The sequence below is a fragment of the Artibeus jamaicensis genome, unplaced genomic scaffold, assembly GCF_021234435.1.
Source record: "Artibeus jamaicensis isolate MK-2021 breed Jamaican fruit bat unplaced genomic scaffold, CSHL_Jam_final contig_419, whole genome shotgun sequence".
In the NCBI taxonomy this organism is placed as follows: domain Eukaryota; kingdom Metazoa; phylum Chordata; class Mammalia; order Chiroptera; family Phyllostomidae; genus Artibeus; species Artibeus jamaicensis.
Window position 1 is genome coordinate 2,603,876 of NW_026521824.1, and position 139,062 is coordinate 2,742,937.

The 139,062-nt window shown below is 44.5% G+C and overlaps 2 protein-coding genes and 1 pseudogene across 11 annotated transcripts; 2 read left to right on the forward strand and 1 right to left on the reverse strand.

The window, feature by feature from the left end:
• The first annotated feature begins 2,618 nt into the window (after positions 1-2,618).
• LOC119062260 (cleavage and polyadenylation specificity factor subunit 6-like) lies at positions 2,619-4,920 on the forward strand (annotated as a pseudogene).
• Positions 4,921-38,787: 33,867 nt separating this feature from the next.
• Positions 38,788-58,795, forward strand: ALDH3A2 (aldehyde dehydrogenase 3 family member A2). Of its 4 annotated transcripts, none has more exons than XM_053665668.1 (11): positions 38,788-38,810; positions 39,202-39,367; positions 40,729-40,960; positions 41,941-42,026; positions 43,930-44,138; positions 45,316-45,433; positions 47,909-48,050; positions 49,917-50,083; positions 51,599-51,698; positions 53,922-54,157; positions 56,842-58,795. In XM_053665668.1, exons 2-11 carry the CDS (start codon positions 39,215-39,217, stop codon positions 56,854-56,856), a joined length of 1,458 nt encoding a protein of 485 aa, XP_053521643.1. In that variant the 5' UTR covers positions 38,788-38,810; positions 39,202-39,214; the 3' UTR covers positions 56,857-58,795. The 4 variants fall into 4 exon arrangements, with proteins under 4 accessions (XP_053521643.1, XP_037021774.2, XP_053521642.1 ...); XM_037165879.2 differs by lacking the exon at positions 38,788-38,810 and adding an exon at positions 38,817-38,905; XM_053665667.1 differs by lacking the exon at positions 38,788-38,810 and adding an exon at positions 38,822-38,910.
• An 80-nt stretch (positions 58,796-58,875) lies between these two features.
• Positions 58,876-90,249, reverse strand: SLC47A2 (solute carrier family 47 member 2). Of its 7 annotated transcripts, none has more exons than XM_037165826.2 (17): positions 90,003-90,249; positions 89,015-89,116; positions 88,668-88,736; positions 87,856-88,004; positions 87,157-87,199; positions 84,604-84,648; positions 84,273-84,370; positions 83,755-83,918; positions 82,626-82,739; positions 81,899-81,966; positions 80,799-80,907; positions 79,553-79,628; positions 79,072-79,141; positions 63,867-63,999; positions 63,695-63,789; positions 62,471-62,591; positions 58,876-61,451 (listed from the first exon to the last, which is right to left on the reverse strand). In XM_037165826.2, exons 1-17 carry the CDS (start codon positions 90,123-90,125, stop codon positions 61,231-61,233), a joined length of 1,800 nt encoding a protein of 599 aa, XP_037021721.2. In that variant the 5' UTR covers positions 90,126-90,249; the 3' UTR covers positions 58,876-61,230. The 7 variants fall into 7 exon arrangements, with proteins under 7 accessions (XP_037021721.2, XP_037021730.2, XP_037021725.2 ...); XM_037165835.2 differs by having other exon boundaries at positions 83,755-83,852; positions 90,003-90,242; XM_037165830.2 differs by lacking the exons at positions 89,015-89,116; positions 90,003-90,249 and adding an exon at positions 88,892-89,004.
• Positions 90,250-139,062: the final 48,813 nt, after the last annotated feature.

Consider the following 139,062-nt stretch of genomic DNA (forward strand, 5'->3'; position numbering starts at 1 on the left):
TGTGAGTGAAACACCCTGCTGCTGCCATGTAACATGTAAAGTTTATTAAGGAAAGTGTGTCTCTTAATGAACCAAGTGTATTTCAGTTAGTGTGATTTGTGAAGGGACTACACTCCCAAGATATGGGAGTGCTCATCTCCTTGCCTACAAGGAAATGACCTCTTCTGCCCAAGAGATGTGGGTTTTAAAAAGACTGGGTTTCTCTGAACCCTTTATCTTGTTTCCAGGCTTTTGGGAGTGCATGAGCCAAGGGGCAAATTCCTTTTTGTGGGCTTCTTACTGTGCATGCTTAGTTACATAACCATCAAGCTTGTGTGGGGGAGGGGCACTCCCCACAATTCCCCTTGAGTGCCTTCTCAGGGTCAAACAGAAATGCTAATTATAGAATGATCATTAAGTGGGGTGAAACAGAGGTTAACTACCAATAAAGCTACCTGTGGGCAGGCATGGTCTCTACCTAGGTGCTAAAAGGCATTTTCTGGCAACTAGGGTGCTAGGCGCTAGCCAGCCACAGTTGCACAGTCTCAGAGTCCCTCCATTGCTATGCTATCTCCTCCCTCAACTTCCCCCTGAGATGCATGGAGGCAGGTTTCAATATATATGTAAACATATATATTGAAATTTTAACCTGGAAAACCTCGATGTATAATGAAAACTAAGAAGTAATCAATTAGCATTATTTAGCTTGGACATTTAATATAATCTCTAGAAACTTCTTTCATCCACATAAAATGTCCATTATTAACATGGTCTTATTTTTGTAAAACCCCAGGCAAGATGAAGACATTTCTGTTATTCGTAAACCAACAACTTAGGCTAGCTTTTATTTATTAAGGATTAATTTTAACTTATGTGAATTTGAAAAGTAATTGAGTTAGTTTCTATATTTCTGAGAATTTTAGAGTACCCAATTCTTACAAGTGCTTGCCTTTAAATTAATTTTAATTCTATTACCATCCAGAGATGGAAAATTATCTCCCATTTACAGTATATGTGTCACAAACAGAGAATAGTTAAATCCATTTTTTTTGGAGGCATTTACAATTTAGTTCTATCTTTGGCAAGTCAAGTTCCAAGAGACCTTTCCCCTGTAGAGTGAGGACAGCCATTTTAAAAAAATATTTTATTTATTTGTTTTTAGAGAGAGGAGAAGGGAATAAGAAAGAGGGAAAGAAAAATCAATGTGTGGTTGCCTCTTGTGTGCCCCCTACTGGGGAGCTGACCTGCAACCCAGGCATGTGCCCTGACTGGGCATTAAACTAGTGACCCTTTGGTTTGCAGGTCAGCACTCAATCCACTGAGCAATACCAGCCAGGGCAGGACAGCCATTTTTAACAAGGACAAACCTTTAAGAGTCGGGCTTATACCTAAATGACTTCCTAAGTTGATTTATTTATCTAAAACCTATTTTTGAAGCCTCCAGAGACCAATTAAATACGTTTCCATTTATTCTGCCTAATTCTGTAGCCAGCCTTTTCTCATTGTGCATGCAAAATTAACTTGGAAGGATCAAAGAAACTTCATTCCGGTCACCTTAGCAGTAATGGGAGGCTGACTGTGGTGGGCCTTGTTAGCCTGGGAGGCATGATTTCCCACATTAATTTCGAGATCTGTAGAGTCTGTATAAACTTTGAGGGAAAGTCAGGCTTTGCCAGCTCGTCTCCTGATGAGCCAGTGCTGGGGACATCCCTGTGGCACTGCTGCACATTCCAGAGGGAGTTTGCCCCAGGCAATCCCCCTCCAGGAGTTGCCTCCTCATCTGAGAATAGTCAAGCAAGGGCCTGCAAGAGCTAACGGGACCCCTGTCAGAACCCCAGTGTTTTCTAAGGCTCGGGCTCCTCCCTTGGGTGCATCTGTCCCAGGGCCCCCTGCCCTTTTCCCTGGGGCTCCCACCAGCTCCTTTGAGATCAGCTGCATTACCACAGTGGACACCTTCTGGCTCCCTTCGCTGCCACTTGGGATCCAGGGGTCTGAGCAACTATCATCAACCCATTGACTATTGCTCCTTCAAGATGAAGGAGCAAGTGCCCCTTCTCTCTCCGGATGAAAGAGTTTAGCCTCTTATTTAATCAGCAAAGATTTTGTTCAGACTTTCGGTAAGCAATCCAATTAAAAAGCCAAATTTAAAGGTACCAACTTATTTTTTCTCTTTCCCTGAGTTATCTCAATCCTTATCCACCATGAGGATTTTCTAAGAACAGCTCAAATATAGTCATGGCCTGATATGTAAAGCAGTAAGGCTCACAATTTTGAGAGAAACTCACCCAAGTTCATTCAAAGTGAAGTGGGGAGTGGGGCACAATGAGCCCTTGCTTATACCTCACACAGCGGTTAAGTCCACAGCGTAGTTTGTGGTGGGCTTCTTTGGAATCCTGCAGCACTGAGCCAGGTAAATGTCGACATAAGGAATGCCCAAACCTTAGAGAATATTTTGAGTTTATTTGAGGTAATCCTTGTGGAATACTGGTCAAGATGGCAGAGTAGGTAAAAGCTGTGCTTGCCTCTTCTCATGATCACATCGAATATACAACTAAATGACAGAATGACCAAATCTGGAGAACGATATGGAGGCCAGCCAAACAGAAGGGCTATAACTAGGGATATAAAAAAGAAGCCACATGGAGACTGGTAGGGGAGGGAAGAAATGTGAAGTGGGCTGCCCCACACTCGTGTGTGGTGGTTGAGAATTGAGAAGGATATCTCAGCTGCAGAGGTCTTCCCTCAAGGAGAAAGGGGCTCCAGCCTCACATTGGGCTCCCCAGCCCAGAGCCTCAGATGTTGGAAAGTGGAGCCCACACACCTGACTGTGAAAACCAGTGGGGATTTTGTCCAGGTGTGACAGAAGGCTGCTGGAATCCCAAGAGTCCTCTTAAAAAGACAGGCGCACAGACTCGCTGGCAGGAACTTACCCTGGGCTCCAACAGAGGGACAGCAGCCAGGGGCAGGGAGAGGAATGTACAGGGACAAACAAGGTTGTGTGGCTTTGGTGGAGGCCTGGAGGGACAGTTGCCATTGTCCCCGTGTTAAGTCCTTCTCCCACACAGCCAGTTCTGAAACTGCCTTAACCTGGTGAACTCCACTCTCCCCACCTCGAGGACTCCTTGAGGCCTTGCCCCACCCAACTCTCACACCACCAGAGGCTCTGCCAGGACTGGCTGCCTGCCTTGGCCCTCACTGTAGACTTTCTTAAAAGTCTCGAAGGGGCAAGAGGCAGTGGTAGCCAGGGCTGAGGGAAGAGGTCAGACAGTGTGGACTGGTCAGGAATCCACCAGGAATAAGGTGGCCACGGTAAGACACATTTGTATGACAATGTCATCCCTCCATGTGCACTAATGGCAATGCCCCAGAGGACCAGGATGACGTGGGTTCTCTCCCACCAACTGCTGGTGGCAGCGCCACTACAGGAGCAGCACAAAATGTTGCCTGTGTGTATACTAGAAAGAGAACTGCATTATATATTGGAAATCTGACATGATGGAAAACAGAGGAAGACAACTGAATCAGTTCATTCTTTGGGAATAAATCATATTTTGGAGATAAAATTTTTTGTATACTGGGCAGATGGCCAGTCAAAGTGGTTTGTCCTTTTTGGTGTTGGATCTGTTATCTAAAAGAAAATTCATAATCAGGATCCTGTTGCAACTCGATGAGTAAACAGTTCCTGAGTTAATATGAAATGCAGTCCAGGAAAATTACATAGTCAGGACAAATGGCTAGGGAAGTTCAAGCTGCTCCTGCATGGGGCAGTTCAGCTGCAGCATTTCCACAAGGTGGTAGAGGATGGGGCCAATTCAGGGGCTGTTCCCAGTGGTGACACATTTTCTGGGCCAGCAGGACCAGGAGAGCCACTGTCCCCTTTTCCAGCTACACAGAATACATCATGTCTACCCTCAGGTCCTGCAGGCCTACCTGGTCCCCCGGGACATCCATCTCCTGGGCAGGCTCTGTTGCCTTTTTTAGCTGGGTCTCCTAATTGAGAACACCATTCACCACCAGTTCTTTTTCCCAGGCAACTTTTTGGACAGCCTGCATTGGTTTTGCTCCCTCCTGGTCCACCCTCTTCAGTTTCAGGCTGCAGCTGCCCCTCTGGTCCACTTCATCTGTGACAGGGACCACCTGCCCCTCCAGGCCCTTTCTCCCTCACTCATTTGGTCCTCTCAGGCCACCCCTTATGCTTGTTCTTCCTCTCCATCTTCCTGGACCACCTCCAGGTGCCCCACTGCCAGCTCCACATGTGAACCTGGCTTTTCTTCTTCCATCAGCTCACAGCGATGTACTTATATCAGAGAGTCAGTGTCCACCACCAACAGATCCATATGGCCGACCTTCACCATACCATAAGGTGACCATGGGCTTCCTGGAAGGGGAATAGATAGAGCAAGAATGCTGTTGAGCGAAGCCGAGTTTGAAGAAATTGTGACTAGGAACAGGGCGATTTTAAGCAGTGCTGTTTCAAGAGCTGTGTCTGATGCCAGCATGAATGATTATGTGAGGGCCTCTGAGACACTGGTAACTGCAATTTATTTACTTAAACAATCCAAAGTATCTGATGATGATCATTGCAAAGTTATTACTAGATCTTTGCAAGATTGCATTGTGGAAGTGAATCCGAGTCTTATGGTTCTGGATCCAGACCCATACAGTGTACAATTGAGAGAGGGAATGGTGTAGATCATGAGAAGAAAGCTGGCCCCCAAATCTCCAGGTGGAGAGCATTGTGATGACCATCACAGAGAGAGAGGCAGGGGGTGAGCGAGACAGCATGACGGCCTGAGAGCTGACCTAGAGCACCGGCCTCACTGCTGTTAGAAGCCAAAGGAAGAAAGAAGGACACCTTCTGAGACAGAATCATCTTCGTGCGGGAAGCCTGATGGTTGTCTAGTAGTTTGCTTCCTGTGATTTAACCAAAGCTGTAAGGACTTATGGATAAAATAAACAGGAAAAGATCTGAATACAAAAATCTGCACAAATGGTAACCAGTAGCTCTACTTTTATTTTTGATGTTGCCTCATGGTTTTATTTGAAGAAAACCTATGTGATTTAAAAATATATAGCTTTTGCAACTTTAGTACTGGTTATAATATTTTGGCCATTATAATATGTAAGCAATTGGATGAAAATGTCAAGCAAATGTTTGTTTTTATAGTAGTTCCTTCTTGTTAAAAATGTTAATATCCATAAACAGTATTGTTTTGCTTACAGTGGCTGTAGTGTTGTAATGCACTGTTTCACGGGCCCATGTGTGAAGCTGTTCCATGTTGAATGTTCACACATCAGGGAAAGTCTTGTGTTCAGCAGTATCCAAAGATAATGTTACTATGACATTTATACTGTCCTTTAAAAGCATTGCAATAGCGATTTTGGATATGCATCAATCTAATCTTGTTTTCAGTGAAGTAAGCATACTAATTAAGTGTCTCTTGCCCTTAATTTTGATAGTAGAGTAGGTTATCACATGGATATTTAGTATAATCAAAAGTAGAATATGTTTCTATATTCTATTTTTCTAGATGTTTTTACCCAGTTAGATTGTGATTTTTGCTGAATGGTATGTAAACTTGTAAAAATGAAATTTCATGGGCATAGCAATCCAGTGAGTGTGTTAGGGGTCAAAAAAAATGTTGTGATTCTTAACAGTTTAGTAAAAACCCATACATTATTTGCAGCTTAATTACAACATAGTTGTATTTAAATGCTTAACTGTAAACTGCTGGAATTGAAGAAATATTTTGATATTTCTGATTTGATGCAGCAGTTGATTTTTAAAAATTTTTATTGGTTGAGAGGAGAGAGAGAGAGAAATTTACTGTACCACTTATTTAATGCATTCACTGGTTGATTCTTGAATGTTCCATGACCAAGGATTGAACCCACAATCTTGGCATATTGGGAGAATGTTCTAACTCACTGAACCACTCAGCCAGGGTTATTTATGTTTTTATATTGATAGTGCTTGTAGTTACTTTTTGAAGCCATGCAGAGTGTAAATACTGATGCAGACCCCGACTCCTGGAGTCCGCAGCATTATGGATGAGATATAACACAAATTCACACGGACTACTGAGTCCTGTAGAGAAAAAGGGATGCATGGCCACTCTCTCAGGAGGAGAGCCCGCCAACCCTTGCCTTGACAGGCTTTTATTGCTTTTCCGGGCACATTACATGATGGTCCTCATTTACTATGCACAGGTTCGCTTCAGGTGGTTACCTTTTACAGAAAACAAAGGAGAGGATGCCACTAATCACATCACAGAAGAAGGATACTTGCAAATGAAAAGGGAAAAGTGGTTGAACAGGTTACACTCCATACTGGGGAGCACAGACTGTAGGAAGTTAACAGTAAGCACTTGCTGTCTCCATTCAGGGTGAGGGATTTTCAGCAAAAGCAAGCCTCAAAGTGGCCTAGGTACAATGCAGGCCTGATTCCCCATGGGAGAACCTACTGGGGGCATGGGTCCTATGCATCAGACCTCGATTTCCACTGGCCTTCCAAGTGGGAGCTGGGCCCACGCCACACAGAATGGTCTCCTATAAATACAGTAATGTAACAGAGATTTTAATAAACAGGGCCTTAGTTTTATTTTCTGGTTACTATAGATTTCTGAAGGCTATAATGTTTATTAACATTGGGTTGTATTCACCTGTGTGTGTAACGGGAGATTACAGGTGAACCCTATCTGTACAGTTTCAGCAACTCTATGTGTATTCATGCAACCTGTAGATTCATGTTAGAGCAGGGGTGTCAAACTCATTTTCACTGGGGGCCACATCAGTCTTGTGGTTGCCTTCAAAGGGCTGAATGTAATTTCAACTCCTTAACAGTTAAAGAGTAGTTACATTTATACAGTCCTAAAATTACATTTGGCCCTTTGAAGGCTATCACAAGGCTGATGTGGCCCCTCGTGATAATGATATGGGAAACTTTGAAGAACCTTTCTTTAACCTTTATTTGCCCAGGCCCCAGGCGCCCTGGGGAGAATGATGGGGCTGTCTGGGATAAGTAAACAATGGTGCATTAGCTAGGACTGAGATTAACACCCCTGCTGTTAAAAACTGACCTTTGAATTTAGCCTTTGTACTCTGCTTCTGCCCCGTAGCTAGAACTAACTTCCACATTCTGCTTCTGTATCCCGCTTTGCTACATAGACAGGAAGACCCCGTAGACTTATAAACCCCAAGAATCCTTTGTCCGGGGCTCAGAATTTGGAGACTGACTCCTTTGGGCCCATGCTCATTAATAAAACCTCGTACTCCAGAAACCCTCAGTGTCTGGTTGCTTCATTTTCCTGCAACAATAACTCTACCCCTGTGCTAGGGTTACTAGTTAGTCAAAGATTTTTTTTTCAAACCTTTCTTGCATAAAGGCCCATAGGATAAGCACTTGCCTCGCACATGTTCTTAATGGCAAAATCAGTGTGGGCGGTGTTGCCCTGATTAGACATTTTCATAGGCCGGTCCTTCTGAATCACTACTTCAGAAATTAGACTGAAAATCCTTAAGCAGGTTATAATTTCTGTGTTGCCACCTTCAAGACCAGGCAGGTTCATGACATTCATGCAGATGGAAAAATATTCAGAGCCGTTGGGATGTCTGGCATGCCTTTATTCATGGGTGGATGAGCCACTCATACTGCAAGCTGCGTGTCTATCTGCATATCTCATGTCGTGGTCCCTGCTCCCCAGCGTGGCACCCATTGTAGCACCTGTCCCCTTGCATGTCTCATCATCATCACCCCCAGCTGGGAGTCCCTACCTGCTTAAGTACTAGAGGGGAACTGTTGTGGGAAATGAAGCGACCAAACACCGAGGGATTTTGGAGTACGAGGTTTACTGCTTAACGTGCACGGGCCCAGAGGAATCACTTCCAAATTCTGAGCAATGAACAAAGGATTCTTGGGGAATATATAGATTAGGGGTCTTCCTATCTATGTGGCAAAAGCAAGATACAGAAGCGGAATGCGGCAATTAGTTCTATTTACGGGGCAGAGGTTAACGGCTCCTATTATTCAGTTCCAGGGCTCCAAGGACACAGAAGCAGACTATTTATGGGGCAGAGGTTAAAGGCTCCCATTATTCAGTTTTTCAAAGTTTTTCAAAGTTTCCCATATCATTCCCCCCTTTTATGCTAAACAGCACTGGTTGCTTGTTTAAGCATAATATATATTTTTGTAAGAATAAACAAGTCCCCCCTTTTATTAGATTTAGAGTATCAATGAGGTTTCTTGCTTCATTATTTTTCTCTTCTTGTGATCTATTATTATGGAGGGATTCTAAGACTTTCTTTTTCCTTTTGGACTATTATACACTTCTCTGTAGAACTACTTATATGGTTCTAACAAAGCAAACAAAGATTTAGAACAAAAAGAATACAGATGGTGTAAAGACTAGGTATTTCCCTTGCTATTACTTATAATTCTAGTTCTATTACTGCAAAAGAGCAGTCAGAAACTAAGTTTTTTCTTTTCTTTTTTAACTTAAAATACTTTCATGTCTTTGCCCCCTACTTGCACTGTTCCAACTCCGGGCACTGCAAACCAGGAAAGAGCACACATCTGTGTCTCAGGCTGCTGTCACCATCAGCTGCATCAGGCAGGATCTTTGGCCAACCCAAAGTTATGTGGCACTCCCTCACAGTCCACTGGCAAGAGGTCCTTTTTTGTACTAAGTTCCAGTCAAAGTCTCTCTTGCCTCCCAGGCTACACAGCCAAAGGGGGAACCCCAAAGCCACATGGGCCTCTTCCACCAAAGCTTCAGGGGTCGGCACCCCGCTTTAAACTATGCGGCGCCCTCTTTCACCTGGGTAGTTATCCCCTCATGGCCTGGAGTTGATCTTTTCTAAGCTCTGACACAGGCCTCCCCCCTTAGGGGCTCTGCTCTTAGCTACATCCTGGGTAAGTGACTTTATTTCCTTAGCTCTAAGTCTGGCCATACTATTTAATATATCTATGAAACTAGCTAAAAGCTATATGTCAAATAATCACTTTAGAGGTCAGCTGCAAACCTGTTGCTATGTACAACATCTCTCACTGGCCCCGCTCTATTCGTCCCCCTCTCCCGGGGAGTGGTAAGTATACCTTAATATCTCTTGGATACCCCGAACCTTGGATCTCATCCCAAATCTTTTCTGGGGCTCCCCGTGAATGCACTCTGTATCAATATTCTTTTTTTTAGATTTATACCTACTTCATAATTATATAAAGGAAAAGGGACGGAGATCTCATCTTCTTTTAACTTCTTCCAAGCTGGAAATGGACGCTGTCTTATTTACCCTTGGGTTAGGGGTGCCCTGAAGGGGAGCAGCACGGAGGGAGTCTTTCCTGTAAGGGGAAAGACCTCACAGGGTCCTGGTCAGTTGGCTGTCACCCGGACATCGCAGGCTTGGTGTCCAAAGGCTGGCATTACTGGACCGCTGTCATTCTGGTCAGGTCATATTCTGGAGGTGACAGATTAGACAAGAAATTGGAAGCACAATTTAATCATAACTATTAATTGACAATGGCAGGCACTTCAGTAATGATTAGGAGTTCCCTCCTTTCAGGTTTCTGAGCCCTTTCTGTCCAAGCTATCAAGACAGAAAAGAGAAAATTAGTTCTAAAGTGAAGCCCATAGACCGCCCCAGTCTTTTACCAACCCAACTACTTAGTTCAGCCAAACCGTTGAGACTCAGTGGGGCAATGATGGAGATGGGCTCCTTAAGTGAGGCCTATCTTGCAACCAATCTCTCATAGGCATAGGCAAGTCATAGGCATTCACCCTATGAAAACAGAAGAACATACAGGTTAATTAACACAACAATCCCTAAACCAGTCTCTGTGCCTCTGAGACTGTCTTTTGGGAAGATATTCTATTGCAAGGTCCTTCTTACAATGACATTTAACAGTGGCAATTTGACAAGGTCCTTTGCACCTGTAAATTGTACACCTTTGGTGACATCACAAACCTGGTTTTAACTTTCAGATGAGAGCAAATTTTCAAGACAGTTAGCTGTACTATTCTGATGTCCAATGCTGAGCACTGTGATTTTCCTTGAACTATAATTTTTCTCCTTAAGATTACCCTCACTGTTATTACAGGGACTACTTTGGGTCCCGCTTTTGATTTTGACTGTTCGTTTGCATAAACACACCAAGAGCAGCCTGGATCACTTGTGATCCTTAAGTCTGCTTTGCTGGAACTCATACACTCACCCAGGGAACTCTTAGATTGACTTTTCAATCTGCCCCTCAGGGCATAGCAGCGCCACACATCTAGCCTCGCCTGTACCAGTTGTTTCACTCAAATCCTTGAGCATTCATTGTGCTTACAGGTTCCTTTTCAGCCATCTTTCAGGAAAGCAACCTTCATTCCTCCCCTGGAAAGACTGGCACGAACCACACAACTAACCAAAGTACCAGGCTTTTCTTGCGGGCTTTCACTAGCTTCACAGGTCAATCCTAGTTCCTCTGAGCTTTCTGGTAATGACCAGACCTATATGCCTCCTTCAGGCGTGACATTTTAGTCAAAGTCCTGGTCAACAAAACTACTATCAAAGACTGGTCTTATTGGTTTTATGCAAAGAAACCTTATGTCATCACTCGTTCCTTTAGAATGCCAATTTCTGAAGGGTTCAGGTAGGGAGAAAGATATAAAGCATAATGGAAAATCTTTTTCCCTTCTGATATCTACTAAGATTGCATTTCCATGCTTTATACCTTCCATTACTAACTTCACATAATTCCTTTCTAAACTTTTGCAAACTTTTACAACCTTTTACACACCCTCTTCTATCTTCACAGCTTCTCACAGCCCTTCAGCAACATTCAAAAAACTTCTATAACCTTTTATACACTTCTTTATTTTTATATCTTATACTCTTTTGTTTACTTTTTTATAGAGTATGAAGTTTCAACTTTTCCTGGAATCCTCAGTTTCTTTTTCAGAGCAGATACAGAGCAAAACCTGAAACACAGAGTTCTGAAACAATACAGGTAGAGACATTCTCTTGCACTAATGCTTCCACTAGTGCCTCGCAGAGACATGCTCCTTCAGGCCAGTCTCTCAGCAGAGATATGCTGCTTTGCCTCAGGCTGAAGCACTCGTCAGCCCTACATGACCCTTCCTGGGTCCCGGGTGGCAAAGACATTCTCTCCAACTGGCTATAGTGACCTTCTCTAGGTCTTCAATATAGGTTTCTAATCAGAAGAAGAACCGCACATGAGAAATTTGCTTTTCCCCATGAAACTAGAAAACAAGTAGTTGAGGTTTCCTTTACTCCAGGTTTAAAACTCATATCCTCTGTACATATTTCTGCTCATTTAGATCTAACTATCACTTTCTTTTAATCTTGGTTCCTTTCCCACACTGGGAAAGGCTGTAGTTAAACTCACTGCTTAAACTCAGTATGCGGCAGCTAAAAATCCCTAGTACTTCAGGTATCTTCTACTAAAAGTCTCTAGATTTGCAGGCACATTTTTTTTCAACCTTTCTGAAGCCTAGACCTTGCAAATACTATACCCTATAAATCAGGTGGTCACTCTTGGATCTCAGTTCATGACTTTCAAAACTAAAGCTATTCCTATCAGAATCAGTTACACAGAGAACCTGACTGCTGCAGCTAGAAACGTTTTGTACCCCAGAATGGCTGACCTTCGGAGCCCGCCGGCCCCCGGAGGAAACCCCGAACCTATCTACAACCAGGGCAGTCCATGCCAAAGTTATGGGAAGCCAGGACACCCAGGTCAGCTCCCCTACATAGACAGATGACAGGAATTAGCACAGGGCATGCCCCAGTGGCCGAGCCAGCGCGCAGGGGCGCAGGGACAACCGAGGGGCACCAGAGAGAAGGGGCAAACGAGGTCCCAAGCCTGCTCCCAATCCAGAGGCAGCCCATCCACCATCCCAGCGGCTCCATCTAAGCCTCCCACACACTAAGACCCCTCGGACTCTTATCATATGAATGAAAGCACTCCTAGCAGAGCAGACTTCACAGGTTCATCAGCAAGCCTTTGTGACGCCAGATTTTTTCTAACTCTAGCAAGGCACAGGAGTTGCACCTCTCCCCAGTAGGCATTCAGGCCTAAGGTGATCGAAGTCAGAAAGCGCTTCTCCTAGAATAAACGGGGACTCAGGGCTTTGTCAAAGCTGGGGGGGAGTCCCACCCGCTACCGACTTCCTACCAAGCTCTGGGGGGCAGGGAGAGAAACCCAAGGCAGTGGCTGCCACCAGGGAGTCTCACACTCCAGAGGTCGTCTCTCGCCCCCAGACCCTAAGGGCAGCGGTACGATTCCAAAATCAGGCAGAGCGGTCAGCAATATCTCCCTATTCTTGTTTATAAAATCAAATCAAAATAGGCCTGTGAAATCTGCTATTTGCTATTCTTGAATGCAATTACAAGGAACAATTTCTATATACATTATAGAGTACAAACAGGAATTAATTAAGGCATTTCTGGGTTGTTATAACTCAAACTCTTAAATTCAGTCAGTTGAAAAATCATATAAACTCATGGGATACATAAAAGTAACAGGTTTGGTTACATTTCAATTTTGGAAGAATTAGCACAGACTTTACAAAGTTACTTTCAGCATGAAGAATCTGAAAACACTCTTGCTTGGTTGCAGCATTAATTTAGTCTCTTTAAAAAGTCTCTCTTAGGTGACCACTCCAGGGGCGCTGGTTGGAATTCCACACAGCTTGGAGAAATCTGGATCAGGAGAATTTAATGTGTGTAGATCGGTCACCCATTGGCGAAGGCCTTTTCTGTGATATGGCTTTACTCTCATCACTTGCAGTTCTAAAGGTTATTCAGAAAGGCAAACAGCACACTCCCCTCTCCGAGCTAAGAGTTAAAATGGCCAATAAAATCAAACTTGGGGGGAAAGGCTCAAGACTCTTTTAAAAGTATGATGAGCCCATCTCACAATTGCCAGACCAGTCGAATTACAAGGTCCTCACTGGCAAACATTTCAGAACTTAAAATTTCTCACGCCTCAAGCTGTGGCACCAGAAAACTCACTTCAGTGCCTGCCATCAGCCCCACCCACTGGCTGAAACCCTACCCGTTGCTAGGAAACAGCCAGCGGGGCGTGCCGCCCTAGTCAGCCTTCCAAATCTCGCCAGCAGTAGCCTGGGGGGGAAGGGTTGCCGCTGGCCACCGAAGTCAGCACGGTGACGGGGAGGGGGTCCACAGTACAGCACTCCCAAAGAAGGTCCAGGCCTCCCGCCAGCAGGGAAACCTCCTGCTCCAGGCCAGACAGTTCGACCAGCCCGTTGCGCACTGGGGACTGCCCGTCCTGCCCCCAGCCGCCGGGCCCCTGGCTCCCGCCTTCCGACCCTGTCTCCGGGGCTGGGGAGGGGGAAGCGGTCGCTCGGAGGAGCGACCCAGCACCTCGGCAATCCCGATTGTGCCGAGGAGATAGCCTCCTGCTCCCGCCCTGCCACCTGGGGTGCCGATAAGGGGAAGAGGGGAGGGTGCGGGGACGCGAGAAGGCAGCAGCGCGGCCCAACTCTGTGTGCGCGCTTTTCCAATCAGCGAGCGAGGGTCCCAGCATTGCCGACTGGGAGAGCCCTGGGGACAGAATTCTCATCTAGTCAACACCGGCGCGCCCTCCGTGATGCTTTGTTTCAATCAAACAGTCAGATTCCTCGGCGCCGGCGCCCGCGGACCCAGGTGGCGCAGGCGCATGGGCGCCAGCCGCTGGTCACCGGTCGCGGGACAGGGTGGCTCTCTCGCGGGCCGGGCGGGGGGCGTCAGCGGCCAGCAGGGAGGCGGAGGCTGGTAGTCCGCCCAGCGCGAGCACGGCGCGCATCTACCGGCGCTGCGCGCTAGCGCTCCGAGCCGTTGGGCCGGCGGGCAGCAAGGTGGGGACCGAAACCCGCCCGCCCGCCCGGGCCTGGCGTGCTGCCATCAGTGATGAAGAGGCCCGCTGCAGCTGAGGCAATCGCGCCGGCTCGCTCTCGGCCGGCGCTGGTCGGTTGGTCGGCCGGGCCCCTCTTTGATGCCTGTAAAACTTTTGCCTATTGGGTGGGGGTGCGGAGGGCGCCATTTAGTTGCAGGGCTCACGCCGTCTTGCAGCGCAATCCCTCCGCCTGTAAGACCTTTGGAAGCTCAGAAACCAGTCATAGTTGTTTTTTTTTTTTAATTCACAAATTAGACATAGAAACTCACAGACAATGACATAGCCGTGACAAACAAAGACTGCACAGATACAGTTTCTCCTCTCACACAGGTGAACCGCGGTTCTCACACAACTTCAGCTCTTTCACTCATACCCACCGAGCCCCACACGACGTGGACACACAAAGGGTGGGGTAGATTCGCTTGTCCGCCTGGCCTGCTCCCTCGCGGGAGAAGTCGGTCTTGGCTAAGGTTGCCCCAGCAGAATTCGGGGTTAGCTGCCAACCGTTATGCCGTATGACCTGACACAGGAACCGCAGGTTGGGACCCACTCTTGCTCCGTAGGACCAGCCCGTGGAGCCACAAACACAGTCGCGCACACTTTCACGCTCAAGCACTCCGAGTTTAAACAATCCCCCCCTGAGTAAGGGGTCAAGTGGTGGAACCCGGTATGGATCCCACCTAAACTCAGGACAATCCCCCCCGAGAAGGGGTCAAGTGGTCGGAGTGCATCCAACCCAAGGTTCCAATGAGAGGTGATCAGCCTCTTCCAGTCTCGGGACAAGTCCCCGGGACACTCACCAAGTTTGGCGCCTCCAATCAAGTCGTAGTCCAGGATCCCTCACTTCCCGCCTGGCTGTGCGGGTCAGTGGCCGCCGCCCCAACCGGACGGGGCCTAAGAAATCTCAGGGCACGTGCACCCCCGCTTTCCCCAGTTGGTCCTGCGGCCGCCTCCCGGCGTTTCCAGACAGTGACAAACGGCCTGAATTAGTGTGAGGTCGTTTCCTGGCCCATGCACCAAATGTTGTGGGAAATGAAGCGACCAAACACCGAGGGATTTTGGAGTACGAGGTTTACTGTTTAACGTGCATGGGCCCAGAGGAATCACTTCCAAATTCTGAGCAATGAACAAAGGATTCTTGGGGAATATATAGATTAGGGGTCTTCCTATCTATGTGGCAAAAGCAAGATACAGAAGCGGAATGCGGCAATTAGTTCTATTTACGGGGCAGAGGTTAAAGGCTCCTATTATTCAGTTCCAGGGCTCCAAGGACACAGAAGCAGACTATTTACGGGGCAGAGGTTAAAGGCTCCCATTATTCAGTTTTTCAAAGTTTCCCATATCAGAACAAAGCCGGAAAACTGCCAGAATATCATATAATGTAACAATTCTGCGCTTGTGAGCTCACTTCATGTTATGGGAACAATTTATCAGACCCAGTCTCAAGGCTATGAGAACATTATTTATCAGGCCCCTTCAAGGCTATGGGAACACTGCTTCCCTTAGTTACCCAGACATCTGGGTGAGGAAACCAGACTGCCTCCACTTACCCTACAATATACCCCTTCTGGGTTCTTCACCTTACAATCTACATGAGGATGTCTTCCACAAAGGTCCCTTGGTGAGGAGGGCAGAGCCCTGCACCCATAACCCACAAAAGCACTATAGGCCATAGAAACAAAACAGAAGTGCTGCCGCAGCAGCAGTACAAGCTTCAACAGCATACAGCCATACAGGTAAACAGGCCACCCCCAGGTACAACAGCCAGTCCAATTTCCATACAAGTAAGGCCACTCAGGTGGGCCACCTACCCAGAAGGTCCCAGTGGGAACTTCAGTCCACATACCATTCTGTGCCTCCCAGCAATGTCCAAGGATATGGGGTCTAACACAGACCTGTAGAAGTCCAGCCCACCTGGGCTTGTCCTTTGGAGTTCTCAGTGCAAAAGGGCACTGGTCCAGGCAGCTCCACAGCTTTAGCTGTGAGCCATCCTGAGCCATCCATATGGAGTAGCTGCTTAATGGCCTGGGTTGGTCATACCGCTTCTTTGCCCCAGCATAGATATCAGTCCAGGTAGCATTCCACAAGGGATGTGGACTGTTCCACTGGTTCTGAAGCCAAGTCCAGTTTGAGACAGAAGCGGGAGAGACACATCATGGAATGCCAGCCAGCATGCTCAGGGAGTTCAGTGCAGACCTGGCATGCCTATTGGTCAGCCACTAAGGCATAGGTATGAACCCAGTCCACTAAGGTGTTACCTTGCCCTTTAAGGGCGAAAAGACAGAGCAGTTGTAGGCACCAGTAAAGGCAAGTCACGATCCTCTGGTCACAAGCAAGCTTCTGGTCAGCTGATAAGACAGTAGCTGGCAAAGGGGTCTTCCTCGACATGAATGCCAGACCTTTTGTGCCTCAATTCGGGGTTCAGCATCTACTTGCAAAAACAGGGGAGAATTCATAATGGGCCATAGGGAAATCACAATGGTGCCATGAAGAAGCATTTTGTGGTCTGCTGGCCCTGGATATGTCATCTTCAAGACTGGGGGCCAAGTCCCAATCACCCAAGGCACTACTTGTAAGTTTCTCTCCACCCCTTAGCCCCAAGGGGCAACAAGAGCCACCCAGCGCATATGGGGGGCTTTGCTTTCCCAAGACCACCTCCAAGTAGCTGTTTGCCCTCACTCCAGGTCCTCTGGAGCAGGTGGGAGAATATTCCCCTGTTTTCCCATGCCTGGTTTCAGCAAGGCATCCTTAATCTGTACCTGCAGCTGAATTGGAGCAGCAGTTCGGTGGATCAAGGCTTCCACCGGAGCTGGGTCCCCTCTCTGATTCCTCTCATTTGGAGTCCAGCGAACAGTCCATAAGTGTTTTGTCCAACTCCTCAGCATAGGGGTGGCAGCTGCAGCTTGTAGGCTCTGCTTTAAGAGACCCTTGTACCATTCAGTCATTCCAGCAGCTTGGGGGTGATAGGCCACATGGAATTTCCAGCCAATCTGCAAGTCTTGAGCCCACTATCGTACCAAGGCTCCAATAAAATGTGTCCCCTGATCACTTGCAATGATTAAGGGTTGCCTATAAGCAGAACATAACTGCTCCAGTGAAGTAATCACTGATTTCTGATCTGGGAGCCATGTGGGATAAACAACTAAAAGTCCTGTGCCGTGCCCACACCTGTAATAGCACACTTATATCCCTCTGAACTATGTAGGGGCCCAATTACATCCACCTGCCACCGGGTCAGCAGTACCCGTCCCTGCACTACCTGTCCAGAAGTTCCCACAGGCCTTCGGGGATGCTCTCATGAGCAGACAACACAGGTCTCACAGGCTTCTTGTGCCTCTGCCAATGTAACAGGTGACCCCCAAGTTTTAATAGTGGACCACGTGGTCTTCTGCCCAGCATGTAAGAGGCAACAGTGTAGTCACTGGGCTACTTCCCTTCCTGAGGGACTGGCAGGTACCGTTTCTAGCCACTGCACCTTGGTTAGTGTCAGTCTCATCATTCCCAGGGGAAGCATGAGGTCATGTCCAATAACATGATATTAGACATGTTAATAAACAAAACAGTGATTTGTTTCTGGTAGCCTAGCTCCCATAAGTCTTGCCACAAGCCTGTCCCCACAATGGTCTATGCATAACCGTCCACTTATTTGTATGCTGGGCACAGATCCATAATGTCAGCCCCACTACGCTGCCCAACTATCTGTGCAAAAAGTCAGGGGTGGGGCTTCATTGACTGCCATGAGCCATATGGCTCAGAGTTCCACCCACTGGCTGCTCTGTCCCACTGGCTGCCTAGTGTCAAACCAGATCGTCTCTGTTTCTAGTTGGATGGCCACAGCAGTCCACACAGCAGGCTGGCCTCTGCTGGACCCATCAGTGTACCATGCATCTGAGGGAAGGGGTGCCTATCCCTCCTGGAAGGAGCTAGTTTCTACCTTCTCTATAGGGACAGCAGCAGTAGACTTCTTATCTATATAAATAACTAGACCTAACACTTCCTGTAGCTCAGCCCACTAAGGGCTAGTGGATGGAATACTCCTTTGTTGTGAATAGGTCCTCCACTTAGCCAGTGTGGGCATCTGAGCCATCCCACTACAAGGGTTGGCCATCCAGTCCTGGACACACCCTGCAATGGGGTGGGTGGTCCTAATTCTCACAGGGGCAGTTTCTGTTATGGCCTCTGTGACCAACAGGGCAGCATATACAGCAGCCAACTGCTTTTCAATCAAGGAGTACTGTACCTCTGCTCCTCCCTTCCATAGCTGGGACCAGAAACCCAAGGGTTGACAAAGCTGTTCTGATCACTGCTGCAAACCCCATCCAAAGCCTTCCTGTGTCACATGTACATCTAGTTCACAGGGTCTAGCAGGATATTTCCTTCCTCTTTGGGGTAGGCTGGCACAGTCAAATGACCCTTTAGACACACAGGATGGTATGACCTCTTTGGGTCACACCCCCACGGTTTGGGCAGATAATTTAGGCCTGTACTGAACACCATCGTGTGGGCACCAGGAGCTGCACTTGTGCAGCACCACACATCACCCAGGTGGGTGCCGGTTGTTGGCACTGCCACTGCATCCCTCGGGTCACTGGACCGCTGTTTCTGTGACTCCAGTGACTGTTGTCTCTGTGGCTCCATGTGCCTTTGTCATCTTCCAGGACCTCTCTGACAGACACTGAGCTCGCCTGCTGCAGCCACACTCGTGTACCTCTGGCTGGACCCTATTAGTGAGCTTTCTGGGTGCCGGCACCTGCTTCCCTATCTCTTGCCAGCTCCAGCCTGCTTTCTCACAGCCTCCCAAGTCACAACACCAGCTCTCACAGCTCTCACGGCTGCCCCGCCTTCTGTAACACTGCTGCAAATCTCAGCTCCGAGTGCTCAGCCTTGACCCACAGGCACAAGATGCTCGCCCACAGTGGTCCCTGCCTTTTCTGATCAGCATGATGGGAGCAGAGCTTTCTGGGTGCTGGCACCATTGCTGCCAGAGTACCCAGCCCGGGTTGGCCTTCTGGCTGGACACTCTCAACAACTGTGCTCCACGTCTGTGTGGGGCGGGGGAGAAAAGGGGATTCCGAGACCCAGACTTCCCCCAGGAGCCACAGGCTGCTGCCCTCAGGCAACTCAGTTCCTGTTCCCCTACCCTTTTCCCCTGAATCACTCACTGTGTGAGGGGAGGGGATCACAGCAGTTCAGCTGCTCAGAAGCTTTTTACCAGGGGGCAGACTCAAGCCTGCAAGGCTTTTTTCCTCTTCCTCGGAGTTTGCTGGTATAACTTTGAAGCATCCTCATTTTCAGCCTTCAGGTCTTCTACTCCCTCTCGGGCTCTTGGAACTTTGCTGTCTCAAAGTGTAGTCTTGTCTCAGCTCGCAAAGCTGAAAGAAACACCCAGCCCATGGTCCCATGGCCACAGAGTCACTGGGCTTTTCTAGGGTCTTCCCCACCACCCACAGGGCTCTCTCCACTGTGTCCATGCACTGCCGACATAGGGCCAGTCATGAGGTGGTAGGCAGAGCTGCCAGGGCCTGGCCACCGAATACTACCCGACAGTGATCAGCAGCTCCGAGCCCCTCTCTGGGGGTGCCAGCTCCATAGCATTCTGCGACGAATCCCGTCAGCTACACCAATTGTGTTGACCTACTATTTGCTTTGAATGTTTTTAAGATATGATTATCTTTGAGAATCTTCTGATAACACACTTTTTAAAAAAGATTTTGTTTATTTATCTTTAGAGGGGAAGGAAAGAAGAGAGGGAGAGAAATATCAATGTATAGTTCCCTCTTGTGCATCCCCTGCTGGGAACTGGCCTGCAACCCAGGCACGTGCCCTCACTGGGAATCGAACTGCGGTTGTTTGGTTCGCCGGCCGGAGCTCAATCCACTGAGCTACACCAGCCAGGGCCACACATTGGTTTTTGTAGGGTAAGTGGAGGCAGTCTAGCTTCCTCACCCAGATGTCTGGGTAAATAAGGGAAGCAGTGTTCCCATAGCCTTGGAGGGGCCTGATAACTAGTGTTCTCATAGCCTTGAGACTGGGTTCGCTAAACTATTCCCATAACATAAAGTGGGCTTGCATGCACAGAATCATTTATATAATGTTCTGGCAGTTTTCTGGCTTTGTTCCCTTCTATTACTTATACAGGTAGGGGCTTCTCACTAGTTAGACACATGCAATGGAACGGTGCCATGATGGGTGCCATGCTGGGAAGCAAGGGCCACGACATGTGACATGCAGGGAGACATGCAGCTTGCAGCGTGCATGGCTCACCCACCCATGAATAAAGGCATCCCAGACATCCCAACGGCTCTGTGAATATTATTCTATCTGCGCAAATGCCATGGACCTGCCCAGCCTTGAAGGGTTGCAACACAGTTTTTTAAAAGTATCACCAAATTTCAAGACAATGCTCAACGTATTTTTGGGTGCTCTAGATAGCAGTGGTGTGCAGCGTTAAAACTTTCCAGAGCTCTGTGCTGAGGTCCTTCCCTGTCACCTTGTGTGTGGCCCCACTAGTTCTCACAAAATTAGCTGTTTCAAGTTATTCATTTTATTGCCAGTTTTATTTTAACATTTTGTGAGAGCATCTGCACACAGCATCATTGGTGTTTATCAGAACCGTTTGCTGTCAGTTATTTCAAGTGTTTCATCTTGTTGAAAGTGCACTTGCATTTTTTTTCTAAATTAAATTTACTGGGGTGACATTAGTTAATAGGTGCACTTGCTTTTTTAGCATTTGAGAGTTGTATCAAAATTGATTTTCTTGTTTTGCATATAGGTGTTGTCAGTTTTCATCACTTTCTAGCTCTTTGTATTTTACCATTATGCCCCAATGCAAAGAAGTGTAGGGATACTTATATTACAAGAGAAATTAGCTCATAGTAAGCTTAAAAGATTAAGTAAATGTCCATGAGAATAAAATTTTCTCAAAACAACTTAAAAATGAAATCATAAAAACTTAACGGTATTTGAACTTGAAACTGGAAATTTTGTACTAATTAATTTTGTACTAAATGTCTTCGCTTTTTCACTTTTTAACAGTGGAACCCTTTAATCGCTCACTCTGTGTGACCCTTCTCCCTGCACGGTTGCTCTCAGTATGTGACTTGTTGCAGACAGTGTGAAGGTACTAAAATTGCTTGCTGCTAGTTTATTATCACTAAGTTTTGTCAGAAGTAAATAACTTTTTTGTTTGGTCAATTAATTTTTGTAGTCTCTCTCTACCCAGTAACAGGAATATATAGCTGGAAACTGCAAGCCTTGTTTTAATTTCTATATCCCTTCTGTTGTCTATGGGCTGCTGTGACTTGAAAAAAATTTCTTTTTTAGTGTGTAAAAACAATCCAAAGAGATAAATCTTTACAAAGACACCAAGGGAGAGACAGAGTTGGTGGGGTGGGGAATGGGGGGCGGAGGCACAGGGGGAAACCAGAAAGTTTTTCATTTCTTCTTAATAATAATTATAGTGGCTATGGAAACAAAATGAGTTTGGTTTTAAACAAAGCATTTATTCGTGCTGTGCTGGGACATTTCTTTCAGCCAGTCAAGTGCCGAGAGAGTGACACAGCACCTGAAAGGTAGTACTTCTGAAGCAATACCTTGAACTGAATGTGCTGCACTTAGTTAAAGGAGATAGGTTGTGGAAAGGATATTTCAGTGTAAATTTGGAAGTGTTTATTTAATCAGTTTTCATTGTAGAGGAAAAGGGGCCACATGCTAAGCCTGGCCAGCTCGGGGGAGGCCTGCCTGGTGGCTTTACAAACTCAGAGACCTAAGGTAGCCACATGGGAAGGTCTGAAGTTAAAAACTTTCCAACTAATCATGGTGGGTAGTCATGTCCTAGGCCAGTATCTTCCCTAACAAAGATCAGTCTTTACTTTAATTAAGCCTGTCTGTTATCTTTTTGCATCTATGATAGCACATCTTTGGCATGTTACATTTTCTTTTTCCAGACTCCTTAAAACACAGACACCTCACCAGAGGGAGACTACAACTCTCCTCATTCTTATTGTTATCATGTTAATTGTTGACTGTTAATTATCTTGTACCCACCTGTGTAAAAGAAGTGTGTTTCTATCATTTTACTATTGATCCAGTTGCAGAGATTTTCTTGCTTTGGTTCCTCCTGCCTCCCTAATCTATCACCAATGAATTTCATGTAACCCACTTACACTTCCTCTTTTGACTGTACAGTAATGTATAAAATAAGGTGCAAGACTGCCATTTTCCATAGCATTTTCTCAATTAATTAAGGTTTTTCTTCCTGGGAATTGTCATCAGTTTGGCTCAAGTAAACTATAAAAATTCTTATAGGTTTGGATGTTTTTTATGTTACCATCATAAGCAAGATTTGGACTAAGCTGCAGTGGCCATTGATGGTAATTTGGTCCATTTAATGTCCCCTTTACCTAGAATATTCTTAAACACTTAACTGCAATTTAGAATTCACAAATAACTTATAGACTGTAGCTTATGGTATTATTTTTATTTAATTGTCCTGTGGAAAAGAATGCTTTGTTTTTAACTAGTTTTTTAAAGGTCAGTTCTTAAACATGGAGGCTTTAATGAATTTTGTAAAATAATTTACAGCAAAGGGGGAGATTTGTTGAAAGGGTAAACACCTGAATACATACTGTTTTTTTAAAATTTTTTTATTGATTATGCTGTTACAGTTGTTCTATTCCCCCCTTCATTCCCTTCCACCCTACCCCCCCATCCCACCATTACCCCCCTTTAGTTTATGACCATGTGTCTCAATTCCTTTAGATTCTATATTTCCCATGCTATTCTTGCCCCCCCATCTATTTTCTATCTACTGTCTATGCTACTTATTTTCTGTACCTTCTCCCCCCTTCTCCTCCTCCCACTCCCCTGTTGCTAACCCTCCTTGAGATCTTCATTTCTATGTTTCCACTCCTGATCTAGCTGTCCTTTTAGTTTGCTTTTGTTTTAGGTGTGGTTGTTAATAACTGTGAGTTTGTTGTCCTTTCACTGTTCATGTTTCTTTAACTTCTTTTTCTTAGATAAGTCCCTTTAACATTTCATATAATAAGAGCTTGGTGATGATGAACTCCTTGAATTTGATCTTATCTGAGAAGCACCTTATCTGTCCTTCCATTCTAAATGAAAGTTTTGCTGGATAGAGCAATCTTGGTTGTAGGTCTTTAGATTTTTATGACTTGGAATACTTCTTTCCAGCCCCTTCTTGCCTGTAAGGTCTCTTTTGAGAAATCAGCTGACAGTCTGATGGGGACTCCTTTGTAGGTGACTGTCCCCTTAGCTCTTGCTGCTTCTAGGATTCTCTCCTTCATTTTAATTTTGGCTAATGTAATTATGATGTGCCTTGGTGTGTTCCTTCTTGGGTCCAACTTCTTTGGGACTCTCTGAGCTTCCTGGATTTCTTGGAAGTCTATTTCCTTTGCCAGATTGGGGAAATTTTCCTTTATTATTTGTGCAAATAAGTTTTCCACTGGTGGCTGTTCCTTTCCCCCTTCTGGTACCCCTATAATTCGGATGTTGGAGAGTTTAAAGATGTCCTGGAGGTTCCTAAGTCTCTCCTCATTTCTTTGAATTCTTGCTTCTTCACTCTTTTCTGTTTGGTCATTATTTGCTTTCTTCTGGTCCACTCCATTGATTTGAGTCCCAGTTTCCTTTTCATTGCTATTGGTGTCCTGTGCAATTCCATTCATTTCAATTAGTTTCGCCTTCATATATTTGTCTAATTTGTCGGTATAATCAACCAGTTCTGTGAGGATCCTGATGACCAGTGTTTTAAACTGTGCCTCTGAGAGTTTTGCTATTTCTTCATCGCTTAGATCTATGGGCTCTGGGACTTTGAGATCTTGCGACATTTTTGGTCTGTTCTGGCCTTTTAAGTGTGAGAAGCGGTACCTTGGACTCCCAGGTCGCTGGGTTGTGACGCTGTATGTGGGGGTGTGGTCAGAGCGAGGAAATGGCGACCCCCTCTGCTGTTTCTCACAGCTGGGTGAGGATTAGCACCTTAGGTGGTTCACCTGGGCCGGGCCACTCAGAGTCGCTGGGTTATGACGCTGTATGTGGAAGTGGGGTCAGAGCGGGGAAATGGCGGCGCCCTCGACTGCCGCTCGCTGCAGGGACCCACCGGGCCCCGGTCCAACCGCCCACTCCCTCACCTGTCTGCCCGCACACAAATGCGCGACCACAGTCAACACGTAGTATCGCTCCCCTGCTGTCTCCCCCGCGGTCACTCGCCTGGTGGCTCGCTCGGTCGCTCACTAGGTCCAACCCTGCGCCTGGATTCCGCGCCTGAGTCTGGCTGACCGAGACCTCCTGTGCAATCCCGCTTCACCAGCCGCTGGTTTCGCCCCTTACCGGTCAGGCTGAAAAATTTGTTAACAGACTTCCGAAAAGTTCAATTTTCCGTGTTCTGGCTGTGTTTTCTGTTGCTAATATTTAGTTGTCTCTAAACTTGGTTGCGTGAGAAGGCAAGGCACATCCACCTATGCCTCCATCTTGGCGGAAGTCCCTGAATACATACTGTTTTATAAAATGAGATGCTACTATGAGACTGTTGGAGTGCTCTTGACATTTCAGTTTTTGTTACCTTAATGAGCATTGGATTTTCTGTATCTTACAAGATGGCTCTGCCCTGACTGGCGTGGTTCAGTTGGTTGAACATCAGTCCCATGAAGTGAAAGGTCACAGGTTTGATTCCTGGTCAAGGCACACAGCTTGGTTACAGGTTCAGTACCAGCCAGAGTGCATGTGAGAGGCAACTGATCAATGTTTCTCTCCTGTCTTTCTCCTTCCCTTCCTCTCTCTCCAAAAACAAATAAATAGGGACTTTCGGCCAAGATGGCAGCACAGGTTAACACAGCTCGCTTCTTTGCACAACCACATCAAAATGACAACCAAAATACAAAATGACAATCACCATCAGAAATTGAGTTGAATGAAACTCTTACAACTGTGAAATTAAAGAACCACATCCATCCAGACTGGTAGGAGGGGCAGAGATGTGGATTGGGCTGGTCCCACATCCATGTGTGGTGGATAAAAATTTGGGAGGGACCCCCTCCAACTGATTACACACACACACACACACACACAAAGGAGTAGGTGGAAGTGGAGAACATCAAGACACCTGCAGGAGGCTGCACCACTGAAATTCACAGGTATTCTACCACAGAAGTTCACACCATAAACCCAGGGAGTCAGAACAGATCAATTTTAGAAGCTGAGGCTAACAAGAAGAGCCTCACAATCAATGGGAAGGCAAAGAAACAATCCCCAAATGAACGAAAAGGCGGAAGCCTCAGAAAGAATGTTAGATGAAATAAAGGCAAGTCAACTATCAAATATTGAATTCAAAGCACTGGTTATCAGGAAGTTCGAAGAGCTCACAATGAGCTACCAGAAACTACAGGGGAACTACAATGAACTCACCACAAACTATATCAACATGAATAAGGAAATAGAAACTATCAGCAAGGGACAAGAGGAAATGAAGAATACAATTTCCGAATTGAAGAACACAGTAGAAAGTATCAAAAATAGAATAGATGAGGCAGAAGATCAAATTAGCGAGTTGGAGGACAAAGTAGAAAACATCTCACAGAAAGAGCAAGAAAAGGAAAAGGGGCTCAGAAAGAATAGAGGGATTAAGAGAAATGCAAGACAATAGGAAATGTAATAATATCTGAATAATAGGAATACCAGAAGGAGAAGAAGAACAAGGGATAGAAAACCTATTTGAAAGAGTAATGAGATAAAATTTCTCATTTCTAATTTGTCGAGAGAAAAAGTCACACAAATCCAGGAATCACAGGGAGTTCCAATCAAGAGGAACCCAAAGAGGCCCACTTCGAGACACCTCATCATTAAAATGGCAAAATTCCAAGACAAAAAGAGAATCTTAAAGGCATCAAGGGAGAAAAAAGAAGTAACATACAAGGGAGCCCCAATAAGGTTAGCTACTAACTTCTCAATGGAAACACTCCAAGAAAGAAGAGAATGGCAAGAAATATTCCAAGTAATGAGAACCAGAGGCCAACAACCAAGGCTACTTTACCCAGCAAGGCTCTCAATCAAGATAGAAGGCCAAATAAAGAGCTTCCAAGACAAAAGAAGTCTAAAAGAATATGCCTCTACCAAACCAGCCCTACAAGAAATACTAAAGGGATTGCTTTAGGAAAGGAAGGAAAAGAGAGAGGCAGAGAGGAACACAGGTACAAAAATGGCAATGAATAAGTACCTATCAATAATAACCTTAAGTGTAAATGGATTAAATGCTCCAATCAAAAGACACAGAATAGCTCAATGGATAAGAAAGCATGACCCACACCTATGCTGCCAACAAGAGACCCACCTCAGGACAAAAGACCATCACAGACTAAAAGTTAAAGGCTGGAAACAAATTTTCCTAGCAAACGGACAAGAAAAAAAAGCTGGGGTAGCCATTCTCATATCTGACAAAATAGACTTCAAAAAAAGGGCCATAAAGAGAGACCCAGAAGGTCACTTCATTATACTCAAGGGAAGAATCCACCAAGAAGACATTAACATTGTAAACATATATGCACCAAACATAGGGGCACCCAAATATATCAAGAAAATCTTAAAGGAATTCAAGAAAGATATTGAAAGCAACACAATTATAGTAGGGGATTTTAACATCCCACTATCAAAAATGGACAGATCTTTCAAACAAAATATCAACAAAGATACTGCGTCATTAAACAACACCCTAGATGAAATGGATTTAACTGATATATACAGAGCCCTTCACCCCAAAGAAGCTAAATACACATTCTTTTCAAATGCACATGGAACATTTTCAAAGATAGACCACATGATAGGACACAAAACGAGCCTCAAAAAATTCAAGAAAATTGAAATCATACCAAGCATCTTCTCTGACCACAAGGGACTGAAATTGGAAACAAACCCCAAAGAAAAAAACCCAAAGCACCCAAAATCATGGAGACTGAATGGTATGCTATTAAACAACGAATGGATCAAGAATGAAATTAGGGAAGAAATCAAAACGTTTCTGGAAACAAATGAAAATGATCTCACAACAACCCAAAACTTATGGGACACAGCGAAGGCAGTCCTGAGAGGGAAGTTTACAGCAATACAGGCCTACCTAAAAAAGATAGAAACATTTCAAACAAACAACCATACTCTATGCCTGCAAGAACTTGAGAAACAACAACAAAGACAGCCCAGAGCAAGTAGAAGGAAGTAAATAACCAAGATCAGAGCAGAACTTAAATGACATAGAAACTAAAAGCACAATTCTAAGGATCAATGAATCCAGGAGTTGGTTCTTTGAAAAAATAAACAAAATAGACAAGCCTTTAAGTAGGCTCACCAAGAAAAGAACAGAAAGGACTCAAATAAACACAATCAGAAATGAAAGAGGAGAGATTACAACTGATACCACAGAAATAGAAGGGATTGTAAGAAATTCCTATGAAGAACTGTATGCCAAGAAATTTGAAAACCTAGGGGAAATGGACACATTTCTAGAAAAATATAATCTTCCAAAACTTAATGAAAAAGAAACAAAAAACTGAACACACCAATAACAGCAAAAGAAATTGAAGCAGTAATCAAAAAACTCCCATCACACAAAAGCCCTGGACCAGATGGTTTCACAAAAGAATTCTACAAAGCATTTAAGGAAGAGCTAACCCCTATTCTTCACAGACTATTCCAAAAAATCCAGAAGGATGGAAAATTCCCAAATTCTTTTTATGGAGCCAAAATCATCCTAATTCCAAAACCAGATGGAGACACAACAAAGAAAGAGAACTTCAGGCCAATATTGCTGATGAACATAAACGCTAAAATCCTCAACAAAATATTGGCAAATTGCATCCAACAATATATCAAAAAGATCATACACCATGACCAAGTGGGATTCATCCCAGGGATGCAAGGATGGTTCAACATTCACAAGTCAGTAAATGTAATACATCACATAAACAAAAGCAAAGACAAAAAACACATGATCATATCAATAGATGCAGAAAAAGCTTTTGATAAGGTACAACACCCATTTAGGATAAAAGCACTCAGCAAAGTGGGAATAGAGGGAGCATTCCTCAATATAATAAAGGCCACATATGAGAGACCTACAGCCAATTAAAAGCTTTTCCATTAAGATCAGGAACAAGACAAGGATGTCCACTTTCACCACTTCTATTCAATATAGTTTTGGAAGTTTTGGCCACAGCGATTAGGCAAGAAAAGGAAATAAAAGGCATCCAAATAGGAAAGGAGGAAACAAAACTGTCACTCTTTGTAGATGACATGATAGTATACATGGAAAATCCTATAGACTCTACCCAAAAACTGCTCAAACTAATTAATGAATTTGGCAAAACAGCAGGATACAAAGTCAATATCCAGAAATCAAAGGCATTTTTGTATACTAACAATTAATCAGCAGAAGCAGAAATCAAGAAAAAAATCCCATTCAATATAGCAAAAAGAAAAATAAAATATCTGGGAATAAACCTAACCAAGGAGGTAAAAGACCTGTATGCAGAAAACTACACAACACTCAAGAAAGAAATCAGGGAAGACACAAACAAATGGAAACATATACCTTGTTCATGGATTGGAAGAATTAACATCATCAAAATATCCCTACTACCCAAAGCAATATACAGATTCAATGCAATACCTATTAAAGTACCAATGGCATATTTCACAGACATAGAACAAACACTTCAAAAATTTATATGGAACCATAAACGACCCCGAATAGCAGCTGCACTTTTGAGAAAGAAGAACAACGTAGGAAGGATCACAATACCTGATATCAAACTGTATTACAAGGCCACCATAATCCAAACAGCCTGGTACTGGCATAAAAACAGGCACATAGACCAATGGAACAGAACAGAGAGCCCAGAAATCAACCCAACTCTCTACAGTCAATTAATATTCAACAAAGGGGGCAGTAACATAAAATGGAGTAAAGATAGCCTCTTCGACAAATGGTGTTGGGAGAACTGGACAGCTACGTGCAAAAAAATGAAACTTGAGCACAGACTTACACCATACACCAAAATAAATTCAAGGTGGATAAAAGACTTAAATATAAGCCGTGACACCATTAAGTCCTAGAGGAGAACATTGGCAAGAAAATCTCAGATATTCCATGCAGCAACATTTTTACGGATATGTCCCCTAGAGCAAGGAATATAAAGGAAAGAATAAACAAATGGGATCTCATCAAAATAAAAAGCTTCTGCATGGCTAAAGAAAACAGTATTAAATTAAAAAGACAACCAACTGTATGGGAAAACATATTCGCCAATGATACCTCAGACAAAGGTTTAATCTCCAAAATATACAAAGAACTTACACGATTCCACTCCAAGAAGACATCTAGAAGAATCACTGTAGACTTCCGCCAAGATGGAGGTTTAAGGTGGATGTGCCTGCCTCCTCTCACAACCAAGTTTAAGGACAACTAAATATTAGCATCAGAAAACACAACCAGAACACGGAAAACTGAACTTTTCGGAAGTCCGCAATCAACAAATTCTTCGGCCCGGCCGGTAAGGGGCGAAACCGGCGGGCGGCGGGTGAGGAGTTACAAAGGAGTCGACCGGGGCGCAGAATCCAGACGCGCGAATCCAGTCGCACGGGTTCCAAACCCAGGATTGGTCCTAGTGAGCAACCGAGCAGCCCACCGGGTGAGCGACTACGGAGGAGTCAGTGGGGAGGCGGTGGCAGCGAGTTGACTGTGGGTGCCCGGTTACGCGCGGGTGAGGGAGTGAGCGGTGGGACCGGCTGCGGCGGCGCCATTTTCCCAGCTCTGACCACGCCCCCATATACAGCGTCACAACCCAGCGACCTGGGACTCCAAGGCGCCCGCTTCTCTCACTTAAAGGGCCAGAACAGACCAAAAATGTCGCAGGGGGTCCTCAAAGTCCCGGAGATAAATCTAAGTGACGAAGAAATAGCAAATCTCTCAGACGCACAGTTTAAAACACTGGTCGTCAGCTTCCTCACAGATCTGGTGGACTATAGCCACAAATTAGAGAAACATATGAAGGCTAAATTAAGGGAAATGAATGGAATTCCACAGGAAACCCATAGAGATGAAAAAAAAACTGGGACTCAACTCAATGGAGTGAACCAGAAGGAAGAAAAAAATGATCAATCAGAAAGGAATGAAGAAATAAGAATTCAGAAAAATGAGGAGAAGCTTAGGAACTTCCAGGACATCTATAAACGCTCCAATATCCGAATTATAGGGGTACCAGAAGGGGGGAAAGACACAACCACCAGTGGAAAAACTATTTGAACAAATAATAAAAGAAAATTTCCCCAATCTGGCAAAGGAAACAGACTTCCAAGAAATCCAAGAAGCCCAGAGAGTACCAAAAAAGTTGGACTCAAGAAGAAACACACCAAGGCATATCATAATTACATTAGCCAAAATTAAAACGAAGGAGAGAATCCTGGAAGCAGCAAGAGCTAAGGGGACAATCACCTACAAAGGAGTCCCCATCAGGCTGTCAGCAGATTTCTCAAAAGAGACCTTACAGTCAAGAAGGGGCTGGAAAGAAATATTCCAAGTCATGAAAACTAAAGACCTACAACCAAGATTGCTCTACCCAGCAAAACTTTCATTTAGAACGGAAGGACAGATAAGGTGCTTCTCAGATAAGACCAAATTCAAGGAGTTCATCATCACCAAGCCCTTATTATATGAAATGTTAAAGGGACTTATCTAAGAAAAAGAAGTTAAAGAAACATGAACAGTGAAAGGACAACAAGCTCACAGTTAATAACAACCACACCTAAAACAAAAGCAAACTAAAAGGACAGCTAGATCAGGAGTGGAAACATAGAAATGAAGATCTCAAGTAGGGTTAGCAACAGGGGAGTGGGAGGAGAAGACGGGGAGAGAAGGTACAGAAAACAAGTAGCATAGACAGTAGATAGAAAATAGATGGGGGGGGCAAGAATAGTATAGGAAATACAGAACCTAAAGGACTTGAGACACATGGACATAAGCTAAAGGGGGGGTAATGGGGGGATTGGGGGGGGCAGGGTGGAGGGGAATGAAGGGGGGAATAGAACAACTGTAACAGCATAAACAATTCAAAAAAATAAATAAATTTATTTAATTAAAAAAAAAAGAAGACATCTAAACCAATTAAAAAATGGGGAAAGGACTTGAACAGACACTTCTTCAAGGAGGATATACAGAACATTCAGAGCCACATGAAGAGATGCTCAATATCACTAGCTATCAGAGAGATGCAAATGAAAACCACAATGAGATACCACTTTACACCAGTCAGGATGGCTATCATAAACAAAGCAACAAACAACAAATGTTGGAGAGGTTGTGGGGAGGGGAAAGGGGTCCTTAGTTCACTGTTGGTGGGATTGCAGAATGGTACAACCATTATGGAAAACAGTATGGAATTTTCTCAGAAAAATAAAAATCAACCTGCCTTTTGACCCAGCAATTCCACTGCTAGGACTATATCCTAAGAATCCTAAAACATCAATTTCAAAGAACCTATGCACCCCAATGTTCATAGCAGCACAATTTACAATAGGCAAGAGCTGGAAGCAACCTAGGTGCTCATCAGTAAATGAATGGATCAAAAAATTGTGGTACATACACACAATGGAATTCTATGCAGCAGAGAGAAAGAAGGAGCTACTACCCTTTGCAACAACATGGATGGAACTGGAAAGCATTATGCTGAGTGAAATAGGCCAGGGGTTGAAAGACAAATACCATATGACCTCACCTTTAACAGGAAGCTAAACAACAAAACAAACAAGCAAGCAGAATAAAAACAAAGACACTGAAATAGAGAACAAGTGGACAGTGATCAGAGGGGAGAGGGAAGGGAATTTAAGGGGGAAATAGGGGAGGGATTTGGAGGAACAAATAGGAAGGACACAGGAATGAGAACTAAAGGGGGTGGAAATGGGAGGGAGGTGGGGAGCACGGGGTGGAGTGGGCTGGGATGGGAGAAATAGAAAACTGTACTTGAAAAATAACTAAATAAAATTATTAAAAAAAAAGAAGTCTATAGAAAATGAAGATGTGAGTATATGTGCAGAACACATATAGTACATAACAACTTTCCCCCAAGCACATAATAGATTATTTGTATAATTCTATACATTTAAAATCTTGATAAATAGATAATTTTTTAAAGTATATAATTTGTCAAAATTTACCCAACAAAAAACAGAAAAGTTAAATAGACCGATTTTCAGAGAACAAATTGTGAAAGCTATAAGGATAAACTGCTCCAAAATACCAGGTCATAGAAGTGAGGCAGGAGAGTAAGCAGTAGGAAAATTCTTGGGCAAGCGGAATGGAGAAACTGAGACAGGGAAATTAAACAAGGCCAAACAATTTGATAAACTTACAGCCAGTTAGTGAATCACAAGACCTTATTCTCCCTAACCAAGGACTCTTGAGAGCAAATGGTTTACACCTCTCCTCCCTGACCAGAGAACACACAGCTTAAATCACTCTGGTCGGGGACATGGAGGACAGAGACTCAGTTAATGCTACTAGTGCCAGCTAAATCCAAGGACAGATCAACTCAGGTGAACAAATAACAAAAACCCAATTAGACCCAGATAGTCCCAAGATAAAGTGCAATGGTAAAGAATAATCCGAAACTCCCCTGATATACGCTGATGTTTTAGCAAATTAAAAATGCATCTGGAAAGCTGACAGATATTCTACTGAAACTCTCCTCTAAGATTCTTGCTGCAGAAGAAAAATAAAAACCCTTAAGAAAAAGACCCAGTGCAGGCTCACTCTAGAGTACACCCATGCTCCTTCTCAGGCATAAGCTTCTTCCTTTCTACTACTCTCTAAGGGTCCCCACAATACTTGCAACCAGGGGAGCAGCAGGCAGTGGCAGCTCGGCCCTGGCTAACCCCTTGAACCTGTCTTCAAGGCCCCTTTTCCTATGACTTCCCAGTGAGCTAAAGCAGTCCTGCCATGGTTCACTTCTTTCCTATAATGGTTCTAGGGAGCCAAAGCAGAGCACCACCTGGGCTCTCTCTTGCTCCTTGTAACCTACGTCCTTCCTTTGTTTCACTGACTCCAGCTTCAGTACATGTACTCTCAGAATCACCTAGACTCATGCTGTGAAATTTTTCTTGCATGAAGTCAAGAGCCCACACACTATAGGCCAGCCCTAGACAGCCCTGCTCTGAGCTTGGTCTCTTTCTGGCAATAGAAACTCCACCAAACCTTTATAAAACAACTTGTTCCTATACTATGTACATTCTCCTTATGAAGTGAACATAAACCCTAAGAAAGATTACACAAAAATCAAACTACAGACCGATCTTACTTGTAAATATCTTTGCAAAATTCTTATGTAAAAAAAGAATCCAACAGCTCAATATTAGAATAGTACATAGAATCATAATCTTTCAATATGAGGAAAACAATATCATTTGTCATCATAATAGATCTAAAGGAAAAAATTATAGGATCATGTGTAGAGGCAATAAAGTCATTTGACAAAGTGCTCAACCATTCTTGTTGGAAGCATTTAATAAAATAGACTCCATTAATACCTTCTAAACAGGATTTTCTAAAGTATGCACACATAGACTTGTGTGTATTTGTGTGTGTATATATGTGAGCCCCAAACCCAGTATATACATAGAAGAGAAATATTGGAAGCATTATCTCTAAAGTTCTGAACAAGACAAGCACACTAATACCCTTAATACCACGATATTAATTCCATTAATACCACAACAATTTGTTGTACCATTAGAGGCATTAGGCAAGAAAAAGAAACCAGTGGTAGTATAAAATCTTGAAAAGAAGACTATAAATTAAGATTATTTGTAGATAATGTTATTATATCTTTGAAAACCCCATAGGAATCAACTGAAAACTAGTGCAAACTATATGAGGAATTCAGAATTGTAATAATATACACAATTCACATACAGTAATTAACAACAGCCATTTAAATTATATAATGAAAGGGAAGACCTCATTTACAATGACAACAAAAGAATAAAATGTTTGGGAATATACTTAACAGGAAACGTATAAAAGCTTTAGAAAGAAATGATAAAAGCATGCCTGAGCAGAAGCTAGCATTTCCAAAATATTCTTCAGATATTTGAACATAAATGTTGAGAGTATCAGAGTAGCACCCATTTTATAAAAACACAGATGGCCTTCAGGTCTTGGACCAAGGTAATAACAGAAAAACTTTCCTTCTTCCATGCCTTTAATTTTCTTTTTCTTGCCTAATTACTCTGTCTTCAACTTCCAAGACTTCCTTGTCTTGCTTCTTAGGAGGAAAAGCTTTCTGTCTTTCATTATTGAGCATGACTTTGGCTGTCAGTTTATATATGGCCTTTATCATGTTGAAGAATCTTTCATCTTTTTTGAATTACTTTTACATCTTTTTCTCTCCCATTTCATTTTTTAAATTGTGGTAAAATGTATATAACATACATTTACCATTTTAAAGTATGAATATAATTCAGTGTCATTAAGTACAGTCACTGTCCCAAGCTCCTTGTGATTTTAATGTCCCTATTATTTTTGGTAGCTAGAATTAAGTAATTTAATTCTTAATTAGTCCTTTGTTCACTGGTTAACCTCTCTTCCTTCCCCTTTTGTTCTCATAAATGTAGTCACTAGTGGTGCCCCCTGGTCAAGCAGGGGGAGATAACTTCAGGGTCATGAGGAAAATTTATGAATTTGTTTTATCGAAGAGAAGATGTCTTCAAGGTAACTGCACCAGCTGTTGCCACCCAAGAGTCTGTGACTAAAGAAACAGCCTTCTCTCTCAGTTCCCAGGACCTGCCCCTCCCCTACTCCCCAGCTGCACAGAACTCCCTACTTTTTGGGAGAGTTGGATTTGAGAGATCTCACTCTCTCAACCCCTCGCCCTGGCCAAATCAGATAAACCAGTCTCTGTTTCAAACACCAGCATCTCAATGTTTTGTCCTATTAGTGCATTGGGTACTCGAACCTGAATTTGGGGAGGTATTCGGTAACATAAGCACCATCCATCTATCTCCAGAACTTTTTCATCACCCCAAATGGAAACCTTCAACTGTGACCCCTTGTTGCCCCCATGCCCTCCAGGCCTTGGTAAATACCATTCTCTCTGTGTCTGTGAATTTGACTGTGTCTGTGAATTTGCCCCATATATCTGGGATCTTGCAATATCTATCTCCAGTTCACTTTCTGTACTTTTGTCAAACTTCCTTTATTATATCTCTTGTTTACCTTTTGTTGTTTTTACCATTCTTTGTGATATCATCTCCGTTAATGTGTTGTTTTTTCTTTCACTTCTTTCCTGAGTTTTAATGCTTATTTGTCCTCTTCTATAGTCTTATTTTCTATGCTTTAATCTCATACAGTATTTCTTTGGGTTTTTTTTTTGTCTTTTTTTCAAAGATTATGTTTCAGTCTTTCAAGAGATCATGAGAATTACACACCTGGATACTTCTTCTTTTGTAGAAAACTTTTATCTCCCCTCTCTTAGAGGTATATGCATGCATGTGTGTGCTACCTATGCGTGGGTCCTGTGTTTGCTCTTTTCTGTTCCTGATCTGTGGACACAAACAGCTATGTCAGGCAAGTATGAGCTGAAGAAGTGTATGGTCAGAGTTAGGACAGGTATCCAAGGCAGTCTGAGGATGCAGTTCAGGTTTGTTGTTTTAAATACCTCGAATAAAATCTGCTACTCCCTGCCATGGAAATATATGTAAATAGTCAATAAACATGACAAGGTGACCACTACTACTATTGTTAGTCATCAGGCAAATGCAAGTTAACATCACAATGGGACAGCACTACATACCCACTAGAATGTTTAAGTTAAAAAAACTTAAGTTTAAGTTAAGAATGCACTATCAAGCATCGGAGAAGAGGTAAACTACCAGATTGTCATATGATACTAGTGGGAACTATAAGTTGTTGGAAATTATCTGACTAGTGAAGTTCAATGTTGGGAACTGCCCTGCCTGGTTTCAGAAGCTGTAACCCCCCCCCCCCCCACACACACACACACATCTACCCCAGCTAAGGCTGAGTGACAGACCTTGGGACCATAAGCCACTAGGAGACGAAGCTTATCTCCCTGGCAGGGGCACTGCCTCTACCCCCTTTACTTCACCCTGACCAATTAGCCAATGATGGGTAAGATTCCTGAAGGGAGGGATGACCTAAGACAGGCATGGTCATCAAGGGACTCCAGGGGAAAACTTGGGGGGCTATAGAAACAGGGGGTGATGGACCCTCACCCCTCGGCTTTGACATAGCCTGAGTCCTCATTCTGTCTGTAAGTAGTCTCCTAATCTTTTGGCTGCCTTACTTCCTCTGCCTAACTTAAGCCGGAAACAATGCCAGAGGGTGGTGCAGCCCTGGGCAGGAACAGGTGGGTTCCCGAGTGATCAGGCCAAAGAAAGAATGCATAAAATCATGTGAAATCTGCTTTGCTAAGAATTTCCCTCAATTTTCTGATAAGGGTTCTGCCCAGGTGCTGTTGAAGGCTACAACTTTTCCCTATAATGTAAAAAGACTGCTCACCTGCAGTCTCTCATTTAACCATGACATCTTTGGGTGGACTTCTTTTTTTTCCTTTCCAAAAGAACACAAGGGAGAAGTGGATGTAATGGAGTTTGATGATCTGCCAACTTCCTTCCTTCACCAAGAATCTCTTTATTTTTTTAAAGACTTTATTTATTTATTTTTAGAGATGGTGGAAGGGAGAAAAAGAGGAGGGAAACATTAATTCCAGAAGCATCTACCACACATAGACTGTAAGCTCCACCACTGAACCTGCAACCCAGACATGTGCCCTGACCGGGAATCAAACCCAAGACCTTTTGCTTTACAGGATGATGTTCAACCCACTAAGCCACATCAGCTTGGACAAGAATCTCTCTTTAAATAAGCCTCAAATTTTATAGGCTGCTGAGAAAGCCACAATAATGGACAGTGCCAAGACACCGAGACTAGAGTATTTGAGAGTTTACTACTCATTTTTTTTTGAATACCTACTATTGGCCATGTTCTATAATAAGAATGATATTACTGTGTACATGAAAAAGTCCCTGACTTTTAAGACATTCAGCGGGGAAGAGAGACATAAAGAAATAAACTAAAGCAGGGTAAGGGACAGAGCAGCAGAATTTGCTACTTTAGACATTGTGGTTAGTGAAGGCTTATTTAAGGATGTAACATTTAGGCAGAATTAAGTGAGAAAGTTAGCTGAGTACTCAGGCAAAGAAATCAGCAGAGTGCAAAAGCTCTGAGGTGGGAACACAATGTTCAGTGAACAGCAAGGAAACCAACCACTCCAACTGAAAGAATAATACAAAATGGGGTTTGAGAGGAAGCTGAGGGCCAGGCCATATAGGGTTTGTAGAATATGGTGTAGTTTTGGATTTTATTCTAAATGTCATAGTAAGTGGAAAGTTGTGAGCAGGGAAGTAACATTGTCAAGGTACCTTCTGAAAGGCTCGCTGACAGGTAGGTGGAGAAAAGGCTGTATGTATAGCAAGTTGCACTAGTCAGGATCCAGCCATGAAAAGAGAAACTGCTCTATAGTTATTTGAGGTGCAGGGAATTTTAAGAGTAATAAACATCAAAAGGAAGACCAGGGTGATATAGATTAGACGCTTTTCCAAATACCCCTGGCTGGAACCCATAGGAGGGGGACCTGCTTCTGTGCCATTTGGAGATGCTGTCACCACCCTCCTTGATGTACTAGATGTGCCACCTCGACCAAGGAAGGAACTGCTAGAGTCAGGAATCATCCCACCTCCACTTCCACTATGGAAATGGACAGCAACTGGAGCACGATTGAATCCAGGAGCAAAAGTTACTTTCTTCTCCCTGCCTTTTTACTACTTGCTCAGGCCTCCCACTGGCAGAAGGAGCCAGGTAGTCTGAGAGCTGGGCCCCTGCACTACAGAGTGTAGAATGGCACATGCAGATCTGAGGCCTGACAGACCACCTCCAGAATGCAGGGAAGCAGGGAAGCAGGGAAGCCGGGAAGCCAGTAGGATGCTGGTGCATCTCCAGCGCAGGTGGAAATGATTCTGTCTTGGACTGGAGAGAAGTGGTTTTAAGACAGGACCAAAGAAAAGCGTCAGGGACGATTCCAAGGCCTTTGGCCTGAGTGGGAAGAAAGTGGCTACCGTGTATCGAGATTGGGAACACTGGAGGAGGTGTGTGTTTTGCTTGGTGCTACCTGAAGCGAACTTTACAATGCCTACTGGAAGTTCAAATAGTGGTGAGTGAGAGGCAGTGTAACAGATGTACCCCTTGGAGCTCAGAGGAAAGGGTGAGACTGCAGGTGGAATTTGAAAGTCTCTGACCACCTCCTCAGGACTGGATGAGGAGCGACTGTGAACAGAGAAGAGGGCCAAGGCCACAGCCCTGGGGCACCTGAGCCCTTAGCAGGAATGTCAAATCCATTTTCACCGAGTCCACATCAGCCCTGGGGTTGCCTTCAAAGGGCCAGATGTAATTTCAACTCCTTAACGGTTCAGAAGTAGTTACATTTACACAGCCCTAAAGTTATTCTGGCTCTTTGAAGAAATCCTTGAGGCTGATGTGGCCCCAGCGAAAATCAGTTTGACACCCCTGCTTAGAGGTAAGGAAAGGGACAGAGGTCTCCCTGAAGAGAGCCCAGAAGGCTCAGCCAGGGAGCCCTGTGTGACGGAAAACAAGGGTGGGCAGTTTCTCTCGAAAACGCCTCTGCTGAGTAGCGTTGGCGTAGGGTGCAGCAGACAACACCTCGCCTGTGGGCTACTTCAGGCCTCCGCCTCCACGAATAGGCACCTCCCCCCCCCGCCCCCACCAATCCGAGGTCTGAGGGGCAACCCCTCCCCCGCCGCCCCTCCCACCCCGGAGAGCGGAGTGAGGTCCGCACGGGTCTCGACGGTGAGCGCTTCCTGCCCAGCATCCGACTTCCCTTGGCACCCCAAGCCGCTTCTCGGGTACCCCTCGTCACCGGCCCCAGAACCACTCAAGAACAGGTCTGGTCAGCAAGCCCCAGCCCCACCCGGGCCGGCCCCAGGCAGTGGGCGGGGCTGACGACCGTGGGGTCACGCGGCTTGCTTCCACTAATAGCTGCGCGGCTGGAGGGGCGAGCCCAGCCCTCCGGCGACGCTCGGGCAGTTAGGGGAGTGGGTGCGGAGGACTCTTCTCGTGGGCGGGGCGCGGTCGGGGTCGGTCTTGCGGGGCTCACCGGACTCGGGCAAGGGCCGGAGGACGCCGGCGTCACGCCTTTGCTGCCGCGCTGCCCCCGGACATCCATCTCCTGTCTTCTTAGCACAAGGAAAACCATGGAGCGCCAAGTCCAGCGGGTTCGCGACGCCTTCCGGACGGGCCGGTCGAAACCCCTGCGGTTCCGGCTGCAGCAGCTGGAGGCCCTGCGCAGGATGGTGCAGGAGCGCGAGAAGGACATCTTGGCGGCCATCGCCTCCGACTTATGCAAAGTACGCCCGACTTGGGGAACGCACTGTTCCAGAGCTTTTGCTTTTCATTATTTATTTCGCAGGTGCTGTGGGAGTATTACTTGCAGCAATTCAGATAAAGCAAAAATTCCCCCCTTTCCCTACCCTCCCACCTTGCTTAGCGACATCCCTGTTGTGCGTATCAGCAGACACAGAAATGTTAAAATTTCCGACTTCTTTTTGTGAAGTGCCTCTTATATGTATATTTTTTGCCTGTTTTTCTGTTGTATTTATGATCCTTTTCCCGTAGAAGGTTTTTTTGTATATCATGGAGTTCGGTAATTTGTCAGCGTAATATATTGCAGATGTTTTTTCCCTATTTCTTGTTTTCCAACTTTGTTTACTGTTTCTTTTGTAGAAGAGAGTTTTGGTTATTGTTGTTGCACTTAAATTTTCCTCCATGACTTCATTTTAGGTCGTTGTTCCTCCAGCTCTAGAGCGTTGGCGAATCACCTGGAGATCTTTTAAAATGCAAATCATGACTCAGAAAGTCTGGGACTCTAAGTTTCTAGTAAGCTTCAGGTGGTGCCCTGCTGCCTATTTTGGAACCTAGCTTTGAGTAGCAAGGGTTTGGGTACTATTAGGGCATAAAGGTATTCCTTTATATTTTCTAATACTATTATCATTTTATTTTTACTTTTTATCTTTATTCTGAGGGTAACAAGATGTTGCTCTGACTTTGTGAGTCTCTCTCTCTCTCCCTTCTTCATGTCCCCCAATCAAAGATTATTTTGAAGAGTAGTAACAACAACAGTAGTAATAGTAACAGCAGTATAAAGTAACCTTTAGTGTACTTTAGGTGGAGAGGGTCTGTAGTATCAAATAAACAAGATGGATCATTAAGATTTTTAAACCATCAAATGTTTGTGTGAATACATGCATATATAGAATTACTAAAGAAACGTAGTAAGTTCCTTGCCCTTGAGAGTTTTCAATTTGGTTGGGAAACAAAACGTACACAGACAAAACATGAGTATAGTTATAAACCATTGTATTAAGGGTGAAATATTAAGATACAGGTCAAAAGCACATCTGTTATGGTTTATAAAGTGTGATCAAAGCAAGCCATTATTAATCAGGGAAGTCATCCTGAAAAGTATATTTAAGCCTGCTTTTCAATGGCTCGGATCACTAAAGAAGGATTTAGAGGGCTTGAGTGTATTTGAGAGGGAGTTAGCAAGTCTCGATTGAGAGTTTGGAGGGCGCAACAGAAATCTGGATGGCAAATCAGTTAGTCTTGATAACACCAATGTTCCCCACAGGTGTACCTGGTCTGAAGTTTTTGACATTCAGGGCCAGTGTGTCATACTCATGCAAGGTTTACTGTGATTTTCTCCTAACAGAGTGAACTTAATGCATACAGTCATGAAGTCATTACCATTCTTGGGGAAGTTGATCTAGTGCTAGAGAAGCTTCCTGAATGGGTCACTGCTAAACCAGCCCAGAAGAACCTGCTCACCATGCTGGATGAGGCCTATGTGCAACCAGAGCCCTTGGGAGTTGTGTTGATTATAGGAGCTTGGAATTTCCCCTTTATTCTCACCATTCAGCCACTGATAGGAGCCATTGCTGCAGGTCTGATGTCAGTTTATGTCTTTGTACCATTTTAGAGGGTCTTATTGTCTCATTAATTATAAATTAAGGATGGCAGCTAATTAAATACATTTGCTTTGATGGTATGCCTTGGTTTACACCAGCAGTGTACTGAGAATTCATAAATATTATAAATATTTAAAAATGGGCTCCATAGATTTGCAGAGTAACTTCTTCCCCCAGATTTTATTTATTTATTTATTTTTAGAGAGTGAGGAATGGAGAAAGAGGGAGAAAAACATGGATTATCTGCCTCTGGAATGTGCCCCAACTGGGGACAGAACCCACAGGTCAGGCATGTGCCCTGACCAGGAATCAACCCCGCAACCTTTTGCTTTGCAGGATGACACCCAACCAACTGAACGTCAGTCAGGGCCAGCATAATTATTGTTCATAGCACCTAGGAAATGAACCTATGAGGGTGTAAAGGCATAAGTATAGCCTCAGGAATTTGCGATCAGGCATCCATATTCTACTGGACAGTGTCAGTTGCCAGTCCTGGCCTTGGATGAACCATTTGATTCTGTCTGACCATTTCTTCATTCCAGTAAGGGCTTTGGTAGTAAAGCTAGCTTGGGTTTATGGTAAAAGCCAAGAGATTAATGTCTCACTTCTGCAGGATTCAGATCAATAGCTTTATGTTGACAAGGCCTTTTTGCCCAATAATTGCAGGACAGAGAATAAAATCTAAGAGTGGGAGTGTGAGAAAAGTGATGGAAAGATAGAGTGGGGGAGGCCGATGGAGCCTATTGTCAGTTACCTGAAGATAATGAGAGCCAAGAAGTTAGCATTTGAGAAAGCAAGACGAGCTCTTATGCTCATGATGAGGAAGAGCAGAATTAAGAGCAACAGAAATCATTGAAATACTTAGCCTGAATTCCCTACATGAACACTGTTTTGGTAGCTATTAAAAAGTTTAGTTGAGCATTAGATGATAATGTCCTGCTTTTTGCTTTGTTTAGGAAATGCTGTGATTATCAAGCCTTCTGAAATAAGTGAAAATACAGCCAAAATCTTGGCTAGGCTCCTTCCCCAATATTTAGACCAGGTAAGAATATCTTGACCATCTTCAGCACATCTGCTTATTGTGGGGAGCACCCATCTGACCTCTCTACTAGTGTGTGTGATTGATGGCTGGGGATCTGTTTGCTTTTCCTTAAGCTTCCAGCAGCTGGTTTAATAAAAGAAGTTGAGCTCCAAAATAAACTGTGGAATAGCTCAGCTGTTGTGGTTAGGACATACATTTAGGCCCATGGCTTCATAGGCATCTCTGCTGCGTATAGATCCTCTTCTGCCATCTGGTATTTTGGATTGACCTTTGTTTGATCTAACATGATTTTAGGTGTATTCATTTGGAGACATAATTATTTAATGAGGAATCAGTGCTGTGCTGGGTTCTGACAACCTCTCTTGTCTCGGTGGAGCACGACTGTATAGGAACAGTTGTGCTTTTAAAGTGAGCCTGTTTGTGGCATGAAACTACAGAAGAAAAATGGCCTCCTGAACCAGAGTGCGGACCATCACTCGGGTGAAAGTGCCGGCATTTGAGAGTATCAAAGCTGAATGATGGAAATTGATCTCCTCAACCACAGGTGGTTCACCCCTCCATTCAAGTCCGAGGTCCTCACACCTTCCCCTGGGAGGGGGCACAGGAGGCCCCACCACAGAATTGGGACTGTTAGATTCACAGGGACTTGCTGCAGAAAGGAGTCCTCATCTCACTTTTATTGACAGGAGCTTTAAAATGTCATACTTGTAACTACAAGTACACGTTAATTAATAATCTAGAGGCCAAGTCTGGCCCTTGGAATAATACTGTTCTTTGTCATCGTAAGCCCTGTTACAGCAACCCACAGAATAGTGTTGTTCTGATGGCTGTGGTTGTGTAGCTCAGAAGAAGGATAAAAACGGTGAAATGTCATGGATTGAGTAGGATTTGGAACCAGAAGATAGAGTTTGAAGGTCCTACTTTCCCCTGATCAGCGGTAAATTCTTCACTGTCTGACTGTCCAGATGGATAGAGTAATGCCCACCCTGCCTCACTTAGCTCGTTGTGGGGATCAGTCACATATGCTGTGCTGATTAAGCCATATGCAAGTTAAAACTTGAAACATTTTTGGGGCAGTTGAACTATGAAGTTAATGAGGACTAATTAGCCCTCCTAATCAGCAAGAGACCAAGTGGAACATGAGGTCCACAAGCCAACTTTTACTTCATGCCTGTACCTCAGAATCTTTTGAACTTATCTCTCTGTCTTTCTTGCCGTCTATTCTGTCATTGCTTTTCATGTTGTTATTCAAGATGTTTCTGCTTTCATAATAGTTTTAATAGTAGTGCAGTCAGGTGAAGGCTCAGTCCAAGCTCTGTGACTTCTCCCTGGTAACAGATGAGGAATCCGAGGCTGAAAGATGTTCAGTGCTTGCCAAAGGTCTTGTGAGCTGGTAAGTCACAGAGTGAAGATTTAGCTCAGACCTGACTTCAAAAGCGAGTGTTCTTGCCTGCTATGTTTTGCTTGGTTCTGATCACAGGCTAAGCCCTGCACTGTGTTGTGTAGGAAGAGAATGTTCAGGTTAAGACATGAGGGTGGGGCCTATCCTGTGGTCATTCAAAACAGCCACTGTTTTCTTACCCAAATCCCCAACCTGCACAGCCCCCACCTTAAACATTTCCCTGATCAAGTCTGCCTGTCTGCTCTTTTTGGTGTCTTCGTTGCTGAGCTCCTGTTAAAAATATTGGGCCCTCCAGTCAGTTCCACAGAAGGCCGATGGCTCTCAGATGCCATCCGACTCTGTTCTGCCTTTTTCTGCTGTCTGCTCCCTTTCTGTACTCACGAGGGCTGGTCTCCAACTTTTCGTGGTTTTACTCAATGTTTCGTGTTTCTGGTACAGAAACTGCTCATGTTACACAATCAGGTTAATCTGGTAGTGTGTTTATGTCTGTCTTTTTTTAAGGACCTGTATGTTGTTGTTAATGGTGGTGTTGATGAAACCACAGAGCTTCTGAAGCAGCGATTTGACCACATTTTTTATACTGGAAACACTGCAGTTGGAAAAATTGTCATGCAAGCTGCTGCCAAGCATCTGACTCCTGTGACCCTTGAACTGGGAGGCAAGAGTCCATGTTACATTGACAAAGATTGTGATCTGGACGTTGCCTGCAGGTGAGCATGGCTCTCTAGTCACCTGGGGTTGGCCTAGCACAGTGGAGACTTTTCCAAATAGTTGACTGTGTCCTGTTTGCATTGGAACCCATGCCTCCTGGCCCCAAGCAAGAAGTATTGTTCAGCTTTGGTGGTTGATGTCCTCAGGGGCAGCAGGACTCTTACCCACTGTCCCTTTGTGCCACTGCCTGTGGAGATGAGCAGTAGGTCATGACATGACAAGATTTCCTTAGGAGTTGTGGAGAAGGTGCTTCCTGTTCTTTGGGTCATAGATCTGTAAGAAATTGTACTATTTTGCTGCTGGATGATCCAGGAAGTAGGTAATCCAAAGCACTGTGTGTGCCTAATAAAAACCTTTAAATTTTCAATAGAAAGGTTGTTCTGTTGATCTATTAACTGAATTCCTTTGTTGATAAAACCAGTACTATTTTTCTTTTAAGTTAGTCTAGCATCTTGCATATGGGAACTAGAAAACAAAAGGTTTCAGGTTCTCTCTGCTAAATCAGGGTTAGCCATCAGGCAGTACAAAAACCCAGAACTGACTGTGTGCTCTCGGGGTGATGTCACTCCCCTTCAGAGATGGGCAGCAAGGACAAGATGTAGAGGGTTGGACTGGGGTGACTCTGACTTCGTAAGTAGAAGTTTACTTGCCACAATGTGGGATCCTCCACTGGTAAAAACGTCCACGTCATGGACTTTGGTCTCTACATGGGCACTGTTTGCCAGTGCAGGGAGGGGCTCTTATTCTGCAAGCCTGAACACCTTGCCAGCAGGACCTAAAGCCGCAGCCAGAAGAGGTGGAGTCTGTATAGAACTCCTGTCATCCCTGGTTAAACAACTGATATCCTCTTGGCTGAAGTGGGAGGAGGAAGTGGGTCTAGGGAGGCCCTCTCTTTTCTTGTAGCAAGGAATGGCTTCACTGCTCTATAATCCCATTTCCCATGAGCTGGCATGAGAATTTCCCTGCTCTTTCGAGTGCTTCACATTGTTTGGAAAATGCATTCTAAGTTCCAGTCAGCTGATTTAGATATGTGTTCTTAAAATATTTATATTTTTTATAAAGATTACCAAGTAAGTCTGTAACTACAAGGTAGTTGGAAACATTCAAACAATGCAAAATTATGTAACAGATGGTTCATAGACCTAATTCTAGCGCTTCTGGGTTTTTCCCCCTCAGACGCATAGCTTGGGGGAAGTACATGAACTGTGGTCAGACCTGCATTGCTCCTGACTACATTCTCTGTGAATCATCTCTCCAGAATCAAGTTGTGCAGAAGATTAAGGACAATGTGAAGGTTTGTGTTTAACACATCTGATTCCATTGGTTTCATTAAGGTGGTTCAAATCAACTCTTTGTAGGCAGCATCCACATACCCTCCCTTTCCCAGGAAAATTCCAGTGTGACTAAATTAACCTATTGGCTGATTAAAAATGCTCTGTGCCCCTTTTTAGAATGCTGACTGAGAGCAAGATTAGGCTGGTGTTAAACCCATTTAGACTAATTGATTCATTGATGAAACAACTGGTTAATTGTGGCACATATTTTAAAACAGGAATTTTCAACCTTTTCATTGCATGCCACATGCACAAACTAATTACTAAAATCAGCACACTGAAAAATACATTTTTTGACAATTCCCCCACCCCCAAAAAACAGTATAATTTGGGGTCATTCACACTGGATGGCTGCTGTTGTGTGGCTGTTGTCACTGTTATTTGACAGGCTAAGGAAAAAGAGGTCAGTGCCCTCTTTTTCCTTAGTTTTCTACCTTACTGCATAGTTAGGTACTGCATGTTTTACAAATTGTTGCAGCATGCTGGTTGAAAAATCAGTGCTTTAAAATAAAGTAACTATGCTTTGTGGTTTTGAGAGAATGTTGCTAATGCTTTGAAGTATGATCAGGGTGCTTTAGCATAGTGGTCATTGCTAGGTAAGGTGATCAGTTCTTGTGTACGTAGAGTGTTTTAGGAAAGCCTAAATAGTTTGGAGGAGTGAGTTAATCAAATATCTATTTACTGTATATTCTTGGCATGATTATCAGTTTTCCAGTGTGTTTAAAGATCTTTAGTGAGGGAATCAAGGCAGGCTGGTTGGTGGTGTCCTGAGCTCAGCCTTGAAGAAACATATAATTTGGAATGAGGCAAGGAATGGGATGAGCCAGTGTGACAGTTCACCAGTGGGTCGTCATGCCCCTGGGTGGGAGAGAGAATTGGAACAGTTGTCCAGTTGATGGGTGCTAACTGAGCAGCCAGAGGAAGGGTCAAGAGCACCAAATGAGCAGACACTAGAAATTCTGCCAGGGAAGGTAGAGAAGTGCAGTGCTCCAGACAGGCTGGCTGACTGTGGGCCTGAGCACCAGGGCTCTTGGGCAGAAGTGATGCAACTGAAGATTGAGCCAGACAAGGAAAACATGAAAGAGGAAGTGGCTGGATTTGGGGGATGTGGGCTGACAAAGAGCAGCTTAAAGACCCCTGTGAGACTGGAAAAATGTGAGAATTGGAGAGGACATACTTAGTGGAGTAGGGTGACAAAGTCGTCTTCACAGGAGTGAGCCTGCAGTCTTTTCTTTGAGGCATTTCATACACTTAACACAGTGGTCTCCACCTAGGTCACTAGAGAGCCACGTAAGAGAAGTTCCCAGTTGTGCCCTCCAGATTGGGATTCAGGTAGTCTGGGGTCTCCTGGTGACACTGAGGCGCAGCCACATTGAAAACCATGGTCAGTGGCACCGGAGCCTGTGCTCAAGGACTTGTGTTTCAGCATGTAGCTTGGATGTCTCGCCCCACCCAGACCAGAGACTGTTTGTGGAGGGTAGGAGAGCAGGGCTCCTCGTGGTCTGAGATAAGCCTAGAGCTTTCCATAAGGCTTTGAAGTGATGCAGCAATTCAGTGATTTTGTGTTTGTTTTACATAATAAATACTGATTATATGGTCTTTGGGGTTGTTTTACTTGTTTAATTTACCAAAACTATATTTTGATCTTCTGAGTGGTTTCCCTGTTACCTGTGACTGGCGGAAATACCAGTCCAGAGAAGTTACGAAACAATGAGATAGCACAGAGCTCAGCAAACTGTTTCTGTAAAGGGCCAGCCAGTGAACAGTTCAGGTTTTGCAGGCCAGAGAGTCTCTGCTGCAGCTCGCAGCTCTTTGCAGGAGAGCAGCCACAGAGGAGGGGCAAACCAGTGTGGCCTTGGAATAGAGCGAGGCCTCCTTCTGCGCCTGCTCTTACATGAGATCCACTTGAACCCCTGAAGCCATGGAACATGATAAGTGTGTGTGTGTGCTTTAATTCTCGTCCTTGACATGCCAAGGAATTCATAGCTAGTACAGATTCTCCTTGACTTACACTGGGGCTACATCCTGATAAACCCATTATAAATTGAATATGTAAGTTGGAATTCATTTAGTACACCTAACTTACTGAACATCATAGCTTAGTTTAGCTTACCTTAAACATGCTCAGAACACTTACATTAGCCTACATCTGGGCAAGCCATCTTCCTGCTGCTGCCCAGTGTGAGATAGTGTTATAACACGTATCATTAGCCCAGCAAAAGATCAAACTTTGAAGTAGTTTCTACTGAATGTGTATCACTTTAATACCATCATAAAGTCAAGAAATCATGAGTTGAACCCTGTACGTTGGGTGCAGTCTGCACTATTAAAGTACTTGGTGGGGTGGGGTGTGATGGTATAAAGCTGGTTTGATTTGGGGGCAAGAGTGGATTTTATACTTATTAAATTGAAATCTGGATCTTTTGTGACAATAGGAATTTTATGGAGAAAACATAAAAGAATCTCCTGATTATGAAAGGATCATCAATCTTCATCATTTTAAGAGGATACTAAGTTTGCTTGAAGGACAAAAGATAGCTTTTGGTGGGGACACTGATGAAGCCACCCGCTATGTAGGTAATAGAAATCCACCTTTTCTCATGGGACAGTGGCAGTTTGACAGTTTTATTGACACTGTTTGCTGACGACAAACAGATATTTAGTATTTAATAGGCTATTAAATACTGCTTTCTGGTATACTTTTATAAACCCTTATAAGATGATCATGTGTATGAACTTATTTAATAATACCACCTGTGTTGTGATAGCTTTTTTATATTTACATGTATTTTATCTAATTTTTTCTTCCTTAGTGCCCTGAAAAGCGGAATAGAGCTCTGTGTAATTAGTCCCAGTGCATGGGTGGAAAAATAGCACAAAGGAGGAGGTAGCTCAGCCACGATTCCACAAGCAACTGCTGCCAGAGCTGTTGCAGAAATAACTTTTTTGCTCTAATGTGCTTGACATTATTTGTTTACTGTCTTTTTGTGTTTTTTACCCTTTGCCATAAATATGTATTCATTTTGAATTTTAAGCACATTTTTCTAAAAAAAATAACAGAAGAATTAAATATTTAATTGGCAGGAAAGCTGCCCCAACTAGCTTTACTTATCTTCTTTTATCTGATAAGTTGCTGTGAATTACAAAAAAATGAAACTTAAAAAAAAAAAACTAAAGGACTTAAGCAATAAGGAAAGTGTATTCTCCAACAATGAGCAGCCCCAGAGTACTTCTGGCCTGTGAATTCAGTGGCTCAGTAATGGCCTTGTAAAACCCCCATCCTCAGCGTGTTGACTTTGCCCACTTCTAGGCTAATCAATACAGGAGGAAAGGTTTATCATGATTAGCTCAGAGTACTTAGGGGCTTTCCCCCAACCTAGAGTCGGGGTCATCTTATCTGAGCACTTGGCTGTGCAGAGGAGGGTAGACATCCAGACCAATCAGTCCTCTGACCAGGGAAGCAGCATTTACATTAGTGGAGTGTGCTGGCAAGAGCTGCCACCACATTGCCAGAACCTAGTCGGAAACTAGGAGCAAAGGGAAAGAGCCGCCTCATCATTGTCAGGTGTCTTCCTTTCTGATTGACCCTCCAGTGTGTTCACAGGCTCTTTTTGAGAGAGGTGACTGACTCGAGTGAGTGTTGGGATGCTCTGCAAAGCTTCTCCAATGTGCAGACCGCCTCCTTTCTTGTGCACCTTCCCCATACTGGCTAGAACACTGAACTAAGGGTTAAGGACTGTTGACCATTTAAATATGCTTTCTTAATCTGTAACAGAATGGAAATAAAGGTCAGTGAGATTCTATGAAAGAAAGCACTTGAATTAAGAAGTGTTGTCCTGGCCTGGCGGTTCATTTGGTTGGAGCATCATCCTGTGTACTAATAAACGGTTACAGATTTGATCTGTCATGGAATATACAGGGGTTGCAGGTGCAGTCCTGATCAGGGCGCATACAGGGTACAGGAGACAACTGACGGATATCAGTCTCAATCAGTCATTCACTCCCCCTCTCTCCCCCTTCCTTCTTCCCACCCTCTCCCCCCTCCTCTAAAAAAGTCAGTAAACATATTTTTGGGTAAGGATTTTTTAAAAAAAGAGTTACTGATTTTATCCACAAAGGAGGGTCTGTCTGCTCCAAGAAAGATGTGAATGTACTTTCCTGTTACGAACATAGATACGAATATGACTGTGAACAGTGTTAAACATGTATAGGATATATCCAGGTATATATCGTTATTTTGGTTTGCGTGAGGATCCTCTGGTTTGCATGCTTATGGTCATTTAATTTGCATAATTTGCCCACACACTGAGGACTTTTTCCCAGTGGATAACACTTGAGTAGGAATAGAGACAGGACAGATAGGTGACCTGATGAGAAAAGTATAAGGTGAGCGTTTTGCATTTGTCTTCTGTAGCATTTTCACTTTGCCTATTTCCTTTTCAGCCCCAACAATACTTACTGATGTTGATCCTGAAACCAAGGTGATGCAAGAAGAAATTTTTGGACCAGTTCTTCCAATAGTGCCTGTGAAGAATGCGGATGAAGCCATAAAATTCATAAATGGACGTGAAAAGCCCTTGGCTTTCTATGTATTTTCTCATAACAATAAGGTAAACTTTAGAGAATAGCACACTATGATAAGCTACTACTGTAACTCGTGTTCCCTCTTTGCAGTAAAGCAAATGATGGTGTATTGTGTGTGATACCAGAATCCACCAGCTGAGGCTCTGCTCCTAGATTGCTGTCTTGGGTAGTAAGGCCCTGGAGCTCTGGCTATAACCTTTTCTATGCTCCTTGGGAAAGATCTGTGTCTCCACGGGTGACTGTCACAAGTTTTTTTAACTCAAGTACCTCCCCTGTCACTGAAGGAATTTCATATACCGCCATTAGGAGCTTTTCTGACATGAATCTGCTGGACGTTTCTGTGTAAGAGCTCCCTACCTCCTTTTATCCAGATGGTATTCACAGTCCCTTGGGCAGGGTTGTGTGGGACAGAGACCTCTGTGACACCTTCAGTTCCTCCAGTTACATTGCTTTGCTGTGAAGATGGTATAACTGTACCTGCAGGGGAACATTTTATGCCATGTGACAGCAGTGTGGGCAGCCTGGCCACTGGAAAGGTGTAGAAAGTGTGGCTGATTTATTTGCATCACAAGGGTACTGGCTGCTGCTCAGGGACAGTGGCCTCAAGGTGGGCAAGTAGGTTCAAGAACCCTCTGAAGAAAAGTGAGACCTAAAGGGGAAGATGGGAAGGTTGAGGTTTGAGTTTACGAATCATATGTATCAGTGAGTCTCTGGTGGTGGTGGACAGGTGGGATTGTTGCAGCTTCAGGAGCTGGTGGTGCTGCTAAGGTGCAGATTGCTGCAGGTACACTAAATGAGACTGGTGTACAGCTAGGTAAAGAAGGGATGATGCACAAGCAGAGTTCTGGCATTTTACATGACCTTAGGTGATGCGGTGGATGGGACCCTAAAACCTCAAGTCTCCTGGCCAGGGTACACTTGGGGGGGGGAGTGCTTCTGTTGGGTACACTGTGGTGAGTAGTCCCCTGCCATTTCCTAGGAAGAACACTCAGGCTTGTTGATACCCAGGGCATATGACTTGTACTACTCGGCAAGTGTCTTTTTCCCTGTTAGGGGCTTAGGACAGCCATTTAGTTCTTCAGAAACTGGAACTAAATCTTAAATATTTGTGGCATTTCAAAACAAGTCATATTCTGTAATTTAAAGCAAAGATAGAGAAATATTAACAATTTTTAAAAGCCAGAGTATAGTCTGAATTGTCTCTTACTTTAAAAAATGCTTTGTGCTACCATTTTGGGTAGTCCAACTTAATTGGACCAATTTGGGGCCGCTTCCCTTCAAAGCACTAGATGTATATCCGAGAGGTTAAAAGTGAGCACTTTTGTTGTCTGTCATTTGGTCTGGGGATTTGCCATGACTTGGGAAGAGCAAGAGACTCTAGGTGTTCTAGAGAGGATGACAAAAAGACTCGTTTTTGGTGAAGCTCTTGGCACAGTGTCACCAAACTCAAATAGCTGTCTGACACTTGAAAGCAGACTGTGAGTTACAGCACACAGCCCGCTGTGGCGCTACTGACCTGGAGCCTTTGTTCTATCGCTCAGCTTGTCCAAAGGATGATTGACAGCACATCCAGTGGTGGAGTCACAGTCAACGACGTGATCATGCACTTCACACTCAGCTCTCTGCCCTTCGGAGGCGTGGGTGAGTGTCCTCTCTCCTGCCCATGGCAGGCCCTCCTCAGGCTCTCACGGACAGCTGCTGCTGGGGTGGCTCTGTTCCACGGGCCCCTCCTGACCATTTGGCAGGGAGTCCCCGCCCTACTGCCCTGCCAGGCCCTCCGCTGCGCAGCCCAGCTCTGCCCTGTCACCCCCTCCCATCCTTGGTAGCACTTACCAGTCTGTCGTTATTTCACTCCTTTCATTGCTTTACTTGTCTGTTGTCCTTCTCCCAGATTTAGGGGTTTAGGGAGGCCAACAGTCAGGTCTCAAATTAAGTAATAACATCCCTCTGTCTTTGGTCAAAGGGCAGTAGCACATGAGAGGCTCCAAATGCCAGAGCAGACTGCCTGTCAAGGATTTTCAGGTCCCTGTGTGTCTACCCGGGGTGGCCTTAAGTGGTGCTTGCTGGGCTGCTCCCCAGCCCTCTGCTCTGGGACGGCTGCTGCCTGAGTCAGTTCTGCTTTGAGAAGAGCCTTCTGTGTTCCAGGAGGCTGGGCCTAAAGAGGCTCACTCTCCGCTGAGCTCTGTGGGCACAGCCTGCTGCTCCCTCTGGGCTGTGACCTACCCGCCTCTTTTTCACCTGGGGTGACTGACCTCACTTATTTATTGTTTGCTTTGGGATCTAAGCAGTAAGCTTCTCTAAACTTATCTATTAGAGATGTTACAAATGAACAAATGTGCAAAAACTCTCATAGCAAAAAGAGAGCAGTGAAAGCCACTGTCTTAGAAGCCCCTGCTCTGCCTCTCCGTGACGGCATAAACAGACTACTCCATGGGAGTGCAGTGGCTAGGTCTGCCTGTTAACCGCCTCTTCCTGCTTAAGGCAAGCTCGTCCCAGGAGACCCCAGGCTGCTTTCCAGATTGCCATAGGTCCCTGTCTGGGACATAAATGTATTGGCAGCGCCCAGTGCAGTGATTCACATGAGGAACAGGTGGGGACATGCTGGGTTGGGGGACATTGCAAGGGCAAGACTGGCACTGGTGGTGACTTGGACTAGGATGGTGGCAGGGGAGCTGGTGAAAAGGGAGTGGAGGTTTTAGGGGGTCAAGCAGCATGGTTTGCTGGCAGACCAGGTGTGTTTGGGTTGTGGAGAGAGGTAGTGAATGAAAGAAGCGCTGGTCAGGGGGATTTGGGCTGCAGTCACCGATGTTTCACTGCCCCCATTCTTAAAGGATTTCATTAGCCTCTGTGTGTCTGGTTCCTCCACACGCACAGGATCCAGCTCCCATCCACAGCAGTGGCCAGATGCTGCTCCCTGTGAGGGCGCAGGTGCCTGCGGAGTGCGGACGTGGTGACCTAGACACAGGCCCGGTCTTTGATGGGCGACATTTGGCACTATTGACCCCTCCTGTGTGACAAAACCAACCTGTTTCCCCTGAGTGCAAAAGGAAGTTGGGCTTATTAAGCAAACTTGGAAAAGGTAGAATTAGAATCCAAAGGAAAAAAATTTAGATTTTTGTATCTAAAGATAATCTCTGGTGTACGCCCTTAAAATTCTTTTCAAAGTGCCATCTTTCGATATATATTGCCAAATTTCCCTGCCACTCCAGCTGTCGTCTCAGTGATGGGCCAGCAGCCTGGCCCCATGAACCACCCACCTCCTGACACCCTATTGCTCAGTGCCAGTGCACTGTACCCCGCCCCTGGGTCTGCCCAGCACACAGCATGGGTCAGAGAAGTGAAAACTACACAGAGCTTGGCTCCTTGGGAGGGCAGAGGTTCACACTCACTTGTTGTTGTCCAGCTGCATGACCCTGTCCTGCTGGACTTGGCTCCTCTCCAGGAGTTTAGAGGAAGCAGGTGGGTTTGCAGGGCTGTGGATATGGTGGGGACAGAACACACACAGTACTTAAGTGTAGCCAGTCTGGGTTTACATTCTGCTTTGCGTTTTTCACCTTGGGCAGGTCCCCTGAGCCTGCTAAGTTCCCTTTCCCTTTCTGGAATTGGGGGTGGTGAGAGGGAGAGCAGAGAACGCATAGCACTGCCCCTGGCCTCAGCAAGGGCCCTACTCTACAGAGCACCCTTTGCACGGGGAGGCTCACCTTGCTGGGGCATGCTGGAAGGGTTCCCTGAAAAGAGCCACATGTACCGGCCAAGGAGATAAATGGAGCGGGGGCGGGGGTTCAAGGCAGCGGGGATCATTTACAGAGAAGTAGCTGGTGTCCCCTACAGTGGAGCCTCCTTTGTCTATTCCCTGTATTTCAGGTTCAAGTGGGATGGGAGCTTATCACGGACAACACAGTTTTGATACTTTCTCTCATCATCGGCCCTGTTTGTTAAAGAGTTTAAAGAGAGAAAGTGCTAACAAACTGAGATATCCTCCCAACAGCCAGTCGAAGGTGAACTGGGCCAAGTTCTTCCTCTTGAAACGGTTCAGCAAGGGAAAACTCAGCTTCCTGCTCCTCGCTTTCCTGGGCATCGTGGCTGCGGTGCTCATCAAGGTGAGTCAGACTGATCCACCTGAGTGGCTCTGTGCTGCACAGCTTTTGTACTGGGAGCTCCCCTAGTTTCTGAATTAACTCCGTCAGCAAACGCAGGCCTACTGGCCAGCTACCTGCTTTTGTAAGATTGTCTCACTGGGGCACGGCCATCCCCCTTGCTTGCTGGGTGACTCCCCTGCTCTGGGCCCAAAGCTCTGGTAGCCGCAGGGCCTCCATCACAGCGGGAGCTATGGCCAAAGTTCCAAGCCAGCTGACCCTCAGATCCTTCCATTCTCGGTGCCTCAGTCTTGGTTTTGTTCTGAGTGTGCACAGAAGCGGCAGGCCAGGCTGTGGAGATGGAGAGAGGCTTTTCCTCTGAATTTAACTGCCATGTGAAGCCTGTCTTCGGTGATAGTTCTTATAGACATGGGTTTGCTGAAAGACGACCGCTGGCTTCCGAAGGCAGCTTGTGTGTCCTTGAGGGGAAGGAGAAAATCCATGGTAACGACAGTGAGGAAGGACAGGACAAGGTGTGGTCTCTCGGGACTCTCAGCCAGCCATCTGTGATGCCAGAGGGAACCTATCAACAGCACGTATGAGTAATGGGCTGGAAAGTAGCTGTGTTTATATCTGTATTTTGTGTAAATTTAATTTGACAGGGGTTTGGCTAATAGTATCACAGCTTTGGTGCAATTGGAGATACCAACTGCCTTTGAAATCATCTGGGTTTTCTTGGAAATTCCAAGCTGAGCTGGGGGGAAAGGCCCTATGGATTTTTCTGGCCATCTGGTGAGCTGTGAGCAGAGAACAGCATAGTTCAGAGCCCAGCTCTGTCTGCTAAAAGTGTGGTAGAAGCACCTCCTTTTGTTCAGGTGAAGTGGGCCACGTGGGGCATGTCTTCTTTTAGGTGTTTTTCTACAGCCGGAGGCTTACAGATTATTGAAAAAAGAATGTTTAACTTGTCTTCAGGCACTTTGGACTTTGTCCCAGAGTATCAGTGTGTAAAAACTTCTCCACAATGTGAGAAGGGTGAGGGTGGGTTTCTGGAATCTGAAGAAGTGTAGAGGTGATGGCCTAGCAGCCCTAGCATTTTCAGAAGGGGGCAGGCAGTCCGGGCGTGGCTCCCTGGAGCAGCGCCAGCTGCCAGTCTCCGCCCACCAGCACCGTTCAGATACTGAGCTCTTTGTTTCATAGTCTGTCACCTCTAAGTGACAGACTGTGAGACAGACTTGAAAACCTCTAAGTCACCTTTTGTTTTGAGTAGTCGTTTTGGTTTTTAAAAATATGCCTTTAGAATCCATGGTAGCAAATCAGCATGTGCAGTCTAGGAGCTTTCTGCCATTCTTCTTCATTTTCCTGAGGTCCGAGGTGTCCGAGGGTCTCCAGTCAGTGTCTGCCTCTCCTCTCTTCCCAAGACACCAGCCCCAGCCCAACACACGTCCTCTTGGTCAGGATGGACTCCTTAGCCTCATGGGACAGTTGGTGGTCTGCGCTGACTGTGCTCCCCAGGCTGGCCATGGTTCCCGGAAGACTCCCATAGGGCAGGGTACCTGCCGAGCAGGCTGGGACCGGCCAGGCAGCCTCAGCCCAAAGTTCCCAAAGGGTTTGGCAGACAGGCCTTTCTCCCTAAGGGACCAGAGGAGCAGCAATGTGTAAACATGTTCAGCTGGGAACGAGAAATGTGGCTTTGAGATCAACGGAGTGATGACTATGGGCGAGGCCCTTTCTGAGCCGCCCTTAGGCTTCCGGCTCACCCCCCCACAGAGGGAGGGAGTAGGCGGCAGTGGCTGGCCAGCCCCTTGGTGCGCCACCGCCCAGTTCTGCGAGCTGTGAGCAGGTGTGTCAGTTGTCCAGACGGGTTTGGGTTCAGCATGAGATTAAAGATGTGGTTTTCTTTTCCTCTTGCTGTTTCTCTGCTCTTCTCTCTGTGCTTTTATCCATTTTTTAAAACATCAAATCACCTTTTATTTCACATATTTTACTGGAGGAATCTTTGTTTATTGTGATTGCAGACATTTTTCTGAAATTGGTTTCCTGTACTAGTTATTTTATGTGCAAATGTTATTTTATTCACTTTGCTAGAATTAGGATGGATTTGAAACACTGAAGTGGGAAATGGAAAGGGAGCATGTCAGAATCTCAGAGGGAAGCAGTTTTCTCTGTGTATTTAAATGAGTACATACAAGTACACAAGAGAAAGTTCCAGTGAAACTTAACACAAGTGACAGAAAGCACTGACTGTGGAGGGTATGGGTTCAGCCTTTAGAAATCAAATATGCCTCTCAGATTCTCAAGTTGTGTTGTGGCAGCGCTTCTTCGGCGGGTGTGGGTTTGGTTCCCTCCTGCTCTGCCATTTTAGGGGCATTGGCACTGCTCACCAATTTTCAGATTTCACGTAGAGGCTTCAGCCTCCTGCTCACGATGCCAGGACAGTAAATGAGCATTTTTAACTCCTGTTTCTGTTCTAACGTTGTCCCATTAATACTGGCCAGAGTCCCGCCTCCCTCACCACCTGTCTTGTTGCTGTTGTTCTGAGGGGAGAGCATAGTCTTTTATCCTTAGTCCAAACCACACTTGGACTTCTCGGGGATAGGGGCCTTTTCTGTATAACGCACTTAGAGCCCGAGGCCCAGCTCATGTTCCAGAGCCATTTGGCGGGTTTCTAAACCAGCAGAGTGACCTGCGTCCCTTTCTCCTCTCTCCAGGCTGGATACTACTGAAGAGTGATCCTGTTCAACCTTCTTCCTAGGTGCCTCCACTGAATTATTCCTGTCAAATAGTTAATGAACCAGTAATTTTAATGTCTTACCAAAAACAGTAAGAAAATATTGCAGCACTCTATTCAACACTTAAAGTCATTTCTAAGCACCCCTGATTAAACTTGCCATTTCAGCCCAAGCCCAACACTGCCCCCCCAAGTGAGGAGATTCAGAGAACCTGGTCTGGATTGTGGTACCCAGATCTTAGTGCTCTGGGCTAGGGGAGGAGAGTGTCGTAGGCTAAACTGTGCTCCCTGGAAGATGGAGTCTCAGAACATGCTCAGTGACTGTCTCCAGTTCATGGCACAAGGGATACCCCGCCTGTCCCTGCTGCTGCCTCCATCACTCCAGAAACTTTGAAGAGCTCAGTGCTACCCAGGGTCACCACCAGTCCTTTGCAATCCACAGAGATGAGGCAGATCTTCCCAGGTACTTGAACAGGGTATGGTGTGGGAGAGTCCTTGTCCCTCATCGCTTGGGACTGCAGGACCTGACCTCCAGGAGTTGGTCCTTCCATCAGATGTGCCACCTGACCAGTGTTTTTCCTCCTTTCTCATCCACTCACCTCCCTGCCTTGTAACTGGTTTGTATCAGCCTCTTGTCCCTGTCCACAGGGCTCATTGTGACCTGTCACACCTGAAGCATCTTGTAAATCCTGGGACTTCCTGGAGGACAGTTGCCAGTTTCATTCAAGTGTCATTTGTCATTCTTATGATGCAGGAGTTGTAAACTTCCACATGCGACGGAACCTAACTGGCATTTTTAAATGTAGTAATAACAGCACTGTACTTATAACAGCATTGACCCTCTGTCAGAACCCTGAAGTTGCTAATGAGTGGACCTCCAAGGACAAATCTTCACGTTTTTTTATTTCTATAGCACAATGCAACTCAAGTTCACTTTTTTAAACTTCAGAAATAAACCCAACCTACAGAACTTAATGTGGGGAAATTATTTCCTTTCTGTCATGGACAAGAAGCCCTGAATATTCAGGATTTTGGAGTTTGAGAGCCTGGGGCTGATGGTGATTATTTGGAGAAGGCTGCAGAAGAACTCAGCATCATAGTAGCTGGTGGTGCTGAAGGGGATGGAGAATGGAGGGAGATCTGACCACCAGCAAAACCCAGATACTGCGCAGTGCTAAGAGGAGTCCCATGGAGGGTAGCCGCCTGTGGGTGGGGCCATGTGACTGGCTGAGGGCGCCCCACCCTTCCTCCCAGGAAGTCTGTTTTGAAAACAGACTGCCCACACAGAGAGAATGTAATTTACTTTATAGAATGAATAATCAACTTTGTTGAATGAATTTGTTCTATTAAAGCTGTCTAAAGTATGTTAGTCTTTATCACAAGATGAGGTGTCAAGAATTAATCACTAGACTAGGAAAAAGCTGCTTAAATTGTGTCTCCAACTATCAGAATAATCAGTTATTAAAAAGTCCTAGACACAATTTCAATATGGCATTCTCATTTAGCATATTGTACACTCTTATAATTTCTAGTTAAACCAAATTACTGACTTGTCTACTGTTAGGCCCGGAATTAGATAAAAGTAGCCAAGAGGAACCCGAGGCAGGCTCCAGACTGTCTCAGCAAGGAAGATAGAAAGTACAAAGAGTGCTGAACAAGATAAACCGCCTTGTGCATGACCTTGTCTTTGCAGAAAAGTATCCATTGTTGCAAGCAGAGAACATAGCCATGTGTGTTCTCTCGAGATAGCCAATTGCTAACAGCTACGTCTGCTTCTGTATTTGCTTGCTTGCTTGCTCACCCCAATAAAAACCCCAGGCTGTGAGCGCCAGGCGCGACTCTCATTTGCAGCCACTTTGGCACCGTGTCTCCGGACACCTCGAGAGTTCGCCCCTGCGCAGGTAAAGCTTTGGCCAATAAAGTTCCATCTTAAACTCCTGAAAGCTTCCAACCATTTGTTGCTCGCATAGGTGGATGCTACACCTACGAGTATGTTCTTAAAAATAAACACATTATATTTGATAAAACTGGCATGATTTCATAACATTCTATAATATTCTTAGTGTGGAGCCTCAGATATCATTTGGAGATAATTCTTTAATCATAAATTTTCTCCAACTATATTTACTTTGTCAAAGGCAAATTTTAAGTCAACTTTAAGTCATGCTTTCTCATCTTAAATTCTTAGTGAAGAAGATAGTTTTCAAGTTTTACTTTGTCATTGGCTTTTTGTTGTTTGTTTTTTTTAATTTGAGAGTGTGTTTATTAAAGCTGCGGACAGTGAAACAAGGGCAGGCTTGGCACAGAAGCAGCACCAGGAGAGCCCTATGTGCTGCTTTGGCTCCCTTAGTTCTTCAGTGTACCTATGTAGTAACTAGGCTTTCTTCAACTACATCCTCTGTGCTCTGGTAATTTATAATCTGTGTATGGTCTTTATACCTATTTCTGCCACAGAGCTCCTGACACCCTTGGGATTTCCTAAGTGACAAGAGTGGTAAATGTGTCTTGTTAACGGTAATAATATGACTTTTGAACCAGGACCTAAGGACGGGGTCTGCTTGCCAAGGAAACCTACTTTGTGATTAGTGGGTTGGAACATTCAGTTCTACCCCCAGACCTTGGGGGAGATATGGTATGGGGGAGGGGTGCTGGAGGTCACATTATGTCACCAAGGCCCAATGATATGATCGATGCCTACAGAACGAAGGCTTCATAAACCCCAAAGGATGGCATGTGGAGGGCAGGACTGGTGAGCACATGGAGGTCTGCGCCCCCACCCTATACCTGGCCCTGTGCATCGCTTCCAGCTTCTGTCCCTTAGTTATGTTTCTTTATAGTGAACTGGTCATCTGGGGTCAGTGAGCCACTCTTAACAAATTGAATGAACCCCAGGAGGGGTCCTTGGCCCCTCCAATCTGCAGCTGGTCGGCCAGAAGCACGTGGCAACCTGGACTTGTGACTGGGGTCTGAAGTTGGAGGTGGGGGTGGGAGAAGGGATAGTCCTGTGAGGCTAAGCCCTTCACCTGTGGGATCTGACGCCTCCTCTAGGTAGACGGGGACAGTCAGCAGGAGTCAGAATTGCTGACTGGTGTGGGGAAAGCACACTCCAGAATCGGTGTCAGGATCTTCTCTCCTGGCCCCATTCACTGATCTGAAGTGCGTTCATTCACAGGACACTGACCCCACGAGGTTTTACACAAAAGTGGTCCTACCACCCATCTTGCCTGCTGGGGTCTGTCCAGTCAGCCTGCGCATTAAAGGCCCAGCTCATGTGGAGTCTGTGAAGTGCCAGTGTGGTTCCCAAAAATCGATTGGGGAACACTTTGTCTTCCATACCTGTGAGCTGTAGAGCACAGCTGGAGATACAATAGTACTTAGCCATGCCCTGTACCTCGGTGTTTTATTTGGTGCTAGAAGCTCGCTAATGAAAGGGGTACATCACAGACAAGGATAGAGGCTGAGCAGGAGGCCTGGGATGTCGGGCATGGAAAACACCATGAAACTGAATTCATAGCATGTTGGGGCTTCAAGATGGGGAGTTAAACTCTTGCATCCTTTTGCCTGTTGTCCTTGATCAGTAAATCTGTTCTCTGTGTGAGCGTGTTTATAACTATTTATAGCGAAGGTACTGTGGCGGTGGAGGCCAGTCTGCCCCCCACTTTTGATGGGGGTATGCAGCCTGAGACAGCAACCAGCCTCAGAAAAGGCGTCCTGGGATTCAGCCCAACACTGAATTCATCCTGAGGCACTGTGGCAGAATGATCTGGGTTTCACGGCCCTCGTTTGTCTCACAGTGCTACTGTAAGAGGGAGTGTTTCTCAAGGTCTGTGCTAAGGGGGAATGTCAGTGGGATGAAAGGGTTGGAGGAAAGGTGAGGAAGTCTGTGGACAGCCTCCCAGGCTGTGGGGAAGGGGGTACATCTCACAGTAGGAGTCGGGGAGCCGGCAACAATGGGGTGCTCAGCCTGTTGACCCCTTTTCCAAAGCTTCCTAAAGGCTTTGTGAACAGACCTGGGCAGAAGACTGTGGCTAGGAAATGCATACTTTTTAACGTCATGGGTTTTTTTTAATTTGAAATGTCCCACTTGAAGCCATTTACATTATTGAATCATAGTGGTGGTCCCAGTTTCCTCACTCTTTGGTCAGCTGGTGTCTTCCAAAGGACAGTCAGTCAGAGGAGAGAAAGTCAGGATTGTCAGTCTGCGCAATTCAGGCCCCTCTGTCACAGGAGGCACCTACAACAAGGTCGGCAGGACTGGTCCGAAGGGTCCACGTGCACTGGAACCCTTTGATGCTTTGAGAGGGCGTACCTGTGGGGATGCAGTGGAGGCAGCCACTCTTGGCATCCTCTTCATCTCCAAGCTGCTTCGCTAGTGTCTGTGGGTCAGGATCCTCATGATGAGCCCCGCTGTCAGCATGGCCACCGCTGCTCCCAGAGCGGCCCCTCGGCGGAGGGCCAGCTGTCTCCCTGACAGTTTGCAGGAAGGAGCTGGAAGGGTGTGGGCTGCCTCTGAAGTCCCAAAGAGGTCCAAATGGCACTCAGGCCGTGAGTACATTGTCAGGGTAATGCCAGGGCTGCTGCTCATGGCCACTGCAGAGACAAACAGGAGCAAATTCAGCAACACTGGGGGCAGCGTGAATAGCCTTGGAGGCAGGAAGCCAAGGCTAACTGGTTGCATGCGTCCTGCTGTGGAACTGGTTAGTTGACCTCCACACTTAACAATAAAAATGCCTCCGATAGAAACACATTAGCCTTGACCTATTCTGCAGCAGGGCCAGAGGAGGGGAGCAGGTGGGAGAGCATCTGAAACTGAAGTTGAGGAACAGATGAAGTTAGTTACTGCTCAGAGAGTGGATGGAGCATGTTCTGTCTCAGCCTTTCTTTGTCAGGACATATGACACATCGAATGTAATTTCCACATACGACTTCAGAATGCATATTAAGTGTTTAGTTGGCCAAGTCGTTCCCAGAGTCTCAGTCAGCTGGCTCACCACTGCGCCAGTTCGGGCATCCCTAGCTGAGACTTGGTCACTGGGATTTCAAAGGGCTTTGGGCTGCATGCTGCGGCCTGGCACTTGGTACAAGCCCTGAGGCATGAGGGCACCTGTGCCTTGAGCTGTAGCCATTATTTCATCTCAGAGATACTGGACATAAAGCAGAGGTGCCTGTCTGTTTGACAGGTACAGAGGGGAAACAGGAGGTGCCCCAACTCCAGTTAGCAAAGCCAGGCTGACCTGCCCAGACCAGCAGTGGTAGGTCAGGTTGTGGCCTGCTGCCCTGAGCTGGAGCCAAGTGGTGAGAACACAGTCCAGTCGGATGGGTCGGTGCTTGGATCTGATCTCCTGCCTTTGCCAGTCAAGGGTTGGTGAGAAAGAGGCTGAAGCTTTCAGCCTTGCCTCCTCATCTGACAATGGGGCTATGGCTTGCTGCCTATAGCAGGGGATATGAAGGATACTAGTGTCCTCTTCCTGGGGCTTACTATATCATTTTCATTTAGCAAGGATTGGGCTTGCTTGGCTCCCCATCACCTGAGACACATAGGGCAGCCAGGAGCAGCATGCCCCTGGCATGTTCGTAGGTGCCCAGTGAAAGAGCCCTGACAGCATTACCTGAAGCTGCAGCAGCTGTGTCAAGCCTGAGCCTGGGGGCCGTGCTTGCCGTGCTCGCCTGAGTCGCCTCATTTGCCATGCTCGCCTTGTCCTGCTGTGGCAGCCCCATGCGCTTCTGAGCCTAAAGAAGAAAGCTGGCCTGGGTCAGCCTGCCAGCTCTCCCGTTCACTGCTGGCCTTGCTGGGGAAGGCCATCAGGAAGATGTGACTGCTGGTTCAACCGGGAGCCGGACCTGAAATTGGAGGCTCCCACTCCCTCCCCTGTCCTTGGAACGTGTGCTCTGCTTCCCTTCCCTGCCCTCCAAGGTGGCTAGGGACACAGCCCTGAGAGGGCAATGTGCTGATGAGATGACCCACACCAGGCATGTGACCGACCCCAGTTATAAGGCTTTTGTATAAGCTTTGAAGATTCTGGCGGGTGGGTGCAGAATCGTCTACCTGCCATCTCAGACAAGCCTCCTCTGTAGATTCCCTTGCTTGTTGAGTCTGCTGCTTGGCCATCTGAAGGGGCCTCCCTCTTTCTTTGGTCTCTCCCTGCCCTCCGCCTTCTTGGGGTGATTTCTGATTACACCAGAGAAGCTCCCTGACTAGATGTCGTGATGCATCCACCTCCTGCCTTTAGAACATTGCACGCTAAAGCAGAACACGCGCATATATTCATAGTTCGGGGTTAGGGGTGTGTGCTTTAAAGTGGTGCTGTTTTAAATCCATATTTACCATTACCTTACATGCCAAGATGAACCTGCTTCCCACATGAGGGCAAAACTGTGCCCTGGTGGGAATCGGGGTCTTCAAGAGAACACATTCTCTGTGCTCTGCCTTCAGGCTGAGCCAGGCCACTTCTGGGTCTGAGGAGCAAATACAGGCCTTTTCCACAGGAGGGTTAACGGAGTAATGCATTACCTCTCCCAAAGTCATGCCCACTCCCAGATGCACGTGGCTTCAGACCAGTCTGTTGAGCGCTAAGCTCTAGTCTGGTTTTCAGCAGCTGCAGCTGGCTAAGGGTGGTTTAGGTGTGAGTTTCTCCATAGCTGGAGAGTATGCAGCTTGCATGGCACTGTCTGGGTCCAGTTCCAGTGACAGGAGCAGATGTTGAGGCTGTAACCCCACCCATCACTGCTGCTGAGGCCTAATGTACTCTAGGGAGTCACTCTGTTCCACTGAGCAGTCACTTCACCTGGTTGGCCGGGTGAGAGTGTCTCCGGGCCAGGGGCTATAGACTCACCTCCTCTGCAGCTAGCTTCCAGTTTATCCGGGCAGTGTAGGTGACAAAGGTAGCAGCTGCCAGCAGGATACAGGCCAGCATGCCCAGCCAGAGGCCTGTGGGAAACAAGTGACAATGGGGAGAGTGTCCAGGGACAACCCAGGCTCCCCTGACTTTTCCTCACACCACGTACCCACAATCCCCATTCCCACCAGGAAGGTCAGAACGATGCCCAGTGGGAGGCCGATGATGTAATAGGTGATCGCATTAGCCAGGGCTCCAAAGGCTTGCCTGCCGGTTCCCCTCAGGATTCCGCTATAGACACACTGGGAGGGAGGCACAGGAGGGTTAGCAGTGATGAGACGGAGCGGGGGGTGGGGTGGGGTCTCATGTGACTTGACAGGCACTTTCTAAGCAAGTCCCATCGCACGGCTCACTGTACTTTTGTGACACAAGGGTGCCCTTGGCCCCCTTTCTTCCAGGAGAAGACTGAGCCAGGGAGGTCAAGCCACTTGCTCAGCATTACACCAAGTAGCTCTGTTTTGAACACAACTGCAGAGCCCTGGCCTGCACCTCCACACTACCACTGCCTCACTAGAAGTGCAGGTCTGGAAGACTGGACTAACTCTATTCAGAGATGTGATATGTTGGTTTTCTATTATTGCTGCGGCAAATTGCTGCAAATGGAGTGGCTTATGGTGAGACACATTATTTTGTAGTTCTGGAGATTAGAAGTCCAAAATGATTTTCACTGCACTCAAGTCAACACTGCTTCCTTCTGGAGGCCCTGGGGGCAGCGCTGTTTATTTATTTATTTATTTATTTATTTTGCCTTTTGCAGCATCTGGAAGCTACTTGCTTCCCCTGACTCCCAATCCCGAACCACAAGGGCCTAGCTGCCCCTCCACCTCCATGGTTGCATCTCTGACTCTGCCCTGCTCTCTCACTCATGAGGACCCTTATGATTACTCTGGGCCACCTGGACAGTCTAGGAAAGTCTCCATCTCCAGATCCTCATGACATCTGCAAAATCCTCCTCCCAGTCTGCCTACTATTCACAGGCCCCAGGATTAAAACAGGATTTCTTTGGGGGCCATTGTTCTGCCTACCACATGAAAGCAAAGGGGTCATTTTGTTCCATCCGAGACAGGCAGTCCCTGTCTGCTCTGGAGAAAGTGCAGATGCTGCTTTATTTTACCAGTCTCAGCCTCCCAAACCGACCCCAGATGGAATGAACTGAGGGATGGGGCACAGCATGCTCTGTCAGCACTGTCCTTCAATGTCAGCACTGACCGTGATGGATACGTCACGGTCATCTTTATTTTGTTAAGATGATGAATGTGGAGTTTTTGTGGTTTGTTTTTATACATTGAAACAAAGAGGTTATGATTGCAGGTAGGAGGTGTGTGCCTCTTGAACTTTGAAATATGGCGCACACATGTCTCATTACTATATATCATGACACAGAAGATGATGATTTTAGTTATAAAAAAGACTTCTCCAAAATTATGACTGATATGCTCTGGACCAGTATTCTCACCCAGGGGGCAGCCTTGTCTTCCAGGAGGTGTTGGTGATGGCTTCAGTTGTAACTGGGGCTGCTGCTGGCATCTAGTGGGTGGAGGCTGGGATGCTGCTGAACATCCTACACTACACAGGGCTGCCCCTCAACAAGGGATGGCCCTGCTCCAAATGCCAGTAGTGTCAAGGTGGAGAGGCCCTTTAGAGCATGGTGACACATAATAACCATCTCAGTGGCAGTCACAGGAAGGGCCAGTAGTCCTGCCAGCCCTAGGTTGTGGATCTGTCTTGGAGAAAGTAAGCCAGTGGATAGACAGGGACTCAGCGGCGTGCTCCACGAGGTAAAGCAGCAGGTAGGTGAGTTCTCTCAGGGGAGCAGCAGGGTGGACAGCTTGGTGAGTTCTCTATGTACCGATGGTTGGCTGGGGGCTATGCATAGGTGTAGCAGAGACAGGAGCAGATCCATGCCACCCACACAGCTCAAGATGGTGGAGCCTGCGCATGGACAGAAGAGACGCAGGGGGACCCAGAAGGAAGTAAAAGCTGGACAGACTTGAAACAGCCCGAAGTTGGAAAGTGCCCCCAGCCCACATGAGGAGCCTTCAGCAAAAAATGGAAACCTTCCACTGGTCAGAGATGTCTGAACACCATAGTTAACCAGTCAGTAACTGGCTGAACACTGAGCTATGCAGATGTAGGAGTGACCCCCTAGGAAGCTAAGTGTAAAAATAAACAAGAAAGCATTGTTTATTTTATTTAAAAATAAACAATAAACAAAAACACAATCAAGAAATAAACCAAACAACAAAACTAAGCAGAGATAGCAGCTGCAAGACTGTTAAGGCAGGACTCACAGGAATAGTCCAGGCAAGTGACTAAATGAACGGCAGTGCCTGGGGAAGGGCCGAATGAGACAGATTCCCAGGCGGGTGAGTGCTGGGCCCCAGGCAGGTCTTGGGACAGCTAGAAACAGTGCACTTATGCAAAATGCAGTATGTTCTCTGACCACAACAGAATTCAGTTAAAGATGCCTCTCAGAAAGAAATCTGAGAACATCCAACTATTTGTAAATTAAATAACACACTTCTAAACTTCTGGGTCAAAGGATAACTCACAAGAGAACATTTGAAATATTTTAAACTGAAAAGAAAAAGAACATATCAAAATGTGTTACATGCAGTTAAAGCAATAAGTACTACTGGTGATATGCATAGTTTTAAATGCCTAGATCAGAAAAGAAGAGAGGTGTGTCAAAACAATAAACTAATATTCCTTATGAAGAAATTAGTAAAGAAGAGCAAACTAGCCCTGGCCAATGTGGCTCAGTTGCTTGGAGCATCATTTCGTAAACCAAAAGATTACAAGTTAGATTCCTGGTCAGGGCACATGCCTAGGCTGAGGTGTGTGTGTATCTCTCTCTCTCCCTTCCTCTCTTTCTCTGGAATATATATATTATGTATATACATACACACACATATTTTTTGCCTTTTAAAAAATTTTTAATTTATTTTTAGAGAGACGGGAAGGGAGGGAGACAGGGAGAGAAACATCCATGTGTGAGAGATGCATCCATTGGTTACCTCTCACATACCCTCAACTGGGGACCTAGCCCGCAACCCAGGCATGTGCTGATTTGTATTTGATCTGGCCACATTTCAGTTCACAGGTCAGCACAGAATCCTGTGCTGACTATACTTAAGAGCAAACTATACTTAAATAAAGCAGAAAGATGGGAATAATGACAGAGTGGAAATCATTGACAGAAAAGAGGAAAAACAACAGAAAATTACTGAAACCAAAAATCGTAGTTCTTCAGTAAGATCTGCAAAACTGACAAACATTTACCAGAGATTTGATGTTGGTAAGTAAGATCAAGAAAATGGGAAAGTTAAGACACAAATGACCAAAATCAAGAATGAAAAAAGGGGCATTGCTACTGACTGTAAAGAAAAGGATTATGGACTTCCGGTCAAGATGGAGGCATAGGTGGAAACATTGTGCCTCCTCGCACAACCAAGATTAAGGACAATAAAGATTTAGAAACAAAAACACAATCAGAACAGACAGAAAACTGAACTGTTCAGAAGTCCGACAACCATTGAACCAAACCAGTAAGAGGGGTGAAGTCAGCAGCCAGTGGAGAGGGATCGGGGCAGAAAAGGCTGTGGCTGCCAGACCAGGTAGTGCAGTTGGCACAGAGCTGACCATGGTCTCACATTCGCACGCAGATAAACTAGGCAAAAATGGGCAGCGAGATAGGCCATGGAACCCAGGGCCCCAGCTACAGGAAATAAAGACTAAAAGCACCAATTGAAAAGGTGCCAGGAGAGACTCCCAGCCTCACAGGAGAGTTCACTGGAAAGACCCACAGGGTCCTAGAGTGTACACAAGCCCACCCACCTGGGAACCAGCACCAGAAGGGCCCAGTTTGCTTGTGAGAAGTGGCAGAGGGGACTGAAATCTGAGAGAAAGCAGAATGAGCCCGTTTGTTCCCTCTCTGACCCCACCCCCACATACAGCATCACAATACAGCAACTGGGTTGCCCCACCCTGGTGAATATCTAATGTTCTGCCATTCATACAGGTGCGACCTGACCAAAAATGGCTCAAACAGAACAAATCAAAGCCCCAGAGCCAATACTTTTAAGTGACCAAGAGATAGCCAACCTATCAGATGCACAGTTCAAAATACTGGTGATCAGGATGCTTATAGAACTGGTTGGTTTTGGTTCAAATTAGATGAACAAATGAAGGCTACACTAAGTGAAATGAAGGAAAATGCCCAGGGAACCAATAGTAATGGAAAGAAAACTGGGACTCAAATCAATGGAGTGGACCAGAAGGAAGAAAGATACAACCAAACAGAAAAGAAGGAAGAAACAAGAATTGAAAAAAAATTAGGAGAAGCTGAGGAACCTCCAGGTCATCTTTAAACACCCCAACATCCAAATTACAGGGGTACCAGAAAGGGAAGAGGAACAGCCACCAGTGGAAAATTTATTTGAACAAATAATAAAGGAGAACTTCCCCAATCTGGCAAAGAAAATAGGCTTTCAGGAAGTCCAGGAAGCTCAGAGAGTCCCAAGGAAGTTGGACCCAAGAAGAAACACACCAAGGTACATCATAATTACATTAGCCAAGATTAAAATGGAGAGAAATCTAGAAGCAGTAAGAGATAAGGGGACTGTCACCTACGAAGGAGTTCCCATCAGACTGTCAGCTGATTTCTCAAGAAGGGGCTGGAAAGAAGTATTCCAAGTCATGAAATCCAAGGACCTACATCCAAGATTGCTCTATATGGCAAAGCTTTCATTTAGAATGGAAGGGCAGATAAAGTGCTTCTCAGATAAGATCAAATTCATGGAGTTCATCATCACCAAGCCCTTGTTAAAGGGACTTACCTAAGAAAAAGAAGATAAAGATGAACAGTGAAAGGACAGCAAACTCACAGTTATTAACAACCACACCTAAAACAAAAGCAAACTAAGCAGACACCTAAAACAGGAGTGGAGCCACAGAAATGGAGTTCACATGGAGGGTAAGCAAAATGGGAGTGGGAGGAAGAGAGGTGGGGACGAGGTGCAGAGAATAAGTAACATAGATGGTGGGGAGAAAATAGATTGGGAGGGCAAGAGTTCGTGTGGGAAAATGTAGAAGCTAAAGAATTTATGACACATAGACATGAACTAAAGGGGGGAAATGTGGGTGGGAGGGTGTGTGCAGGGTGGAGGGGAATGAAGGGGAAAAAATGGGACAACTGTAATGGCATAATCAATAAAATATATTTTAAAAAGGAAAAGATAAGGAAATACTATAAGCAACTTCATGCCAAGGAACTAGAGAATTTAGTTGAAGTGAATAAGGTCCTAGAAAGACATTTATTACCAAAACTAACTCAACAAGAAATGGAAGGTGAATAGACCTATAATAAGTAAATTAATTGAATTAATTTAAAATCTTCTGACAAAATCTTAGCATAGATGGCATCACTGGTGAACTCTATAGAATATTTAAAGGAGAAATAATGCCAATTCTTCACAAACTCAAAAAGCAGAAGAGCAGAAAATACCTCCATAATTATTCTATGAGGCCAATGTTACCCTGATACTAAAGCCAAATCAAGATATTACAACAAAAAGATAAAAATTACAGATAAGTATCCCTCATGAATGTAGATGCAAAATCTTTAACAAAATATTAGCAAACCAAATTCAGCTATATATAGAAAAGATATATACCATGATCAGGAGGGGTTTTCCCCAGAAATGCAAGGTATAACATCTGAAAATTGGTTAATATAATTATGCCATATTAATAGAAGAAAGGACAAAAACCACATGATTATCCCACTAGATGCAGAAAAGTATTCTTCAAATTCATGGGAAAATGTTTCAGCACTCTAGGAATGGAAGGGCTCTTTCTTAGCCTGATAAAGGGCGTTTATAAAAACCCTACAGGCCCTGGCTGGTGTAGCTCAGTGGATTGAGCGTGGGCCTGCAAACCAGACAATCATGGTTCGATTCCCAGTCAGGGCACATGCCCAGGTTGCAGGCAGGTTCCCTGCAGGCCAGTTCCCAGCAGGGGAAGCACAAATGCAACCATACATTGATGTTTCTCTCCCTCTCTCCTTCCCTTCTCCTCTAAAGATAAATAAATAAAATCTTTAAAAAAAAACCCTACATATTTAATGCTGAAAGACTGCACACTTCCCCCCAACACTGGGCACAGGTGTACATGGAAGATCTTGCCACTTCCATTCGATATTGCACTGGAGCTTCTAGCCAAAGATCCTATAAGTAGAACAATCTTAAGGAATCCACACACCAAAAAAACTAGTAGAATGAGTTTATCCAGGTCACAGGGCAAAAGATCAATAAAGATCAATTATATTTCTATAAACTAGCAGTGAACAAGCTAAAAACAAAACTAAGAAAAAATTCCATTCACAAGGGCATGAAAAAGAACAAAATATGGGATAAACTTAACAGAAATAGTGTGAGATTTGTCCACTGGCCAATGGCCTACAAACTATTGCTACATTAGAGAAGCTCTAGTTAACTGGAGAGACACTCCTGTCCACGGCATATTAAGATGACACCTCTTCCCAAATTGCTCTATAGATTCAACATAATTCCTTCCAAAATACCAGTAGGCTTTTTAGTAGAAATTAAAAACTGAGCCTAAAATACATGGGAAATATAAAAGATCTAGTAGAGCCAAAGTAATAAAAGAAGAAAGACAACAAAGTTGTAAAATTAATAATAACTGATTTCGATACACACTAAAGCTACAGTAATTAAGATAGCGTGGTACTGGCCTAGGATAAACATACAAATTAATGCAACAGAATTGTGAATCTAGAAATACACCAGTACGTTTATGACCAATTGATTTTTGACAAACATACCAAGAAAACCCACTGAGGAGAGGATAGCCTTGCACACACCAGTAAACAGTACTGGGACGACTGGACATGGTTAAGCAAAAAGATAAGTTTAGGTAGTTATCTCATACCACACACAAAATGACCTCAAAATAAATCATAAACCTAAGCATAAGAGCTAAAACTATTAAAATGTCTGGAAGAAATCGTAGGAGAAAAATTTTGTGACCTTTGCTTTGGCAGAGTTCTCAGATATGACAGTAAAGCATGAGCCTTAAGAGAAAAGAAATTGAGGCACTGACTATGTTAAAAGTGCAAACTTTGGCAGCTCAAAGAGACCAGTAAGAAAATGAAAGGCAAGCCACAGTCTGGGCTTGCAAATCATACTTCTGATAAAGGACTTGTATATAGAACATACAACGTATTCTTGCAACTCAATAATAATGAGAAGGTAAACATTGGGTTGCTCATTTAGTTTTTTCTGACATTTTTCATTTTCACCAATAACTATTGGTTTGGATATTTTGAGTATGTTGGCATCTATCTCCTGCATAGTATTACGTTGATTGTTCTCAGTTAATCACTCTATTTGATTGCTATCAACTTCAACTGGTCTACCCCACTGTGGAGCATCATCCAGCAAGAAATCTCCAGTGTGAAACTTAGAAAACCACTTTTGATATGTTTGATCACCTTCTCTGCACACAGCACAAATCTTTTTTTTTGCATTTCAGTTGAACTTTTACATTTCTTGAAATAACAAAGCATAATATGCTGAAAATATCACATATTTCCTTCCATCTTCCATATTAAAATGGTTATACAAAAATTCACCAGTTTGGGTAAGTTTTTTTTTAATGCATGCTGATATGGCAGCTGTCACAATACAATCTAACAAAATTGTTTCAAATGAAGTTAAAGGCAACTAAATACTACCAGAGCCATCTTACAGAAAAAATAACCAATTGAACTGGCCAGCCCAATATTATTTATAGGTTGAATTGTGTCCCCCTAAAAGATGTTAAAGTCTCAGTTTTCAGGACCTGTGAAGGTGACCTTAGGGGCTTAGGGAAATAGGGGCTTTGCAGATGGTTGAGTGGAGATGAGATCATCAGGGTGGGCCCTAACCCAGAATGACAGGTGTTCTTGCAAAAAGGGGAAATTTGAACAGAGGCAGTCGGACACGCCCAGAGGAAAACAGTATGGAGAGACACAGGGAGAAGACAGCAACTGAGGAGCCCTCAGTACCCTGGAAGCCAGGGGAGAGGCCTTGAACAGATCCTTCCCTGGTGCCTTCAGTGGAAACCCAGTCCTTGAGTTAGGACTTCTGATCTCCAGAACTGGAAGATGACAAATCCTGCTATTTTAAGTCACTCGGCTTTTGGTACCATGCTACAGCAGCCCTAGCAAGCTAAGACAACAAACAACCCAATTTTCAAATGGGCTAATGACTTGAATAGACATTTCACTGAAAAAGACGTATGAATGGATCATAAGCACACACAAAAAAGGGCTCAACGTTAGTCATCACCAAATGCATGCTAAAACACAGTGAGACACCAGTACAGACTCCCTAGGATGGCTATAGTAAAAATGAGGGACAATCCCAGAGAGCTATGTTGTGGATTTCAACAAACTGATTCTAAAGGTAATGTGGAAAGGCAACAAACCCCAAATAGCCAACACAATATTAAAGGCGAACAATGCCAGAGGACCGACACTACTCAACTTCAGGACTTAACTATAAAGCTACAGTAATCACACAGTGTGGTGTTGGCACAAGACCTGTGCAAATAGGCAACTGATTTTTGACAAAGGAGCAAGGCAATTCAATGAAGAAAGGAGGTTTTGTTTTGTTGCTATTGTTTTTGCTGGAAATGGTGCTGGGACAACTGGACATCCCCATGCAAAAAGAATGAATACAGATGCTCCCTGACCTACCTACCCATTCATTGTAAGTTAAAAATATCATATCAAGATGCACTTGATACACCTAATCTACAGAACCCCTATAGCTTAGCTTAGCCTACCTTAAACGTGCTCAAAACACTTACATTAGCCAAGTGTTGGACAAAATCAAGTAACACCTATTTTATAATAAAGTGTTAAGTAGCTCATGTAACTTACCATGTTTATAGCTCTCACTCCATTATAAAGTCAAATACTCGTTAAGTCAACCATTGTAAGTCAGGGGCCACATGTGTAGACATGCATCTTACTCCTTTCACAAACAGTAAAAGGGGTCATATACCTAAATGCAAAGTGCAAAACTGGGAAGCTCCCAGGAGATACTATAAGAGAAAATCTAGGTGATCTTGGATTTGGTGATGACTTTTTAGACATGATACCAGAAGCATGATCCATGAAAGAAAAAAATGAGAAGTTGGACTTTATTAATATTAAACACATCTGCTCTGTGAAAGACCTGGTTAAGAAAATGAAAAGCAAGGCCACAGGCTGGCAGAAAATTCTTTGCAAAACCTACATCTGATGGACTAGTATTCAAAATATACAAAAATTCTTAAAACAACAACAAAACAACCCAATTTAAAATGGATAAAAGATCTGAACAGACACCTCACCAAAGAAGATAAACTGATGATGGATAAGCATATGAAAAGATTCTTTACATCACATGTCCTCAGGGAACTGTGAATTACAACAATGAGGCACCACTACACACAGAATAGCTAAAGTCTCAGATACTGACAGCATCAAATGCTGACGAGGAGGTGAGGCAATGGGAACTCTCGCTGCTGATGGGAAGTTCGAAATGGTACGGCCAGTTCAAAAAACAGATGGGCAATTTCTTATACAGCTAAACACATAATAACAGTACCATACTCTTCAACAATTGTGCTCCCAGGTATGGGTGGAAAGAGCTGAAAATTATGTCTGCACAAAAACCCACACAAGAATGTTTATAGCTTTATTCGTGATTGTCAAAATTTATAAGCCATCGAGATATCCTTCAATAGATGAGTGGATAAACTGAGGTCCATCCAGACAATGGAATATTAGTGCTGAAAAGAAATGAGCTCTCAAACTATGAATAGGCAAGGAGGAACTTTAAGTGCATGTAGCTGGTCTGAAAATGCTACATACAGTGTAATTCCAACTATAAGACATCTCCAGAAGGCAAAACATAGAGACAGTAAAAATGTCAGGGACTGCCATGGGTTTGGGGAGGGGGTCCACAGGAAGGAGAGGAGAAATGAGTGTGTGGTACACAGAGGAGTTCTATGTAATGAAATTATTCCTATACTATAATGGTGAGTACATTTCATTATACATTTGTCAAAACTCATAGAATGTACAACCAACAGCTGGATCCTAATGTGAACCATGGACTTCAATTAGTAATAATGCATCAATATTCTTTCATCAATTTTACAAACATGCCACACTAACATAACTGTTGATAGTAGAGAAAATTGAGGGGGGAGGTGGTTTATAAAAAGAAAACCACAGGTGGCAAAAGGCAGCACTCGTGAGCAAAAGCCCATTAGAGCAAACTTAGATTTCACACTTGATCTAATTGCAGTCTGAGCCTCTCCCAGAAACATACTCCTAATCGACCAGTCTGGAATTTTCTGATCAATACTAGAAAGGTCATCTGTCACAGGGGCCCCTTCCATCCCCCATAGAAAGGAGAGGCAACCTGCATGATAACAACTCTGCCCCTCTCTTCCCCCAAAGAAAAGATGTCTGGGGCCCAGAAATAATGCTTTCTTTTCTCTTGATACTATATCCTTGCCTCACCCTTTTCCTGTAAAAACCTTCCATTTTGTTCAACCCCCCTGAGTACCCTTCTCATTGCTAGATGGGATCTGCCTCCATGAATCACTTAATAAATCCAACTAGATTTCAAATTGAATTTTGTTTTTTAACAGTGGGAGCTCTATTTTTTTTGCCCTATTTTTCTGTGAACCTAAGACTGCTCTTAAAAATAAAATCTATAACTTCTTTAAAAGACAGACAATGCCAAGAATTGGCAAAGAAGCAGCAAAAGTAGAATTCTCATACACTGCTGGTGGGGATGTAAAATGGTAGAGCTGAGATGGGTATGTCACAAACAGCTGCAATCTATCAAAGCTACAAGAACTGTCAAGAAGGTAGAAGGTCACCCCCACATTGGATTTATGGCTTAATACCAGCAGAGACCAGTTTGATCCAACATGGCAACCAATTTCACCTAATGGGCACTCCAGCCTCATTATATGCTCACTGTAATACATTAGCATACTAATCAACACACCTGGCACCTGTCATGATCAGAAATGAAAAGTCTACATAGAAGGACACAAATTGACCGAGAGAGCCCCTCTGAGAAATCTCTACCCCTTTTCCAGGAAGACCCTGAATATTTCTTACCCTTATTGAATACCCTACACCTCCCTTACTTAAATGAACCTCCGTAAAGGAAGCAAATTCTGCTAAAGGTTGTGGTGGGGGGCGGCATTTCTCTGTGGAGTAGCCCATTCTCTCACTGCTTCACTACTAAACTCACTTCTACTTCAAATTCTGTGCTGACTATAGTTTGAATTCTTTCCTTCATGAAGTGAAGAACCCACAGTAGTTACTGGACCCTCAGGTCCCTGGACCCCTGTAGGGGACTGGTTTGTTTTAGTCTGGCAAATGTGACTCAGCTCTGTATGAAAAACCTACAGATGTGAAGTGGTGGGCAGGAGCCAGATCTTCAAACCGAGTTTTCCCATGGGAATCAGGCCTAGAAAATGAATACATACTGTTATGGCTTGCTCTTGCTAAAACTCCATCACCGTGTATTGTCTGCCTTCAAGGTAACTTCCAAAGCCTGTATGAGTTTTCCCAAGGACAGAGCTAATCAGCTCATCATCACTCCCCTCTGCATGTTATTTTCACTTCCTTGATTGTACCTAAAATGTAGACAATAATATTCTATGTAATAGATAATAAATCTTTCTCTGATGTAAGACCCAAGGAAAATAATAGAAGCTTGTCTAGGCAAGTGTCAAGGCACCCTCCTCTTGAGGGAGTGGCCGAGGCATCCATAGGCACTCTCCCCTTGAGAGAGTAGCTGTGCCTGTTCCCTTTTTCTCCACAGGATTGTTGTTGTCTGTGCATTCATTCTCATTGCCAGCCACAACAGGTGGACTCTGCTGGCCAGAGTCCACCACAGACCCTCACAATGCCTGCATCACAGCCACTCTGGGAAACACATTGGCAGTTTCTTAGAAAGTTAAACATAAACTTATCATTCAACCCAACAATTCAACTCCTAGGACTCTCCCAAGAGGAAGGAAAACATACATCTGCACAAAGACTTGGACAAGACTGTTCCCAGCAGCCTTAGTCATAATAGCCGAAAACCTAGAAATAACCCACATGTTCACCAACTGATGAATGGATGAGCAAATGTGCTGCATCCACACAAGGGACTGTTAATTGGTCGTAAAAAGGAATGAAGTCCTGAAAAATGCTGCCACGTGGATAAGCCTCAGATCCTCAAAGCTTCTCTTATCCTAAGAGAAAAAGAGCAGTCACAAAAGACTATGTGTGATTTCCTTTGTATGAAATGTTCAGAAAAGGCACAGCTCACACATCCAGAAAGCACATCAGTGGGCTGCCTGGGCCTGGCCAGGGATTGAATGCAGAACATGCCCGCAGAAATTTGGGGGGTTGATGGAAAGATTCTAAAGCTGGACTGCAGCAATGGTGGCACACCTCTGAGTTTATTTAAAATCATTAAATTACTCACTTAAAATGCGTGAATTTTATGGTATATAAATTATAACTCAATAAAAGTCCAAAAATAAAGATAAGGTCCATGGAAAACATGAGTTAAGAATAATGTCAAGATAGACAGACAGAATGCAGACAACAGAATGCAGACACATGAGCTCTCAGGGCCCTTACAGTCGGCTGCCGTTGGTTTGTCTCCAAGCTCCTGGACAGAGTGAGCAGAGAAGTGCCGCCCACCAGAGCGGAGGCACCTTAATTTCTTGAGAACCGAAAAGCTGTTCCCAACCATTACCAGTGGTCAGGAGAAAAAACATGAATAGTATCCTAACAGCATCCCAGTGAAAGCAATAATAGGTTCCATAAGATAGTTCCTTTCAATGTTCCATGATAAAAACTACGGTGTGATGACAGAACACAGCCCAGGGGAAGCAGTTCTGCTGAGGCTAAGAGCATGTGTTCCAAGTGTGTCTTTTGAATGCCCAGCTAGATTCCAAGGTAAATTCTAGAATATGTAGAGAATTGAATAGTATGCTCTGAGTCCTATGGGGAAACCCCCATAAATACATTTCCTCTCAGTGGGTTATTTTTTTTTTTTGAGTGTAGGAGCTCTGAGTCACTAATTAAGCCCACACATCCTACACAGATCTGTTGGATGTCGTGTAAGGGATGCATTCCTAAAGGACTCATTTGACCCTGGATGCAAAGGAGAAGACCCTGGATTTCAAATCTGGCTTATAAAGTGAGACTTCAGAGACTTCCGCCAAGATGGAGGCATAGGTGGAGATGCTGCGCCTTCTCACACAACCAAGTTTAGAGACAACAAAATTTTAGCAACAGAAAACAGCCAAAACACAGAAAATTGAACTTTTCAGAAGTCTGATAACAACGAATTCTTCAGCCAAACTGATAGACCCGAGAAAGAGTGAGCAGTGAGAAAGACCATGCAGGACCCAGCAGCAGGAAGCAGTAGAGGGGGCCGCTACTGCCCCACTCTCACCCCGCCCCCACATACAGCGTCACAACCCAGCAACCTGGGCAGCCCCGCCCTGGTGAACACCTAGGGCTCTGCTGCTCATACTTAATGGGCACAAACAGACCAAAAATGGCTCAAGAAGATCTCAGAGCCCCAGAGCCAATAACTCTAAGTGACCAAGAAATAGCAAAACTTTCAGATGCACAGTTCAAAACACTGGTGATCAGGATGCTCACAGAATTGGCTGATTTTAGTCACAAATTAGAGGAACATATGAAGGCTCAACTAAGTGAAATTAAGGGAATTGCACAGGAAACCAATAGTGATGGAAAGGAAACTGGGACTCAAATCAATGGAGTGGACTAGAAGGAAGAAAAAAATGACCAAACAGAAAAATATGAAGAAACAAGAATTCAAAAAAAAATTAGGAGAGACTTAGGAACCTCCAGGACATCTTTAAACGCTCCAACATACAAATTATAGGGGTACTAGAAGGGGAAGAGGAACAGCCACAGGTGGAAAACTTATTTGAACAAATAATAAAGGAGAAGTTCCCCAATCTGGCAAAGGAAATAGACTTCCAGGAAATCCAGGAAGCTCAGACAGTTCCAAAGAAGGTGGACCCAAGAAGGAACACACCAAGGCACATCATCATTACATAACCCAAGAGAGAATCCTGGAAGCAGCAAGAGATAAGGGGACAGTCACCTATAAAGGAGTTCCTATCAGACTTTCAGCAGATTTCTCAAAAGAGACCTTACAGGCAAGAAGGGACTGGAAAGAAGTATTCCAAGTCATGAAATCCAAAGACCTACATCCAAGATTGCTTTACCCAGCAAAGCTTTCATTTAGAATGGAAGGGCAGATAAAGTGCTTCTCAGATAAGATCAAGTTCAAGGAGTTCATCATCACCAAGCCCTTATTATATGAAATGTTAAAGGGACTTACCTAAGAAAAAGAAGATAAAAAAGATGAACAGTGAAAGGACAGCAAACTCACAGTTATCAACAACCACACCTAAAACAAAAGCAAACTAAAAGGACAGCTAGATCAGGAGCAAAACATAGAAATGAAGATCTTATGGAGGGTTAGCAACAGGGGAGTGGGAGGAGGAGAAGGGGGGAGAAGGTACAGAAAATAAGTAGCATAGACAGTAGATAGAAAATAGATGGGGGGCAAGAATAGCATGGGAAATATAGAATCTAAAGGACTTGAGACAGGTGGTCACAAACTAAAGGGGGGGGAATGGTGGGGGCGGGGGGGTGCAGGGTGGAGGGGAATGAAGGGGGGAATAGAACAACTGTAATGGCATAATCAATAAAATCAAATAAAAATTTTTTAAAAGAAAAAAATAAAGTGAGACTTCAGCGTTTTCCTTTTTTATGCCATGCTTTTTAAAATTCACATAATTCAGATCTGCACAAAATGGGACCTGTTGTTTCATGGTCAAAGGGACAGAAAATTCAAGTCACTCTATTTTCTGGGTTGACTCTCCCTCTCAGAGATGTCCCTGTGCCCCGGCCCTGGGGTAGGGTTGCTGTTGAGCTCCTGCTAGTCAGGGGCACCAGTCAGTACCTGTGGCTCTGCTCATAAGGAGCAAGGAAAGAAGAGGACTTGAGAGTTTGCACTGGTGCAATTTTTCAGTGCTCTGCTAATCTGCACTCATCTTTTGGGTTGTTGGAATTGCAGAAGGCAAGGGGAGTCACTATGGTGAATACAAATAGAGCTGACATGAGCAAATACTTTGGGCATTTACTGTGAGGCCTCAGAAATGGCAGGCGCATCAGCAATACTCACACAGATGCCCTCAAAGAGCTGAAAGACGATGTAAATGGGCAAGACCTTGCTCACCAGGGTGATGATTTCTCTGCAGAAGAACAGGAAAGAGCATTCATTGGGAGCATTGAGACATGACTATATTTTTAGGGGACCCAGTTATATCCCTTTATTACACCACCTCCCTAAAATGTTGGGAATTGAGGTCGCTGCCCCTCACACACCCGACACCCCTAGCCCTGGGTTTCTGCATGTCTGTGGGTCTTCCTAAGCTCCAGAAGAGCCCCAACTTTGTGCTGCCCCTTGATCAGCATGTTGTCTCTGGAAGAGCAGGAGATGGAGGCCCTGGCCTTGGGCTCAAGCACAGACACTTGCTTCCTCTCTATGAGGACAACACCAGGGCCGAGTCAGGCATGTGACAAATCTCTCAGGACTGAGGGCTGGCGGCAAGCCATTCTGATGTCTCCCAGAAGTCAGTGGAGAAAATCGACTACCTACTTACTCATCACTGGTAAAAATATACCCCAGTTTATTTCTCAGGATGCTCAACAGGGAACTGATAACCAGCGAGATGCCAACTGAAAGAAACAAAGGAAGAGCATTTGGCTAAAAAAACAACCCATGGCAGTTGGGGAACCAGATTTGGGGAGTTCTTGCTCCGGTATGTGCAAGTCAGCCCCACCCTCTGTACCCACAAGCCCAATGTCCCCTGCTTTAGAGTAATTCATTTGGACTATGACATTCTTTTGCCATCCTGTAGAAAGGACTACATATAAAATGCCTTTCTTGTCCTGGCTGGTGTAGCTCAGTTGGTTGCAGCATCATCCCATAGACGAAAAGGTTGTGGGTTCAATTCCTGGTCAGGGCACGTACCCCGGTTGTAGGTTCAATCCCTGGTCAGGATGCAGATGACTGTACCCTGGTCAAGGTTTGGATGAGAAGGCAACCAACTGATGTTTCTCACATCGATGTTTATTTCTTTCTCTCCCTACCCCTTCCCCTCTCTCTAAAAGCAATGAAACAATTTCCTTGGGTGAGGTTTTTTTTTTATTAATGTTAAAATGCCTTTCCTCCCATGATTCTCAAAGTAGGGTTTCCTGGACCAGCAGCAACAGGACTACCTGGTAACATGTTAGAAATGCAGAATCTCAGATCTCCATCCCCAATCTGCTGGACCAGAAATTCCACCCGGTGAGGCCAGGCAATCTGTGGGTTTTGCCCAGGCCTCCAGGGGATTGCAGGGCATGCAGAAGCCTGAAAACTGCTGCTGTCCACTGAGGAGCTGATCTGGACCCATCAGCCTCGGGAAGCAGAGCCTTGGTGGAGGACACAAGACTGGCTCCTTCTGAGGGTAGGATGCCCAGGTCCCAAGCTCCTGGGGATGCTGGGAGGGAAAGCTTTCAGGGGACCCTGGGCAGCTGGCAGGCAAGGCTCGGGGAAAAGGAGCCTTCAAAGGGTCACACTAAGGGGAGTGGCAGTGAGCTATCCCTGCAAGGGCCCAGGAGCCCCAGCAGCAGAGGAGGAAAGAAGGGGCATGTCAGACAAGGGAGGTGTTTGCTGCTCACTGGGTCGAGGGCTGAGGCACCATCCACTTACTGGCAGGCACTGCTGTGGGCCAGAATGCAGGAATTGCAGGTTTGGAAGGTAAACCTCTCAACTCCCACGGCTAGCCCTGCCTCCCACAGGCCGGGCCTTCCCCAGGCTTTCCAAGCCCTGCCCCCACCCACCCAAAAGGGGACTCTACCCACCTACACAGAGCACGCCTGAGACAGCCGATCTTTTTGCCTGCACAGTGTCTGAAGCTCCCAGGAACATCCCTACTCGGACACAGACCGAGATGCTGAGCCCCATTGGAATCTGGGATCAGGGGAAGGAGGCACTGTCAGTGGAGCCAGCCTCTGCCCCATGTCAGGCAACCGCTGCACCAGGAGGAGGCCCTCGGCTGGCAATGGTCCTGCAGCCCAGGCCCTGGTGCGGGAGGGCAGGAGGGCAGTGGGGCAGTGTGCGCCCAGGGAGGCCCATGAGAGGGGAGGGTGTTCATGACTGCGGGAAACAGGGTGGCATCTGAGGTTGGGAGATGGCTGGGGATACCCCAAGTGAGCCAGCCGGCCCCCCATCCACTCCATCCATTCCATTAAACATCACAGGCAGACTGGCTGCAGTCAAGATCGCTATGTTCCCAAAACCTCGTGAGTAAAAGAATTTTTAAAAGGTGAAATGGCCCTAAGTATGCTGGAAAAGCTCCATTTAAGGAAAAAAATTGGTGGTGTTTTCTTAAATGGAAAAAATTGGTAAAAATCAGAATCACCTTATAAATGAGTTTTGTAATGTAGACTTTTGTGAAACCTTTGCTTAAACAGGGGCTCGCAGACCGCATGGGCCCAGGAGCCTGGCAGATTTGTACGTGAGCAGCAAGGGGCAGCCCACGCTGCTGTGTGGAAAGGCGGGCCTGGGGACCGGGTGGGAGAAGAGCGATGCCCCCACCAGAGTGTGCTGTCACCTGGCTCTTTTCAAAGGGGGCGCAGGAACAAGGGCCCACTGCTAGGTAGAATGTCCATTTTTCAAGAAAATGCAAAAATCCAGATGATGATGTGAAATCTCCCAGTTTTTAAATGGTGTTAATTAGGTTGAAAAAGTTGTAGCATCATATGAATTCAGTGCTACCCGCAGGGCAGAGGCTGCGGGTTGCCTGTGGGCGAGTCCGCAGGGCCTGGGCCTGCTGGTGGGCGTGGGAAGTCAGGGAGGGGCCCCGGGAGTGGCAGCCTGCCCCCTCCCACAACACTCCCAGGGCAGTGGGGGGGTGTGGGCCAGGGTGGTGGGTGTGGCAAAGGCAGCCCCAGAGCCTCACCATGTAGATGACTGTGGCCACTTCATAGAGGACAGCCTGGGCCGAGAGGTCCAGAACACTGCGAAAGCCTGTGGGAGAAAGCCAGGGGCCCTGGGCTGACAGAATACCCCTCTGCTCGGGAGGCCAAGGGTAAATGATTTTGAAGGGCAGATTCAGAACAAAAATGTTCCTGCTTGGCCTACAGCCTTCTGGGGAAATCCTGCCCAGTTATGGAATTTGCTGCAGGCTGTTTCCTGGTATGGTTTGTCTCTCAAGCTGAACTCCTTGAAGGATATGGCATGGCATGAAAAGAGAGCTACTAGACCGGGACCAGGAAACCCAAGTTCAGGTTTCTGCTCTGCCACTGTGTGACTCTGGACAGTCTCTCTTGTTCTCGAAGTTTGGTTTTCCTATCTGTAAATGGGGCAGCGTTTGGACCAGGAGGTCTCTGGGGCGACTACAGCACCAGCCTTCTGACTCTCGGGCAAGTTGGCTGGGTGCCAATGCCCACACCTGCCCTGCCCACTCGTGCTTGCGTGCTAGTCCCTTCAACCTCACCCACCCCCCACCCCCGCCACTGACTGGACCACCTCCGCTGGGGCGCTGCCGCAGTGCCTTCTGGGAACTCACAGAAGGACCGGGAGATGCGTGAGCAACAGACCTAACCTGGGCCCGTGCCAGCCCCGGAGGGGGCTTTGGAGCTGGGGGAGCCGCCCACTTGGTCCCCTGGCCCTGCTTGTCCACATACCCATGAGGAAGCTCCAGATCTCGAAGGCCCACCACTCGATGCATAGCATGAGCATGCTGGGGACAGCCAGGCGGAAGAAGGGGCCCCAGTCCTGCAGGCACTGGATGGACCAGCCTAGGAGCAGAAGCCCTGAGAGCTGAGCAGTAGTGCCCCCTGTGAGCCTATCCTCTGCCCATTCCTAGGCTTAGCTCCGCAGGTCCAGCCATTTGATATTTTACACAGCATGCCAGCTGGTCCAGTGCAGGTGGAGGGGGGGATGGGGGTGGAGAACTCAGGGACAGGGCACCAGTTCCCTTGGCCTGCACCATGGAGCAGCTCAGGACAGGAGCCCCAGGCATAGCTGGGCTTCCTGCTGGGCTTGCGACACCACAGGACCTTGGGCAAGGACCCTGCCCTTTCTGGGCTCTGTTCCCTCATCTGAAAATTTGAGTTCTTATCTTTGCCCTGCCTTCCCAGAAGGGTTGTTGGGAGAACAGCACAAGCTCAAGGATGCAGAGGGTTGCTCAAGGCAGAGGGCAGCGCAGACTGGAGAGGGCCCCGCCCTGCCGGACTCCCTGGGGGCCCCAGGGCTGCTCCCTCAATGCCTGGAAATAGAGCCAACAGCTACAGAGCCAAGTTTTGGGAGGCAGGAAAGCTCAGAGTCCTGAAGCCTAAGAGGAGACAGGCACGGAGTCCAGCCCCCACCATGGACCATATTTGGGGCCAATTACTTAACCTCTCTCTGCCTCAACTCCCTCCATGTAGATAAAATGGAATCATAAGGTGTCATGAATTTTAACTGAGATCAGGAATGCCAGGCACTTAGCCCACAGCTGACACCTGGGATTTTACCTGTGTTCTTACTCTAATTGCCATTCTGGCATGAAGGAACCAGCAGAAATCTCCCTGGGCCTGTCTCCATCAGGGCTCTGCACTGTGGTACGTGGCATGAGGGGACCCAGGACTTGGGGGTGGGAGTTCTGAGGGGTGGAGCAAAGGGAAGGGGGCCCTGAAGAAAATAGAGGCAGGCAGGGGATGCGGCTCCTCCCATGGGGCTCCACCTGAGCCCCCTTCTTGCCAAAGAAATGCCCTGTGTCTGGACTGGCCCGCCTGATGCTCTGCACCCCCAAAAGCAGGGTGGTCTCCCCACCTGCCCACGTAGCCACGTGCAGCTTTTTCAGCATGATGTACAGGAACAGGAAGATCGTCTGTACAACGTGGGCGATGGTGCTGGCATAAGCAGAGCCCCTGGGGAAGCCGGGAGAGCAGGGCTGGAACTGGGCCAGGTCTGTCCCTGGGGAATGTGCTCCTGTGCTGGAGCCCGCAGCGCATGGAGGTGCATGGGCACAGGCAAGGCTCGCTCAGCAGCTGGTCCTGGTGCGGACCTGCCCAGGAGCCACTGAAGCTGCCGGCACCACTACCATCCTATCCTGCGAGGCACCTCCTCTCGGCCTCTCCTAGAAGGCAGGTGCATGGTTGGGGAGAAGTCCCTCCCCTTTCTCTTTGGTGGTGAGTCCCCATTAAGTTCCTCAGGACACCTCACTTCTGGACGGTGCAAGCAGCCTCCATGAGAGAGGTAAGGACGATAACTGGCCTGCCCCAGTGAGGGGTGGGGAACTCAGTGGGCAGTGCTTCCCAGATCAGTCCTCTGCAGCCCACTGGCCTCACCTGACCCCTAGGCTCAGCACAGAAACCAGGATGTAGTTGGCTAAGCCATTGATGCTGTTGCCCACGATGCCACTGAGGACCTGAGGCCAGACGATTCCCTGAAATAAATGAAAACTGACCTTGCTACGGGATGGGCAGGACCAGGGGGGGTGGGGTGTGGACCAGTATGGGCACGTCTAGGACACGTGCAGCTCCTCACTGGCCACTGTACCAGAGTCCAGGACATGGCACTGAGGATTCACAGGTGGTGCAGAGAGCAGACAGCCCCAGGCTCCCCTCCCCAGTGGAAAAGGGCAGTGTGCTGGCCACCCCTCCAGCCCGGGCCCTGTACCTGAGTTTGCAAATATTTTGCCAGCAGGTTGTAAAGAAAAATCACCTGTATAAAATAAAAAATATATACCACAAATAAACAACTACCAAAAAAACAACCAGATGAACATTAACAGATATTTCTTAGATATCTGAGTTTGGGGGCAATTATTTCATCAAAGTATGTCTGAGACCCAGCAGGTAGACTCCACCTGGGTGTGCGCTTGGCCCTACCTATGGGAGAGAGGACCCTAAGGGCCCCACTGGGCCACAGGGGGAGGTAAGCAGGTAGGGAGCGCTGGCTCCGAGAGTGAGCACTTCAGAGGCCTGTGCAGGAGGCAGGGCCTGGCAGGGCTTCCAGCTGCGAACACCGGCCTTCCATCGCCTTAGGAGGGCTGCCCGGTGGCCTGGGCACAGGACATGCCAGAGCCCAAACCCACAGGTTGTGACCACCCCAGGGTCTGGTTGCTGCCCTTCTGTCCTCTGTCAAAGCCGTCTTGTCCCATCCCTTCCCTTAGCCCTCTGCTTCTCTTTTAGTGTAGCACAGGGGTGAAGAGCACGAAGCTAGAACTACACTGCCTGAGTTTAAATACTGGTTCTACCTCTTAGGGGCTATGTGATTCCAGGCAAATTATATAATCTCTCTTGCCTGTTTCTTCATCTGTAATGAGTATAATAATATCTGTATACTTTATATATATATATATATATATAGACTATACTTTCAGGGATCATTTCTATAGTTCGTTTTATATATATATACACACACACACACATATGTAAAGTGCTCACAAAACAGTATTTGGCATATTTAAGTATTTCAAATGTTAGATAAGCATTGTGTATTTTTATTGTTAATTAAATTTTGTGTCTCCATTTTGTGGGAGGGACTTGCTTCATTTGATAAAGGAGTTGCCATGGTGATAACTTTATAGGTGTTTTCCTGCCCTGGCACAATGGCCCTGTTGTCCAAGGTACCACCATCTCCGTCCAAAGAGCCAAAAGGTGGTTTCCATGGAGCTGGCCAGGCCCCAAAGAGGTCAGGACACTGGGCTGCCAGTGTAGGTGTAGCTGGGGATCACCCTGCCAGACCTGGGTACCTTTTAGGGCAATCTTAACTCACATGACCTTTTCCCTTCCCTGGGCTCTCCTCCAGAACTTTGCCCCCTGGTGCCTCGGAGAACGAAGAGATGCTGAAATTCTAGAGATAGAAGACAACTCCAGCTGGCAAGACCATGCCTGAATCAGAACTGCCAGGGAGTAAGTAACATGTCACCAAGCTTCAACAAATCTAATAGTGGTGGTGGATTCCAGAGTAGATGCACAGACCACTGGGTCAGGCCGGCAATCTCAGGAACTGCCCCAAGTGGACACACTGCTTATTTAGTACTTCATAAACTCATGGAGGAAAGAAAGAAGGGAATAGTCAATAATTAGTCTTGGAAAGAGTTAATTAAATGGACTAAAGTCTTAGATATAAATATGGAAACCATAAAAAGATTCAAAGAGAATATAGCAAATTTTACATAATCTTATATGGGTTGTTTTTAAGCTCATCAAAGACAGATATAAGGAATAAGTTAGGTTACGGATCTGTTACATCTACATTAAAAATTCTTTAAGTCAAATATATAAAAAAATTAAAAGGCAAGTGCTAAACTGAAAAGTTCAACAAGGACGAAGGGTTAAGCTATTATTTAACAAGTTAAAATTAGAGAAAGATTAACCCACTAAAATAAGCAAAGGGTACATAAACAATTCACAGATGAAAAACAAATGATTGATAAATACATGAAAATGTTCAACTTCATTGGCAATAAAGTACATGTTAAAACTTCTAATTGGAAAAAAATAATAATGCTCTGCTGATGAGGGCATTGCTAGTGGGAATACAACTGGTACAAATTAGTATCAAAAGCCATTGACAGAATGACTCTAATTCCAATAATGCATCTTAAGGAAATCATCACAAATGTTCACAAAGTTTTTCTATAAGAATGTTTATTTATAATAGCGACTATTGGAAACAACCTGAATACCTAACATGTAGAGATTGATTAATAAATCATGGCACTATAGGATGATGCTATGGAGCCTTTGAAATGGCTGTTGTGCGAGGCTATTTAATCATGTCAAGAGACTAATGATATTTGAAAGGGAAAAAGCAGATTATAATGCAATATACACACACTGGCCTCATTTCAAATGATGTGTGTGTGTGTGTGTGTGTGTGTGCTTGAAAACACAACTCATGAATAGAAATAACTTGAAAAGAGAACCTATGTTCTCTCTGGATGGTAGGATTACAGGTGATTTGGAATTTTTCTTCCCCAGGCTTTCTACAGTTTCTCCAGTAAATGGTTTTCTAACCAGAAAAACACATTCTGTTACTTTTTAAAAGCCCACCGTACACCGGCTGGAAGGGGAACTTCTCTCCCACCCCTTCAAAATCCTCACCGCACAGAGGAAGTTGCTGCAGGGCCAGGAGCCTCCCCAGCGGGTAGGGTGGAAAGGCAGACAGCCAGAATCCGGAGAGGGTGCCTGCACCCGCCCGGCTGGCAGACAGCGCGCTTACCGGAAGCGATGGTATGGCGATCAGCACGTACTCCTGGGTCAGCCTGCAAGAGGAGCAGGAGCTGACGGGCTGTGCCCTCGTCAGGGGGCGCGTCGTAGGAACCCGGGTTTGAGGAGAGGCTTCCCCAGGCCCTGGGCAGGTCTCGGCCCAGACCCGGGACCTTCAGTAAGTAGGGAAGGTGCCAGGGGGAGGAAGCAAGGACCCAACCGCAGGGGCCTCGTAACTAGGGAACTTAAATTTTGAGTAAAACATGGTTTGTAAGGGGGTAAAAAAGGTTCTCTCTTATCAAGGATTAACCAAATGAAGTGCACATAATATAAAATGAACAAGGCACTCCTCTGAGGGACCTTTCTAAAGTTAATAATAAACAGTGTAATTCATCAGAAATTGGTTCGGTTTTCTTTCTCCTTTCCGGAATGTGGGGTAGTGCCCACGTCATTTCTTCAAAAAGCTCGGTGAAGTTCCAACTAGTGCTGGGACGCAAACGCAGATACCAAGCAAATCTCATCTTTCTCTTTGCTATGAATTAAAACTGCCCGTTCGTCTGCCCTCTGCTGGCCACAGCTGGAGCACCACGCTGCGCGGAGGAATCCCCAAACCTAAGCTGGAACCTCCCGGCGCTTGCGACTGCTTGCTGGGCCTGAAGGAGGCTTCTTTCGGGGCTCCTTCCCTGGCTTCCCAACAGGAGCCAAGCGGTACCTGGACACGTCCGGGTCCTGCCAGAGGAGCCTCAGGATGTACTGGGTGTTGAGGAGGATCGCCCAGCAGGGGAAACAGCAGAGAAGCAAGAGGAGCGCTCCCCTCTGCAGGATGTCACCCACTTGCGTCTTGTGGGGGCTGCCGAAGCTCTGCAAAACAGCAGACCCGGGCTGAGAGCCTCCTCCATCCTCGGGAGCTCGGCCGGCAGTGCCAGAGACGCCGGATGGCTCCTGCGCGCAGTAGGCACCGCGCAGTGCCCTCAGAGGCAGAGGTTTGGGAGCCTCTGCAGGGGTTCAGCCGGCTCACAGAATTACAACAGCGGCTATTTACTGAGTACCAACCTCTGTCCACCCACGGTCCCCAGTTCTCCAAGGCGCATGGTGAGGAAAACATCGTTTCCCCACATCACAACGGAGGCAAGCGAGGCTCCGAGAGCATTGCCAAGTCACTCTGCTAGGAAGCGGCAGCCAGGGCCGACCCAGGTTCCCAGGCCAACGTAGGCCAAGAACTCTGGGTCCCCGAGGGCAATGGGTTCCATGCATGCACCCTCAGCATTTGGGCAGGGCGGGGAACTATCCCCGCCCCTTTCCTTCCAGGATTCTCTTGCTTGCCTATCCAGACTCTTTCAAAGGGGAGGGTCCGGTCTCCTGACAGCACCTGATCCTCGGGGGCTGTGTGGACAGGAGAAGGCAGCTGCCCCATTGGGTTTAGGGAGCATTGAGGAGCTTGGGAGGGGGTCCCCAACCCCCACCATTTCAACGGCAGTTGAGGGATTGGCTCTGGCCCTGCCCAGCTCCAGGAGGCTCACCTACCTGGGACATCAAGGTGTCACATGCTGAAGAAAAGCCAAATCCTACGGAAACTCCGCAAACATTGAAAAACTGAAGCCACACAGGAGAGAACACAAGGGTCGTCAGGCAGAGCCCAAGGAGGGGACCCTACATGTACTGCGAGGCCACCCAGCAGCAGCTGTGATGTGCAGCTGAGCCAGACACCCACATCCTCTGGTGTCCTGCCTGCATGTGCTGTGTCCCACCTTGTGAAGGCCTCAGGTCCCAGCTACCAATGCAGCTGTCAGCCCTCAGGTTGTATTTTCTCCCTGGAACCCTGGGGGAGGAGCCCAGGAAGGACAGTCCTACACAGTCCTGGCTGTACTCACGGCCACTGCCAGGGTTACCGATGCCAGCTCCACTTTGCCCAAATGCCCGCAGAACGCTGAGCTCACGACATAGATCATGAAGGACAGCACCTGGAACAGGACCTGGAGAGGGCGGCCTGGGTCAGGGGCGCTGCTCCTACGCGCCTCAGCCTGCTGCCCCACATTCACGCCAGTGATCTGCAACAGCCACCAGGCACATCGCCCAAGAATGTGGCTGAGGCTGATACAGTAACCAGGGCTGGGAGATCAGGAGACCTGAGTGCTGCTCCTCCTGCACTGGCAGCAGCCTGTTAACCCCAGGCGGCCGTTCCCCTGCCTGACCATGCAGGAATGCACAAGGGACACCTGCTCAGGGCCTGGGACCTGGAGCCCAAAGCAGGCATCCAATCCTGCAGTTGATGTCATTACTGTAACCATTCAGCCAAGCCACATACAAATGGAGAAGAGGAGGGATAAAATCCATCAAAAGCTTAGCAATGGTTATGTCCAGGTGGTGAGATTGGAGATGAATTTCTTTCTTCTTTATAACTTTTTGTTTGGTCTGAAACTTTTACAGGGAGCACATATCTATTAGCTTTTCTGGTCCGAACAAAATGTACCTAAAGCCATTTTTCTTTGGCAATAAAAAGGGCAGAGAGCCCATTATTCCCTGCAAACACCTCTTTGGGGAGATCTGTAGGCTCCGGCATCAATGGATCTCACGTGTCATCATGAGATGTTTCAACCCAGCCTTCCTGTAGGATTCTGAAGGAGGACACACCAGTCCCTGCTGAGCATGGCCAGGCCTCACACCCCCCCACCCCCCGGCACTGTCCAGGGACAGTCGTCCTGCTGTCACCTGCTCTGCATGGCAGCCCCAGGTGCAGTCTGAACACAGTCAGTGTGGGAAGTTCCTGGGGCAGGGCTATGAGCCACCCCAACATGCCCAAATGGTGCCTGGACAGCTGCTGGTGCCCAGCCTCACAACCCCTCACCTCCACCTCCTTACCAGGGGTCCAGACAGGACAAAGAGCTTCCATGCCTCAGCCTTAAAGCCCACGGGGACCAGCCTGCAGAGGGCAGGGCCATGGCCCCCTTGGTCCAGGGGAATTGTGTCCTGGAGACTGTCCATTCCAAGCCTTCCGCTTGCTGACCACCTGCACACCTGAGCACTCCCACAGGCAGCCTTGGCCGGCTGCAGCCCGAGTTGCCCTGTGCCCTGGCTAATGAGTAAGTGTAGGGGGCAGGGGCGGAGGGTCTGCCTCGGAGACCTGTAGGATCCGCCTTGCCTCCCTGGGCAGCCTGCTGGCCCCAGCCACGAGGGGAGACAGGACAGAGCCCTGGACACGTGGAAGTCACCCAGGCTGATGCTTGTGGGTGCCTTGTGCCTGCTCTCCCCAAGGGTCAGCAGCACAGCCCCAGGAGGGGCAGGATGGGAGCTGTGCAGAGGGGGCAGGGTCTGGCGGGTGGGCTGGGACGCTGGGAGTCTTACACCTCGGCAGGATCATACCCAGATGTCTCTCATTTCAAAGATGAAGAAATGGAGGCTCAGAGAGCCAGGCAGCAGATCCCAGGTTCCATGCAGGGGGGCTGCCTCAAGAAACCTGCCCTGGGAGGGCTGGGCTCCAGTCTCTCCCATATGCCCCACTGGTTCCCACCCCACCCCTGCAGTGAGGGGGGGGGCCAGAAAACCCCCTGGCACAGCCCCCAGAGCTGCATGGAGGGAGTGAGTCAGGACAAAAAATGAGCAGAAGGTGCTCTTTCCAACCCTCTTCAGGGTCGCCTCGCACCACACCCTTCCTCACGTTCACACACAACCTCCTTCCTTCACACCCAGTTCCAAAGCGCTCCCCTGGCTTGGGCATCTGGGTTACCTGGGCAATGTCTGTTCCCTCGTCCTGCCAAACCCCTACTGGAGTATTCCACAGCCTGTGCACTCATAGTAACTTTACCACTGAGGAAGGAAAAAGGGGAGACGTTTTATTACCTCTGTAACTATCACTAGTGTATGACACAAAAATGGAGGGAGCCAGATTAAAAGCTACAATGCTCTGGTTACAAGGTCATTGCCAGTATTCACTATGTCATCCTCCAGGGCCGTGTCCTCTTCCATGTCCTTGTCATCTCTGACCGGTTCTCAGCTGGGTAGGCTTCCTCTTCTGAAAGAATAACTGAAAAACTTTCATTTGCTCCCAGACCCTGAGCCTCAGGGTGTCTGTTATGTGGACCCCATTGCTTACACTTGGTGGAGTGTATGGTGAGGGCATCTGAAGTCTCACCTGGTGGCCTGCGGTGGCCCTCAGGGGTGCTGCCTGTTGGCCGGGGCTCTGCTGAAATTGGCATGTGTGCACTTGTCCCTCCTTCACAGGGCCTCTCTGTGCAGCGTGAACTTCTCTGAGTGGGGCACTGGCCTGAAGAGGAGCCGTCCCAGGAGCTCAGGTGGGACCCACGTCCATGTCACGACCCCACCTGAAAGGTGACAGAGGTCATTTCTGCCTTGTTCTGTTGGCCAGAGCTCCATGTGGGCTGGCTGAGACTTGATGGAAGAGGACTCAGCTCTGCTTCCAAAGGGACACATGGCAGAGATTCTGCAGTCCCGCTGTCTGGCACAGATACACGCATGGTCCCCACTTTCGCCCCACCTCCATTCCCCTGTCTTCTGTCCAGCTCATTCCCAGCGCCCAGCCTTGGACAAGGGCAGAGAGATAAAGTCTCTGGCCCTACTGGTGAGGACCCTCACAGGGAAGAAGGACCCAAAACTACCAAGCCCCGGGAAGATTAGGGAGGCAGGAGATAGAAAATTCTGAGACACCGCAGCTGTAGCCAGGAAGCATTCTGGTTTCCAAGAATTCTTGTGACACCTCATAATAATTAGCACTGTTGTTTCTTCCCTGGGCGGGCAATCGAGGAGGATTGTGGGAACCCTAGCTGGCCTGGCTCAGTGGATTAAGTGCTGGCCTGCGACCCAAATGGTCACTGGTTCAAATTCCTAGTCAGGGCACATGCCTGGGTTGCTGGCCAGCTCCCCTGTAGATGGGGTGGGAGAGGTAATCACACATTGATGTTTCTCTTCCTCTCTTTTCCCCTTCTTTCCCCTCTCTAAAAAAATAAATAAAATCTTTAAAATAAATAAAATATTTAAAAAATATATTTTATTGATTATGCCATTACAGTTGTCCAATTTCCCCCCTTCATTCCCCTCCACCCTGCACACCCCCTCCCCTACCATTCCCCCCTTTAGTTTATGTCCATGTGTCACAAGTTCTTTAGATTCTATATTTCCCCTACTATTCTTGCCCTCCCCCTGTCTATTTTCTACCTACCGTCTAAGCTACTTATTCTCTATACCTTCTCCTCCTCCCACTCCCCTGTTGCTAACCCTCCATGTGATCTCCATTTCTATGGTTCTGCTCTGGATCTAGCTGTCCACTTAGTTTGCTTTTGTTTTAGGTGTGGTTGTTAATAATTGTGAGTTTGCTGTCCTATCACTGTTCATATTTTTAATTTTCTTTTTCTTAGGGAAGTCCCTTTAACATTTTATTTAATAAGGGCTTGGTGATGATGAAATCCTTGAACTTGACCTTATCTGAGAAGCACTTTACCTGCCCTTCCATTCTAAATGAAAGCTTTGCTGGATAGAGCAATCTTGAATGTAGGTCTTTGGATTTCATGACTTGGAATACTTCTTTCCAGTCCCTTCTTGCCTGTAAGGTCTCTTTTGAGAAATCAGCTGACAGTCTGATGGGAACTCCTTTGTAGGTGACTGTCCCATTATCTCTTGCTGCTTCTAGAATTCTCTCTTGGGTAATGTAATTATAATGTGCCTTGGTGTGTTCCTTCTTGGGTCCAACTTCTTTGGGACTGTCTGAGTTCCTGGATTTCCTGGAAGTCTATTTCCTTTGCCAGATTGGGGAAGTTCTCCTTCATTATTTGTTCAAATAAGTTTTCCACTGGTGGCTGTTCCTCTTCCCCTGCTGGTACCCCTATAATTCAGATGTAGGAGCATTTAAAGATGTCCTGGAGGTTCCTAAGCCTCTCCTCCTTTCTTTGAATTCTTGTTTCTTTATTCTTTTCTGTTTGGTCATTTTTTTTCCTTCTGGTCCACTCCATTGATTTGAGTCCCAGTTTCCTTTCCATCACTATTGGTTTTCTGTACATTTCCCTTAATTTCACTTAGTTTAGCCTTCATTTGTTCCTCTAATTTGTGACTAAAATCAGCCAGTTCTGTGAGCATCCTGATCACCAGTGTTTTGAACTGTGCATCTGATAGATTGGCTATCTCTTGGTTGCTTAGAAGTATTAGCTCTGGGGCTTTGAGTTCTTCTTGAGCCATAATGTTTTGGTCTGTTCATGCCTGTTACATATGAGGGGTAGAGCCTTAGGTGTTCACCAGAGTGGGGTGACCCAGTTGCTGGGTTGTGATGCTGTATGTGGGGGCAGGGTCAGAGAGGGGCAATGGCTCTTGTTCAACACTCTTTCTCGGATTTCAGTCCATCTGCTGCTTCCAGTTTGGCTGAATGGTTTGTTGTCGTACTTCCATACAGTTTAATTTTCTGTGTTTTGGCTGCTTTTCGTTACTAAAACTTTGTTGTCTTTAAACTTGGTTGTGGGAGGAGGCACAATGTTTCCATCTATGCCTCCATCTTGGCTGGAAGTCTAAAATAAATAAAATCTTTTTAAAAAGGAGGATTGTGGGAAATTGCATGCATAGAAGCTTAAGTGAAAATGCTATAACTCTGTATTCATTCAATGGAGGAGGGCCATTTCCCGGTCACCATCCCCTAGCCAGGGATGGCCTGCTCCCATGTCTTAGGAAGTGTAGTTTCTTTAAATTTCCCAGTGGCTTTGCCTTGCAATATATGTGTGGTCAGTCCAATTCTTTGAACAACCACCAAGCACCTGATACCGTCACCATCTGCAGCAGTAGGAGATGAGGTGAAGGGGAAGAGGGAACAGACAGTCATTGCAAGGGTCCCAACACATCTTGGAGGTTTCCAACCAAAAAGAGGCAGCCTTCCTGGGTAGCTAGATCCCCACATCTGGCAGCCTCACTATGCCATGAGACATTTGATGTGCTAGGTGGGGCTCAGTAACCAAGAGGTATGAAGCATGGAACTGGGCCAGAAGCCACTGGTTTAGGCCAATTCAGCGGCCCAACCACGAGGCTGCCTCTGGCTTCCCACCAGCTCAGAGCCAGCCCAAAAGCATGCTGTCCCCCCAAAAGCAGCTGTCCCAGCTGCACATCTTGCAGCGCTAGGACAATTCTACTGTGGGGAGAGCCTGGTGCCCTCAGGTAACATTGACCAGGGTCCTGCCAGCCACTGAGGGAGCCAGGGCCTCTGGTAACCTGGTTACTTGTTAATTCCATTCACTTTGTACACTTGGTTACAATATCACCAGCCCAGAGCTGCTGAGTTTGCCTTTGGCTTCTGAGCTTTGAACCCCCAGTCCTGCTGATTTCTGGATTTCCACATGAGCAAGCATGCTGTGAGAGCAGAAAAAGTGACTCTAGCCTTAGAATACAAACAGCCTTCTTGAGGGTGAGTGGTGTGGCTTACCTCCGGTCTGACGGGCATTCTCAACATTCAGTCCACCCTCCTGTCCTCCCAGGGATAACCTGCACCCAAGCAAGTCTCCTCAATGAACTCTCACAATTGCCATGCACTGTGGCCAGTGGTGGACATAGGGCCATGTCAGTGTGACCCTGTTCTGCTGACCTTGAGATTTCCATGCTGAAGCTTCTTTATCTTCTCTGCACCCCAATTTCCAGAATAATCTCCCCAAGATGCCACAGTCATTTTGCTGGAGAGTTTCATTTGCTGACTACTGCTACCAGCTTGTCATAAATACTGTCTACTTAGTTTGTTTCTATGGGATTGGCCAACAAGTTCATTTGTTTTTTTCCATAAGATAGCTCTAGTAGCACTGAGTTGTCTTCAATTTCATTCAAGACAATTTTATTAGATTGCATTGTGGCAACTGTCATATCAGGGCACATTTTAAAAAATACATAAAAATTGGTGAGTTTTTGTGTAGCCATTTTAATATTAAAGGTGAATGAAAATATGCATTTTCAGCATATTATGCTTTATTATTTCAAGAAAGGTAAAAATGCAACTGAAATGCAAAAAAAGATTTGTGTGGTGGATGGAGAAGGCACTGTGACTGAACATGTCAAAAGTGGTTTGTGAAGTCTTGTGCTGGAGATCTCTTATTGACAATGCTCCATGGTCAGGTAGACCAGTTGAGGTTGATAGCAATCAAATTGAGACATTAATTCAGAACTATCGATATTCTACCATGTAGAAGATAGTCAACATACTCAAAATATCCAAATCAATGAGGTTATTGGTGAAAATGAAAAATGTGGTTTTGTTTTTATGAAAAAATCTAGACAGACTTTTTGGCTAACCCAGTAAGCCTCTTGGAAATTTTTTTAAGCAAAGAGAGGGGTAGTCAGTGTTAATCTTGTCTTTTTATTCTGTATTTTTTACACTCTGACATCTTGGAGGCCTTGCTGACCCTGGAAGGATGGCCCTCCCAGGATTAGCCAATTCCTAGAGATATAAGCAGCGTTGCACAGGTCACATGCAAACCAGCCATCCCAGGTGTTCACACCCCAACACCTCCACTCCCAGCTCTCTGACTCAGGCCATGGTCCCTCTGCCCAGACAACCCCAGAGCCACCCACCTGACAGCTAGGACAGCCCTGTGCCCAGAGCCAGCTGAAATCCATCTGAAACCTGCCCGCCCACCTCACCTGTTTCTTTTTTTGAAGGAAAAAAAAGGCTCTGGACCACACCCCCCCCGACTGACCTAGGGCTTCCCTGTGTGGCCCCCCAGAGGCAGGGAGTACCCTTCCTCTTGGGAACTTTGTTCAAGAAGCTGCCTTTTTTCAATAGCAGCTGTCTCCTCATTTATTGGCCTTGCCATACCTGAATAATAACAAAACCTACATTTTAAAACAGTCTGGAAAAGGGGGTAGGGAACCCCTCATTACTCGAAGACCCAAAGCCTGTGACAACCTGAGTCTGGGCAGCCCTCCCAGCTGTGAGGCAGCCTAAGTTGTGTTATCAGCCCATCTGTACTGTGTTTCCACCTTCATTCAAGGACACACTCACCAAGGGAATCCTGGGCAGGAAGTGGAAGGGGGCCCATAGTGTGTAAATCCACTGTGGGAGGTAAGCCCTCCATGGAAAAAAATGCAGTGTACCTGGAGACAGAATGAAGATTCAAGTGACAGAACATACTGGGTAGTACAGGCTTCATGTACTATACTAGTGCCGGAAGTCAGAGGTCCACACAGTAGTTATGGATGATTCCATCTCAGTAAAGCAGACTGCACATCAAATCATTTGGAAAGATTTTATTTAATTTATGAGTGTGGCCTAATTATCTGCATCTTTATTTTTTATTTGTCTTTTAAAATTTTATTTTTCAATGAAAGTTTACATTCAATATTATTTTGTACAAATTTCAGGTATACAGCATAGTGGCTAGACCAGGAGTGTCAAACTCATTTTCACTGGGGGCCACATCAGCCTCCCAGTTGCCTTCAAAGGGCAGAATGTAATTTTAGGACTGTATAAATGTAACTACTCCTTAACAGTTAAGTGAGAGCTTGACTGCTGCTGGGTAGAAACAAGGTTCTGGGCAGATAAAACAAGGTGGAGGGCCGGATTCAGCCCATGGGCCTTGTGTTTGCCACCTGTGGGTTAGACAATCACATGTTTTGCAAAGTGTTTCCCCTGTACAGTGTAAGTTTAAAAAATTCAAGAAGATTGAAATTGCATTAAGCATCTTCTCAGATCACAAGGCTTTGTAAATTGGAAATCAACTACAATAAAAAAAAAAAAACCCTGAGCCCTGGCTGACATGGCTCAATGGATTGACCACTGACCTGCAAATCAAAAGGTTGCTGGTCTTATTCCCAGCTAGGGCACGTGTCTGGGTTGTGGGCCAGGTCCCCAGTGGGGGTTGTGCTAGAGGCAATCACACACTGATGTTTCTTTCCCTCTCTGTCTCCCATCCCCTCTCTCTAAAAATAAATACATAAAATATTTTTTACAAAAATGAAAAACATTCAAACACATGGAGGCTAAATAGCATGTTATTAAACAATCAATGAGTGACAGTGAGATCAAGGAAGAAATAAAAAATTATCTGGAAACAAATGAAAATGAGAACATAACAGCCCCATACCTACAGGACGTACTGAAAGCAATCCTGAGAGGGAAGTTCGTAGCAATACAGGCTAACCTCAAAAAGCAAAAAAAAAAAAAAAAAAAAAAAAAAAAATTCAAATAAAAAATCTAACCCTACACCTAAAAGAACTACAAAAAGAACAGAGTAAGTACAAGGAAGTACAAGTACTCCCAGAGTAAGTACAAGGAAGGAAATACTAAAGACTACAGTGGAAATAAATAACTTAGCAACTAAAAAATGAATGAAGCCAAGAGCTGTTTATTTGGAAAGATTAACAAGATTGACAAACCTTTAACCAGACCCATCAAGAAAAAAAGAGAGAAGACCCAAGTAAAGAGGACCCAGTCAGAAATGAAAAAGGAGAAGTAACAACCAAACAAATACAAAGGATTGTAAGAGATTACTATGGACAACTACATGCCAACAAACTGAACAATCTGGGAAAAATGGGTAAATTCCTAGAAACATACAAACATCCAAAACTAATTCAGGAAGAATCAGAATACCTGAATAGACTGATTACAAATAAGAAAATGGAGGAAGTAATGAATAATATCCCAGCAAACAAAAGTCCTGGACCAAATGGTCCAGGTTAGTTTTACCAATCATTCAACTATCCTTCTTAAACTATTCCAAAAATTCAAAAGGAGGGAAGACTTCCAAGCTGTCTTTACAAGACCAGCATTATTCTAATTCCAAATCCAGATAAAGACAATACAAAGAAAGAAAACTGTAAACCTCAGATGCTAAAATCCTCAATTAAATAGTAGCAAACCAGATCCAGAAATACATTACAGAGGTCATATATCATGACCAAGTGGGATTTAGTCTGAGGATGCAATGTTGGTACAATATTTGCAAATCAATAAATGTGGTACATTAAATTTTAAAAATTAAGGACACAAGTCACATGATCATACCAATAGATGCAGAAAAAAAGCATTTGGTAAAATCCAGTACCCATTTATGATAAAAATTCTTAGCAAAGTTGGAATAGAGGGATCATACCTCAATATAATAAAGGCCATATATGACAAATTTATGGCCAGCATCATACTCAAAGGACAAAAACTAAAGTACTTCCCTTAAAATCAGGAACAAGACAGGCGTGTCTATTTTTCACCACCCTTATTCAACATAGTGAAGTTGTAGCCACAGTGATCAGACAAGAAGAAGGTATAAAAGGCATCCAAATTGTAAAGGAGGGACTAAAACTGTCATGATTTGCAGCTGACATGATATTGTACATTGAAAACTTCACCCAAAACCCACTAGATATAAAAAATGAATTCAGCAAAGTAGAAGGATTGATTGCATTTTTATACACCAATAATGAACTATTAGGAAGAGAAATTAAGAAAACAATCCTATTTCCTATTGCAACAACAAAAATAAGGTACCTAGAAATAAATTTAACCCATAAGAGTTAAAAAAAGTCAAAAACCTATATACAAAAAATTATAGGACACTGAAGAAAGAAATAGAGGAAAATACAAACAAGTGGAAGCATATACTGTTTTCATCAATTAGAAGAATTAACATCATTAAAATGTCCATACTACCCAAAGCAATCTACAAATTCAACACAATTCCTATTAAAATACCAATAACTTATTTCACAGATTTACAACAAATATTCCAAAAATTTATATGGGACTAAAAAAGACCCAAAATAGCCTCAGCAATTCTGAGATAGAAGAACAAAGTTGGAGGTATCACAATGTCCTGATATCAAACTATACTACAAGACTATTGTAATCAAAACAGCCTGGTACTGGCATAAAAATAGACATATAGATCAATGGAACAGAACAGTGAGCCTGGAAATAAATCTATGCCTTTATGGTCAATTAATATTTGATAAAAGAGTCAAGAGCATATGGTTGAGTAAAGATAGTCTCTTCAATAAATAGTGTTGGGAAAATTGAACAGGTACATGCAAAAATATAAAACGAGGCCACTAACTTACATTATACACAAGAATAAACTAAAATAGATAAAAGACTTAAATGTTCCTTGTGAAACTATAAAAATCCTAGAAAAAAACATAGGCAATAAAATCTCAGACATTTCTTGTAGCAATGCATCTTCTGATATATATCCTTGGGCAAGGGAAACAAAGGAAACAAATGAGACTACATCAAACTAAAAAGCTTCTACACAACAAATCATCACCAGAATGAAAAGGGAGCCCACTGTATGGGAGAACATATTTGCCAATGATACATCTGATGAGGGGTTAATTTCTAAAATATATAAAGAATGTATGCAACTCAACACCAGGATGCCAAACCACCCAATTACAAAATGGACAAATGACCTGAATACACACTTCGCCAAAGAGAACATACAAATGGCCAATAGACATATGAAAAAAATGCTGAACATCACTAATGATCAGAGAGATATAAATTTAAAGCACAATGAGAAATCACCTCGCATTTGTCACAATGGCTATCATCGATAAATCAACAAGCAGCCCTGACCAGTATGGCTCAGTTGGTTGAGTATCATCCTTCACAGTGAAAGGTCATGAGTTTGATTCCTGGTCAGGACACACGGATTTGGTCCACCGGTCCGGGCATCAACAGGAGGCAGCTGAACAGTGTTTCTCTCTCACATTGATGTTTCTCTCCCTCTCTTCCTCCCTTCCCCTCTCTCTAAAATAAATAAAAATAAAATCTTAAGGTATTTGTCTTTCACTGCCTGGCTTACTTCACTTAGCATAATGATCTGTCCAGTTCCATTTATGCTGTTGTGAAAGGTAGGAGCTCCTTCTTTTTTTTTGCTGAGTAGTATTCCATTGTGTAAATGTACCACAGTTTTTTTGATCCACTCATTTATTGATGGGCACCTAGGCTGCTTCCAGAACTTGGCTATTGTAAATTGGGGTACATAGGTTCTTTTGAATTGGTGTTTCAGAGTTATTAGAGTATAATCCCACTGAGACATTTAAATTAAGAACAAATTGACAATAACCAGAGGCAAGTGGTGAGGGGATAATAGGGAAAGGGGGGAGCGTTTTCAGGAACATGTATGAAGCACAAATGGACAAAACCAAAGGGTGGTACGATCAAGGATGGGAAGTGGGAATGGCTGGGGTAGGTGGGAGTGATTGGGGAAAAATGGAGACAATTGTACTTGAACAACAATAGAAAATATAGAAAAAATATTAAGAAAAACAAAATCTTTAAAAAACAAAGAATCAAGTGTTGGTGAGGATGTGAAGAAAAGGAAACTCAAGGAGACTTCCAGCCAAGATGGAGGTGTAGGTAGAAACACTGTACCTCCTCACACAACCAAAATAAGGACAACAACAATTTAGAAACAAAATAACAACCAGAACTGACAGAAAATTGAACTGTATGGAAGTCTGACAACCAAAGAGTTAAAATAGAAACATTCAGAAACATTCATCCAGACTGATAGGAGGGGCTGAGTCAGGCAGTCGTGCAGAGAGGGGTTGCGGCAAAAAAAGCAGTGGCACCGGGAGCATGCAAGGAAGTAGCTGACAAACCCCGGGCATGCAAGATGGCAGTAGGTGGACCCTGGGCATGCAGGTGGCAGCTGGCAGACCCCAGGTGCAGGGTGGCAATAGGCAGACTCAGTGAGGCGGTGACTGTGAAGCGAGGCACTGCACATGAGGTGGCTAGTGGTCTGGGCAGTTCCACATTTGCATGCAGATAAACCAGGTGAAACTGGGGAGCAAGACAGACTGCGCAACCCAGGGTCCCAGCACAGGGAAATAAAGCCTCAAAACACCAGCTGGAAACACCTGTGGGGGTTGAGGTGCTGGGAGAGACTCCCAGCCTCAAAGGAGAATTTGTTGGAGAGATCTACAGGGTCCTAGAACATGCACAAACCCACACACATGGGAATCAGCACCAGAAAGACCAGTTTGCTTGTGGATAGCAGGGGAAGTGACTGAAATCTGACAGAGAGTGGAGCAAGCACCACTGTTCCCTCTCCTACCCCTCTCCCACATAAGCATCACAACCCAGTGATTGGGTTAGCTCTGCCCTGGTGCTCCACCCCTCATATGCAACAGGTGCAACAAAACAAAAAAAAATGGCCCAAACAAAAGAACAAATCAAAGCTCCAGAGCAAATACAGCTAAGCAACGAAGAGATAGCCAACCTATCAGATGCACAGTTTAAAGCACTGGTGATCAGGATGCTCACAGAATTGGTTGAAATTGGTCACAAATTAGAGGAACAAATGAAGGTTAACCTAAGTGAAATAAAGGAAAATTTACAGGTAACCAATAGTGATGAGAAGAAAACTGGGACTCTTCAATGGTGTGGACCTGAAGGAAGAAACAACCAAACAGAAAAGAATGAAGAAACAAGAATTCAAAAAAAGGAGGAGAGGCTTAGGAACCTCCAGTACATCTTTAAACATTCCAACATCCTAATTATAGGGGTACCAGAAGGGGAAGAGGAACAGTACAAGTGGAAAACTTATTTGAACAAATAATGAAGGAGAACTTCCCTAATCTGGCAAAGGAAATAGACTTCCAGGAAATCCAGGAAGCTCAGACAGTCCCAAAGAAGTTGGACCCAAGAAGGAACACACCAAGGCACATCATCATTAGCCAAGATTAAAATGAAGGAGAGAATCTTAGAAGCAGCAAGAGAAAAGAAGACAGTAACCTACAAAGGAGTTCCCATCAGACTGTCAGCTGATTTCTCAAAAGGGACCTTACAGGCAAGAAGGGGCTGGAAAGAAGTATTTCAAGTCATGAAAGGCAAGGACCTTCATCCAAGATTGCTCTATCCAGCAAAGCTTTCATTTAGTATGGAAGGACAGATAAAGTGCTTCTTAGATAAGGTCAAGTTAAAGGAGTTCATCATCACCCATGCCTTATTATATGAAATGTTAAAGGGACTTATCTAAGAAAAAGAAGATAAAAAACTAAAAAACACGTATAGTAAAATGATAGCAAACTCACAATTATTAACACCCACACCTAAAACAAAACCAAAAGCAAACTAAAGAAACAAGTAGAACAGGATCAGAACCACAGAAATGGAGATCACATGGAGGATTAGCAACAGGGAAGTGGGAGGAGAAGAGGAGGGAAAAGGTACAGAGAATAAGTAGCATAGATGGTAAGCAGAAAATAGACAGGGGGAAGGTATGAGAAATGTAGAAGCTAAAGAACTTATGACAGATGGACATGAACTAAAAGGGGGGAGATGTGCGTGGGAGAGGGTGTGCAGGGTGGAGGGGAATGAAGGGGGAAAATGGAACAACTGTAATAGCATAATTAAAATATTTTTTAAAAAAGAAAAGGGAACTCTAGTGCACTATTGGTTGGAATGCAGACTGGAGCAGTTACTATAGAAAGCACTATGGAGATACTTCAAAAAATTAAAAGTGGAACTGCCTGATGACCCAGCGATTCCACTTCTGGGATCCCAAAACAGTAATTTGCAAGAATACATGCACCCCTATGTTTATTGCAGTGTTATTTCCAATAGCCAAGATCTGGAAACAGCCCAAGTATCCATCAATAGATGAGTGGATTTTTAAAAGAGCCACAGTGCATTTACACAATGAAATACTATGCACCTGCCCATAAAAATAAGGAAATCTTCTCTTTTGCGACAGCACGGATAGACTGAAGACTATTATGCTAAGTGAAATAAACCAGTCAGAGAAACACAATATCATATGATTTCTCTTATATGTGGGATCTAATGAACAAATAACTGACAAACAAATTAGAAACAGAGGCATGGACACATGGAACAGACTGACAGGTGTCAGAGGGGAGGGGGCAGGGCAGACTGGATGAAAAAAGGTGAAGGTATTAGCCTCACCCCCAAAATATATATACATATGGGGTCCAGCACAAATAACACTTGTTTTTTATTGCAAAATCATAAGCATGTAATTCTGTAACATAACAATATGACACCCAAGCACACCATATAACCCTGATATATATGTGAGTGTGTGTGTATATATCACATAGACACGGACAACAATGTGGGGACATCCAGAGAGACAGGAGAGTAGGGGTAAGTGTAGGTGGGCAAAGGTGTTGGGAACTGCCCTGCCTGGTTTCAGAAGCTGTAAACCACCCCACCCCACCCCACCCACCCCCGCCCATTGGCTAAGACTGAATAAGAGTCCTTGGGACCATAAGCCACTAGGAGACAAAGCTTATCTTCCCAGCTGGGGTGCCACCTCTGCCCCCTTTACTTCACCCTGCTTGGCCCCGAGCCTGGCCAGTTAGCCAATGACAGGAGAGATTCCTCAAGGGAGGGATGACCTAAGACAGGCATGGTCACAAAGCGGCCTCCAGAAAAGGACTTGGAGGGGTTATAGAAAAAGGGCGTGATGGACCCTCTCCCTCCACTCTGACATAGCCTGAGTCCTCGTTCTGTCTATGAGAAGTCTTCTAATCTCTTGGCTGCCTTACTTCCTTTGTCTGACTTAAGCCTAAAACAATGACAGAGGGTGGTGCAGCCCTGTGCTGAAAAGGGCAGGGTCCCCAGGCCTATCAGGCCTAAGAAAAAAATGCATAAAATCTTGTGAAAACTGCTTTGCTAAGAATGCTCTCAATTTTCTGATAAGGGTCTGAGCAGGAAATGAGTTTGTTTCCCAAAGTTTTATAGCCTTTTAGGTAATTGACCCTGACTCAGAATAAGTCCTGGTAGTTCTGTATATGTTATCTATTGTTTAATCTTCACTGCCTTATAATGATTGATGAGCTTTATCTGTATTCCTATGCAAATTGAATCCAATAAAAGCCCATTGAGGAAAAGCTTCTGGTCCTTCTCCTTTGAGAGATAAGCCACCTCTCCTCCACAAGCAGATCATGTCTTGGTAGACTTATTCTCATCTGTGGTGGCAGGGGAAGGGGGGGGGCTGTGGGCAGAGCCCCCAACACAAAAAGGTAGGAATGCAGATGTAAAGAGAATTTGACTTTGTTGGGGTGATGGGAGCATGATGCAGTATGAAGATGATGTTTTGTTGAGTTGTACACTTGAAACCTGTATGGTTTTCTGAACCAATGTCACCCCAATAAGTATAATTTTTAAAAGTGATCCCCCTAGTATTTCCAATACCCAATTGGTACCATGCACAGTTATTACAATATTACTGACTCTATTACCTATGCTGTACTTTACTCCTCATGTCTGTCATGTAACTACCAATCTGTACTTCTCCATCTGTTCACCTTTTCCATTCAGTCCCACAACACCCCTCCGCTGTGGCAACCATCAGTCTGCTTTCTGTATCTATGAGTCTCTTTCTGTTCTGTTTCTTAATCTATATTTTTCTTTAGCTACACATATAAGTAAAATCAGATGGTATTTGTCTTTGACTTACTTATTTCACTGAACATAATGGCCTCCACATCCATCCATGCTGTTGTAAATAGTAAGATTTCATTCTTTTTTTATGGCTGAGTGTAATTCCATTTTATATATATATATATACCACTATGCTTTTATACACTCATCTATGGGCACTTGGGTTGCTTCCCTAGTTTGGTATTGTAAATAATGCTGCAATGAACACAGGAGTGCACATATTCTTTTGAATTAGTGCTGTGTGCTTATTTGGATATATTCCCAGAAATGAGATCACTGCCTCAAAAGGGAGTTTCATTTTTAATTTTTTGAGCAAAGGCCATACTGCCTTTCACAGTGGCTGCACAAGTCTGCATTCCCACCAACAGTGCACAAGATTTCCCTTTTCTCCACATTCTTGCCAACACTTGTTTGTTGATTTGTTTATGATGGCCATTCTGACAAGATGAGGTGATAACTTATTGTGGTTTTAATTTGCATTTCTCTGATGATTAGTGACATTGAGCATTCTTTCATATGTCTATTGGCCATGTGTATGTCCTCTTTGGAGAAGTGTCTATTCAGCTCTTTTGCCCATTTTTTAATTTGGATTGTTTATTTATTTATTTATTTTGGTGTTCATTCACATTTTTAAAGCATTCCTTGGGTGTCCCAATGACCAGCCAGGATTGAAAACTTAACAGCTCCCTGGTGTCTGAGTTCTCTCTCCTGGGCTTTTCCTTCCTGATTGCAAGGCAACTGCCACAGTGGAAGCATCCCATCCTCCATGACAACACCCACATGTAAATCTCTGTCTTGGATCCTTTGGGGAATAAGAGAACTTTCCCAGAATTATAGGAAACCTCTTCACATGGAATGGCAAATGTAGCCCAGTCCTATCAGAAAGGGGGGAATGTGGGTGGTAGGGGTGTGCAGGACAGAGGGGAGTGAAGAGGGGAAAATGGGACAATTGTAATAGCATAATCAATCAAATATATTAAAAAAAACAAAACAAAAAATAAGATGGATTAATGGGTGGATAAATGAGTAAGTACATGATAAAATGTTAAAAGTAGAATTTAGCTGCTACATATATAGGAGTCTACTGTACATTTTTCAACTTAGATGTATGTTAGAAATTTTTCATAAGATGTTGGAAACTATAATGAGGGATTTCTGCTACTAGCTACAATGGAGTAGCTGGTATCCACTGTAACACCTGGACAAAATATAATAAAAAAAAAGGAATTGATTGAAGGCCCTGAACAATTAATTCAGGGCTCTGATCCTCCCCCCCCCCAGCTTTACTGAGGTGTAACTGACAAGCACAGTTGTAAGATATTTAAAGTTTACATGATGACTTGATTTGCATATGCATTGTGAAAGGATCCCTCATCAACTTAATCCCCCATCACATGTCACCTCACATGTTTAACTTGTGGGGGGAGAACATTTCAGTTCTACTCTTTTAGCCAATTTCAATTATACAGTACACCCTCATAAATTATAGTCACTATGTTATACAGTACATCCTCAGACCTTATTCATCTTACAACTGAAAGCTTGCACCTTTTTACCCACCTCTTTCTATTTTCCCCACCCCTCTCCCCCTAGCCCCTGGCCACCACTTTATACTGTGATCCTCAGTAGAAAGAAAGCATGTATGTTGAACCTCATATTTTTATAGGCTTTCAACCTGGTAACACTTTCTGAACCAGTGAGGGAGCTGGAGCCCAAAAGGGAACAGAATCTCACTGGAGAGAGATCAAAGTTCAGGAGTTGTGATTTGGATTTAAGGAACATGGTGACAGACAACGGGGAGCTACAGAGAAGGGCCTTTGGAAATGTGCACAGAAAACTGCCCTTTGGTCCCTGGCCAACTAACTTCTGGGCTGCATCTAACGAACTAGACTCTAGGAGGCCTGGCTGAGGGCAGTTGTTGGGAGTCTGTGAAGTGCGCAGAGATGCTGGAGAACACACAACGATGAAACATGATTCGATTTCGGCCCAGCCAGAACGAATAGACCTTTCTGAGCACCCTGTGTATTAAGACACCAGATGGCCCATGTCCTAGGAGTAAGGACTGTACTACAGTAACAACAGCTGTGCCCAAAGGGTAAAGACAAAAGTAAAACAGACACACCTTAATAAAACCTAAAACCAACCTTTGGCCAGATTTAGGTGATGCAATGGTAATTAAATTGTCTGCCAGAATAAAACTCAACAGTCTTTCGAGAAAAATAGCTTCTAAAATTTACATTTGTCATCCACATTGCTCAGAAATATAATAAAATTGACATGCACAAATAGGTGACTGACAATGAATGACAGAGAACAGCCAATAAAACAATCCAGAAATGACCCAGATATTAACAGGCACACACCTCAAAATTGCTATGACTCACATGTTTTTAAAAATTGAAGAGGGTGACAATTGATAAAAAGATGTACAGAGTATTTAAAAACAATTAAAATCTACAACAAAATTAAGTATGAATTATAGAACTGCAAAGTACTATATTTGAAACTCATTGGATGACTTTAGCTACACACTTTGTACAGGAGAAAAAATATACTAAACTTGAAAATGGGTAGAGATTTTTTTCCCTCACACACCCAACGAGAGCAGAGCCCTCCATTCACACAGCCAAATCTTGGTTGGTTTGGGCCTAATAAACTCCGCTGGCCTCACCCTGACAAGTCCCTGAGTCCTCACCAACCACAAAGGGGTCCAGTTACCCAGAGGGTGACAGCTAGATTTTATATACCTGTGGACATTTGCTGAGCAGCTTCCAACCCAGCACTGGCACCAAGGTTAAAGCTGTACTGAATTGGTGAACATGGCTTGCCCCTACTTGGTGACTCACTGTGAACCTACCTCATGCAGCTAGAATACAATCAAAGGCTCTTTCTGTGGTTGAGCTTAACAGGTAGCTGGCAAGCAAAAGTAGGTGGAGGCAATCTTGGACTAATTTAGGATTTCTGCTTATCTGCCCCTGGGCCCAGTGCTGGTGAAAGCCAGCCTTGGGGCACAGATGGGATCTTTCCACACACACCCAGGTGCAGCAGAGGCAGCCACAAATTGGGATCACTTCTACCTCCAAAAAGGTTACCCAGGGCCAATCACAGGTAGTGTCTTACTCTGGCCCACACCAAAGTCCCTCCCATCAGGCGCAGAACCAATACATCCAATGCCCAGCCTCAGGCAACATCAGAGGAGGATCCAATAAGCTTCACAAGCAGCATATCCAAAAGAAGATCTCCGTAGGCACCAGATTCTGCTGAGGCAAATTCCTCAAGTGGTCAGCACCTGCACAGCAGCTCACATGTGATAGTTGGGGTTGAGCTTCCCAGTCAGGCAGCCTGAGGGTTGATCCCATGCACAAACAGGCCAATAACAATGGACTCAATCACAATAGAAGCCCATATAACCCAGGCCAATAACAATGGACTCAATCACAATAGAAGCCCATATAACCCACACAAGGGATATTCCTGCAGCACCCAGCTCAGGTGATTGAGGTGACTGTACCACTGGACCCCACTGGACACCTAATATATAAAGCCACCCCCACCAAGACTGGCAGTCACAGCAGATCTATCTAATACATAAAGGCAAACACAAAGAGACATCCAAAAGGAAAGACAAAGAAACGGGACCTCAAGGAAAGAACAGGAGAAATCTTCAGAGAAAGAGCTATATAAAATGGAGGCAAGCAATTTATCAGATACAGAGTTTAAAGAAATGCTTATAAGGGTGCTCAAAAACATGAAAAAGGACATAGAAAACAAAAAGGGCCAGTCAGAAATGCATAATACAATATCTGAAATGAAGAATACAATGTAAGAAAGCATTATGCTAAGTGAAGTAAGTCAGGCATTGAAAGACAAATACTATATGATCTGTCCTATAAGGGGAACCTAATCAACAAAACAAAGAAGCAAACAAAATAAAACCAGAGACAATGAAGTAAAGAACGAACTGACAGTAACCAGAGAAGAGAGGGGAGAGAGATCATCGGGGATAATAGGAGAAGGACCATCATGGAATGTGTATAGAGGACCTATCGACAGAGCCAAAGAGGTTACATTTGAGGGTGGGAGGTATGATGGGTGGGGCTGAGGGATGTGATGGGTTGAAAATGGAGAAATTGTACTTGAGCAACAATACAAAAAAAAATGAAGAAACAGTAGGTTGCATGAAGCAGAGGCTGGAATCAGTGATTTGGAATGTAAGGTAGAGGAAAACATCTAATCAGAGCAGCAGAAAAAACCCCAGACTTTTAAAAATGAGAATAGTTTAAGGGACTTTTGGCACAATATGAAGTGTAACAACATCGACATCATAGGGGTAGCAGAAGAAGAGAGAGAGCAACAGATCCAAAACCTATTTAAAGAAATAATGACTGAAAATTTCCCTAACCTGGTGAAGGAAAAAGACACATAAATCCAGGAAGTGCAGAGACCCAAACAAGAGGAACCCAAAGAGGCCCACACCAAGACACATCATAATAAAAATGGCAAAGGTTAAAGACAGAGAATCTTAAAAGCAACAAGAGAAAATCAGATAATTGTCTACAAGGGAGCTCCCATAATGTTACAGGGTGCAGCCAAGAGGGGGGCCCCAAATAGGAATTTGGAATGGGGTCCAGAATTCAAGGTGTCCAGGAAATATTTGAAAGTTATATAAGATGTTCTCACCCCTTCCCCCCACAAATGTGAGTTGGGGGAAGGGACACATGGACCAGGAACATGCAGAGCTGTTTTGCATAGCAACAGCTTTGCAGCTAAGCTCTGGCATGGTCATTTAACGTATCTATAACCTTTAACTGGTTGCATAGATATGTTAAATAGCTGTGGCCATGCTTTAACCAGGGGGATGAAAGTGACTTCCACCCAAGACATAACTGGGAGGCAACTCCCCCTGGTTACAGTGCCTGCATGAGAGCTTGGAGATGATTGGCTCCACGCTACGGGGCCATGCCTTCCCAGACCCACTATGGCAGCCCAGTAAAGCTGGAAGGATATGAGAGTGCTGGCAAATGTAGACAATTGTGGGAGGAGTCAGAAATGGGGCTACAGAATAGGACTGGCAGGAGGATTTAAAGCAACATGCGGCAGCCATTAAGAGGAGAACCACACGGTTTTGGCAGAGTGGAGACCCCCTCGCAGCTTTGCCAAGGAGAACCACGTGGCTTGATCCTAGCTGACAATACAGCTGATGGTGTCAGGAGCCTGAATCTACTTCTTTTCCTGAGATACAGTACCCCAGTTTAGGGCAGAGGAAAAAGGAATCACTGCGTGCGTCTGTGGGTAATCCAAAGACTTTGATATTTCAATGAAGACATTAAATCACTGCTTTAAGTCTGTATAGCTTTAAATAAACATTTTTTTCCTTTTTCCAAATCTCTGACATTGACAGACGTCTTTCCTCTGGTGGCAGACAAGTGAACCTAGTGGGGGGTCCTTTCAGTAATAGTAGATGGTACCCCTATGGTCCCTGTTCTGTAACAGTTTTTGGTGTCCCTGGTGGGCCAATAATTGCCCCCCACCCCAGTGTGTTCTGTGACAATAAGATCATCAGCTGATTTCTCAACAGATTCAATTCAGGTCAGAAGGGACTGGCAAGAAATATTCAAAGTGATGAAAAGCAAAGACTTACAACCAAGACTACTTCACACAGCAAGGCTATCATTCCAAATTGAAGGAGACATAAAGAGCTTTCCAGACAAGGAAAATCTAAAGGAGTTAGTTCATCACTACCAAACCACCATTACAAGAAATGCTAAAGGGACTTCTTTAAAAAGAAGAAAGAAAAAGAAGAGAAGGAGGAATATACTTTAAAAATAAAATGGCAGTAAGTACATATCTATTGGTAATCACTTTAAATGTAAATGGCTTAAAGGTTCCAATCAGTGACACTGAGCATCTTTTCATATCTATGGGTCATCTGTATGTCCTCTTCAGAGAGGTGTCTATTCTAGTGCTTTGCCCATTTTTTCATTGGGTTATTGGGAGGGTGGGGTCCTTTGTGTTGGCTTTTAAAAGTTCTTTATGAATTTTGGGTAGTAAATCCTTATCAAATGTATCAGTGAATATGTTCTCCCATCCAGGGGATTGTCTTTTCATTTTGTTGATGTTTCCTTTGCTGTGAAAAAATTTTTTTTGGTTCGATGTACCCCCATTTGTTTATTTTTTGTTTTGTTTCCTTGTCCCCAGGAGATATATCAGAAAAAATGTTGCTACGAGAAATGTCCAAGATTCTACTGCCTGTTTTCTTCTGGCATTTTTATGGTATTAAGTCTAACACTGAAGTTTTTTTATCCATTTTGAGTTTATTGTTGTGTGTGTGGTAACAAGGTGGTCTAGTTTCATTATTTTGCACATATCTGACTGATTTTCCCAACACTATTTATTGAATAAACTATCCTTAGACCACTGTATTTTTTACTTTCTTTGTCAAATATTGACTATAAAGGCATGAGTTTATTACTGGGCTATTTTGTTCCATTAGTCTATATGCCTGTTCTTCTGCCAGTACTATGCTGTATTAATTACTATGGCCTTTTAGCATAGTTTGATATTAGGCAGCATGATTCCTCCAAATTTGTTTTTCTTTCTTGAGATAGATGTTGCTATTCATGGTCTTTTGTGGTTCCATATAAATGTTTGGAATATTTGTTCTGTGAAATATGCCATTGGTATCTTAAAAGGACTTGTGTTGAATCTGTAGATTGCTTTGGGTAGTATGGGCATTTTAATGATGTTAATTCTTCCTATCCATGAACAAGGTATGTGCTTGTACTTATTTGTATCTTCAATTTCTTTCTTTAGTGTATACTACTTTCCCAGTACAGGTCTTTTATATTCTTGGTTAAACTTATTACTAGATACTGTATTCTTTTTGAAGCATTTGGGAATGAGATTATTTTCTTAATTTCACTTTCTGATAATTCATTATTGGAGTATAAAACTGCATCAGGCCCCTGAATATTAATTTTGTATTCTGCTACTTTACTGAATTCATTTATCAGTGCTAGCAGTTTTTGATGGAATCTTTAGGCTTCTCTATGTTGAGAGGTTTAAGAGCCATGAAAGAATATAAAATTTCTGGCATTTCAGCCACTTCCCCAGTTTGTCCTCTCTTTACCTCTAAGTTCCATTGTACAACTTATGTTCTGAGATTTCTAATTTCTGACTCACCTTTTACCAAAGGCACTTTGGAGCTCACTCAGCTTAGAGTGAGAAAGATAGTGAGTCAGAAAGGATACTGGTGTGGGCTAGAAGGAAGCCTGGAGAAGTCAAGAGATGGACAAGTTAAGCATTTCCTGTACTCTACGATGCCTAAGTCGGAACAAGGGCCTTTCTTCTTCCAGTGCATCTCTCCCAACACTGTACCCTTAGATCTCTTTCTCCCCTGGCTTCCCCCCGCCAGGGGGGTGGGACAAGGTATTTCTGAATCAGTGAGTTCCCTTTGTATTCTCTGTCAGACATTCCATTTAGTTGCATCTTTTATTACAGTGGCTGAGCAGGAACATCACTGCACAATGAAGAGAGCACATTAATCCTGGGCCTACACAGCCCTACATATTAAAAATGACATGGCCACACTGGAGAGAATCTGGCTGTAAATACTTTTTTACAACCAGAGTTTTGGAAATGTGATCAGAATGCAACTATCAAAAAAGAGATAGGCTAATGAACCTAGAAAAAGGAAAACCATCATGACTGGAATTCATCAAAAAATACAGAACAAGCCCTTCCACCATGTGAGGACCCAGCAAGAAGACAGCCATCTGGAAACCAGGAAGCAGCCCTTCACTAGATACTGAATCTGGTGGTGCCTTGATTTTGGACATCCTAACCTTCAGAAATAACATTTCTGTCACCTCAAACAAAAAAACAGGACTTCTGTCCAAGATGGAGGCATAGATAGACACACTGTGTTCTTTTGCACAACCAAAAGAAAGGTGAAAACAATTTAAAAACAAAAAATAAACAGTACTGACAGAAAATTGAACTGTATGGAGGTCTGACAACCAAGGAGTTAAAGAAGACACATTCATCAAGACTGGTAGGAGGGGCAGAGATGGGTAGTGGGAAGGAGAGTACTCATGGCAAAGTGGCAGCTAGAGGACAGGGGTGGGCAAGGCAGTGGGTGGCGGAACCAGTGAAGCAGCGGCTGGTGGGCTGGGCGGTCTCACATTCATGTTCAGATAAACCAGGAGGAACACCTGGGGAGAGAGACAGACCTGCTGACCTCAGGTCTCAGCTCGGGGAAATAAAGCCTCAAACCACCTATTGAAAACACCTGTGGGGGTTGAGGTGGCAGCAGGAGAAATTCCCAGCTTCATAGAAGAGTTCGTTGGAGAGACCCCCAGGGTCCTAGAATGTACAAGCCAATCCACATGGGAATCAGCACCAGAAGGGCCCACTTTGCTTCTGGGTAGCCAGGGAAGTGACTGAAATCCAGCAGAGAGCTGAGCAAGCACCATTGTTCTCCTGGACCCCTGCCCCAGCTACAGTGTCACAAAGCAGCCATGTGAGTTAATCTGCTTTGTGAACACCTAAGGCTCCACCCCTTATACATGCCAGACACACCAAGACAAAATAAAAAATGGCCCAAATGAAAGAACAGATCAAAGCTCCAAAAAATATATAACTAAATGATAAAGAGGTAGCCAACCTATCAGATGCACAGTTCAAAACACTGGTGATCAGGATGCTCACAGAATTGGTTGAATTGGCCACAAATTAGATGAAAAAAATGAAGGCTACACTAAGTGAAATAAAGAAAAATGCACAGGGAACCAATAGTGATGAGAAGAAAACTGGGACTCAGATCAATGCTGTGGACCTGAAGGAAGAAAGAAACAACCAAACAGAAAAGAATGAAGAAACAAGAATTTAAAAAAAGGAGGAGAGGCTTAGGAACCTCCAGTACATATTTAAACATTTCAACATCCTAATTATAGGGGTACCAGAAGGGGAAGAGGAACAGCACAAATGGAAAACTTATTTGAACAAATAATGAAGGAGAACTTCCCCAGTCTGGCAAAGGAAATAGACTTCCAGGAAGTCCAGGAAGCTCAGACAGTCCCAAAGAAGGTGGACCCAAGAAGGAACACACCAAGACACATCATCATTATATTAGCCAAGATTAAAATGAAGGAGAGAACCCTAGAAGCAGCAAGAGATAAGGAGACAGTTACCTACAAAGGAGTTCCCATCAGACTGTCAGCTGATTTCTCAAAAGAGACCTTACAGGCAAGAAGGGGCTGAAAAGAAGTATTTCAAGTCATGAAAAACAAGGACCTTCATCCAAGATTGCTCTATCCAGCAAAGCTTTCATTTAGAATGCATGGGCAGATAAAGAGCTTCTCAGATAAGGTCAAGTTAAAGGAGTTCATCATCACCCATGCCTTATTATATGAAATGTTAAAGGGACTTATCTAGGAAAAAGAAGGTAAGAAATATGAACAGCAAAATGCAGCAAACTCACAGTGATTAACAACCACACCTAAAACAAAACCAAAAGCAAACCAAGCAAACAGCTAGTACAAGAACAGAACCCAGAAATGGAGATCACAAGGAGGGTTATCAGCGGGGCAGGGGGAGAGAGGGGGGAAAGGGTACAGAGAATAAGTAGCATAAATAATAGGTAAAAATATAGACAGGGGGAGGTTAAGAATAGTATAGGAAATGTAGCAGCCGAAGAACTTATATGTATGACCCATGGACATGAACTAAAGGGGGGAAATGTGGGTGGGAGGGGGTGTGCAGGGTGGAGGGGAATAAAGGGGGTGAATGAGACAACTCTAATAGCATAATCAATAAAATAGTTTTTTCAATACAACACAAAACGAGATTTAAACTCATGTGTTCAAAATTTTAGGTGTCTACTAAGCCAAAACTTGTGACTTTTTAACACTGAAACCAGCTACTAAGTGGTGTGAAAAATCTCAATCCTTAGAAATTAACCACACACATATACTTTTGTTTAACTGTGGACCCAGAAGGGTACACCAAGTAGTTAAGCAAAGTTCCTCCTAGCTCTGATTCAAATCTTGGATTTTTTCAAGGTTGTACCTGATGAACCTTTATCAATAAAATGTTTTCAGTTTATATTTCTATTCTTTAAGTTTGTCCTGTAATTACCTGCACACCAACTTTCCATTTCACCTTATCAAGACATGCAGCGCAACTTTAGGAAAGGAAAATGGTTTTGTTGTACCGCAGCAAAATCAGTAAGATATTAGAATCTTTTAAATATCTCATTCCATAATACAGTGTTCAAATAAACGTTAGGCAAAAACTTCAGACTAAGCGCCTTTTTTTCCCTGAGCCAGTCCTGGGTAGGTACCTGGGTACAGATATCTGTTCAGTACATAATTCCTGAGCTTCAGGAGCCAGTCACTGGTCACCAAGCTTCTATCCTGCAAGGGGACTGACAATTGACCTCACTGCATGGTACCCGAGTCCGGGAATAACAGGCTTTTATACTAAGCTAGAAACTCCTCGCCCACAACTTTCAGGCCTTTTAACTCAGAGAAGTCCGATTTCACAGAAGTGCTTTTCTACAGGCGGCCCCTGCTAAACCTAAGGCCAAGTGACTCTCTGCGAAGCGCTGTGAGGTCTGCGCCCAGGGGACAGGAGCAGCAGAAGGCCCAGGAGAGGCCCCGGGGGCAAGGAGAGCAGGCTAACAACGGCCGCCGCCTCCTGGGCGCTGAGCCCTGTGCGCACCTTCATGAACCGGTCCTAGTAGAAGGAGTGCAAGTCCAGCCCCTCGGACAGGTTCATCCTAGTTTCTACAGCGCCGAGCCGGCTGCCGCCTCTCGGTGCCGAAACACCAAGAACAAGACGCAGGAGGCGGCGCCCAAAGACGCAGCAGTGACAGCGACGACCAATTTCCACCGCACAATAGGGCCCCGCTTCCTCCAACAAGCGGCCGCCGTGCCACGCCTAATGAGCAAGGGCGTCCTGGGCCTCCGCCTCCGTCTCCCAGAGGGGCGAGGGGACGGCAGTGGTCGCCCGGACTGGCATTGCTGCCCCAGAGGCGGACTGAGACACCGCTGCCCCGCCCGCTCCCGCCGGGGCCAGCTCCGGGGGAGACCAGGCTGAGCCCTGGAGGGGACCGGCCTAGGGGCTAGCGGGGCTCCCTGCCCGCCCCACCGCTTCCACTGGGGAGTGTTGGCCTGCAGTGCTCGTGCAGAGTCTTCTCCCGGGGTTGCTCCGCCAAGGGAAGATCCCTGGCAGAATGGCGACCCTTTGGCTCTCAGGCTGGTGTTGCAGGCTTGGCCCCAGCACCAGCTCCTTCCTCTTGTCCGCCCCTGAGGCTGCCGCTGTGGGAGACTTGGGCCACCGCCCTTGGGCACACGCCGGCGAGCGTATTCTCCCTCCCAGGGGCTCAGTTCCAGGGAGCTGTCCGGGACAAAAGGCAGTCAGCTGGGGAGCTCCCTGCTCACCTTAGGGCTCAGTTCCAGGCTGGGCAGCTTCTGAGCACCAATGTGGCCCTTCCAGGTCCTTAAAGGATGTCTCACCATCTGCGTAGGCAAACACGGCTGACAAATACGTGTGCAGGTGTGTATTTGTTGCTAATCAAAACCAGAAATAAACAACTTGTGTTTGTGCCCCGTATTGGTGCAATAACCCCTCCCCCACAATTTCTCAGACTTTCCCCATCTTACTGGACTCATCCCAATTTTATGGTATGGGGTCTTACATTTCCGTGTTTAACTCATTTTCAGTTTAACCTTTCCTATGGTGTAACAAGGTGGTCTAGTTTCATTTATTGTATTTATCTGACCAATATCCCCAACAAGACTTACTGAATAGATTTTTTACCCTGTTGTATATTCTTGTCTCCCTTGTCAAATGTTAATAGATATTAATTGGCCATAATAGCATGGGTTTGTTTGGGGGTTCTCTATTGTCTCTATTGATTTTTATAGCTGTTTTTATGCTAGTACCATGCTGTTTCGATTAGTATGGCCTTGTAGTATGCTTTGTTGTCAGTTAATATGATTCCTCCAAATTCGTTTTTCTTTTTCAAGGTTACTGTGCTTCTTTGGGAGCTTTTGTAATTCTTCAATTTTTGGAGTATTTGTTTTAGTTCTGTGAAATACACCATTGGTTATGTGGAATATCTATAAATTGCTTTGGGTAGGATGGACATTTTAATGAAGTTCATTCTTCCTATCCATAAACATGCTTTATGCTTTCACTTATTTGAATGTTTCTCAAATTTCTTGTCAAATCTCAAAATACATAACCAATGGTGTATTTCACAGAACTAAAACAAATACTCCCAAAAGTTAAAGAATTACAAAAGCTCCCAAAGAAGCACAGTAACCCTGAAAAAGAAAAATGAATTTGGAGTCCAGGGCTTTTATATCATTAATGAAATTTATTCCTGGGTATTTTGATTTTGATTTTGATAAAATTGTAGGTGGGAATTTTTTTTAGATTACCTTTCTAAGAGTTCATTATTGAAGTATGAAAATTCAATTGATTTCTGAATATTTTGTGTTCTGGTACTTTTCTGAATTCATTTATCAGTTCTAGTAGGTTTTTTGGTTTTGTTGTAATCTTTAGGGTTCTCTGTATTCAGTATTATGTATCTGCAAATAACGAGAGTTTACTTCTTCCTTTCCTACTTGAACACCTTTTTATATCTTCTTTTAGTTTCATTGCTGTGACTTGGACTTTTAGTACTATGTTGAATAAGAATAGTGAAAGTGAATATCCATGTCCTGTTTTTAATCTTAAGGGAAACATTTTATTTTTTGCTTAATGAGAAGGTTGTTTGGCTGTGGGTTTGACATAAATGGCCTGTATAATATTAAATTATGTTCCATTTATTATCATTTTGCTGAGTGTTTATGATGAATGTGTGCTGAATTTTATCAATAGCTTTTTCTGTGATCAAAAGCTATATATATATGATCCTGTGATCCTTAAAGGATAAAGGATCTTTATCCTTTATCTATTATCCTTGTTTATGCGATGTGGCATGTTTATTGGTTTTCAGATATTGTACCAACATAGCATCCCAAGAATAAATTTCTACTTGATCATGGTGTGGTATTTTTTTGGAAGCTACAAAAGTTTTTTTGGGATCAAAATGAATTGTGATTCTGGAAGCACAAATTTAGGCAGAAACCCAAATAGTGTTCTCATCACGGTTTGAGGGCAAGGTTTTTTTTTTTTTTTTGTAAGAAGATATAGTTAATAATGACATGAATGAAAGAAAAAAGCTTTTATTGGTGCTAGAAAGCTATGCACGTTTGGTTACTGATTTGATCACCAGAAAGAGAGTCCCTAATCATTAGTCTCTCTTTTTTTTAAGATTTTATTTATTTACCTTTAGAGGGGAAGGGAAGAAGAGAAGGAGAGAAATATCAGTGTATAGTTGCCTCTCATGTGTCTCTTGCTGGGAACTGGCCTGCAACCCGGGCATGTGCTCTGACTGGGAATCGAACCTCGATCCTTTGGTTTTCAGGCCTGCGCTCAGTCTACTGAGCTACACCAGCCAGTCCATAATCATTAGTCTTTATGGTCAGGATGGCTTCTTTCTCCTGAGTTTTGCAAACAGTTGTTTGTAATCAAAGTTGGTTTGGACCATTCCAAAGTTATTTTCCCCAGTTCAAACATTCCAAAGTTTCAGGGAGGAAGACATGCAAACAGTGACCGCGGAATGGCTGCTCTGGCTCCATATTAAAATGGCTTCGCTTATGTCAATTTTTCACACCCTCTGGATGACTGCTTCCCACTTATGAAGATTTTATGCTTTTTCTCCACCATCTGTACTAGTTACCATTTACTGAGCACTTCCTATCCACCTGGCATTTTCCCAGGCAATTTACATAAGCTACTTTATTCAGTTCTGTGAGGTAGGAATCATTACATGTCTGTTTTTAAAGATATGGAATCCAAACCTCAGACAGTTTGAATAATTTCCACAATTTCACACAGCCAAGAAGAGTTCAAGAGAAAATACCTACACAGGTCTGATGAATGCACAGCAGGTTTGATTTCTTTTTAATGTATTGCTGGATCTGGTTTGTTAATATGGGTTGAGGATTTGAGCATCTAGGTTTATAAGAAAGATTGGCCTATAATTTTTTCTTTGTAGTGTCTTTATCTGGTTTTGGAATTAGAATAATGCTGGCCTTGTAAAATGAGCTTGGGAGTTTTCCTTCCTCTTGAATTTTTTTGGAATAGTTTAAGGAGAATAAGTGTTAGTTCTTCTTTAAATGTTTGGTAAAATTCACCTGTAAAGCCATCTGATTGAGGATTTTGTTATAAGTTTTTTGGTTGCTACTTTGATTTCATTACTTGTAGTTGATCTGTTCTTGACTAAGTTTTGGAAGATTGAAGAGAAATGTATCCACTTGTTCGAGATTGTTCAATTTCTTGACCTATAATTGTTTTAATATTTTCTTACAATCCCTTGTATTTCTTTGGTGTCACTCGTTACTTCTCCTCTTTCACTTCTTATTTTATTTCTTTGGTTCCTCACAATTTTTTTTCTTCGTGAGTCTGGTAAAGGGTTTATAGATCTTGTTTATCCTTTTAAAGATCCAGCTATTGGCTTCATTGAAAAATTGTATTTTTTAGAGTCTATTTCATTTATTTCTGCTTCGATCTTTATGATTTTCTGTCTTTTCACACTTTCAGCTTTGCATGGCATTTAATAGTTTCTTTAGATGTAAATTTACATTGTTTATTGAAGGTGTTTCTTGTTTCTTGAGGTAGGCCTATGTTTCCCTGAATTTCACTCTTAGGACTGTTTATCTCTTAGTCCCATAAATTTTGTGTTGTTTCATTCTTATTTTCATTTGTCTCAAGGTGTCTTTTACTTTCTTCCTTGATCTCATTGTTAACCCATTCATAGTTTAGTTCCATGCTGATTACCCTCCAGGTGTTGTGTGTTTTTCATTATGTTTTTCTTGTAATTGATTATTAGTGTCACCATTCTTGTCAGAAGATTCTTGATATGATTTCGACCTTCTTAAATTTATTGAGACTTATTTTGTATCCTAAAATGTGGCCAATCCTGAAAAATGTTCCATGAGCACTTGAAGAGTGAATATTCTACTGCTTTCGAGTGAAATGCTCTGAAAACATCAATTGAATCCAATGGTCCAATGTGTTATTTAAGGCACCTGTTTTGTTGCTGATTTTATGCCTAGATTTATCTGTTGAGGTCAGTGGGTTTATTAACATACCCTACTATGACTATATTGTTTCTTTTATGTCCATCAAGACTTGATTTCTATTTTTGGGTGCTCCTATGTTGAGTGCATAAATGTTTACAAAGTTTATATTCTATTGTTGGATGGATCTCTTTCTCATTGTGCAATGTCCTTATTTGTCTCTTATTATAGCCTTTGTTTTAAAGGTTTTTTTTTTCTGATAAAAGTAATGGTAGAGGATGCTGGGAAGATGGCGACGGAGTAAAACGGAGCTGATGCAAGCTCCTGTACTCATGGGTGAAAATCCTGGCAGATCTATAGAGAAACAGCACAATAAACCATCGGTTACCCAGCATTTATGAAATTAAAAGACCAGAGATTGTGACAGACGCCGAAACACCAGACAGCGGCAGAGTCAGCTACTGGAGCTGGGACACAAGCGGCCCCTGTGCTGCTGCCAGAACAACAGACTGGGGAGCCGGGGAGTCAGGTACAGGAGCCGGACACTCCAAGCCCCTGCGACGGTCCTGAGCGACAGAGGAGAAAGGAACCGGAGCTGGGACATTCTCAGCCCCTGTGCCCATGGCATAGCTACCGGCCTGGGCAACAGAAGAGTCCGTTGCAGGAGCTGGGACACCAGAGGCCCCTGTGACGCCGCCATAGTGACGGGACTGGACGCCGGGGAGTCAGGTACGGAAGCCAGGACATTCCAAACCCCTGTGACGGCCCTGGGCGGCAGAGGAGCCAGCTACGGGAGCCGGGACATTTCCAGCCCTGGAGCTGCTGCCGTAGTAACGGGCCTGGGCACTTGAGGAGGCAGCTACTAGAGCCCGGACATTCAGCAGTGGTAGGCGACCAACACAGGGACCAGCGCGAGGACCAGCATGAGAGTAGGTGGAGACGAAGAACATCGAGAAACTTCAAGGAGTCTGCACAACTGAACTTCACAAGGATCATACCACAGAAGTTCACACCATAAAACCAGGCTTTCAGAACAGATCAATTTTAGAAGCTGAGACTAACAAGAAGAGTCACAAACAATGGGAAGACAAAGAAACAATCCCCAAATGAAAGAAACAGCAGAAACTTCAGAAAGAATGTTAGATGAAATAGAGGCTGATCAACTATCAGATAGTGAATTCAAAGCACTGGTTATTATGAAGTTCAAAGAGCTCACAGTGAACTACCAGAAATTACAGGGGAACTACAATGATCTCTCTGCAAACTACATCAACATGAAAAAGGAAGTAGAAACTATCAGCAAGGGACAAGAGGAAATGAAGAATACAATTTCCGAATTGAAGAACACAGTAGAAAGTTTCAAAAGTAGGATAGATGAAGCGGAGGATAGGATTAGTGAGTTGGAGGACAAGGTAGAAAGCATCTCACAGAAAGAGCAAGAAAATGAAAAGAGGCTCAGAAAGAATGAAGAGGGATTAAGAGAAATGCAAGACAATATGAAACATAATAATATCCGAATAATAGGAATACCAGAAGGAGAAGAAGAAGAACAAGGGATAGAAAATGTATTTGAACGGGTACTGAGAGAAAATTTCCCTAATTTGATAAGAGGAAAAAGTCTCACAAATCCAAGAATCACAGAGAGTCCCAACCAAGAGGAACCCAAGGAGGCCCACTTCAAGACACATCATCATCAAAATGGCAAAATTCCAAGACAAAGAGAGAATCTTAAAGGCATAAAGGGAGAAAAAAGAAATAACATACAAGGGAGCCCCAATAAGGTTAGCTACTGACTTCTCAATGGAAACACCTCAAGCAAGAAGAGAATGGCAAGAAATATTCCAAGTAATAAGAACCAGAGGCCTACAACCAAGGCTACTTGACCCAGCAAGGCTCTCAATTAAGATAGATGGCCAAATAAAGAGCTTCCAAGACAAAAGAAGCCTAAAAGAATACGCCTCCACCAAACCAGCTCTACAAGAAATACTAAAAGGACTGCTTTAAGGGAAGGAAGGTAAGAAGGAGACAGAGAGGAACACAGGTACAAAAATGGCAATGAATAAGTGCCTATCAATAATAACCTTAAATGTAAATGAATTAAATGCTCCAATCAAAAGACACAGAATAGCTGAATGGATAAGAAAGCATGATCCACACCTATGCTGCCTACAAGAGACCCACCTCAAGACAAAAGACCATCACAGACTAAAAGTGAAAGGCTGGAAACAAGTTTTCCAAGCAAACGGACAAGAAAAAAAAGCTGGGGTAGCAATTCTCATATCTGACAAAATAGACTTCAAAAAAAGGGCCATAAAGAGAGACCCAGAAGGTCACTTCATTATACTCAAGGGAAGAATCCACCAAGAAGACATTAACATTGTAAACATATATGCACCAAACATAGGGGCACCCAAATATATCAAGAAAATCTTAGAGGACTTCAAGAAAGATATTGGGGATTATAGTAGGGGATTTTAACACCCCACTATAAAAAATGGACAGATCTTCCAAACAAATTATCAACAAAGATATTGTGGCATTAAACAACACCCTAGATGAAATGGACTTAACTGATATATATAGAGCCCTTCATCCCAAAGAAGCTAAATACACATTCTTTTCAAATGCACATGGAACATTCTCAAAGATAGACCACATGATAGGACACAAAACAAGCCTCAACAAATTCAAGAAAATTGAAATCATACCAAGCATCTTCTCTGACCACAAGAGACTGAAATTGGAAACAAACCCCAAAGAAAAAAACCCAAAGCACCCAAAAACATGGAGACTGAATGGTATGCTATTAAACAACAAATGGGTCAAGAATGAAATTAGGGAAGAAATCAAAACGTTTCTGGAAACAAATGAAAATGATCTCACAACAACCCAAAACTTATGGGACACAGCGAAGGCAGTCCTGAGAGGGAGGTTTATAGCAATACAGGCCTACCTAAAGAAGATAGAAACATTTCAAACAAACAACCTATCCCTACGCCTGCAAGAACTCAAGGAACAACAACAAAGACAGCCTAGAGCGAGCAGAAGGAAGGAAATAACCAAGATCAGAGCAGAATTAAATGACATAGAAACTAAAAGCACAATTCTAAGGATCAATGAATCCAGGAGTTGGTTCTTTGAGAAGGTAAACAAAATAGACAAGCCTTTAAGTAGGCTCATCAAGAAAAGAAGAGAGAGGACACAAATAAACACAATCAGAAATGAAAGAGGAGAGATTACAACTGATACCACAGAAATAGAAGGGATTGTAAGAAATTCCTATGAAGAACTGTATGCCAAGAAATTTGAGAACCTAGGGGAAATGGACACATTTCTAGAAAAATACAATCTTCCAAAACTCAGTGAAAAAGAAGCAGAAAATCTAAATACACCAATAACAGCAAAAGAAATTGAAGCAGTAATCAAAAAACTCCCATCACACAAAAGCCCTGGACCAGATGGTTTCACAGGAGAATTCTACAAAGCATTTAAGGAAGAGCTAACCCCTATCCTTCACAGACTATTGAAAAAAAATCCAAAATGATGGAAGATTCCCAAACTCTTTTTATGAAGCCAGCATCATCCTAATCCCAAAACCAGATAAAGACACAACAAAGAAAGAGAACTTCAGGCCAATATCGCTGATGAACATAGATGCTAAAATCCTCAACAAAATATTGGCAAATTGCATCCAACAATATATCAAAAAAATCATACACCATGACCAAGTGGGATTCATCCCAGGGATGCAAGGATGGTTCAACATCCGCAAATCAGTAAATGTACTACATCACATAAACAAAAGCAAAGATAAAAATCACATGATCATATCAATAGATGCGGAAAAAGCTTTTGATAAGGTACAACACCCATTTAGGATAAAAGCACTCAGCAAAGTGGGAATACAGGGAGCATTTCTCAAAATAATAAAGGCCATATATGAGAGACCTACAGCCAATATCATACTCAATGGGAAAAAACTAAAAGCTTTTCCACTAAGATCAGGAACAAAACGAGGATGTCCACTTTCACCACTTCTATTCAGTATAGTATTGGAAGTTTTAGCCACAGTGATCAGGCAAGAAAAGGAAATAAAAGGCATCCAAATAGGGAAGGAGGAAGCAAAACTGTCACTGTTTGCAGATGACATTGTAGATTACATGGAAAATCCTATAGACTCTACTAAAAAACTGCTTGAACTCATTAATGAATTTGGCAAAACAGCAGGATACAAAGTCAATATCCAGAAATCAAAGGCATTTTTGTATACCAACAATGAATCAGCAGAAGCAGGAATCAAGGAAAAATCCCATTCGATATAGCAAAAAGAAAAATAAAATATCTGGGAATAAACCTAACTAAGGAGGTAAAAAACCTGTATGCAGAAAACTACACAGCCCTGAAGAAAGAAGTCAAGGAAGACACAAACAAATGGAAACATATACCTTGTTCATAGATTGGAAGAATTAACATCATCAAAATGTCCATACTACCCAAAGCAATATACAGATTCAATGCAATACCTATTAAAGTACCAATGGCATATTTCACAGACATAGAACAAACACTTCAAAAATTTATATGGAACCATGAATGAGCCCGAATAGCAGCTGCTCTTTTGAGAAAGAAGAACAAAGTAGGAGGGATCACAATACCTGATATCAAACTGTATTACAAGGCCACTGTAATCAAAACAGCCTGGTACTGGCATAAAAACAGGCACATAGACCAATGGAACAGAGCAGAGAGCCCAGAAATCAACCCAACTCTCTACAGTCAATTAATATTCGACAAAGGGGGAAGTAACATAAAATGGAGTAAAGATAGCCTCTTCAACAAATGGTGTTGGGAGAACTGGACAGCTACGTGCAAAAAAAATGAAACTTGAGCACAGACTTACACCATACACCAAAATAAATTCAAGGTGGATGAAAGACTTAAATGTAAGCCGTGACACCATTAAAGTCCTAGAGGAGAACATCAGCAAGAAAATCTCAGATATTTCACACAGCAACTTTTTTACCGATATGTCCCTTAGAGCAAGGAATATAAAGAAAATAATAAACAAATGGGATCTCATCAAAATAAAAAGCTTCTGCATGGCTAAAGAAAACAGTATTAAATTAGCAAGACAACCAACTGTATGGGAAAACGTATTTGCCAATGATACCTCAGACAAAGGTTTAATCTCCAAAATATACAAAGAACTTACACGACTCCACTCTAAGAAGACACCCAACCCAATTAAAAAATGGGAAAAGCACTTGAACAAACACTTCTCCAAGGAGGACATACAGAACATTCAGAGACACATGAAGAGATGCTCAATATCATTAGCTATCAGAGAGATGCAAATTAAAACCACAATGAGATACCACTTTACACCAGTCAGGATGGCTATCATAAACAAAGCAACAAACAACAAATGTTGGAGAGGGTGTGGGGAAAAGGGGTCCTTAGTTCACCATTGGTGGGATTGCAGACTGGTACAACCATTATGGAAAACAGTATGGAATTTTCTCAGAAAAATAAAAATCGACCTGCCTTTTGACCCAGCAATTCCACTGCTAGGATTATATCCTAAGAATCCTAAAACATCAATATCAAAGAATTTATGCACCCCAATGTTCATAGCAGCACAATTTACAATAGCCAAGGGTTGGAAGCAACCTAGGTGCCCATCATTAAATGAATGGATCAAAAAATTGTGGTACATATACACAATGGAATTCTATGCAGCAGAGAGAAAGAAGGAGCTACTACCTTTTGCAACAACATGGATGGAACTGGAAAGCATTATGCTGAGTGAAATAGGCCAGGTGTTGAAAGACAAATACTATATGATCTCACCTTTAACAGGAAGCTAAACAACAAAACAAACAAGCAAGCAGGAAAAAAAACAAAAGACACTGAAATAGAGAACATGGGGACAGTGACTAGAGGGGAGTAGGAAGGGAAGTTAAGGGGAAAAAAGGGGAGGGATTTGGAGAAACAAATAGGAAGGACACAGGGACGAGAACTAAGGGGGGTGGAAATGGGAGGGAGGTGGGGAGCAAGGGGCAGGGGAGGCTGGGATGGGAGAAATAGACAAAAAACTGTACTTGAAAAATAACTAAATAAAATTAATTAAAATTTAAAAAAAAAGTAATGCTACTCCAGGTGGGTTTTGTTTTGGGTTTTTTTTTTTTAACCATTGCATGAAATATCCCTATCCAACTCTTTACTTTCAATCTGTATTTCCTTCTGAGGTGGGTCTCCTGTAGACAGTATGACAGCATATATGTGGGTCTGGTTTTCTTGTGGATTCAGTTATCCTATGTCCTTGATTGGAGTATTTAATCCATTTACATTTGAAGTGATTATTGATACATACAGATTTATTGCCATTTTATTTTATCATTGTGTTCTACTTTTTTTTTTTTCATTGTCTTTACTGTTGGGAACTGTCCTGCCTGGTTTCAGAAGCTGTAACCTACCATGGCTAAGGCTAAGTAAAAAGACCTTGGAACCATAAACCACTAAGGAGACAAAACTTATCCTCCCAGCAGGGGCACAGCCTCTGCTCCCTTTACTTCACCCTGCTTGGCCTCTGGAGAATAGCTGGGTAGTCAATGATGGGTAAGATTCCTCAAGGAAGGAACAACCTAAGACAGGCACAGTCTTGAAGGGGCCATCAGGGAAGGATTTAGGGGATTATGAAGGAGGGACAAAAGACTCTCACCCTCGGCTTTGTCATAGCCTGAATCCCCATTCTATCTGTAAGAAGTTGCCTAATCTCTTGGCTTCCTTGCTTCCCCTACCTGACTCAAGCTGGAAGCCTTGCCAGAGGGTGGTGCAGCCCTGTGCCAGAACAGGCGATCAGACCTAAGAGTACATAAAATCCTGTGAAACTTGCTTTGCTAAGAATACCCTCAATTTAAACATTAAGGGTCCAAGCATAAAATGAGTTTGTGTCACAAAGTTGTATGGTCCTTTGGCATCACTCTATCTATTTGACCCTGACTCAGAATGAGCCCTTATAGTTTTTTTAATGTTATCTATTCTTTGATCATTACTGCCTGACAATGACTGATGAGCTTTATGTTTATGCCCTGCATTCCTATGCAAACTAAACCCACTAAAAGCCCAGGGAAAGAGGTGCTTGAGGCCCTTCTCCTGGAAGAGATTGGTCAGTCTTTTCTCTTCAGGCAGATCATATCTTGATAGATTTATTCTCATTTGTGGTGGTCAGGTGATCCCACAGTCTTCTGTGGGACAGAGCTCCCCCACACTTTACAAGTGTCCTTTTAACAGGTTTTTTTGTGTGTGTGTAATATTGGCCTGGTGGTACCATTCTCATTTAACTATTTCTCTTGTCTGTGAGGCTCTTTATATCTCCTTCAGTTTTAACTGATAGGCTTCTGGGGTAGTGCTGATTGCAGGTACTTGTTTTTCAACACTTTGAATATTCCTTGCAGACCCATTCCTGCCTGAAATGTTTCTGTTTAGAAATCAGCTGACAGTCTTATGAAAGCTCCCTTGTAGGTAATTAACTCCTGTCCTCTTGCTACTTTTAATAATTTTCTCTCTGTTTTTAAACTTGGCCATTTGAATTATGGTGTGCCTTGGTGTGGGCTTCTTTGGGTTTATCTTGTTTGGAACTCTCTATGCTGCTTGGACTTGGATGCTTATTTTCTTTGTCAGTTTAGGAAAGTGTTCAGTCATTATTTCCTTGTATAGGGCCTCTATGCCTTGCTCTCCCTCTTCTTCTTCTGGGACCTCTATGATATAGATGTCGTTATGCTGAATGTCCTTGAGGTCCCTCAAACTATACTCATTTTTAAAATTCTTTTTTCTGTTTGCTGCTCTGATTGGGGGTTTTCTGCTACCCTGTTTTCCAAATCACTGATTCCAGCTTCTGCTTCATCTAATGTTTGTCAATTCTCTCTCTATATTCATTTCAGATATTGTATAGTTCATTCCTGACTATTTTTCATGGTTTCTATGTCCTTTTTTATATGCTTACTATCTCTTTGTTCATGTTTTCACTGAGTTCATCCACTCTTCCTCTAAGTTTCTTAATGATGCTTATTAACCGTTATGTTGAGGTCTGTATCTACGGGTGCTTGTCTATTTGACTGCTTGTCTCCATTTTACTTAGAATTGTTCTGGAAATTTCTCCTGTTCTTTCCTTTGGGGCATGTTTCTTTGTCTCTGTCTCCTTATTTTGGCTGCTCCTTTGTATTTGTTTCTGTGTATTAGGTAAATCTGCTGAGCCTCCCAGGCTTGGTATGGTGGCCTTATGTAATAGGTGCCCTGAGGGCCTCACTGCTAGGTGGTGTGGGAATGTACTTTGTGTGGGTTACCAGAGCTTCCTGCTGTAGTTGAGTCTTCATTGGTGTTGGCCCATCCGTGGGTGGGATTGACCCTCAGGCTGGCTGACTCTGAGGACTGATCCCAACCACAGTGTATGATGGATGAGCTGCTGCACTGGGGCAGACCTCACAAAACTGAATTCAGTCCTGCAGCGTCTGGTGCCAGCCAAAGACATCCCTCAGGTGTTCCACATGTGGAGTTCACTGGGTCCTGCTCTCCTGTGGTCTGAAGCTCACCATCTGGAGTGTTTCTGAGTTTAAGATTCAAAAAGCAGTGCTTTGAATCTCTGCATTGTTTCAGATGATATGGACATTTTTTTAAATTTATTTTATTTTTAGAGAGGAAGTGAAGGAGAGAAGGAGAGAAATATCAATGTATGGTTGCCTCTGGTGAGTCCCCTGCTGGGAACTGGCCTGCAACCCAGGCATGTGCCCTGACTGGGAATCAAACCATGATTGTGTGGTTCACAGGCCCGCGCTCAATCCACTGAGCTACACCAGCCAGGGCCCTAATATGGACATTTTAACAAATGTTTCTGCCTGTTCATGACCACAGGATATATTTCTATCTATTTTTATCTTCTTCAGTTTTTTTCCTCAGTGTCTTATAATTTTCTAAGTACAGATCTTTGACCTCCTTGGTTAATTTTTGGGGGAATTTCTACAAATCTTTATTTGAGCCAAACAGTGGTATACCTGGGAGCCTGATCTCAATAGACTGAGCAAAATTCTCCCCTTCCTTGGGTCAATTTACTTCTAAGTACTTTATTTTATTTTTGTTTAAGCAATTGTCAATGGCACTGTTTTCTTAATTTCCCTTTCAGATAGTTCGTAGTTGGTGTCAAAAACTCAGCTGATTTCTGAATATTTATTTTATATCATGCTACTTCATCCAATCCATGTGTCATTTGGAGTAGTTTCTTTAGGCCTCACTATACACAGTGTCATGTAGTGTGCAAATAATGAAAGTTTTACGTCTTCAATTCCACTTTTATTTCTTCTCTGATTGCTGTGCCAAGCACTCTAGTACTCAGGGCAGAAGGAGTGGTGAAAGTGGACACCTTTGATTTGTTCCTCCTCTTAAGGGAAATATTTTTAGCTTCTTCCCATTGAGTATATTGGCTATGGCTTTGTCATATGGCCTTTAGTATGTTGAAGTATGTTCCCTATATTCCCACTTTGCTGAAAGTTGTCATCATAAATGGGTGCTGGATTTTATCAAATGCTTTTCAGCATTTGTGAAATGATCATTTGAATTTTATGCTTCATTTTGTTTATGTAGTGTATCACAATTTTTGATTTGTGTATATTGTATTGACCTTGTATTATCAGAATAAATCCCACTTGGTCAGGGTGTATGATTTTTTAATGTAATGCTTGAACAGTTTGCAAGTATTTTGTTGAGGATTATAGCATCTATGGTCATTCAAAATATGGTCCTATAATTTTTTCTTCATCTTTATCTGGTTTTAAAATTAGCATAATGCTGAACTTGTAAAATTAGTTTTGGATTCTTCCAACCTCTTAAAATTTTTGGAATAGTCTTAACTGACTTCTAACCCTATGTCACATTTAGGACAACCACCTCTACCATGAGATTATGCACACACTTACAAAAGGGCTTCTTTTCTTTCCACTGCTCCCTATTCTGTCTGGAAAGTCCCCTTTAATAACAGAAATGGTATTTCAGATACAAGCAAATACATGTGACCAGAAACAAAAAGGCACCTACTATAAGATCCCGTTCATCAAAAATGTCCACAGTACATAACAGACCAGAGACAGAAGGCACATCAGGGGCTGCCAGGGTGGAGAGGAGAGGGACTGCATCCTTGTGGGACAGGTTTCCTTTTGGGGAGATGGAACACCCTGCAGCTGCACAGTGGTGACACTTGCACAGCATCTGAGAGTGCATCATGCTCAGGAGTGGCACAATTTAAAATAAAAACAATAACTTCCAATGATAACATAATAAATCACACTATAAAGAAATAAACAGAAAAAAATGTAAAAAGTCATACAGGTGCAAGTAAGCCAATTCTGGTCAGACAGAAAGTATTGGTTCAACAGGAGGCTCTAGAGGTGGCCCTGAGACGTGCACCAAAATCACCCCTCCCCTGTGGCAGGAAGCAGGGCGGGGGGGGGGGAGGGTTCCTCAGACAGGGGTCACTGCCTATCTGAGGAGACACTCAAGGTAGAGGACCCAGGCAGTGACCTCACTTCCTGATAACAGAGCCCAGCAGAACTTGGAACTCTGGCAGCCAGGCAACCACATTCTCAAACTGCCTCTTCCCAGCTCACTTAGGTGGATGTATTTCATGCAGAGGATGTTTGCTTGTTGTCTGCCCGTATCCCGAGGTAAAAGCCTCAAGAGAAGAGGCGGTGATGGTGTGGTCTCTCGCAGCTGCTGCTGGGTCCAGACCCAGCGCCGACGCCTTTGGCCCTTTTCACAGGAAAATAGAGAGGTAACACACAGGAAGCCTAGGGTGGTTTTGTTTGGGCCAGGCCACCACTATGACCCCACCTCAGCAACCCTATATGTTACTGACCTTACACACAAAGGGAGCACCTGCAAAGGCTGCATGTGTGTAAGTGGATTCCCTGAGCAGGTACAGGCTGAGGCAGATAAGTATCCTAGTGGGCCTATCATGTTCAACCCCAGGTCATGGCTGGCTGGGTTCATGTGGAATATGGGTGGCATCCTAGGCTGAAAGTTTATCCCAAGCCTGGGAAGTGAACCTCATTGCCCCTGGGGATAGGTCTGTGCAGACACAGGGCTGGGCCTGATCCTGGAGCAGAAAGTACAGTGGGCAGAAATAGCAGCAACTAGGGCCTGTCAGAGCTTGAGGCCTCATGTCCTACTGCCGGTCATTGTCATTACAGAGCTCAACAAAGGTCCTTGAGGACAAACAGGTGGTAGATGAAGTCTCCAGCCTTGTCTCTACACATGGATCTGGGGATCCAGGGCCCATGGATGGGCAAAACAATAGTCCTTCTCTGAAGTCAGCCAGGTTCCACACGGAGATCGTGTTTTCAGAATCAGTCCTGGTTACTGCTCCTGAGTTCAATGAGGTGGTTTCCAAGGAGAAAGATCAAAAGGGTGAGAAGGTGGAAGTGGTGGGTGAGGTACCAGTAAGCTTACAGGGAGGGGTTGGTGCCAGACACACAGGGAGCTCCCACAGAGGCTGCCCTGGAGCACAGACCAGACTCAGACCCCCCATCTGCTGGACTGCCCGCAGAGACGATGTCCTGGCTGTGGCTTCTCTGGAAAGCTCTGGCTGTGTTCTGTCTGTTGAGGGGAACATGGAAATGTGGGCATGTGGGTGATCTTTTCTCCTCTCACAACCCCAGTAGGAGCCCAGGAAGCAGAGCAGACTCCTGATTCAGTGCCTGTCCAACACCTGGAGGAGCTGGATGCAGGGTCAGACCAGCATGACACTCTAGGCCAGGAGGGTTACCCATCACCAGGGGTGGTGCCATCTCAAGTAGCTTCTCCAGCTATAGCTCTGGAGCCCCGGCCAGGCTCTGCATCATCTGCTGACCTTACGGAGGCCCCACCCCACTTGCCTGAAGAGTTCTCCCTGGAGCCTGCCCTGGTTCCCACCACTGGGGAGGACCTGGCTCTGCAAAGTGCACCTGGGCCAGTTCTGGAGCTGCATATTATTCCACCGGCTCTCCCACTCCCACCCGAAGTTGTTTTACCTTCCCTGTTTGACCTTCTCCTTTTATATTGTTTAATTGCTGTGTTTTCCCTTTCTCTACGGCATGGCTAATTTAAAGTGTTAAATAAATTGTATTCTTTAAATTGTAAATTGTGCTACTTCTGAGCATGATGTATATTCATGACACTGTGCAAACCTCACCACTGAGCAGCTGCAGGATGTTCCATCTCCCCAAAAAGAAACGTGAAGCAAAAGTACTCACTCCCCACACCTCTTCCCCTGGCAACACCTGATATGCTTTCTGTGTCTTTTATTTTTTGTTATTCTGGACATTTCTTATAAGTGGAATTTTACAATAGATACCTTTTTCTGTCTGTTCACATATTTTTGTCATTTAAGAGGAAAATCCCAGATGGACAAGATCACATATAAAAAATTAAGCTCCGCCCTCACTGGTGTGGGCAGTGGATTGAGCACTGTCCTTTGAACCAAATGGTCACCAGTTTGATTCCCTGTCAGAGCACATGCCCGGGTTCCAAGTTAGGTTCCCTTTTGAGGGCAAACAAGAGGAAACCAATCAATGTTTCTCTCCCTCTTTTTCACCCTTGCTTCCCCTTTCTCTGAAAATAAATAAATAAAACCTTAAAATTAAACAAAACATACAAACAACAAAAAACACAACTAAGCTTCTTTGGTGAGTGTGTGCATAATCTCAGGACAGCAACTGCACTGCTGAGTGTGACCTGAGGACCAGAAGGAAGTCAGGCAATGGCCAGGCCCATCCTGTGCCTGGCCAAACAAGAGGAGAAAATGCAGAAATCTGGAATGACAAAGACAAGCTGAATGGCATTCCTCACAACATGAGGCCAGAGTGAATTGTTGCATGCCTGTGGTACAGCAAAGTCTCACAAGTCCGTGGTTTCTAAAGGGACAGAGGGTGCACATGTACTTCCAGAGAGGGGCGCTGCACATGTCTCTATATGCCACAGATGCCTGACTTCTCTGATGGGAACATGTGCACTGTCCACACTGGGGAGAGAGCACTGTCACCCTTAGGCTGGCAGGCTTCTGGTCTGGTGCTGACCAGCCTTGGAGACAGCAAGGAAGCAGAGGCCCCAGCTGATCCCCTGGAGGGAAGGGGGAAAGGCCCCTCCTCTGGGAGAACAGTGTGCAGGACCCATCCTAGTTCCACAGGTGCACAGCTGCCCCTGAGAGTGCTCATGCTAGGAGGTCCCCCCACAGCACCTCCTGCACAATTTTTCACAGATGTATTTTCCTGGCTACCCATCAGAGCACCAAGGAAATTTCCTGGAACTGAGGAAAACGCTAATGTCCACGGAGAGAGGAAGCATCCACCAATCCTGGTCCATGTGGACAAGGTGAGCCGAGCAGCTCTAAAGCAGATGGAGGGGTCTCTATGTGCTGACAGACAAAGACCTCAGGAGTCTTTTCAGGAGAGACATGTGCACCAAGGGTGTACATCCAGGGTCCTACCTGGTATATACCACACACATGTGATTTCCTCAGGCACACACACATATGTGATGATAATTCTTCTTGTGAGAGAGACAGACAAAGGATGTTCTCACAGGATGAGAACAGCAGAGCCTGAGACAGCCACCAACCCACTCATGATGGTCAGCTCTGCTGGGACATGCACGTCTCTTACTTCTCCTTGAGGTGATGTTGACATTTTTTTATAACACATGTGTGACTTTGACAGTCCTCAAAATATCACAGTCATAGGTTCAGTCTTATCCACTTATCACTCATTTATGGGATAAAGTACATCATTTAGTTTCACATTTTGAAAAGATTTATGACAAAAAATAAAGGTTCATTATAGTAACATAATGAATTCTAAAGTGTAAATCAGATATATAGGTCAATGGAACAGAATAGAGAACCCAGAAGGAAAACCACACCTATTTGGTCAAAAAATATTTGACAACAAAGCAAAAACATACAATGGGGTAAAGACAGTTATTTAATAGATTGTGTTGGGAAAATTAAACAAATGTCTGTAAAATAATAAAACTAGGTCACATTCATACACCACACACAATAAAGTCAAAATGGATTAAAGACTTAATTGTAAGTGTTGATACCATGAAAATCCTAAAAGTAAACATAGGCAGTAAAACATCAAACATTTTTTGTAACAGTATGTTTTCTCATTTATATCTTTTGGCAAGGACACAAAAGAAGAACTAAACAAATAAGGCTATTTGAGACTAAAAAGTTTTTATACAGCAAAGGAAACTATCAACAACTTAATGAAAAGACAACTCAATCAATGTGAGAACATATTTACCAATGATCTATCTGATAAGGGGTTACTATAAAAAATTTATAAAGAACTACTAAAACTCAACACCAAGAAAAAAAAACAACCAGTTAAAAAATGAACAAATGGGGAGTGGTGGGGAGTGTAAATGCTGACAACTGTAATTGAACAACAATAAAATAATTTTTAAAAATGAGCAAAGGACCTGAATAAGCACTTCTCCAAAAGGACACACAGATGGCCAACAGACTGATGAAAAGATGTTCCATGTCACTAATTATCAGAGAAATACAAATTAAACCATGATAAGATATCACCTCACATCTGTCAAAATGGTTGTTATGAACAAATCAACAGACAAGTACAGGCAAGGATGTGGAGAAAAGTGAACTCTCATGCACGTTTTTGGGAATACTGATTGTTGCAGCCACTGTGGAAAGCAGTGTGGATTTTCTTCAAAAAATTAAAAATGGAATTGACTTATGACCCAGTGATTCCACTTCTGGGAATTTACCCAAAGAAACCAAAAACACTGATTCAAAGGAGCATATGAAGCCTGAGATTCATGGCATCACTATTTACAATAGCCAAGATATGAAAACAGCCCAAGTGCCCATCACTAGATGAATGGATAATAAAGCTGTGGTATATTTACACAATCGAAAAGTACTACTCAGCCATTACAAGAAAAAGAAAGGAAAGAAAAAGAAAATAGGAAGCTTACCTTTTGCTATAGCATGGATGGACCTGAAGCATATTATGCTATATGAAATAATCCAGCCAGAAAGAGAAGTGCTACATGATTTCACCTATGTAAAACCTTCGAACGAAATAAACCAACAAACAATAGAGCAATAGACCCATAGATACAGAGAACAGACTGGCAAATTTCAGAACAGAGGAGTATCGTGTGGCTGGGTAAAGTAGGTGAAGGGATTAAACAAAAACAATACAAAATAAAGTAAAACCTCATAGACACAGACAACAGTGTGGTGATCATCAGAGGGAAGAGGAGGTGGAACATCACAGGCGAGAACAAGGGGATATAAATGCTGAAAAGAGCAGATTTGACTTTGGGTGATGAACATGCAACACAATAAAAAGATGATGTGTTGTAGAACTGCACATTTGAAACCTATACAATGTTATTAACCATGCCACTCAATAAATTTAGTAAAGCATAAATAAATAATAAATTAAAATAAAAGCTATGTTTGCATATTATTAAAAGTTATGTTTTGTGTCCCGCCTGTGTGGCTCAGTGGATTGAGTGACAGCCTGCAAACCAAAAGTCCACCGGTTCGGTTCCCAGTCAGGGTAGGTTGCAGGCCAGGTCCCCAGTAGGGGGTGTACAAGAGGAAGTCACTCATTGATGTTTCTCTCCCTCTCTTTCTCCCTGCCTTTTCATTTATCTCTAATAAATATTATTAAAAAATAAATAACAACTTTATAAAATAAATAAAATAAAATGTATGTTTTGCATATTATATTGGCAAGAGGACGCATATCCCAGTCACTTAAGACACTTTAAGAGGACAACATAGGAAGAGTATCCATGGTGGAGAACAAATTAGAGGAGGTTAATAAAAGAAGGTAATGAGAAAAAAATAAAAACAGAGCACAAGCTTCCAATTGTACATATTTCATTCTACATGGAAGGAGAGGGTCAAAAGAGTATCTTAAGGAAACAGCAGGCTTGGTAAGCTTCACACATCAAAGAGGAAGCCCATTAGTTTTGAAAGACCAAAGAGAAACATTATTATCTGCTCCTATATTAATACTCTGCAATGACTGACAACTGGAGAGTCTCTCCCAGAGACACGTTCTTAGTGAGCATTCGAGAAACCACTCCGGCAATCAGGGCCACAAACCACATCAGATTATTGATCTCCTCGGTAATGTAGCTTATCATTTCCTCACCTCCAGCCACATTACCCAATATCAGACCTTACTCCTAAACAATCCTTCTGTCACACTCTCCACCTGCAGAGGACTGAACCCTGCCACTCTGCTTCCAGATCCCAAACAGCCTCCTCTTGAACACTCTTGCTGAGAGGTCCCAGAGAACCCACTGCAGTTCGAGCTGACCTCTCAGATACTCCCCTATCCTCACCTGACCATAATTGGTTCATAGAGGGCAGCAGTTATAATCTCAATGGACAGAGGAAGGCAGGATGTGCAATAGCTATTAGCACTCAGATAGTAGAAAGCTCCCCCTTACCACCCAACATCTCAGCCCAAAAGGCTGGACCTCACAACTAGGAAAGGGCCTAAAGATCAACATTTACACGGACTCTAAATATGCTCACCACATCATTCCTTCTTGCCCTGCCATCTGGACAGAACGGAGCTGTCTCACCACTTGAGGGTCCTCTGCGAATCATGCCAGCCTCATCCTGGAGCTTATTCCAGCAGCACAACTGCCTGCTCAGACAGCTATTACTCACTGCAAGGCACAGCAGTGCACTCAGTCCACTGAGGCCTTAGGAAACAATGGGGCACATTGGGAGGCCAAATTACCAGCCTCTCTATCCTTCCCAGCAACACGGGCTCTCTCCCTTCTTCCACTGTCAGGGTCAGGACAAACACCAGCTAAATCTTTTATTACAAAATCATACACATATAGTTCTGTAACAACAATATCACACTTAAGCACACCATATGACATTTTAGGTAAAATATTCAAATAAAAATTGTAAATTATTATACCAATATTATTACCCTATCATCCACACTCAAGCAGGCCTTACTTCTGCTGGATCCTCTGGATTCTCCCTCAACTCCAGGAGACCTTCACCTTACAGCATCTGCACAACTCCCTCAAAACTGGGTATCGGCCACTAAAGGTACTCCTTTTCCTTTCCTATACTCTGACCACTTGCATACTAAACTAATAGAAACCACCAAAGACTGCTGCATCTGCTGACAGGACAAGTCACCAGCTGCAGGAACACTTCCCCAGATAAGACTGGCAACTAGACTTCACCCAGATGCCCCCACATCATAAACACAAACACCTACTCACTCTTACTGGCACTTTCTTGGGTGGATAGAAGGCTTCTCTGCCACTACTGAATAGGTTTCTGAGGTCACTAAGGTCCTCCTCTGCAGTATAATCAGCTGGTTTGGACTCCTAACCTTACCCCAGAGGGACACAGTACAGCTTTTACCCCCCCAGATCACTCAACAAATCTCCCAGGTCCTAAACATCTGTTACAAGCTACCTGGCATTGCCAATACTCTGGTAAGATTGAAAAGACACACTCTAGTCTCTAGCAACAACTCACTAAACTCACCTGAACTTGGTCAGAGCTGAATGGAGCTTCTTCCCTCTGTATTCCCAGATTCCGAACACTCCCAGGGCTCCTCTCTTCATCAGCCCCTTTGAACTCATGTATGGCCACCCCACACTTTCTTCTCCCCATCCACCTCACCTCTAATCCAAGGTAATCATCTTCCAGCCGTGGAGCTAACCAGATATCCCCTCCTCTGATATGCAGACACCTATTTACCTCCGTCTGCTGAATTGCCCACAGCCCAGCTTTTATAGACTGAGAAGTGGGTCCTACTCAGAGGCCTCCCTGGGCAAACCAAAGCACTTGAGTCTCCTGGGAAGGGCTCCTTTCAGGTCATCCTTACTACTCCTACGACTGCAAAACTCATTGGACTTCCATCCTGGATCCATCTCTCTTGCCTAAAAAACACAGACCAGCCTGCAAGCAAGCCCGAACCTCCAGCTCTGAATTCGCCTCTGCTCTAGTCAAACTCTCACCAGCACCACGTTCTGGCACACCAGGTTCCAGCTGACAGGTGCCTGAGCCCCTTATAAACTATATTTCAATGTGCTCTGGTATTGCTATGTCATAATTTTTCTTCTTTTCCTCATTCCCTTCCTTATTGTTTATTATGGGTGTCATTATAGCAGTGCTTACAGCCCTGGGCACAGGCTCCTTTGTCCCTGCTGGAAGCCATATATGATCACTCTCTCCTCCTTCTTATATTTTCTCTTCAGATAATGCTTTCTCCAACATCCTTACTTTCCTGCTGTGCAGGAGACCCTTAATATTCTAAATAATGAAAACACTCAGCCCTCCAAAAATTGTTGGATCTGAGCCTACACCTCTCTTAGGGAAGGACAATTAGCCATTCCTGTCCCTATTTCAGAATAGAGCCAACTAGAAAACTACCCAGTCCCAGCCTATTAGATCCACCTGCATGGGCTGTTAATAAATGGGTTAAGCCCAGGGTAGATCACATACTTCTCAAACATTTACACCCAAAAGCCCATTTTAACTTCCCAGAATGTATATTTTTCTCATCTTATTAGCCAAGCAGAGACTAGGCCAGGACCTCTAGTTGAGTGCTTCCCCAACAATTCCAAGGTCTTTAAGCAGTCTTTTACCCTGTCCCAGAAGTGAATATGGGTTTCCTTAGATACTGTGACATCGACTAGCCCTACTTACAAGTCTCCTTTTTATTCTATTTATATCTCTATACCGCCCGATAGAACCACCACCTGGGCATAGGCATGTTACTTTAGAATCTCCACCTGCCCTGGCTCCAATAACAGCTGTCCCTTTAAATATCATGATTTTTGGCGTCAGCCACATAACACAGGACAATGTGTTCACTGCAACATGCTGTCCACTCCCAAAAACCATGCTGTAGGCTGGGACCCTACAATTCCTTCCTTAAATTGGGCCTTCCATGATTCATCCACCCCAGCTCACACTGACTGTTTTCCCCCTACTAGCTCGGACGGCTCTAGCCATCACCTATGAAGGCATTGGGTATTCTCATTGAGCTTAGCCTACCCTTACTTCACCATTGCTATAGATATTTGCCTAAACTCACAAAGCCGCACTTATTTCCTCTGCAGAGATAAGGCCTATCTCTGTTTGCCAGCTAATTGGACAGGCACATGCACATGCACTCTTGTTTTTATTATTCCTAAAGTCACCCTTTTCTATGACAGTAGAAACTGTCATGCTCAGGTCCAGTAGACTGTATGCTCACAATCCACGAAAGTCAAAAGAAGGGGCCTAGTTACAGTCAGACTAATGGGTGTCCTGGCCCAAATTGGTGCTGGCACTGGA

Excerpts from the sequence above, each read along its gene's own strand:
- ALDH3A2 (XM_053665668.1), top strand. The coding sequence starts at position 39,215 with ATGGAGCGCCAAGTCCAGCGGGTTCGCGACGCCTTCCGGACGGGCCGG. Across the intron at positions 39,368-40,728 it reads TCGCCTCCGACTTATGCAAA|AGTGAACTTAATGCATACAG; the intron begins GTACGCCCGACT and ends TTCTCCTAACAG. Across the intron at positions 42,027-43,929 it reads TTCCCCAATATTTAGACCAG|GACCTGTATGTTGTTGTTAA; the intron begins GTAAGAATATCT and ends TCTTTTTTTAAG.
- SLC47A2 (XM_037165826.2), bottom strand. The coding sequence starts at position 90,125 with ATGGACAGTCTCCAGGACACAATTCCCCTGGACCAAGGGGGCCATGGC. Across the intron at positions 84,371-84,603 it reads CAAAATATTTGCAAACTCAG|GGAATCGTCTGGCCTCAGGT; the intron begins GTACAGGGCCCG and ends CATTTATTTCAG. Across the intron at positions 64,000-79,071 it reads AGCTCTTTGAGGGCATCTGT|TGTGTCTATAGCGGAATCCT; the intron begins GTGAGTATTGCT and ends CCTCCCTCCCAG.